At 37.1% G+C, this 144,179-nt stretch overlaps 9 protein-coding genes and 1 long non-coding RNA gene across 14 annotated transcripts in view; all 10 read right to left on the bottom strand.

The window, feature by feature from the left end:
* Window positions 1–3,394: 3,394 nt before the first annotated feature.
* On the bottom strand, window positions 3,395–5,417 carry mgst1.1 (microsomal glutathione S-transferase 1.1). Its single transcript, XM_084112713.1, has 4 exons — window positions 5,260–5,417; window positions 4,439–4,564; window positions 4,260–4,354; window positions 3,395–4,170 (listed from the first exon to the last, which is right to left on the bottom strand). The coding sequence occupies exons 2-4, from the start codon at window positions 4,562–4,564 to the stop codon at window positions 3,924–3,926; spliced, it is 468 nt and encodes a 155-aa protein (XP_083968839.1). The 5' UTR covers window positions 5,260–5,417; the 3' UTR covers window positions 3,395–3,923.
* A 450-nt stretch (window positions 5,418–5,867) lies between these two features.
* Window positions 5,868–8,553, bottom strand: mgst1.2 (microsomal glutathione S-transferase 1.2). Of its 2 annotated transcripts, none has more exons than XM_084112714.1 (4): window positions 8,208–8,553; window positions 7,132–7,261; window positions 6,843–6,940; window positions 5,868–6,762 (listed from the first exon to the last, which is right to left on the bottom strand). In XM_084112714.1, the coding sequence occupies exons 2-4, from the start codon at window positions 7,246–7,248 to the stop codon at window positions 6,516–6,518; spliced, it is 462 nt and encodes a 153-aa protein (XP_083968840.1). In that variant the 5' UTR covers window positions 7,249–7,261; window positions 8,208–8,553; the 3' UTR covers window positions 5,868–6,515. The 2 variants fall into 2 exon arrangements, with proteins under 2 accessions (XP_083968840.1, XP_083968841.1); XM_084112715.1 differs by lacking the exon at window positions 8,208–8,553 and adding an exon at window positions 7,898–8,008.
* A 5,111-nt stretch (window positions 8,554–13,664) lies between these two features.
* LOC311081527 lies at window positions 13,665–21,035 on the bottom strand. The gene is made up of 3 exons (XR_014605909.1): window positions 20,911–21,035; window positions 17,578–17,711; window positions 13,665–15,704 (listed from the first exon to the last, which is right to left on the bottom strand). It is a non-coding gene; the product is annotated as an uncharacterized lncRNA (long non-coding RNA).
* Window positions 21,036–28,364: 7,329 nt separating this feature from the next.
* dera (deoxyribose-phosphate aldolase (putative)) lies at window positions 28,365–35,749 on the bottom strand. Its single transcript, XM_084111709.1, has 9 exons — window positions 35,586–35,749; window positions 35,016–35,113; window positions 34,795–34,942; window positions 33,318–33,413; window positions 33,072–33,206; window positions 32,159–32,287; window positions 29,184–29,296; window positions 28,951–29,100; window positions 28,365–28,677 (listed from the first exon to the last, which is right to left on the bottom strand). Exons 1-9 carry the CDS (start codon window positions 35,614–35,616, stop codon window positions 28,621–28,623), a joined length of 957 nt encoding a protein of 318 aa, XP_083967835.1. The 5' UTR covers window positions 35,617–35,749; the 3' UTR covers window positions 28,365–28,620.
* Window positions 35,750–36,191: 442 nt separating this feature from the next.
* Window positions 36,192–45,355, bottom strand: helb (helicase (DNA) B). The gene is made up of 13 exons (XM_084111096.1): window positions 45,049–45,355; window positions 43,821–44,174; window positions 42,912–43,141; window positions 41,762–42,799; window positions 41,018–41,195; window positions 40,772–40,913; window positions 40,445–40,581; window positions 39,132–39,216; window positions 38,977–39,036; window positions 38,647–38,866; window positions 38,368–38,514; window positions 37,648–38,280; window positions 36,192–37,052 (listed from the first exon to the last, which is right to left on the bottom strand). Exons 1-13 carry the CDS (start codon window positions 45,260–45,262, stop codon window positions 36,921–36,923), a joined length of 3,570 nt encoding a protein of 1,189 aa, XP_083967222.1. The 5' UTR covers window positions 45,263–45,355; the 3' UTR covers window positions 36,192–36,920.
* A 644-nt stretch (window positions 45,356–45,999) lies between these two features.
* On the bottom strand, window positions 46,000–54,857 carry irak3 (interleukin-1 receptor-associated kinase 3). Its single transcript, XM_084111266.1, has 13 exons — window positions 54,620–54,857; window positions 51,671–51,853; window positions 51,097–51,143; window positions 50,840–50,906; window positions 50,495–50,646; window positions 49,765–49,829; window positions 49,569–49,680; window positions 49,345–49,463; window positions 49,057–49,255; window positions 48,778–48,840; window positions 47,338–47,505; window positions 46,818–47,262; window positions 46,000–46,717 (listed from the first exon to the last, which is right to left on the bottom strand). The coding sequence occupies exons 1-13, from the start codon at window positions 54,732–54,734 to the stop codon at window positions 46,590–46,592; spliced, it is 1,863 nt and encodes a 620-aa protein (XP_083967392.1). The 5' UTR covers window positions 54,735–54,857; the 3' UTR covers window positions 46,000–46,589.
* A 1,705-nt stretch (window positions 54,858–56,562) lies between these two features.
* Window positions 56,563–58,496, bottom strand: b2m (beta-2-microglobulin). The gene is made up of 4 exons (XM_084111267.1): window positions 58,177–58,496; window positions 57,312–57,584; window positions 57,177–57,219; window positions 56,563–57,051 (listed from the first exon to the last, which is right to left on the bottom strand). Exons 1-3 carry the CDS (start codon window positions 58,238–58,240, stop codon window positions 57,206–57,208), a joined length of 351 nt encoding a protein of 116 aa, XP_083967393.1. The 5' UTR covers window positions 58,241–58,496; the 3' UTR covers window positions 56,563–57,051; window positions 57,177–57,205.
* Window positions 58,497–72,323: 13,827 nt separating this feature from the next.
* On the bottom strand, window positions 72,324–104,743 carry hmga2 (high mobility group AT-hook 2). The gene is made up of 5 exons (XM_084113093.1): window positions 104,377–104,743; window positions 101,177–101,263; window positions 96,262–96,312; window positions 77,374–77,406; window positions 72,324–75,102 (listed from the first exon to the last, which is right to left on the bottom strand). Exons 1-5 carry the CDS (start codon window positions 104,509–104,511, stop codon window positions 75,058–75,060), a joined length of 351 nt encoding a protein of 116 aa, XP_083969219.1. The 5' UTR covers window positions 104,512–104,743; the 3' UTR covers window positions 72,324–75,057.
* Window positions 104,744–121,504: 16,761 nt separating this feature from the next.
* On the bottom strand, window positions 121,505–135,446 carry msrb3 (methionine sulfoxide reductase B3). 4 transcript variants are annotated; one of them, XM_084110927.1, is made up of 7 exons: window positions 135,310–135,446; window positions 131,753–131,895; window positions 128,021–128,129; window positions 126,909–126,986; window positions 126,745–126,773; window positions 122,552–122,649; window positions 121,505–122,459 (listed from the first exon to the last, which is right to left on the bottom strand). In XM_084110927.1, exons 2-7 carry the CDS (start codon window positions 131,826–131,828, stop codon window positions 122,286–122,288), a joined length of 564 nt encoding a protein of 187 aa, XP_083967053.1. In that variant the 5' UTR covers window positions 131,829–131,895; window positions 135,310–135,446; the 3' UTR covers window positions 121,505–122,285. The 4 variants fall into 4 exon arrangements, with proteins under 4 accessions (XP_083967053.1, XP_083967051.1, XP_083967050.1 ...); XM_084110925.1 differs by lacking the exon at window positions 131,753–131,895 and adding an exon at window positions 132,619–132,753 and having other exon boundaries at window positions 135,310–135,440; XM_084110924.1 differs by having other exon boundaries at window positions 131,753–131,842; window positions 135,310–135,422.
* A 1,117-nt stretch (window positions 135,447–136,563) lies between these two features.
* Window positions 136,564–144,179, bottom strand: part of lemd3 (LEM domain containing 3) — a 9,067-nt gene continuing 1,451 nt past the window's right edge. The window contains exons 2-13 of the mRNA XM_084112019.1: window positions 140,781–140,821; window positions 140,585–140,654; window positions 140,389–140,465; window positions 140,142–140,221; window positions 139,689–139,834; window positions 139,495–139,596; window positions 139,307–139,409; window positions 139,016–139,194; window positions 138,756–138,837; window positions 138,499–138,604; window positions 138,139–138,217; window positions 136,564–138,054 (exon numbers count right to left, since the gene is read on the bottom strand). Coding sequence (XP_083968145.1) covers window positions 137,891–138,054; window positions 138,139–138,217; window positions 138,499–138,604; window positions 138,756–138,837; window positions 139,016–139,194; window positions 139,307–139,409; window positions 139,495–139,596; window positions 139,689–139,834; window positions 140,142–140,221; window positions 140,389–140,465; window positions 140,585–140,654; window positions 140,781–140,821 — 1,229 coding nt within the window. The 3' untranslated portion in view covers window positions 136,564–137,890. The remainder of the gene's footprint in view (window positions 138,055–138,138; window positions 138,218–138,498; window positions 138,605–138,755; window positions 138,838–139,015; window positions 139,195–139,306; window positions 139,410–139,494; window positions 139,597–139,688; window positions 139,835–140,141; window positions 140,222–140,388; window positions 140,466–140,584; window positions 140,655–140,780; window positions 140,822–144,179) is intronic.

Genomic DNA, 144,179 nt, shown 5'->3' with positions numbered 1-144,179 from the left:
CCCGTTTTCAAATGTTTGCGTTTTCAGGCCCCAAAACGCATAAAAAATGCTATTTTTAGTTGAAAACGGTGTCATGTAAACACCCCTAAATTACTTAAATCATCCAGATTCAGTCAGATTTACTAAATAGAAAGTAAATGTGAGCTTGTATCAAGGCTGATAGACATCGATTTTCTAACAGTCTGTGAAATATTAGCTCTTATAATGCTTCATAAGTCTATTGCAAAAGATTATACTGAAAAAAGGTCACACGGGCATTTTCAGGTTATTCTTTGTTCGTAATGCAGCAAAAATATGCTCAGCGCTGAAATTCTTTTTGCACTTGCAGCTGTATGTTCCGGCTGTTAACACAAGCACCGAAATGATGCTTATGCTTAAATGTTAGATGAAGCACCACTTTCTCATGACTTTTGGCCTACAGGCTATCTATTAGGCGTTACGCTGAGATAAATATGCTGAAATCATTGAGTCAACACAGGGCATTTGCTTCACTGAGCATTGAAGGTAGATTTATTTGCCCCTTCAAGTAGCCATTTCAATGGTGAGTTTTACCCCACATGAGATAATATGACTTCCTGTGTATAAATGGCAATGACAAGTGTACAAGAAAAAAAGAGGCAAGCTTGCTACAATTCTCTGAGCTCAGTAATGGGCTTCGGTAGAGATGAAGGGCAGAGAAGAGAGCAGCAATGCGAAAGGCATTAGTTAGTCCTTATTATGTTCACATTCCACTGAAGTCTGTTCTCGCACTGAGAAAGGAGTCAAACATATGGTCCTGACCTGCGCTCGCTTCTGTCTCAATGTGATTATGGCTGATCTCTGCACCCATAATTACTTCACATAAACTCACAAGTCGTTAGTTCGTGTGCGCGTATGAGAAAGAAAGCATGCCGTCATTGAAGAAAGGTCACGAGACCGTGCATTCACATCTCGCCCCTGACCTATTTCGTCCGCATTACCGCTGATGCACCTCTAAAAACACTCTAAAAACGCCTAGTCCAGCAGATACGGTCGCTTCCGAATTGCAAGGCTCAAACTCAAATTGATTTATATTGCGCCGTGTCGCCTATAAGTCGGATCCCGGCTAAGCATTCATTAATTTTTCAGGACCCATGGAGCCATTGTGTGATATAAATCTCTGCTAAACCTTGATACTGGCCCACGCCATGACTTTGAAGTGCAGGCTAATTAAGCATCCGTACAGTTAACGAACCTTAAGTCAGTGGGAAGATCTGAGAAATATATGATGTCTGTATAGAAACAGTGTGGGAGGAATACAACAGTACAGCATATGCCTATCAATATATATATATATATACCACTAGCGCTTATTCAGGCATGTGTCAGTCTCGACTCTGTTTACAGAATGTCCATCTAAGGAACAACTTCAAGGTTGACTCCAAGAGCCTTGAGTTTCCACCAAAAAAAATCTTCTCGGATAGGCCGGACCAAGCTCTTCCCCAGCGGAGAGAGAGCCCCTTGTGGGCGGATCAGTCATTATTGATCACAGAGCAAGGTTTAGCTGTTCTTCATCTGCCCGGCCTGTAAAATGCTTGGCTTGACTGAAATATTGCACAGCCTAGAGCTGGGCACAGGCCCAAAACAAATGAGAAAAAGCCTTTACGGGGCATATGCATGGCCAGCAGTGGCGACCTTGGGGCTAAGTACTAGTATTTACTGTGTCACCAGGAGAGGGCTGGTTAAAGAGAAAGACGAAGCAGCTGAAGGATGCTCAAATAATCAAGACACAAGTTGGCTTAAAGGGATCCTATTATGCTTTTTTACATTTCCAACATTCTTAAGTGTGTAATGTTGCAATTTGAGCATGGAAAAGGTCTGCAAAGTTACAAATTCCACAAGTTATTCTCCATATCAGCAAGCACTGTTTCTGAACTCCTTAAAACACCTTGATTTGTAGTCTTGAGTTTTCTTCTGGGAACGTACACGTCACAATATTTCTCATTTAAATAATTACCGCCGAAGGCATTAAAACAATTAAGAAAAGAAAAAAGGGAGGCGAGACCTCGTTGCATTATTAGTATGTTGAAACTCGCTGTTATGGTGAGGGGCGTGACATTTCCAAAGCACGCTTGAAGCGGTTGACCAATCACAACACACTGATCCAGCCAACCAGTCAGAGCACATTACGCTTTTTGGAAGGAGGGTCTTCATAGAGGCAGGAACTAAACAGAGCATTACTGACAGACTGGGAAGAGAGGTGCTGCACCAATAACACAACACATGTGAAAAATGTGTTTTTGGAAAAATCCAGCATGAAAACCTGTTCTAGTTGAAGCCAAAAGCAAAATCAAGACTTTGAAAAGGGGCATAATAGGTCCCCTTTAACTAGTTTTTTTGTCCTTAATATAAATCTCTTTTCAAACAGCTTCAAAGGCCAGTTCAAAATCAAAACTGTTTTCTTTTTTTAATGCAAACTTCAAACTTTTTAATGCAAATTTTTCTATCTAAATGTCATAACTTGCTCTTCTTGTGTTATGACTCACACAACACTCACTTTTCATAATTCAAACAATAACTGATGAATAAAATCCTACCATATATTTTTTTGTTGTTGTTGTTCAATCAGCCATTGCTTTTGGAAATATGTCACAATACGAAAGACTGTTGCAACTTCTATTTCACGCTGACTTTGAGATCCCAGAGTTGTTTACCCGTGTAAAACTAAATTGCTGCAATGCTAGATAAAGCACAGTCTTAAACTCAAATATAATGCATATTTTCACTTATCTTCATTTTTCTTTCATGCAGAATTTCAGATATTCTTGCTTTACTTCAAAGTTGATTTTCAGAAGATTTGATTGGTCATGGCTGTGTTGAGATCCTTAGTTTTACCTAAATGTCATCGTAATAAAGTGAACTTAGATTGTATGACTTCAATAATGGAATTTTATTGAAATCTTATATAAAGACTGAAACACTTCAAGACAAAACACTGAAAGACACATTTAAATAGCCTATCTTATAGGCTAATTAACAACGATTCGATTTTTCATAGTTCCATGGAATATGTTTTTCAAGCTATACAAAACATATCAAGGTAATGTGTGAAGCAGTAATAACAAGAAACCATTCGTCGTTCTGTTAAGCAGGGCTATTTTTAACAAACATCTGCTAATGCACATCATCTATGTGCAGCAGTGTGGCAGTATAAAATAGTTTATCGGTTGAGGCAGAATAGACATAGAGTGCAGAGGAATGAGTGTTTTGCATGTCAAGGGTTAATTAGAAAAAAATAAAGAAGTGCTCCATGTGCATTAGACAAACATGAATGTAAACATTAGTACTACTTGGGCTTTCAAATAGCTCCCTCTAGTGGACAATACATGCACTGGTTTCTTGCACACTTGCAACTTTAAAAGATTAATCGCAACCATTTGTCAGAAACATTCTCATTTTTATTTTCAAACTTTATTTTAATCCATTAATAACCTTTTTTGTTGTTGTCGTTGTTGGCCAAACTTTCTTTAAACCTGCTGAAAATAAAATGCTAATTGAATATTTTCCCAATATTTGAAACTACATGCACAAACTTACAAAGGCCTAATTATCTGACAGAATCTAAAGCTGTTATTCAAAGTCTGTTGCTCATGATTAATAAGTAACAAAAAACAAAAGTCTCTTCAATGTACAATCCAGGTCAAAGCTCATCCTCGAATGTGTGCCAGGAGTTTAAGATTATATTCAATATTATCAGCAGTTTAAAGGCATAGTTTTAGCATTACACTATAAAGTGCATTAAAGGGGATGTGGTACTGAAAACCAATAGAAAACACAGTAAAAATTCTAAAAAAAAAATAATAAAAAAAAGAAAATACACAAACACTGCCATTTTCTTTCACGCAAAACTGCAAAAAGCATGCAAACTAAAACTAAATGATTTTAAATGAAGTGAGCGCTATCCATTAGAGAAAAAGAGAGGTGGTGAGCACCCTGTAGGCCATAGACACGGTTGCAAACAACCCCACACCAAAGCACAGACCTCTGCTAGGCTGGGGCAGAGCCATAACATAGGTCACTGTGTGGATGAAGCGTGACCCCACAAACACCCGGAAGTGCAAGAGAGCCGAGGAGAGATCCGGCCCAGTGAGTGAATACAGAAGACCGATCACCACAAAGGGAACAATGTTTTCCAGGTCATTCTGATGGCATCTGTGATTCAAGAACAAAGGCATCAGAAAGAGACAACATCAGTCGAACCTTCATCGCTCACCCAGTGATATTGTCATAAAACGGTTTACCGTCGCACTCTTTCCACATCCGGATCAGACCTGACCAGTTTCTTCCTGTCTTCTGTGGTCTTCGCCAAGGAGGTGTCCTCAATGTTTGCAAAAACCTAAAAGAGGAGTCATTAAATCTGTTCAAAAAAAATATAACACGGTTTGTATAAGCTGTAAATTGAGAACAATACGTAGTGTACCTGTTTTGTCAAACGATAGTATGAAGTCATGATGCTCATAAGCATCATTTTGAGGATGACTATGGTTGCATATGTGGAGAAGGCCAGGAAGACCTCGCTGTCAATCATGTGCACAACTTCCGCCATCTTTATTCAAATTTACAAATGGGAAAAAACAAAAGGTAAACATACATAAAAACATAAACATAAAGTAAACATGAAGCAGAAAGATACCCTGATACTCTTATGCAAAATTCTCACAAAAGCATTACTAGTTATTTTGATAGAAAATGTATTATATCACCCTAACTAACACATTTGGCCAATTTATACCAGCTTTAACTAGTTAAAAACCAGCTACCATGTTCCAAAACAGCTCCCAGTTTAATCTTGTCAGTATCATAAAACCAAGCTTCAAATGTAGTATTCATAGAGTTTTCTTTACAGAAATCCCACCAAAAACAGTAAGCAAATATTCCTTTAAAAGCATTGAGTCGTTAGTGTCCTTTCTAAGTTGGTATTAGTGCAGTTAAGTTACATGAACAGAACAAAATATGCCTTTCTCGACTGTTCATATAGCACAATTGAAAGGTTTTCATATTATACAGTAGACGTTTAACATTGTAACACCATGCATTTTCATGCAATGTGTCGTTTGTTTACGAGTTTAATGGAAACAATAGAGCAAACTAGGACGCCGAAGGCGGTCTCTCTGGAATGTCAAAGTAAAGGCACTTTATAAAACATAAGTACTGACAAGAAAACTAAAGAAAACTACAAAAGCAAGAGGTTAAAATGAAGTCTGAGCATTCTAAATATTGGCGCTTTGACGCGTTTCTCACCTTTTTTTTGGACTCCACTCAGTTTCACAGATCTTCCTGAACTAACCGTCAGATGGGTGGGAGAGTTTCAAGCCTCGCCCTCGCATGCAAATAACTTACAAATTCAGACGAACTGTTACATTTATGCAACTGTCTGTTTTGCGCAATTTGGTGACCTCCTCAGGCACGTTGCTGTAGCTCAAACAATGGAGCATGACGGTAGCAAAGCCAAGTATCTCGTTTTTATTAATATTTCTCATGGGTGAGTTTGTTTTTACTCTATAAGCACATACCTTAAGGTAATTAAAATTTCTCCAACAAAATATGTCCCAAGAAGAAAATAGAAAATACAGCTGACTGAACACACATTACTCTTACATGCACCAGTAGGCTATTAGTGTCTCCTGCCCTGCCACACTGCATGGGGTAAGTTGTGCCACATAATAGTCAACTTAATAGATTTTTAGCTTAATTTAAACATGGAAACAAATATGAAACAAAACTTATGAAACAGCAAAAATGTTGCGCACTGCATCGTTTGGCATGTCAAACTGTAATCATATTGATTTTGTAATGTCTCTCAAAGTGTTCTTTGCACCCTCGAGTAGACCAAATAAGACTGTGATAGATATGTTGCAAAATATTTAATAAAGAATCCTTTAAGTCATACACAAGTCCTTCAAGTCATTACAAATTATAATATATATTACGGCCTGGTTTCACAGACAGGGTTTAGATTAAGCCATGCAGGTTTAGGCATTATAGTTTAAGTAGCTTTTATAAAACATGCCTAAGAAAAAATAAACATTACTGGTGTGCATCTTGAGATAAAACAATGGCACTGACATATTTTAATACACGCCGATGCAAGTTGCTTTCAGTTAAAACAGCTCAAACATGCATTTTAGTCTGGGACTAGCTTAAACCTTGTCTGTGAAACCGGGGGTACAAATTATAAAGTTAAAACTTAAAATAAAAAGGTTTCACAAGTATTGAAGAAAAGCAGGTTTGAGCACTTGGAATGCATCCTAAACAGACTGTCGGCATTGATAACCCTCCATTAAATGCTGAGTCACTGTGACAATGACTTGTTGACTGATAACAAAAATTGGGAGTTAAAATTGAGAATACGTGAATACCTGTATTTTGGGAACTGCAAATTCCTCAAAAATAGAGATGAATTGTTGACAGTTTTTATTATGAATTGCATACAGTGTATCAAAAAATAAAGCAGGGACAATAAAAGATATAAAACAAGCCTCTCCGGTTCTGCATCTTTAGAGATTGAGTGCTGTTGTGAAAACCCTGTAGGCCATTGAGAAAGTTGTGATCATTCCCACCATCCAGGACAGAGCTCTGCTAGGCTGGGGCAGAGGCATCACGTAAGCCACTGTGTGGATGAAACGTGAACCTACAAACACTCGGAAGTGCAACAGAGCCGTGGAGAGATCCGGCCCCGTCAGTGCATACAGGAGACCGATCACAACAAAGGGAATGATGTTCTCCAGATCATTGTGATGGCATCTGTGATTAAAGAGCAAAAATCACTGAGAATATATGCAATTAACAGGTTAAACGAGGATAGATCTGTCCTTTTCTATTACCTTCGGACACGTTCTACATCAGGATCGGTCTGGAGCATCTTCTTTCTCTCCTCTGGATCTTTTTTAGCCATCCATGTGTCCTCCCAGTTTTGAAAGGCCTGCATGATGAACAGAAATACATTAATTATATTGCTGAGGAGCAATTCTACAAAACCTTTACACTATAATCATTGCTTTAGATCCAATGTTCAAGTTAATTATAACATAATGCAGAATGAATCAGTCTTTTTAAGTCACTTATTTCTTTATTGCAAATCATATCAAACTGAATTTTCTAAGCCAACTGCACCTTTCTGGTTATCCTGAAGTATCCAGTCAGAGGAGCCATGAGCATCATTTTGAGAATGACAATAGTAGTATATGTGGAGAAGGCCAGGAACACATCGCTGTTTATCAGGTGAGCCATTCTGCTAAATTTCCTTCAAAGGACAACATATAGAAAATTACAGAGCAATGACAGACATTAAGATATCATAAAGCATGCAAATGTACGTAGACCTGTAGCTTATTAGGCCTACTATTTTGTTCAGGTAGGAAAATTTTATTAAACGTTTCTAGCATGTTGTCTTGACCAATAGATGTGAGAACTTACAGGAACGGTTCTTTTGAACAATTCTTTTCAAATAACTGGTTCAAAACAAGTCTGCGGTCCCTTTACGGCATAGCCTATTACTTGCACGCTTTGTCCTACTACAGCATGACATACAGTCAGTTACACTGTTTAGGCCTATTAACAAACACTTTGTTTGTAGGCTATGTTTAAAACTGTCTGTCATAGCTACAATCATGATTTGTTTGATCATTTCTGCAGTTAGATTTTCTGCTAAACTTTATTCCCATTCGGATCGATTCGATTCGTAAACAAGTCCGGTTCAACCAGTCCATTAAAAGGATCATAAAAAAAAATAAAAAAAATAATTCACGAATTGGACATCGTTATTATTCGTTATTGAATAAATATTTGAGGAAATGTACTTATCAAATAAACAAGTTAATTACAGATGCATATCAAAGCCCTTACTTTACAAACACTGTGTAAAATTTAATTACCATACCATATTTTGCTCACTATCTATTTTTTACACCCCATCCACCCTGTTGCGCCGTTCACGCTGCATGCGAGCGACCCGACACAAGATCGCCTCCATTTTAATCAACCTGTTTACGCACTGAAACTAATAGAGTTTCTAACGCGTTTAGTCTAATAATGGGGGTAGGCTATTCGATTTCGGTCCATTCGCTCGCATGTAAGACCAGATGTTTAAAGAGTTTATATTTGGAGCTTGTCACTCATACCCTCTCCAATCAAATGCAGCAATATCAAACAAAATTGGGGCAACACGGGAAATGTTGCTCCATGCTTACCTGGTACAATTCTTGCGGATGACAAGTGTCACAGCGCTGTGAATCAATTGCTCAGTTATGGTGCAAGTAGTTCCGTATAGGACAGCCTACTTGGACCAGAGCCAGATCATTCCTTGTAGCGTGATTTTCTTGTCAAGTTAACAGCTTAATTCTTTGGAGCTTTGTGGATCAATAACTAATCCTAGATTATTTTGATCTGTACAGTAAGGTCTTCCAGCCAAATCAAACACAACAATTGCTGTTTCTTTTGTGTTTTGTCTTTTCTTTTTGCTGTTGGCAAGTATGCTTGCACTCTCATGGTGACTCCCTAAGCCTGTTTGTCAGTTATGTAACAGTGAGGGGTTGCAAAATATGCTGATTTCTCTCCACAGTTTATCTGGAATATTTTACCCAGGCAGTAAAATTGTGTGAACAGTCACTGGAACTAAATAGGATGTGTTATTCCCCATGTATTCAAAACGTATGCTTTTCTGACCACTTTTATACACTTAGATTGGTCTTAATACAGGTGTAAACAGTCTTCTTGAAAAGTTTTATTTCAATTTAGAATCTACACAATGTTTTATAAATAGTGTTTTCAAGCATTTAAGTAGGCTAATCATATAAAAGTTATGTACAATTATAATCTGTATGATACATCCAAACTTAATACTGTCATAACTGAGCACTTTATATCACAAAACTCTTCTAGAAATTAATTTAAAGTGTTATAGGTCTCATGAGAGTTTGTACAAGATGACAAACTCATAAAAAAAGTAGGGCCTAGACATACCATAAAGCCCAACCTCTAACCCAAATTTTAAACATACTTGGCATTGTAACGAAAAAAAAAAAAAAAAGTTTGAACGGTTGATATAATACCATGACTTCCATCTCCTACGAATTATTACAAGCCAATATCTCACAATTCTGACTTTTTTCTTGCAATTGTGAGTTTACATCTCGCAATTTTGACTTTTTCTCGCAGTTGCGAGTTTAGGCTATATCTTGCAATTCTGAGGGAAAAAATTGTGAAATTAAAAGTCGCAATTATCTTTTCAATTGTTTTATTCAGTGGCGGAAACAAGCTTCCATAAAAAGCTTGTCAGCTTAACAAATATAGGTGTTTTTCTTCAACTTCTAAATAAAAGAGCTTATTTTTCAGGTGTTTTCAGTCATGCTGAACGTGTAAATTGTATTGTAAATTGTAAATTGCATTGGCACTTAACCATTGCTATCTCGAAGGTATGTGTTTAAGGTATCCGCTTCGTTAGGCCTTATTCTGTTGACTGCACACATAAGGCATCATGCCATGTAAATTGTAGGCACTGAAGAGATCTAGTCATTCTCCGCTCCTGTCAATTTCCTCAGCAGAGGATCTCGAAGCGAGAAGTTAGTCTTGTCTCAAGCTGAGTGAAGAGCAAGACGTCTTCTCCCTCCTCACAATTACACCACTGTCACGCTAAACAGCTGCACGTCATGTCGCCATTGTGCTCGTGTTTTTGTAAGGCATTGCAGGTGCGAGAAACATCCTTATCGCTGCTGGAACATATTCTGGTCTTTACATATGGATGAGCTGCACGAGAAAGTGCGGCGCAGAGAACTAGTTGATAAAGAATGTGGACTGATGAGATATTCTCCTACTGACACGTCGCATTTGCCGGCTTCTCCAACTAATATGCTTTACCTCGTGTTTACCATTCCAGGGAGAAATGTGGGACTGTGCTACTTTGCCAGAGGAGCACATGAGAGATGTCAATCAACGTGTCGGGACAAGGGATTTAAAGATGTCGTGCCGCAGTCAGAGATTTAACAGTGTGGTCTGTGTCAGGTGTCAACAACTTCACCATCAGAATTGTAATGCTGTAAGACACATATCATTAGTGTTTGATTTGCACCTCACCTGAAGAACGCTAACTGCTTTTTCTTCAGACTTGGAAGTAGTTTCACATTTAATAAAATATTTGACTTTGAACACTGCAAGCTGCACGACTGCCTAGTGTTTCAACACTTTTGCCAAGACTTATGAATTTCAATTGAATTGGGTAATCTTTCAGTGGTGTACATAACATGAATTCAGAATAAATGCATTTCATTTAAGTAATCAAGCATTTCATTTAAAACAATTATGCGCTTTGGCATTAATATGACAAATTTTATGCATGGCAAAGTTAAGCATTAATACACAATGCATTCAATTGATAAAAAGTGACAGTAAAGACATTTATGTTACAAAAGATTTCTGTTTCAAATAAAAAGTGTCCTTTCTAATCATCTAAAAATCCTGAAAAAAAAAAAAACGAGTGAATCACGGTTTTCACATTTTAAACAATATTTCAACACTTTAAGAAATGTTTTTTAAGCAGCAAATCAGTATATTAGAATGATTTCTGAAGGATCATGTGACATTGAAGACTGGAGTAATGATGCTGAAAATTCAGCTTTACATCACAGGAATAAATTACATGATTTTTTTTTATATAAAACATCTATTTTAATAATAATTTCACAATATTCATATCCGATTTCCAACATAGATCAAGCTTCCCAACCAGCCGACTATCTGTTTGTCCAAACAATGGTAGAAGGGTGAGGGTTCAGGAAACAGTCGGTTCTCATTACTTTTTGCTACTTTGAACGTGGCTCGTCCAATCACAATTTAGAGTCAGAGCGATCCATTTTATAACTAGCATTTTCTTTTTTTCCTTCAAAATAAATCACAGTAATTTAATGTCTTTCTTCCTAAGTGACATTTTGCATCATGCATGGCTTGTAGGCCATAGCACACAATGCTAACAACCTACATAGCCTATATGCTATTGCGAGATCACTTGATGTCAGGGCTGCACAAAGCAAAACAAGGTAACTAGGTCTTTGGCTGTACAATCTCTTCTTGATTTGTATAATTCACCGTTTTAGAGCGAGACAGGGAAGGAGAGCGCTTCTACGAGACAGAACCGAACACAAATAATGCAGTATGATTTCCCAAAAGGACCTGTTAATGGCCAACACATGAATTGATCTCTCACCAGTCTCACCAGTAATTGGGATGCTGACTGTGGTGTCACTTTATTGATTTTTCACTGGTAGCCAACTTGCTCCCGGGTTGTAGGACAACGATGACTAAATAACAGCCAGACCAATGATCTTAATGCTAGGAGCCAAGCACAGCTATTGATTTCATTACTGAATGCCTCCTAGGCTCCAAGCACATACATTTTTTGTATCGACCCAAGGCGGCCTCTACATTTCTTCCTGCACTGTCACATGCACTGTGCCTGGGCATTCAAAAGCAGAACGCTGAGTAGGCCTATGTACAAATACTTGCCTGGATGCATGTTTACACCATAAATTGGCATCATGCAATCAGCATGTGAAGGTGACCCGCTTTGACAGGGTTGGCAGTTTTATGTCTCCAAAAACACGTCTGAATTACTGAATTTACTACATGGTTCTCTGGATAATAAAGTGCATCATCCGGGTGTTTGAAGTGCACTTTTTCTTTTTGGAATTTTCAGTGTGAACACATTACTCACACTATTTATACTACAAAATGGGATAGAATAGTGCACAAGTCTGCTGTGAATTGGGATGCACATATGAGTGAAGTCTTGGTATATCCATAGTTTTTGGTGAGTCTCAGGATATCGTTTCTATGTCAACCAGAGCTTAACGGCAACAGCAGCCAAAAAAAAGTCATAATTATGACAAAAAAGACAATAAATCATAATTACAATATGATATTAAAAAGTTGAAATTAAACCATAATCATGAGATAAAAATCCAAATTATTAGATACTAAGTCATAATTATGATAAAAAGTTCAAATTATTACATAAAAATGTGAATTTATGAGAAAAATGACATAAAAATATGTTTTTAATTAATTTCATAATTTTGACTTTTGGGCTTCCATATAAAACCTTAAATAAATTACTATAAACACCGTAATTTAGATCAGAAGAACAACAAACCAGTAAGAGATACAAAGAATGAAAAGGTTGGGAAAAAAGGTTTATTTTAGTGTCCTTGTTACACGTTACATGTAGGGTGAATTGCCCTAATGTGGGACACTGCCTAATGTGGGACACCTAAGGTCTAGTGTTTGTAGGTCCCCCATAAATACATGAATGACAGTGAAACTATGGGTTAGACAAAGCTGTGGTGTCATGTGATCAAAATCACATGACCTATCAAATGTCCAATCATATTTGAGGGTGGAGCAATCATCAAACAGGAGGCACCTTGTGTGAAGACCATCCGAAGGCCATTGACATAGAGATTTAACAAGTTTGATATTAAGGAGTTAAATACATTTTAAACAATGCAATCCTGGTACTTTTTAGCCTAATATGCTTATGAAATGTTTGTCCATCAAAAAATAGTCTAACTTTGTGTGTATAAACTATATATTTTATATTTTTAACAAATTTCTTAGTGTCCCACATTAGGAAATGTGGTTTCCAATTCTGGGACAGCATGATCAGCCTAATGTGGGACAGTACTTCAATGAGTCAAAAATGTGTGGTGGGTCATGGTTTGTGGGACAAACATGGTTATTTACATGGTTTTAGTCTTGTAATGCAATATTACAATACTGTTAATGCAGATTTTTACAGTAATGTGAATTTTTTATTCTTGAAGGGCAGTTTGAAGGCTCTTTTTTTGTGTATGTGTGCGTGTGCATGCCTACATATGTCTCTCTCTCTCTCTCTCTGTGTGTGTGTGTGTGTGTGTGTGTGTGTGTGTGTGTGTCATGTATGTGCCATGTATGTGTAAAAGGTATAGTTGACTTAAAAATGAAAAATAGCTCTGAATTTAAAAATGCAGTAGAAAACCAATAAAGCAATTCCACTTTATTTTATGCATCTGATTAATTCAATGAAATGTATTTTAGATCACAATGGCAAAGGTGAGAAAGACAGGGACAGATTGTCACAGAAAGAGAGGCAGAAACAGGGAAAGGATAAGAGAAAGAAACTTAATCAGTGGAGGCAGGACAGGATGAAAAGAGCCATAGAGGAGTATTGTTGAGGATGGTGGGGTCCCTCAGCTGAGACTGTTGGCCAGGGCATGGAATGTCCCTATCTACTCTCCAGTGAATCTAAAATAAAAGATTTTACTATTCTACATGTATCAATGTGATTTTTGGTCTTTTATCATAGATTTTTCAGTGTCCCACATTGGGGAAACGTTCTGTCCCACATTAGGAAGCTGCAGATTTTCTCAGACGACTTGCAATAAGAGCACTAATATGTCTATAATTTATCTTATGAATGGGTTATCTGAATTTTCTCTTTTGATTTGATTAGGATACATCCTGGGGTTTTTAAAATGGTATTGGGTGTGGATTTAATGTTTTGGTTACACATCGCAATATGTCACAGAAGTCTGAAGTGCAAAAAATGTCCCACATTAGGGCAATTCACCCTACTTACTATAGTAACAACAGTAAATTATGCATAATTACATCATGCGAATAACCCTAAACCAAACCTAATCCAAACCCTATTGTAAGTATATGTGCTGTTAATTATTACTCATTACTTTAATGTATTAATAATTAGTGATTACATTGAAACAAGGACACCTTAAAATAAAGTGTAACCAAAACATTTTATTATTTAAAGTGCCCCATTATACTTTTTCAAGCATTATCTTTCATGTAGTGTGTAATATAGCTGTTTGTGAATGTGAAAGGTCTGCAAAGTTTTAAAAATCAAAGTGCACGACAAATAAAGTTATTGCCTCCTAAACGAAAGAATCGATTCTGAACTGGCGAAACGAGTCTTCAGCAATTCCAGTCTCGCTTCCTGTTACATATATGTAACTGTAACAAATTTGCATAATGCCAGCCTACAGTCTTCATTGTGATCAAAGTCTACCTTACCCCGCCTTCAAACACTAGTTGTAAATGAGGCCTGGAAGAATTTGGTTCGTGTTGCCGACATTTCGAGAGACGGCGTTTTCAGGGCTATGTATCAAGCGCTGAGGAAGCCTCTGGAGTGAAAAATCAGATATGGTAATAGCCGTTTCATTTCGACCAATCACAACCAATCACCAATCAACCAACCACAACCAATTTCGACCAATCACATCTGATTGGTCAGACGGCCCTGTCTGACCAATCAGAGCAGAGTTTTGGAAAGGAGGGGTTTAGAAAGACTGTTTTCATACTCTTTCAGAAACGAGGTGATGTGCGATGTATTTATGAGGAAATTAAAGTGTTTTTTTGATCTTGGATGCATGTAAACTTATTATAGGAAACCTCCAAAACAAAATGAGGATCCTTTAAAATAGCATAATAGGGGCACTTTTTACCTTGCTTAATGTTAAAGATTCTCTTAGTCCATCAGTACTTTAACTGCAAACAACAATGTTACCTAAGATAATATCACAGAAACAGCACGACAGCTTCTGGTTAAAGGCCTCCTTGTGAACACTTGAAAGTTGTCTGCAGCTCCTGTAGGCGTCTGTTAAGTTCTTTCAGTCTTTAATAATCTATCCATCGACAATGACCCTTAACTAGCAGAGCCATTAGGAAAAGAGGCTACTTGTTCTGCGCTTAATTACGGCAAACACTGGTGCTCATTATCGTAAAGAGCTTGATTCCCCATAAGCTTCACCTAAACTCTGAGTTTAATGACAAAATTAGTCAACCTGTACAATTGCTAATGATCTATTATGAAAATCAAACACACAAACAACAGTTAAGTGGAGACTCAAAAATCACTTTCAGAAAACATTACCATCACAAATCCGCTCAAAATATGTCCAATGCATAATGCTAGCTGTAAATGACCTTGGATAAATGCTTCAGCCAAAAGTAAACGTTCATGGGGATTCACTAAGAAACAGAAAGAATTCTATCATTTGAAAATGCATTGCTTCTGTTCATGATGGTTTTAAATTCAACAAACCAGTGCAGGTTAACAGATAAGTCTGGTTCAAGCAAGTTAATAGTCAAATTTTCAAAAATGTATCTACAGGCAAAGTTTTGCAAACTAAATATCACCAATCTCAGTTAATCATCTCACATTCCCAACAGTAGCTTGACACCTTTTTCGTAGCACGGGCCTACGAGTGAGTTACGTCAGAGTAGTCATGGGCGGAAGGTCTCATATCGGATATGGCTCCGGGGTGCAAATTAAGATAATTACGTACTGTGAATTCCTCGATAAGTGGCCCTCCAAACTCAGACGGTACCGTGTTCACGCTTACTTAATGCACATCTGAACAAAAGCTCCTGCTCCTGCTAGGCGTAACTCTTGGGCCTCGGCGCTCTGCAGGAGGGCTCGTCTCATTAGGATGCTTATTTTAACGAAGCGTCTCCACGCTGCAGATCACTGCGTGGCCCCATGGATCCGCTCTCCTCCTCACAAAGGGAAATAAATCTCTTTTCGGCAGGATAATTACCAAGATAATTTTATCCGTAATGATGCTTGTCAGTCAGGAGAGCTGATGAAATTAGAGATGTTCTTGTGTAAGGAAAAAAAGAGAGAATCCCAGCAGATTTATCTGTCAAGAATGAAGAGAGATGAATAAAGAAACTAACGAAAGAACTTTCTTTTCTTCAACCTTACATATAATGGTGTTCAGATGAATCTTACACAAACATCAGTGTGTTGTTAAAGAAACGGTTCACCTAAATATGAAAATTCTGTCATTATTCACTCACCCTTATTTTCCAAACCTATATGATGTTATTATTTCTGTGGAACACAAAAATAAGTTTGTTTAAGAGTCACTATGTAGCTCTTACCATATAATAATAATAATTTGTTACATTTATATAGTGCTTTTCTCAGCACTCAGAGCACTACATATGGAAGAGGTGAATCTCCTCAACCACCACTGATGATGATGAGTCGGCAGCCATATTGCGCCAGAACGCCCACCACACACCAGTTTATTGGTGGAGAGGAGACGGAGTGATGAAGCCAATCAGTATATGTATATGGATATATATATATATATATATATATGTATATATATATATATATATATATGTATATATATGTATATATATATATGTATATATATATATATATATATATGTATATATATATATATATATATATGTATATATATATATATATATATTTGGGGATGATTAGGAAGCCATGATGGATGGGGGCCAATGGGCAAATTTGGGATTTTTAATCACCACAGACAGTCAGGACCTTGGTTTAACGTCTCATCATTCTGAAGGATGATAGAATGTCTGGAAAGTTCCAAAATGGACCAAAAATTCCAAAAAATCTCCATAAATGGCTCAACATGACTACTGCGTTATATTTCAAAACTTTTGAAGTCATCCGACAGCTTTGAGTGAGGAACAGTTACAACAATGACACATCAACACCATTGGCAGCAAAATGGCATTGGTTGCAAAAGCCATTTTTAAATTTTGAACTGTAACATTTCATCTACAAATATTTTATTTGTACTATTTTTGCATTTTAAAAAAATCACTTAACTGGAATAGTACAGCACTAGATACTAATTGATTTTTTTTATGCAAAAATAGTAATTTCTTTTTTTTAAAAAGTCAATATTTTTGATGTTTGTAGATGCTTACAATAATTTGGTATGGTAATATTACTTATATTGTGTCATACACATGGTTAATTGCTTCTGCTTGTATCCTACAAGTGGCTTTGGATAAAAGCATCTGCTAAATGAACAAAAGTAAATAAAAAACTTGAGATATTGCACATGAAGTCATACGGTCTACTTTTATTCTTGGATTTTTTAGTCCAAGTTGGAACTTGACTATGGAAGTTCGAGTTAAAAAAAAAGAAGTAATTGTGACTTCATATCTCACAATTGAATTTATTTCTCAGATTGTGGCTATTTCTTATTTTCTAATTACCTCAGTATAACCTTTTTTATTATTTATGGGTACAAACACTTCCACACTTGACAGATAAAATGTCAAACAGTAAAACGTTCATGTCAAACATAAAAACAGAAAATTAAATATTTCTAATTTTGTGTTTCATGAAAGACAATAGAACATACAGGTTTGGGAACAAAATGAGTGAGTAAATGATGACAGAACTTTTTTGTTTAGCGCACTAACCATTTAATCCATCTAAAGTCCGCTGAAGTGTTGACATTTACATTAACGTTGGTGTTAGAGATAAAGCAATCTTTTGGCTGGTACATTATAAATGCCTGCTTTCCATTGGTGGACATCATATATATCTTGACACTTCATTAGCTGTTCACACACACACACACCTGGATGTAAACATGTAGACATGCTCAACTTTATAGTCGGTGCTAGGAAAAGCTAGCACAGCCTTTTAACCACACACACACACACACACACACAAAAACAACAGCACTTGATCGCAACATAGAAAGCTAGAGAGCCAATACTTACTCCAGTGGCACTGCAACTGCACAGCTTTGATCTTAGATGTGAATTCTCTTAACTTGTCTGGGCTTTCAAAAAAGGGCTACTTAAATAATTTCAGAGATGCCGCTTTTCTTCGACGTGGCAAAGGTAGAGCCCTCCTGTGGATTTGGAAAGATAAAAGGTGTTCAAACAGACATCACGACAGGTTTATTATATTACTTAGCATAAGCACTGCCAAGCATCCCTTAAAGGAATAGACATCTTGTGTTTTTTTCCTTTAAACAACAAAAAATTAACAGTGAGGAATTGGGACCCTACTCTTGTGTTGTATCACTCAACAAAGGCGCGTGAACAATCGCTTATTATGTCAAACTTTGACAATGACAGAATTGGAACAGGGCTTCTTCAGCGCTCTGTCCCCCACGGGGAGCCCCCCCCCACACACACACACACACAACTCTGGAAAGAAAGTTTACTTTCCCTGTCATATGAAATTACATTCGCATTTGCGGAGCGTAACAGACCATCAGAACGGAAACAAGTAACAGTGTTGGGCGTAACGCATTACGAGTAGCGTGAGTTACATAATCAGAATACTTTTCTTCAAGTAACTAGTAAAGTAACGCATTATTTTTAAATTTACAACAAAATATCGGAGTTACTTTTTCAAATAAGTAACACAAGTTACTTTGTTTTCCCATTTATTGACTACTTTTCATTTCATTCAGTCTGAGGCTTCTTCATTTCACTTTTGCCATGAAAGGGCCTTTACATTTGCCAAAAATAGAACTTTTGTTTTTGTTATTAACGCATTGCTTTCTATAAAAATTAACCAAGTAACGGAACTAGTTTCTTTTTTTGGGAGTAACACAATATTGTAACACATTATTTTTAAAAGTAACTTTCCCCAACAGTGACCAGTAAGGTATTGTGGAACATATTAAAGACCTTTAAGGTTGGCCATCGAGTAAACTAGCTTTTTTTTTCAGACATTTGAGTGAATATTCCCTTATATCAGTACATTAGCATTAAAGCTCAACAGCCCCAGGCCGAGTATCCATGCTGATATTCCACACAATAGCAATTGTGATATTGTTTTTATGCAAAAGTTCAACTAACAAGTTAATACTAAGCAACTAATATTTTAGACACAATATTTATTGTTCTGCAAACTAAAAAAGTTACACAAAAAACTAAAGCAGCAAAAACACTGTTTTTATTCCGATTTGAGTAGATGAATGATTCAATGACTTACTAATAAAAAAGTTAATAAGTTAATTGTGTGTGTGTGTGTGTGTGTGTTTATATATATGCTAATTTTAAAAATAAAACAATACATTTATACAACAAAATATAAAATTATATATATATATTGTTTGTTATATATATAGATTTGTGTTGATTGAGTGAATGATGCTTCAATGACTCTAGTATTAGTATATTAACTAATAGACCATTTGAACTCATTGATGGACCGCAACTTTTATAGAAATGTTCCCTTTATTTTACAAACTGCAAAAGTTAGTTTCACTCAAAATATTCTGTAATGTTTTGCTTGCTATTCATACTGAATTTAACCTCCCTGGCAGCAATACAACTTGAAATGACTTCAACGAGAAAAGCACAGACAGGATGAAGTCTGCTGTGGTAAAATGAATACACCTCAAACAGAGTCATTAGCAGGAAAGGGTTCACAAATTAAAGCAGTAAAAGAGACTAAAGATCGATTGTTGAGGATTTCGCCTGGCATCTCGGCGTGAGAACGGCATCCGGATGGTTGCGTGCAGTAAGGAGGGGTCTGGATCATACGCTAACCTCCATTCAGCGTGCTAGCTGGCGGCCCCAGTCATTGACAGGAAGGAGTGGGCCACCAGGGCATTGATTGATTAATCAAAGCTAATGTGCTTTTGATCAGCGGGGGCTGCCCTATTAACCAGCGAAGGAAAGAGGGGGAGAAATGCTCCATCTTTTATTTACCCACTTGCAAGGTCCCTCGTTGGCTTCCATCGCTGACTTCAAAGGAGACTGTGACAATTCTGTCACAGTTTTGACTGATAGAAAAAAAAAGTTTTTTACACATTTTCCCTCGACAGTAGATTTTGTTTAATCGTTTCCAGCCTCGCTCTGTTTTAATATGTGTCGAGGAAGAGAATACAAGTCTCATGTTTTCTTCATGACTGTTTCCTTTCTCGTCTAGTTGTCTAGTGGGTTGTCCTCTTTTTCGCACTGTGCCATTTAATGCCATGCACTGCCTGTCACAAGGACACCCAGGGAAACTTCATGCAACTTTTTGTTGTTTGCTATAATTTATCCCCTTGTTCCAGGTTGGAGTGCACACACTTTTCGGTGTCAAGCATGTGTTGTGCGAGGCCTAAAACGACAGTATATATACAAACCTCCCCTAAGAAAACACTATTATTCATTTGTTTGCACATCAAATGATGGATATTTAGAAATAATTTCAAAGTGAATGTAAAAGAGTCCTTGATACACCTTTATTCTAACAGAAAACCATTTATTTATTTAAATACTATATAGTTTTTAGATTTTAAAAAGTTATAGTGTGCAATGGCACAGTAGTTTTCTGACCTCATACATCCACCAGAAAATTACTTTGGAACCAGTTGGTTAATTAATTGCAAAAGTTTGGCTAAGAAAATGAAGTTAGATCAGAGAAAAGGTCTGACATTTGTATTATATTGTATATACACACTTTTATCAAGGCACAACTTTATATAATAATTGACCAATAATAATAACTACCTACATGAGGCCTCACAAAAATGTTATAATTTACTGAGTTTTTAAAAACATTGACGGATAATTAAAAAATCCGGTTATTAAGTCACGTGGCTCACCTTATATACGTAATATACGCCATATAATAATATTTAGACTATAACTGCTACAAAGAGCTGTGCAAATATAGTGTTGGTAGCACATTTTGATAGGTAGCATTATTCGGAAGAATTTATGAGTGGCCCATTGTGAATTCTCTCGATTCCCCCAATGGCCATCCCAGGCCTGCTCTGAGGACGTGAATAGTCATCACATAATTATGGTAATTCTGACATATACATTTTTACAATACACTACAGCCTTGCACCTTATTAAGACTAAGAGTAGAGAAGTTCAACTAAGAGAAACTTAAAAAAGAGCCTACAAATACATCAACTTCAAAACTGAAGGGCAACTTCTTGGCCACAGCATGCTTTTGTGGACACAACAAGACAATCAACTGCACACAAACCCACCCCAGAAGGCACGTTTGCTAGCCTTGTGGCGTTTCATATCATGTTCAAAGTTCCTAAAAGTACACTTGTTTCTTTCTTTACATTCAGATGAAGGGAGACCCACCTGAGTGTAGACTATCTGAGTGAGTGAGGTATCCTTCTACATCTTGTTTCATGTTGGGTGACTCTCAAAGTCAAGGAAAACTCAAGGTCTTTTTGCCGGGTCCTTCCGAGGTCTCTAAAAAAAAGTTCAGAAGCAACTCTCTCAACACGTATAGAAGCAACTTATTACACAAATGGCACTTTGTGTGAAGCCGCCTTTGTCTTTGTTTTTCCTCTTTAGTTCTCGTTCCCTCCCCTCCCGTTCTCATTTGAGAGCATGTTTCCTGCTCAACCCCTGCCCTTGAGTTTTTCCCAATGTCAGTGCACACTTCAAACACCAGCTGACAAGCTCAGAGGAGTCTGCTGAGAATCCCTATTCGAAACAATTATTCTGTCTCCTACATGCTGGCAGATCTCTTCCCAGAATATTACGCCTTATCAAAAGGTCCCTTTGACCCATCAACAACTCCATGGACGTGCTGATAAATTTGCCCCTCGCCGGTAGGTTTAAATATAGTTATGCTCATATGTTTAATAGATAAAAACAAGCAGTGCAGATGCCGATTTCTAGAACCGGGAACGCCTGGAGAACATGTTTGGGTCGAGCAAACTCTCTCTTTCTCTGTATCTTGAACCTTCAGGCAGTTACTGTACCTGGGAAAGGTTTTTTAAACAAACAACTGGCTTTCATCTTGTGAAACTAAATCATTGGGGTAAAACACCTCAGGAAACTTGTCCGTAGTCTGGATTTGGAAACGCAGCTCACACAAGATACAGACGCTCCTGTGAGGAACCTCTTTACCAATGTAATTCTCAACCTTTACAGTCCCGTTTGATTTTACTTTAGGATAAGAGTCGTCATTTGAATTCCAAAATAGCCAAACTGGTCCAATTTGACCCTAAATCACGATGTGAAAACCTGCATTTTAAAACAGCATTTATAAAATTCCCCGTACAGCCTCACAGGAGTCAATAATTACACTCCCTGATTAGAAACAGGACGATCAATAAAGATCACTGCCATGTTTTTGGAGTATCCATCAAATGTTGTAATCTGCGAATGGAGCTTGATCTTTTATTGCCCCTCCCTCAAACTCATCTTCACCAGCTGAACCTCCTTTGCGAGCTTTTTTCATTTATTTGGAGTATTTTCATATTGATTGTGCTGCAACTGTGGCCTTTTGTTAGGTCTGAAATATGGCCTTGTTAATGTACATCAGATTGCAGAGGATCAGTTTCACCTCTCAAGAAGCTCCAACACCAACTAGTAGTGGGTTCAGGGATTGCAAAAGGGATCTTACCTATTATATTACTTATTAATATACTATTAATCAAATGAAATAAACTTAATCAACAACCTTTACCTGTGAACATTAGCCACTTAATTAAAGCTTAAAAAACAAACTTTTTCAACTTTTACAGTTTTCTATTGTCAACCTGCATAACCTTTTACTTGAATGAGGATTTATTGATATGGGGTAAATGCCAACAGTTAAGCTCACGTTAGTCTTTGTAAAAGCCATTCACCTTCCATTTCATCAGCCCTGTAGCGTTTTAATGGATTATAAATACTTGGCTGATCTGTCAATGACAAATAATTTATCCACTGCAGATCTGAGAGGGATCAAAGCTAATTAACTTTTCCTCGTTAATTTCAGCAGTGGAGTTTGACAAGTGTGGCTGGAGCAAAGGCTCTTCGGAGAGTCAAACATCAGACCGGCGGTGCCAGGTGAGGCCCGAGCGCATTTGATCTCGTATACATGTATTCCTTCACTACTCGGTCGCAAGGGAGCTCCGTGCCAAGGTCAACATTCAAAGACATTCAACTGCACGCAACGAGAGACACTCCTGCAGTGGCTTTCTTTTGTTGTGCGCATCACAGCAGCATCAGAGGGTGCGGACTGACACTAGTGAAGTCCCTGGATAGCATCGCTACCGGTTTCCGTCCCCTTCACGGGAAAAGCTGGTATACCTTCTAATTGCATCATTAATATCATTAGGGATTAATTGTCTTCTCCGCCTTGTTCACTCCTACTGTGTTGATGAGGCGCAAAGTGTGAGTTTTGATGACCTTCAACCCAAAGTGAATAAAAGAAAACTTGTCTCCAGTGGCTGAATGGAATTTCTTGATGTGTAGTGAAGGACGGCTTTTCTTATGCATATCTTCATTCTAGCTCTCCCTTTAACCTTTCTGGCAGATCTGACGCTTTGAAGGAAATATTGAGTCTGAGACTGCGGAAAATTTAAGATTTAAAATCTAATTTAAACCTGGAAATACTGACAGATTTTTCAAAACAAAACAAACAAAAATGAGCTTGTTTAACTGAAATGAAAAAAAAGAAAAAGAAAAAAAAAAGAGCTCAAATACAAAAAAAAAATACAAAAAATTGCTCATATAACTGAAATGAAAATAAAATAAAAACAAAACAGGAGCAAAAATAAAATAAAAAATAAAATAAAATAAAAAATTGCCCAAATAAATGAAAATAAAACAAAAACAAAACAAAAGAGCGAGAAAAAACATTTGTTTATATAACTGAAGTTAAATAAAAAAAAAACAGTGAAATGAAAATATAAATAAAATATAAAAGAAAGAAAGAAAGAAAGAAAGAAAGGAAGGAAGGAAGGAAGGAAGGAAGGAAGGAAGGAAGGAAGGAAGGAAGGAAATTTATTTTGAACTCATCACAGGAGAAAAATAGATAAGCAACAAATTGATAGCTATGTCAGCAAAAGAGTAACTTGACTGTAGCTAAACTATATTAGATTATGACAAGCATGTAGCTTGGAAAGTTCCCCAACACTGTGCACATATACGTGCATACATGGACAATATCCGTTTTGTCAAGACTCCTAAATCGAAGATGTCAAAACAAGCATGTTAACATGCAATTGACACAAAACTGTCAGGCTTCACTGTCATATGCAGCTCAATAAATGCAACCAATTATTCATAATCTCACCGGCAGCGTTTCGAAGACAACTTCTGACATCCTGTCACAGATCTTTTTGCAGTCGTTTTGCTCTCTTTTGTCTCCGAGCATGTTCAAATTCAGCAGCCGAGAGATGACTTGCCAATGATAAGCAATGGCACCCTATCAGAATGAATGCAGCACATGTTTCTGTTTAAGCACCCTTGAACAACTCTCAAGACAAATGAGAATAACATAAGATGTGTGTATGCTATTAATCACACAGAATAACATGTTTCCATAGCAATTGATTACGAGGTAGGCTGCTGTTGCCGCTGGGTAATATGTGAAAAGCACACACACAAAACCGCCAACACGCAAAAATCCTGGCCTGTGACGATGTAGTTGACAGGTGACGCACGTGTCATTAAAAATGATTTTTTTTTTTTTTTTTTTTTGCCTGGAAACGTCACCCTGAGCGCACCATTTTTCACAACTGCTTCAAGGAACAAAGAGAAAGAAAAAACATTTATGAATAAAACAGCAGAAAAGCAATCAATCTGAAAAAAGACATTTGTCAGAGAGTGAGTGAGTGGCGACCGGTTCAGAAACCGGGTTACAAGAGCGTTTACATAACGGCATACATTCTGAATTAAAAATATATGACAGATTGACTTCTTAAGTTTATTGTTAGAACTCATAATACTGGGAATCAGGGTCCAAATGTACTTTTTGCCACACATGCCAATAGCAAGTGAATTAAGATTCATTTTCAGTCTAATACACCCGTAAATGTTTATTAATTATGATTAATTAATTAATAATAAATTAGTAAAATGTATAAAATAACTTAATAATAATAATAATGGTAACACTTTACAATTATGTTTATTTTGTAAACATTAGTTAATGCAATAACTAACATGAACTATCAATGAGCAATTGTTACAGTATTTTTTCATCTTTGTTAATAAAGTCATTTATTGTATGTTTATGTTAGTTCACAATGCATTAACTAATGTTAATAGATACAACATTTTATATTAATAATGTATTAGTAAATGTTGAAATTAACATTAACTAAGATTAATAAATGATAGTGTTGTTCATTTTTAGTTTCATGTTAACTAATACTGTAAAGTGTTACCATAATAATCTAGCATAATTGTTTCTATTTATTTATTCAGTTAGTCCTCATATTATAATTTTGGCAGCTTCCTTCATTCAAAGAATATTCTACATGTTGCCACGAGTCTTTGATTTTCATCGATCGCATCATGAAGGGTCAGATACCGCTCTTAAGCCATGTATTATGTCAAAGCTCAAAATAAAGTTACCAGCCAACTACAGAGTAGGTTTTATTTACTCGGCAAAGGCAGTTTTGACTTGCATTTGGCACGTTTTGGACCCCATTGGGAATGCTATTGTGAACCACAAAGTTTTCCCATTACAAGATTTCCATGGGATGTTAAGAATTGTATCAGATTGTATGTCAAATGTAATGAAACACTTCAAATGCAAAACAGCGCCTTGAACAGTAGACCTACATATTCTAATGAATAATTCACATGTAATTCAGTCATTCCCTTTGGCATTTCAGCTGTTTCCTTGGTTCATTTACATTTCATTCGCTGCATGACCTCATAATCAAATTAGACTGCTAGAACAAATGGATGTGTTCATAAAGATTTGAAAGAAAGAAAATTTGATAAAGGGTGGAAACGAATGCTAAAACTTAACTAGGGCTGGCTGATATAGCACATATTCACAATATATTCACAATACTTTTGCTAGCAATACAAAATACAGAAGACAAACTTCAGTGGCAAAAATGGTGTTAAAGGTTGATAAGTTTCAATAATTTTTGTGAACTCTGATTCAATTTGTTTGCATCAGCATACAATAATATTCAGTCTTCATTTGACTTTTTTTTTATATTAAACGTATATTAAAATACATGTTTCTGTTTATAACTGTTTTACTACATTATATAAAAAAAAACTTCCTGCTGTTCATTTTGTGAAAAACACTGGTAAACTTGTTATTTTTTTAATTCGATTTTAGTACTATATTTTAGTAAAAATCTATATTTTACTATATTTATCTCTTGCCATACAAGAAAGACTGTCCATGAATTTTCAGGGGTGGGTCACCAGGTCTTTCCCCAACCCTCCCCATGACACACACACACACACACACACAGACACAGGCCACTGTGCCACCCTGATAAAATACAAGTATACATAATATACAATAATTTCTTCTTATGCATTAGTCAAATTTGTTTGTTTCAGCTTAAAATACATGATTATAGCATTGTTTTTGTGTTAGACAGGTGGAGAGGACCAAGATTAATAAAACTCACAAATTGTATTTTCCAGCTATACGAGTTCGTAAGAAATACACATGCCTGAAGGAGAGAATGTGATTGAGTAAAAGAGAGGCAAGAGCTAGGAGAAAAGCAGGGAAGAAAGCGAAGGAGAGGAAGTGTTGTCTGTGGAGGGGAGAATCAATCTAAAGGCTAACTCAATCCCTCAGCGTTATCTGGCTTGGTGGCGTGGGCCACGGGTCCAGATTGCAGATGATCTACATGCCTTTATGTAAGTGAAGCTAATCTGTCATGGCCTCGGGGAGCACTGGGGCTCCATCACTCTTACTCAGCCCTGCCAGTGTGGCCTCATAAACCACTACAGTCACTGCTAATGAAACACAGGCACAACACACAGCTGACAATCAGCTGAGCAGCTGATCAATGTGTGTCAGATAGATAAAACTAGATAGAGTCATAGATAGGACAGACAGACAGACAGACAGAAATGAACAGAAAGATAGAAGGATATATGGACAAATGGATACCGTCTATGGATGGACGAACGAACAGAAGGATAGACAGCAGACAGACAGAAAAACAGACAGATGGATGTACTGTATGGACGGACAAACGGACAAGCAGATGGATGGATGGATGGATGGATGGATGGATGGATGGATGGATGGATGGATGGATGGATGGATGGATGGATGGATGGATGGATGGATGGATGGATGGATGGATGGATGGATGGATGGATGGATGGATGGATGGATGGATGGATGGATGGATGGATGGATGGATGGATGGATGGATGGATGGATATGTGGACAAATGGATACTGAATATGGATGGACAAACGAACAGAAAGATAGAAGGATAGACAGACAGACTGATATATGGATGTACTGTATGGACGGACAAACGGACAAGCAGATGGATGGATGGATGGATGGATGGATGGATGGATGGATGGATGGATGGATGGATGGATGGATGGATGGATGGATGGATGGATGGATGGATGGATGGATGGATGGATGGATGGATGGATGGATGGATGGATGGATATGTGGACAAATGGATACTGAATATGGATGGACAAACGAACAGAAAGATAGAAGGATAGACAGACAGACTGATATATAGACAAATGGATTTATGGACAGATGAACAAACAGATGGATGGATGGATGAACGGACGGACGGAAGGAAAAACAGATGGACAAACAAACGGATGGATGGATAGTAGATAGATAGAAATGAAATGAACAGAAGGATAAAAGGATATATGGACAAATGGATACTGCATATGGATGGACGAAGGAATTGATGGATGGATGGATGGATGAACGAATAGATGGACGGAAAAAAACAGATGGATGGATGGATGAATGCTGGATAGACAGAAATGAACAGAAGGATAGAAGGATATATGGACAAATGGATACTGCATATGGATGGACGAACAAACAGAAGGATAGATAAGACAGCAGACAGACGGATGGATGTATGGAAGAACGAATGGACTAGATAGATAGATAGATAGATAGATAGATAGATAGATAGATAGATAGATAGATAGATAGATAGATAGATAGATAGATAGATAGATAGATATTTCAAAAGTTTTTTTTCTGGGCTTTAATCAAGTTCTAAATAATTCTTTTTGAGCATTAATTAGTTCATTCTTCTGGATCCTGCTGCTTGTGGATCTCTTAGGAATGCTAATGCCAGTTCTACCATAGTGCTTATGCAGGTATTATTAAGCTTTTGTGAGAATAGCTTTTACTGCTTCTCTGTGAATACAAATCTAGTTGTGCTCCAGTTTTCCGACTGAATTTACCGAAGTTTCAATCTCGCTCCGCTCGCACCTCTCGGCTCATTCCCCATTCCGCAATTAATTCAGTCATTTATCCTCCATCCCAGTCAAGGGCACGGCCCGAGATCTCTTAATTAAAGAAGAAAGAGGGAGAAGAAAAAGAAAGTTCTCGGTCTTCAAACGAAGCTCTAACTGGCACGCGCTTTTATCTGATCATTTAAACTCTCTTAACCCCTCTTAATTAATCCCAAACACACACTTCTGACATCCAGCGCTTGATTAATGAAATTAGCTCAGCGGAAGTCAAATAACATCAGCCTCGGACAGTGATAGCGTAACCCCAGGTGCAGCTTACGAGATCTGTACGCTTGTCTGAGGAACAACTGCTGCTGGGAATCGCAGATATGAGAAAGTGATGCAAGAGGCCTTTGCGCTGACGTAAAGCGAGCGCTTTTACTTCTGACGGTTCAGGTTGCACCATGTCATCCAGAAATGTTCTTGGGTTTGCATTTTTTCTACAAGATAACTTGAAAAAAGACAATATAATAAAATACATTCTTAGTTTAGGACAGATACTGTGCTTCATTTCACTTCTTTTCTTTATAATTCTTTTCATAATAAACAGGTGTGATGTCTTTCCATTGTCACTGAACAGCTTTCATCGGCCCAAATCTGTGATTTTTTTAAAACTCAGGCCATAGGAAGTTCATGATAGGCGGGATAGCGTCCAGTCACGTAGTGGTAAATCTGTAACAATAAAAATTTTAGATTAAAATAACGTTCAGCTTCAGTAAAACTATATATGAGGACAAAGCTTTGTCAAACGCAGCTGCATTTAGCCTAATACATAAATAAAAGAGCTAATCTATATCCTATTCACCACAGGTGACCTGGGTCACGATGCCGCACTCCCTGAACAGTGTCTGTTTCCAGCCATAATGGATGGTAATTATCACTTTATCACATCTGAAGCCAGAATAGAGCGGTTTTGCGAGTGTGAAACAGTGTTGGTTTAATTACCTGGCGCTCGATGTCAGCTAACAGGCTACTTGCTCCTAGTCTGAAAAGGTGAGGATCAAGCCACTCGTCTCCGAGCTCTTCCTTCATCAGGGTCAGCCACACCACAGACTCCTGCGCTGTACGGATGCCTCCTGCGGGCTTGAAACCCACCTGAGGACCCACAAATGATCAGTCAAACTGGCTGGATGATTCCAGTTAAAGAAGGTGATTTAAGGGTATAATGGGTCCTTTACCTTATGGCCTGTCTTCAAGTAGTAGTCACGGATGGCCCGCACCATTACTATGGCAATGGGGTAAGTGGCATTGACTGACTCCTTGCCGGTTGAAGTTTTGATGAAGTCCGATCCTAGTGGTTAGAAAATACAAAGCCTTTTGACTACTGGCATGAAGTATGGTCCACTTTGATCCTCGTTCAGGCAGAGAAAAGCCAATTTTGGAGGGCATGAAGTAAAAAATGTCAGGGTGATATATATATATATATATATATGTATATATATATATATATATATATGTATATGTATATATGTATATGTATATATATATATATATATATATATATATATATATATATATATATATATATATATATGTATATGTATATATATATGTATATGTATATGTATATGTATATGTATATATATGTATATGTATATGTATATGTGTATATGTATATGTATATGTGTATGTGTATGTGTATATGTATATATGTATAGAAAACCTTTTTAATTATTTGGCATTAACTTTATTAGAATTATTAATTTAATTAAAATATTATTCATTATAAATATTGGAAACTATTTTGTCCAAATTATCCAAAAAGTCATGTGGTGCAACCAACATGCAAATAAATAAAAATAAATAAAATAAAATATATATTGACAAAGGACAATAAGTCTCTTAAAATATCTTTTTATGTACCTTTTTATGGCAATATATCTTTAGTTAAGGTTGTTAAATGTCATGTCATTAATAATTCATGATAATTTGAAAATGACGAAAATGATTAAAGGTCCGTTTACACCAAGGACGATAACTATAACAATAGCAATAAAGATATAGTTCAAAAAATTGTTCTACATATAAAAGAATAGCAGAATCCACACCACAACTATAACAATAACGGCACAGAAAGAAGAACAATAACGTTGAAGTCATTTTTTTTTCCAGCTGATGAATGATAAAACCATTGACAGCCAATCAGAATCCATCCTGCTTTAAAGAGCTGGAACAGAACGATATCATCCGCTGATGTGGACGCTAATATAGTTATTGTTATAGTTATCTTTATAGCTATCATTTTTGGTGTGAACAGGCCTTAAGATGTGTACACTTATTCACATGTATTCAAGGTGCAAGGAAAATATGCTTTTAATTTTTACTTAATGGTTACACCACATGACATTTAGAGTCATGAAGCTAAAACCTTTCTTGAAATCATATACAAGATTTTCAAAAGCATATGACACCAACATGAGAGCACAGAGTACATTTCAACGTGGTTTAATACATCTGCATATTTCAGGTCACACTGGTTAGTATTTTAATTCTTCGTCAATAAAAGCCAAACACTTGCATCTGACACTTGTTTGGCTCAGACTGAAAGGTCAAAGTTCAATTCTTCAAATTCGAAAGTCCAGCACATTTTTAGCACCTCCATTCAGGCACTTCAGAGAGGCGTCAGATTCTGAACCCCGACAGGACATTAGTCGCGAGGGCAGGGGAGGCTAGACAAGAACATATGGTCCCGTCGGCAGGGCTCAGAGGGTGTGCGTTCCTTCATCAATAAGAGCTTTCATTTCTCCCTTCCTCTCCTTCATAGCCAATTACGGTTTATCAGCGTTCCGATAAAAATAGAAGATAAAATGACGTTTCTAATGGATGAACCACAAACTGTGGACCAGCTCTAACCCCCAGCACCCGAGTCCCGCCTGCCCTTCCTCATGTCTAATGACTGTTCATTACCGCACAGAACAAGATGAACATTTTACAGTTCATTAAAGATACGTTCTATGTGTTTTTCCACTCTTTTTCCCACCCCTTCCCCTTTCCTCCGACACTCTTTCACTCTATTGCTCACCCTCTCCCTCAAACTGACATAATCCTTGAGATTCGTTCTGGGGAGTCTTAATTACACGATAATGGATAACGGTTATTAAACGCGGGCGACAGTAATGAAGCTCTATTCATTTGCGGCGGAGCGGGGGGACACTGCCGGAGAGCGTGGGAGTAAAATAGCTCCGGCGTCGCAGATTAATAGGTGAAATTATCATTCAATTTCAGAAACCTCATACGCAATTCATAGGAACAAGGGGAGATTAAGGAATGAGCGCGGCGACAAAAGCAATGCATTTTAATAACGATCCCTATCAGAGCCGCTGACAATTGGGTACAGTAATCGGCTTAATGTGCAATGGCTATTTAAGCATACAGTCACTGGCCTGCTCTGTGTGTGCGTGGGTGTGTGTGTGTGTGTGAGATCTGGATGCTGAGTGCGAAAAGGATGAGCAATGGCGCCACACTCTGGACAAAAGATCAAACTTGCTTAAGGCAAGCATCACTGTTGGTATTGATCATACCAGGGGGTCAGATTTAGCTGGTTAGCATGAGCAGTTAGTCCCTGCTGGTGGATGTTGTTACTGCACAGACACTAAAAAGTGTGCATTCTTCTGAGGCCCTGTCCCAAATGGCACCCTAAACACTACGAGTCCGCACTTTCGTGACGTAACGCGTGCGCATATCGACCGCAAAGGGGGCGCTCGTGAACACCCTACTGACACCTAAAATCACAAATGGGACACACTACGTTCTCATGGACTTAACGGACACGTTCACACGGCAGCCTTTATAAGTCCACAAGACTGAAAGTGCATATGAAGTGTGCCACTTGAGACAGGGCCTGACAAGGGTTGAAAAATTAAACAATACAGAAAAATCAATACATTTAAATAATTATTTAAAATTAATTAGACAATAATGGATAATGATCATTTAAATTATTATATATAATAATAATAAAAAAATAAAAAAAAGATTTTTAAATTAAAATTCATTTTGATATTATTGGAGGGCGTGAAGTGATAGAACTGTCCTATTATCATAATATAGAAAAAAACATTTAATAATAATTATTTTCTAACTTCAGGACTGCAAGCAGTTCTGCGAATTAAAATTAAAAGTTTCCTCTTAGATCTATGCTTAATGTCCTCACCTGCCATCATGGACACCAAGCTGGCCTTGTAAACGTTTGTGAAGGTTCCCAGCTCTCCCACTGCCAGGATGGTCTTCATATGAGCGTCTTCACAGGCCTCTCTGAATTGCCGGATCTCATCGTAGAGGGCTGAGGAGATCATTTAACAATGAGAGACAAAAATGTTCACCAGCTATCAAAGTAGAACTGAAGAAAAACATACTTTGTGTACTTTTATTGTTCTTTTATATAAAGAAGTGTGATGGTTATGGCCATTGTCAGCTGATCAGTTTGGAAGAGCCAAGAACTATTATGCCCTTTCACAAAGTCTTGATTTTGTTTTTGGGGTCTACTAGAAAAGGTTTTCATGCTTGAATGTTCAAAAAACACCTTATTTTTCACATATTTGACATTATTGCAGCACCTCTCTTCCAAGTCTGTCAGTAACGCTCTGTTTAGTTCCTACCTCTATGAAGCCCCTCCTTCCGAGAAGCTCAATGTGCTCTGATTGGCTGGCTGGATCAGTGTGTTGTGATTGGTCAAGCACTTAGCGTTTCGGAAATGTCACAAATGTTTCAACAAACTACTAACGTAATTCAACCAGGCCTTTTTTTGTGCATACCTTGGGGCGGGAATTATTTAAATGAGGAATATTGTGTCATGTACGTTCCTAGAAGAAAACTCAAGACTACAATCGTTTCAGGGAGTTCAGAAACAGTGCTTGCTGATATGGAGAATAACTCTGTTTGGAGTGGACATTGTATCTTTGCAGACCTTTTTCATGCTCAAACAGCAACATCACACACTTAAGAAAGTTGAACTGTAAAAAAGCATAATTAGGACCCCTTTAAACCAACAGAAAACAGTCTGGTTTAAGAGGATTTTTTTGGTAGGAATTGTATCTGCATTCCCTAAGTACCCTGGTTACACACACCTGCCCATTGTCCAGTGAGTGCTAAAGTCCGGTTTATGACAATATCGATCTCTGTAGCACCATCCTTCACAGCCAACCGGACCTCCTCGAGACGGGTCTTCAGTGGCGTCTGTCCAGCAGGGAAACCAGTGGCCACTGAAGCAAAGAGAATGAGGGGAGGTGAGACAATGCGGTTGCACCCTCTCTAGGATGATGTCTATAAAGGATTGAAATGTGTTTAAAGATAAGCAGTTTCAAATGTCTTACCAGATGCAACAGGAAGACTAGAGTTTGCTGCCTTCAGAGACTTTACAGCATCAGCCACCCGTGATGGGTACACACAGACAGCTGCAGTCGTGATTCCTGGAATCACACACGCGCGCACACACACACACACACACACACACACACACACACACACACACACACACACACACACAGTGTTTAAAGTCAAAGAAATCTGTAATTTCATGCAAAGACTCCATTTTAATAAATACATAAAAGTAAATACAGCGCAAAAATGCAAAGAAAACACTTAAGTTCTGTTAACGTCTAATGTTTATTGTGTTACAATTTTTTTATTCAGTAAAAGGTTGAATTTAAGTTGTTAAAGTCACTGATCTCTTCAGCCAGTAACTTTCGGTGAAAAGAGCTTTATCTCCCTCTTGTGGGAGATATACAGTGACACACTTATGTTACTAAAACTGAAAACCATCAATACACTAAAATATAATATATTACATAAAATAATTAACATTTATAAACATTAATAAAATAAAATAATATAATACATAAAATATATACACTATCCATTAAAAGTTTGAGGTCTTTTTAATGTTTTTTAAAGAAGTCTTATTCTCGCCAAGGCTGCATTTATTTGATTAAACATATAGTAAAAAAAAATAGATATTGTGAAATATAATTACAATTTAAAATAAGTGTTTTCTATTTTAGTACATTTAAAATGTAATTATTCCTGGGATGGCAAAACTGCATTTTCAGCAGCCAAGTCTTCATTGTCACATGATCCCTGAAATATGCAGGTTTGGTGCTCAAGATGTTTTATATATATATATATATATATATATATATATATATATATATATATATATATATATATATATATATATATATATATAATTATAAATATTGAAAACAGATGTGCTGCTTAATTTTTTTGTGTAAACTGTGGTAAAATAATTTCGACATTTATTATAAATGTCTTTACTGTCACTTTAATGTCAGTTTAATGCATCCTTGCTGAATAAAATTATTTATTTATCTCAAAAAAGTACAATCCTAATGACCCCAAACATTTGAACAGTAGTGTATTATGATAAAAAAATTAAGGTATAAAATATTATATAATATAATATATAATAATATACTATAAATTTATTATAAAATATAATAAAGATAAATTTACAGACAAAAAAATAAAAAATAAAACTATCTACCACTTTGGGAACAATAATGAGTTTTCAAGACTTTTTTATATTTTTCATTAAGCTGTCATTAAATATACTAGTAATCTGTATGGATCCAAATATCTGGAGTAATTAGTCAATTACTATGATCTAAAATGCTTCTAACAGTAATTTGATTAATGGGTGTAAATGGTTGTGAGTTTATTTTATACTGCAAACTGCAATATGAGTGACGGAAGATATAAGTGCACGGCACCAACAGGGATGATGTGACAAATAAATACGTGTATATGCAAAACTCCTCCAGACAGCGGCACCTTTGTCATGCATGTCCATGCTCTTCAGCAGATCGTGACGGATGGGCTGTGTGGCCTTCATACAGAGTCGATGGACATTGGAAGGTGTGTCGTCACCAGCGAGGGTGGTCAGATCAATGCATGTGACAGCCTTCAGCAACCAGGCAGCCTACAATATCAATGCAGGTCAATAAAGATGGCATCAAGCAATAGGAGTACCATAAATACTGTAAACAGTTTACCTGCCACTGTTTTTTGGCCACTTTGCGTCCCTGGATCTGCTGGGCTCTTTTAAGAACAGCCTGAGTGTTGACTCTGACTTTTGACACCCATTCCAGATCTAAAATAAGGCAAGAATAAATAATAAAGGATGTTTTAAAATCAGTTTAGTCTGGTTATTTCCCTCTGCTCAACTTGTGTCATGAGACACATGGGTCATGTGAAATTCATTAAGGGCATTTTATTTAGAGAGTTTAGAATCAACTGTATAGGTTAAGAAGAAAGAAAACCAGAATTACACTTAAGATTAACTACACAGGCCGTATGAAGGTTGAATTAGCGAGTTTTAACTGGTCAGATTGAGTTAAAGATTAACCACACATAACACGAAGAATATACGTTGTACTTTAACGTTACATGTTCAATGTTCAACGTATAGCTTAAGTTATATCACTATGTTGCTCATTGGTAGCTTGCAAAGAACTTTAATCTCTGTCTTCTGTCCTTTTTAATTAAATGCCTGTCCTATCACGTGAAAAAGTAGCGGTATTAATTAACGTTAAAGGTTTTTTTTTTTTTTTTTACCAACTTACCAAGATGCATTCCTGGATTTCTTGCGGACATGGTGAAATATAACTCACCGGATGAAATTAACTTTTAAAAATCGGGTTGATTTGTCAAGTAGCAGCTCTGCACAGCACACTCACTGACAGCTTTCACGATACTGTCTTCCGGGATTGCTCGTCACTGATACGCCGACGCAGAACACTTCAAGCCAATCATTTCACCGCTACGCAAGGCGTAGAGTGATGACGTTTTTTTGTATTTATTAATGTTCTTATGTTATTGAACATATATATATATATATATATATATATATATATATATATATATATATAGCAGAGGGGTCTTTACCAGTATATTAAAATAGAAATAATCGACTTATTTTGAACAAAAGTAAAAGGTTGTAAGGGCGTAAAACCCTGAATATTTTGATCAATAACACAAAAAGCACTCAATGTGCTGTTTTCATTAACTTTATGGGTATTTTAAATTGATCTACATACAATATATTAAAAGAGATGAAAGCTGCACATTAGATTTGAGAAACAAGATGACATTTAAGATGAGAAACATTGAGTGCATGTTTAATATACATAGATCAAACATGCAAATGAGCTTGAATAAACAAAAAAAGCTGCTATTGTTCAGTCTGATTTATTAGATGATGTGATGTTAGACAACCATCATACTGAGCTTTTGAAATAAACCTGTCACATGCTTCAGGTTTAAAATAAAAAGTGAAATTATGCCAACAATTACAACATCCAGCCAAACCTCAAATGGATTTTGAATTGAGCCTTAACGGTTTTTAAGGTATACTGAATTGTGAAGTCTAGAGTCAAACAATTGCTTCAGCCCTAATAGATACAAACGCTGTGATTCATATTATATAAACGTGGATATTTAAAAAATACTGCATAACATGCTTGTATCTTAACAAGTTTGTCAGGAAAGATAAAAACATAAAAGTGACTTTAAAATGATACGGTAATATACAAGGATGAGTTATGACTTTCATTACAAATATGGTCTACATAAAACATTTTTTTGGATAGATATGGCAAAAATTGCACTTCAGTTTCAGATTTAAGCCTTCTTTTACTCAATTGTTATGATTTAAGAATTATACTTTTCAAAGGATGTCTAGCGGAAATTAGAACTCGCATATCTCTTGCACAGATCCATAATATATTACAAGATATTGTTGTTCTCAAGGGTGAAACTAGGAAATTATTCAAATTATTCATAATTATGTAAAAAGCTAATTCAGGTTTATCCAAATCCTCTGAAAATCCAAATAACATGCACATTTGGACTGATTTAGTTCTTTCCGCCTTGGCATGTTGGGTCTGAGAATGACCCCTCTAAGGCTTTTCAATGTGAGGATATGAATCGTCTCGGAAGAGCTGCCTGCCGTGGGTTTTGGAGCTGGGACTCGTAATGGACAGAAGATTCAGTCTTGAGCTGCACAACGGAGACTCTTCTGGAGTGGTTTTCTGAAACAAGAGGAGAGCACAGAACGTTAAGCACATTCAGCCTAAAACATTCAGTATATGACTTACATTTCCAATAATATCACTGTTGTCTATGGATGGAGTGCCAATTTTGCATATTTTGATCCTAAATGAATTTATAATCATAATATTAATATCTGACACATTCAATTTTTTTTTCTGCACATCCAAGAAGACTTTAATAATAAAACTTCAAAATATAAGTTTTAATAGTAGAGAGAGGAAAGGGGGGAAGAGACTATGAAGGGAAGGAAATGCAGATAAGACAATACTGAGGTGTGATCTACTCAGTGTGATTGTGTCTCGGATGAGGGTGCTAATTTTGCAAGACAGAGTTCAAATGTTAATTTCCAGAAAAGTCTTTTGTTTTCTTAGAGAGAAGCCCTATCTGGGTCCAAACATCTTGACACCAGCTTTGACACTTGGCGTTTTTCATAATGCCATATTGCACCAATAAAGCTTTGAGCTCTGGTATGACATCTTAATGATCAAATATCCAGTAAAATTGTTTTGTGATCAATTACAAAATAGCACATTGTTTGTCAATCATTTCTAAATGTTCTAGTGTATGTGTTACCTTTGGTAGTTTAGTCGGCGTACTGCAGGTGTCCACATGAATCACCCGTTTAGAGCCCCTGCTGCTTTCATTTGGGGAAGAGCTGATCGTCTCTAAAAACATTGCATCTTCAACCTGATTGGATAATTCGGACACATGTTCATTCTGCACCATGCTTGGCTCATCACAACCATCCATGGGCGACCAAGTGTAGGTTTGACTGAATGCCATGTCATCTTGTAAAGAAATATTGGATGTTTGATGTTTTTCTCCATTTTCTTCCTTGTAGAGGTGTCGAATACATGAAGGTTTTGTGCTGGAGAACGACTGGGGGAGGCTGGGGCAATGTGGAGCCACAGGTGTGGACTGTGAAGGCCCGAAACTGTGGTTCACAGGGGTCTCTACTTGACTCTGACTGCAGGCAGACTGAGTCAAAGAGTCTTCAGGACTTTGTTTGGCAACTGTTGTTTTGACGAACCAGCACAATCGTGTGTTACGTGGGGTGATCCATTTCTTGATGGCTCCTTCTATGTCACTCTCTGTACCCACCACGTACACTCGCTTCTGACCGCGTGTCACTGCAGTGTATACATGCTGCCAGTTTTGAGCAATGCTGTCTCCAAGAACGTACACAATAGTTTCAGACTCTGAGCCCTGAAGCGAGAAAACAAATAAGCAATTTGCATGAAGCAGAGACAAACGCTGTGAACAGGGCCGTAGATGAACAAAGAGCATCAATACCTGAAAGGTGTGAATGGTTCTTGCCCAAGCATGCCGCAGTTTACACTCTCTCTGTAGTTCTCTGTAGTCACACTTCACCACGCGCCCATTTACATCATCTAGTGTCAGGTAGCGCCTCTTTTTTCCTCCCTCAACATTCTCAACATCCTGGGATTGGTGTACAATTACAAGGACAAGTTAAAACCAACTCAGGTTAAGCATTTTGAATTTAAAAGCATAAAAAGAATTTTGAGATTATCAATAAATGCATAAATAAACCGATAAATACAACTCCAGTACATTATCAATAAAGAAAATTTCCCCATTGCACAGGCGCTCTTTCTTCTCCTTCGCCTGTTCGTCTCGTCTCTGTTTTCCACCATTATCATGGGAAGATCTGGCATAATCATGTGAAGCTCCGACAGTCACATCTCTCCTCTTCTCGTGGTCTAAGACATAGCCATTCTTAGTGCAGCAAACTTTATCCTTTGTTTGAAAGTTGAATTTCTTTTTGGGAGTCCTGTAATTAATTACACTAAATATTAAAACAGAAATAAACTTCTAAAAAGGCAACCTATGGAAGTGGAATAAAATAAAGTGTCATGCTTATTTATTTGTAAGAAAACTAACTTTGTAATATGCAGAGAATAATGCTTGCAGCAAAGCTCATTGATCAACTCGCAGTCTTTCCTGTGAACAATAAAAACAACAACTTTAGCAAACTCAGCATTTTCTTAAAAAGATTGACATCTCAGCATAGAGTGACAAAGCTAAATCGGTCTTACCTCCTGAAAGCCACAAATTGTGACAATTTATCACTTTCCAGTCCAGGACCTTCCTTAAGTAAGAAGTTAACGGCATTCTGGAGGCCTAAGCAGCACCAGAAATTAGACATATACCATTTTGTTTGACAGTTATTTGGTGCCTCAACAATGAATTTGATTTGTAATTAGGTTTTTATTCATAATTTACCATATCGGTATTGGCCGATATATGTTCATTTTTAATGTTCTCATTATCGGCCCAATATATATATATATTTTTTTACCTATATATATTGAAGCCGATAAATAATGGATTATTTCCTTCAGCTGAGACATTTCAGATGCGTACTGTTCGCCATGATGGTTTTGAATTTTGAAACATGATTGAAATCAATTAAAAAAAGAAATATATAGTCTGTCATATAGGCTACATTAAATTATAATAAGAAGATCATTATAAGTGTGTGCTTGGGACATGGCTTTTAATAGTGAGACTTTTATTTTTGTAATCAGGCTCTCAAAAATTATATAAAAACTTGGATTTTGATTTATCGGCCAATATGTCGGTTATCGGCTTTCAAATATAAAGAATTATAGGTTAGCGGTATCGGCCAAAATTTTCATATCGCTGTGCCAAAAAGTTGCACTAAGGTGCTTATGGGGGAGTAAAATGTATTGTAGGTGGCTGTGTAGCCACCCAAAGTATCAAATGAGTCACAGACAACAGTAAAGTGTATTTTCAGGAAATCCTGCAGTACAATAGACACACAGGAGCCCACACAAATGTCCTGAGGACAATTCAGTGATTGGTTTCCTTTTGATCAGTGTGTTTCTTTTGTTATTCAGATTGTCTGGGCCTTCAAGTTCACAGTTTTACTGCAAAGAATGTGCTTCTGCAGCACAGTGACAGAGAAAACACCTCACATAATTCTTCTCTTCCTGGATTCAAGCGCGCAGCCATCTTTAGAATATTGTCTTCCGTTTTTGCGGTCGCTCTGTATGTCTCTATGGCATCGCTGTCGAGGAGTAATTAGCTGGTGAAGTGGATTTTCTTATTGTAAAGTTAACAAAAGTTATCATGAGGATTGTAATGTTTAAAGCAGGAGTCTTAACAAATGTCAGTAGACCGGGAAGATTTTAAACGAGCCGTTCATTCATAAATACGCAAGATCACTGTGAAAATACAGACCGGAAGACAAAAGACAACGAGCGCAGCGCTGAAAAGGGGCGGGGCTACATAAGGTCTATACAAGTGTTGTGAAAAGAATAAAGTACATTTTTTAAAAGTAAATTACAATTAAATTTTTTCACATATTTCATTACTGCTCACTTACCAAAAGAGTAATTTTCCCCACTGATTTTGACAAATATAAACCTTTTGTCAGATGGCACTGTGGAGGGTCTCGCCATTTTTATGGTGGCATCAAACTCCAAAGGACTGTAAAGTTTTTGTTTACCCATCTCTGCAATGCTGAAATATTATGGAAATAAAAGCAGTATGATTAATCATCATAATGTCATTAGGATTGAGAAACACCATCAACATTTTTACAAATTACATATTTGTACATAAAAACATATACACACAGCCAACAAACCAATAAGGAACCAAGGAACTAAGTTCCTCATCAAACATTACAGAGTACAAGCTATCTGCTCACAGTCCAGCGTTTCTGACGATGAGCTCAGACTCGGCACGATGGTTGGTCTTCATCTCAATGGCCCACTGGACCTTCTTGAGGCCTTCAAACAGATCGTACAGCGTGTTTCCAGGCTCAATGCTGGGCAGCTGCCTCACATCTCCTGCAGACACAAAATACAAAATTTAAAACTGCAGAATATGTCGCTGATAAATACATTGCAAATAAACCCTAAATGAGAAACTATTATGCATGCAATATGTCTACCCAAAATAATGAACTTCTGGAGGTCTGCATGTTTGGTAAGCATGCTGAGAACGGAGTGAAGGATCTGAACAGACACCAGGCTCCCTTCATCGACCACCAGCACCCGCACCTTTGAGAACTTCCAATCCTGAGGATTTCCACTGGGATCTTTTTCTGTATTCATGAAACTCCATAAAACCTGAAGAAAGGGGGATGGGGTTAACCATGCAAATATGTGTGTAATTAAAAAAAGGTAACAATAGCAACTGAAACATCTATATTGGCTAAAATCGAAATGAACAGTTTGGAAGACATATTGGAAAACAGAAACAATCAACACTGACAAAGCTTTAATTTAATGTGACTCATTTATTGTTAATCAAGTGTAATATGAAGTATGAAATATTATGTAATGCTCTGTGAAGTTATGTAAATGTAACTCTTGTTTAAGCCATGTAATGCTGTTATGAAATATTATGTAAAGTTAAGACATTACATTCAGAAATGTTATGTAATGTACAGTGAAGTTATGAAATGTTATGTGATGTCTAAGTCATGCAATGCTATGAAATATGTAAAGTTGTCATGTTTGCGTTTTTTAATGTTATGTAAAGTTGTGAAATTAAAGGTTATGTAATGTCATGTAAAATTATGTTATGAAATGCTATGTAGTGTAAAGTTGTGTTTCAGTTATGTAACATTACATTGCATAACATTACATTATGAAATGTAGTATAATGTAAAGTTATGTTATGTGAACTATACCTGGTGCATAGTATAAGCAGTGAAGCCGGTTCTCTTTTTAAGAAGTGAAGAAGCTCTCCCTGTAGGAGCAGTTAGAAGAACTTCCACAGGCTTTTCATCACTGTCACTAGCCTCACTTTTTTTCTTCTCCTCGTGTACGTCTGACAGCAGCCCATTACCGGACCCCTGAGAGTCATTCTGAAAGACCTCACAGGCCTTCAGCACCTCTTCCCTGTCACTTGTCTGTTGCTCCATGGCTGCCTTAAACACCAGGCTGACCACTGTAGTCTTTCCACAACCTCCCTTCCCACTGATCACAGTTACTGGGTTGGCGCACATCATTTCTGCTGCTCGCACCTGATCGGGGTCCAACTCTATAGTAGACGGATCGATATCCATGTAGGTGGAGTCATCTGAGTCGTCGGAGTCTGAAGTGTGACTTTCCTCTTTAATAGTGAGCTTTGTAATTTCAGGTGAATCACAACGTGTTGCCGTTCCTCCATTGTGGACCATGCTTGAAGTATCAGGCTGGGCGAAATCAAGAAGCATCTGCTCACACCCGGCCCCCTGATCTATGTCATTTTGGGCTGCTGAAATTGATATTTTTGCATCAGCCTTAGATTTCCTCATACTGCGTTTTTCACAAGCCTTTGCTCTTAATCGATCCAACTGCGCTTTGCGAAGAACCTTCCTCACATCCAAGTGGATCTTCCAGGGTTCTACCTCAACCAAGCTCCTCAAGCATTCGGCAATGCCTTTCTCATAGCCGAAGAGGTTCCTAATTGCCACCTTTTCGACCTCCCTAATCAGCACCCCCTGTTTCTCAAGAAAATGCAAAGCATTCCAGGCACCCTCATCTCCGGTCTCAGGCGATATCTTATCCTGCAACATCTGCCGGTCGGCATACGTGCTGCCAGTGGCTCTGCAGTGTCTTTTCAGTTCCGCATACATGAGCAAGGAGTCACGCTGGAGCACCGGGATACTAGAAAATAAATTACAGTCTTTGAAGGCCTCCACTTTCGCTTCACACCGGATCAGATGCAATTCTTTAATCATAATCTGTTGAAAAAAAGTGGGAAAATATTAATTAAAGGATTTCAAATAGTGAAGGAAATAATGTGAGCTTTAGATTTAGAAACCAAACAACAAGTGTCCTGGGAAGTAATCTTACATGGTTGAAGCCCAACTTCCATACATCAGTCTTAATGAGCTCCTCAAGTTTGGCCAATACATTTGTATTGTTCTGCTCTTGTGCAGTAGGATCATCTTTTTCGGAAGTTCCCGGCAAGTGTTTCATTCTTCCTTTGCTGATTATCTCCATAAACTGACCCGGCAGTAATGTTGGCAAGTATTTCATGATTGCAGGGTACAAGCTGGCGACTTTCACGTGTGTCCAAGCGACTGTGTTTAAAAAGACAATTAACAAGAACAAGGTTTGTGATTATGATTTCGGTATCATTATTTTAATCATATGTATATGTGCAAAAATATATTTTAGATTTAGATTAGGTTAAGGCTTAGGAAATTACCAGCATTTGTGACGTTTTCTGTAGCTATGTTTCCATCCACCAATTTTATGTGCATTTTGGGATATTGCATTAAAAATATCCGGATGGAAATGCCAAGATGCGCATAAATTCTAAAAATGTGAGTAAAAAACGTATGCAGTCAATTGAGGCGGATACATTATTAATACGAAAAGACGACATGCGCATAAACTACGAAGGAAACACATTTACACTAACAAAGAAAAGTAATCATATGCTTCCCAAATTGCAGAGACTTCCATTTTTATTACAGATATTTTGCGCCAATTTCCCAGAAAGTGAAGATTCTTTTTCTCATCGGATGGAAATGCTGCATTATTCGCAATGTTTTATGCTATATTCTAATTCTGCACATAAATTAAATTCACCACTTTGGATGGAAACATAGCTTGTATCTTTGTTTTACGATAAAACATATTTTTCAAAATGTTGCTAAATATAATATTCTACCAAAAATCACTTCAAAAGCAACTCTGATATTGTTTTATGTGTTATGCATATTATACAACTAGACATGCTATACATTTTCCAACCTGAGAAATTGACATGTGCCTTGAGCTGTTCAGCCACAACTTTATTCTCAGGCGATGAATCTTCAAACTCCTGCAGGACGTCCAGCACATTGACAAGCTCCACATGTCTGTCCTCGGGCAACCACTGCTTGAACTTTGTAACGAAGTCAGGATGTGCTTTACATGCTTTAAGAAAAAGAGACACAAGTGACTGTCCCTCTGATCTCAGATTGGTGCGGAGGCTGTAGGAGGGATAGCCTTTGACGAAAGCTTTGCGTTGGCCATGGCGAACTTTGCAGGTTACTTCCCACCAGGGATCACAGAGGAGAAAACGGCCCTCAACCCGGTACGTCTTTTTACCGGCCATGAATGACACTGCAAAAGAAAATAAGACATGCATGAAACATTAATAGTTCGGTCCATAAACAAAGAAGTATGTCTATAAACAAAAACAAAAAGTTAACTGTTAAAATAAGCTTTATGTCTCCTGTAGGAGTGAGAAACAATGGCTAGTTGATTTTAATTGAAACAGTGTAAACTGTAAAAATGGTTTGACATAGTGTGAACTGTACTAACCATGATTGTTTTTACTAACAACGATGTAATATATAAATATGATTATTTTTCCTTGTTAGTGTAAACAGGTTATTTAGTAACTATGTAAACAGGCTTACTTCAAAAGTATTACTTTTACTTGTAACAGTACATTGTAAACAGGCTTCCTCTGTAACTTCTGACAATGAAAATTAAATATCGTTTCATATGGGTAAGAGATGTTCAAATTTAAAAAAAAAAAAAAAAATCATAAAATGATATAGCTTTTACATGATAATTTTAATTTAAAACTCAAAAACAATTTAAGAAAAGAAATTACAATTTAAGAAAACATTATGCTTGAAGTTGGAAAAATGTCCTCCAAAAAATAAATTAAAAATTTAAAAACATAAATATAAAACACTTTCGACATGTAGTACAAAAAAATGTAAGCCTATTCAAATGTTATGTTTTTATTTAGGCCTATTCAAATGTTATGTTTTAATTTCACTTTTCAGTGACCCTACGTAAAACGTAAACAATCAATGGATACTTTGTTTCATACCAAATGCAATGCAAAACTATGTTTACTTGCTGAGTGTGTCTGATGTGAGTCTGCTGTTACTGCAATTTTAGATCTGCTAACTTTGTGTTCATAAAACCAAAAGATAACCAAAGGATAAAACATGTTTGGTAAAATATAATGTTATTTTACCTTCTTTTGACGCTGGCACGGAAGATTTAAATACGTTTGCCCCAGATGAGACAGAGTCCATCTCTTTCATGTCAAGAAATTCAGGCTGTATTTCCTCCTCTTCTTCATCTTCACTTCCTGAAACATCATCTTGGTTTGACTGGACAACCTTACCTTCTGGTAAAATGTAACCAATTATGGTTTTTAATCCGGCGGAGGGACTTTGCAGCGCCATGTTTACTCAAACGGACTGTTTGAAGATGTGTCAACAGTTCGCGAGCGCGGTTCAATTTTGGACTCGTGAGTCATGACTGTAAACATGATCAACAACAGCCAATCACACAACACCAAAATAAAAGTCCGTTCAGTTTATGTGCTGCTTCCTGTCAATGGAATCACTAGTAAAGGGAACTGTCGCACCTAATTATATACTAATTACATCATTTATTGTAAAATATTAACCTTAATTAATATTAACCTAAATAAAATAAAAATATATAAAGTATTGTATATTGTATATAAATAACAATAACAAACAGAAAATGCCATTAAAAAAATAAGATTTTCTACAGTCAAAATGTAGTATGTAGGGTTTAAGGGTCTAAAAAGAGCTGTTGGTGTATTTTATGTGTATTCATCTTAAATAAATTATTAGATACACATTTAAATTAATATGTACATGCACAGTACATGCAAACGTGGCCGTGGTCACATTTGCAAGATCCACAAGAACTTGGAACAGAAAACAGAACGCTATTTTAAATAAATAACTGATTCACATTATAAAATGAACACAAATATTAATAACAATACAAAATAAAATGTACACATCAACGTATTACTATTTAAATCAAATGAAAATAAATTTTAATTTCATCTTATCGATGATTACGGCACCACTCAACAGCCAATCAGATAATCCCAAAATAAAAGTCTCGGTAAAATTATTAGACAGGTAATGTTACACACGTATTGTAGTTGCTTTCGTTCTCTTTATTATGACACAAAACAGTAGATTAATTGCATGGGTTAAAATAACTACGCACATAATATATTAGATCAAAAGCCCCTTGTGTTTTCTTAATTATACTTAAAGTCGTCAAAAACTTAAACTACAGAGAGCTTTGCATAGGGATTTCTAGACACTATCGGGAAGTGTTTTAACATGCAATTATTTCATCTTTAGTCATTAAAGTAATTGGTTTAACAAACAGTCAATTATTATAAATGACCTCCACTCCCTAAAATGACAGTAGTTGCAAGCATCTGCATACAAATATATTAGTTATAATATACAACATACACATAACATACCCACTTTTAATCTCATTTTTTTTATGTTAAAACACAGTTTAAAGTATAGGCTATCTCTAAACTCCTTTAATTTTAAGTAGATAAATATAAAATTAAATATAAAATTATTGTTAAAACATATTCAAATATTTTTAAATACAGCAAAAAAAAAAAAAAAAAAACTTTTTAACAAAATGTGCACCAACACTCCCCACTGCTGATTAAACTCCCAGAGTTAATTTTTTATAGAGATATCCAACGCGGGTGAATCACTCTGACTTAAGTGATAGAAGTTCATCTGTATTTATAAGCCCCTGGTTGTATAGGTGAATTTTATTCTTCATTTTCTCTTTTGCTGGATTCCTGACGTCATCCTGAGAGTGCAGGGCATCATCATCTGGAACAGAAAAATGTTGGATATTGTTTCTGTACATAGATTAGTCAATGAAACCTAATACTTCCAGACAGATGTCCATGTGTATTCTTCCTTGACTTACCTAGAGTGACATAAAAAACGGACCGACTGAAGCCATTAGCACAGCAGTCCTCACACCCCTGCACTTCGGCTCCAGTGGTACAACTGCACTCCACAGGCAAACTCCCATATAAGTCCAGGTGAGGTGCAGAGTCGGCCTGCACATTTTGTGATGCTGAAACCACTTTGTCATTTTCCTGGAGAGATTCCCTGGGGGAATGCGACAAGTTGGGATCTCCCACACTCAGGAAAGTGACTTCAGACTGGCTGCACTCGCAGGGTTCTCCCAGTTTGGGAACTCTGGCTTCCAGCGGTGGGCTGCACATTTCATCATCTTCAATAGGGATGCTTAGACCCGGACTGTGGCCGCTGTATGGCCACTGAAGGAAGATCATATCGTCTAGGGTGTGTGGTTGGTCCTCAGTGGGTTCAGGCATGGGAAGAAGTTGGCTTAGTTTCTGAAGCACCTGAAGACAAATAAAATGTTTATACATATATGTTTATATGTGCATATGTTTGAGTAAATGAGGCCATTTACTAACCATTTCCATGGTCGGCCTGACTCTCATTCTGCTTCCTGTGCACTCTAGTCCGATTCGGAGCAGACTAAGTGCCACCGCAGGAGGCCAGTGCTCAACTTTGGGATCTAAAAACCGCAGACAGGCATCGACAGAGCCTTTTTCCTCAAACTCTGAATGCAGTACGTCTCTCTAAAGAAATGCAATGGCATAAGTCAGCGAAGGGCACAGTTATGCTGTCATCAATTCTATTAATGTAAAATATGAATTATACAAATGGATTAATATCATGAGGAATCCACATTTTCTTCGATTTAAACCTTTAAAGCATGCTGTAAACAAAACTCAATTTCATAAAATATTGATCAATAAAGGGATAATTCACCCAAAAATAAAAATTGTCATAATTTACTCTCCCTCAAATTGTTCCAAACCTGTATAAATGTATTTCTTCTGCTGAACACAAAAGAAGATATTTTGAAGAATGTTGAGGGTGAGTAAATGATGACAGAATTTTTAGTCTGGGTGAATTATCCCTTTCAATATAATTAAATAAAAATGTTATATATACTGTCTCATATTGTAATATTGTCAACTATTCAAAATAATGGTTTTTATTTTTGTCCTTTAGAAATCATTTTAATATGCTGATTTGGTGCTCAAGATTTTGAAAACAGCTGTGCAGCTTAATATTTTTGTGGAAAGTGTCATACATTCTTTTCAGGATACTTTGATGAATAAAACAGCATTTATTTTAAATATAATTTTTTTGTTATAATGTAAATATGTAAATGTGTCACTTTTGATCAATTTAAAGCTTCTTTAATGAATAAAACTATTATAAAAGTATAAAAGGGGTGGTATAATGCCCCTTTTTACAACATGTAAAAAAAGTCTCTGTTGTCCCCAGAGTGTGTATGTGAAGTTTTAGCTCAATTTTTTTTTTTTATTATTAAAGTTGTCCCTTTTTGAGGGTCAGTAAAAACGTGTGTGTCCCTTTAAATGCAAATGAGCTGCTGCTCCCAGAACAGAGGGCGGAGCTTCAACTGCTTGTGTGTGTGTGCCCGTGTGTGTGTGCGTGCATGTGTGTGTGTGTGTGTGTGCGTGTGTGTGTGTGTGTTAGCAGCTCCGATTACGTCACGCAGACAAGCACTAAAATGTCAGAAACTGACTGAATGAAAGAAACTGAATTTATGTTGCTGATGTAGAGTTAACTTTCTTCATGCCTTTGATTAGCATATTCTGTCATGATATTCTATAAAATTGCTCGTGTGGGAACTGTTGTAAGATGCCAACAGAGTGACATGCTATTGCATTTGTGTTACGTACTGTATTGCATGTGAAAAGACGGATGCGACAGCTTGAGCAGACTCACAAATGTATACAGAAAAAATAAATAAAAAATTACATATATATATATATATATACAATTTTATTAAATTTTTTTCTGGAATGGATTCTTACCAGAAAGAGGTTCTTTGCTTTCTCCTGTTTCACCTTCTGTCCTGTACATGTCTCTAATATAGCCTACAAGCATAGAAACAATTAAGAAACAAAACATAAGAGCTGAATTATGTTTGGGCTGTCATGACTGGTAAGTAATATATGAGAAGGACATATTAATGAACAGTATTCTGCAGCTGGAGCCGAATTTTTACCATTCAAATTCTGACGTAAATCTTTATTTATACAAATCGTACCTGGCTCTGGAATATCATTTTTAAAAAAGGATGCTGAACTCACCATGCCAAGACTGTAAACGTCAAGTTTGACAGACAGCTTGCCATCTCGGATGTACTCCTCTGGGAGATAGCCAAGGTTGCTATGGGAGCCGGTATCCATGACGATGGTGAAGCTCTGGTTGACAGAGTGGGGTCTCAGATGAGCTAATCCAAAATCTGATAATTTGGGCTGCAGGTTCTCATCCAAGAGTATGTTTGAGCTGTGAACCGAACACAAAAACAAGCTCATTTCAATGCATCACCTTTACTGGGCACCTCCAAATGTGTAGCTATGGCTTCAAAGTGACACCTCGTAATGTTTCCACAAATAACCATGCACGGTTGTGTAGTGTGTAGGTGGTGGACTGCCTTTGCGGTGCCTTTTATGATGTTCAGTCTTTCCTGCCATGATAGAGGCCTGTCAACTTCCTGTAACAAAGGCAAGAGTAGAGCCTATGGAAACTTCTTTTTATATTACTATTCTGTAATCTACTATTACTATAGCATGTTACAGTTTGCTGGCATATGATTTACCTCATGAAGCCTGCGGAACAATGATCCGTTACGAAGGTATGGATAAACTAAACAGAAGCGATCCGCCTCTGAAAAGCTGCCCCATAACTCCAAGATATTGGGATGTTGATACCTAAGCAGACAAAAATGAGAACAACTGACAACATGATAAAAACACCATTTGAATATGATCGAGCAGATTGTAGACTGAACCTACAGTTGTAGAACTTCGATTTCTTTGGTGAATTTTTCCCACAACGCCTTCCAATTAGCTTTATTTTCCTGTTAATGTAATAAAGAATTTGATTAGTGTTTTTTTTTTTTTTTTAACTGTAATGGCATTATATCTGTATGTAAAGTCAGACATTAATAGGTTAGGACCTGTTTGAGAAAGATCAGTTTCCCCATCTTAAACCAGTAAATAATTAGTACATTACATACTTACATTGTTATTATTATTATTATTATTATTATGTTCTTATATTGTTTTCTATTTTATTATTGTTATTATGTATTTCTAGTATTTTATTATTAATTTAATATAGAACAACTGCCAGAAAAGAACATAGTAATGTAATGGCAAATGAATGTGCAAATACAGGTAAACAAAATAAAAATGGGTCTGTTAAGATGTAGATAAGATGTAAAAAGATGTTTTGAGACATATTTTAAGATATTTATGAAAGTTTGTTTACACCACGAAATAAAAAATTGATAAGGGAATTGTCGACTTTTTGTCTGACAATTTTGACCTTATTTCTCACAATCGCAATTCTAAGAAAAAATAGTTTTCTAGCATCTCAGACATTATAACTCACAATTGCAAGTTTATATATATATATATATATATATATATATATATATATATATATATATATACAACAATTATTCCACGTTCAATATTCCATGGTGGAAACAAACGTCCATAGATTTGAATAGGTTAGGACCTGTTTGAAAACTTTCACGGCAAAAGATCTGTTTCCCCATCTCCCGCAGTAGACCTCGGCGAACACGCTTTCTCCTATTTTTAGATCCTGGTGGAAATGTCTCGTTCCCACTATGACATCTGAATATGTGATGCAATACTTCTGTTTTTCACCTATGCGATGGACAAATAAGGTTTCATCTCATATCCTCATGAAACCGCTCAAAACAGAAATGAAACTTTTTAGGTAATATCTAGAATGACATATATAGTTAGTTCTTGTATTACCGCTACATGTACAACAGTACTAACTAAAGCAAAGGCAACAGTCAAATACAAATGTGCTTGTACTTTGAAAGCAAATTACCTTCAACAGAAATAGACTCTGGATGAAGAGCTGCAGTTTGACAGAATTTCTCAGTATTTTGCAGATGCTGATTGAAAAAAAAAAAAAAAAAAAAAATTATATATAGATAGGGTGAATGTAAAAACATGTATAGAGAGTTTGCGAGTATTCAGGCTTTTGCTTTCTAAGAATCCTAAACCACAAAAAAGTCAAGCATCTGACCAGAATCTTTAAAAATCTGCAGAGATAACAACATCAAACAGAAAAAAACACATTACCATAGCAAAGAGAGGGGGCGAGGATGACTTCAGCACACATGAAAAGTCTAGAATAGAATCAAATAAGTTTGGTTATTGTTTGTTATACAGTTTCGTTATAGCAGTTTCATTACGTTGTCTTTCCAGTGGTTTGTGGGCGATATACGATTTGATAGAACTGTGGGTTACATGCACAGCTGGTTTTTTAAATCGCATGCTTTGTTTTTGCATCAAGTTCCTCTTTAAAGTACAACATACATTACAAATCTAAAGTAACACTAGCTGATATAGAAAGCTTCAGTGACTAATAAGAGGAAGTTGGAGAGACAGTGAAATGTAAACAACCCTTATAAGAATTTCCACTAAAATATTAGTTACTACAGTTATTGCTAATACTAAAATAATATTATTAATAATAATAATAATATAACATCTCCTTTAAAGCTTTCAGACTCATTCTTTTATTTTAATTTTTTTTCTGCTTTAAGTTTTATATTTATTGTGTACAATTACTGTAGCAACCATTTTTGCATAAAGTACAGTTACATAAAGGGAACATCACAACCAGAATTAGCTATGAAGATGAGGATGTTACCTTGTGACTGAAAAAGACTGGTGGCTCGAGCATGACCCATCTCATCCAGAACCTTCAGCAGATCCCCCACTCTTTTATTCTTCTGGGCCCACGACCACATGAGCTCTTGTGTTGGACTTTTCCCAGCAGCCACGTACATTTCAGTACACCTCACCTCCAGCTGACTGGGAAGGATGCGGGCAGCTGGAAGGAATCAGACTGGGATGAATGTCACAAATATTTTCCCACAAGATCCAATGCAGCTGATTTGAAGACCATCTCTGTTGGAAAATCCAGCCTAAGTTGCCTGATAGTTGTTTTGTATTTCTAGTTGGTTCAAGCTGATCATTAGTTTGTTGACCAATGTTCTGAAAACCAAGTTGACCACCGTTTGTGGGGACAAGTTATAAAGTAGAAGCTGGATTGTTGATGGTAGATCTTCTTGGACCAGTTATTGTACCAGTTTTGACCAACTAATGCCAATCTAATTCCTAAATACACTCTTAAAAATAAAGGTTCTTTCTTTATTGGCATCTTTTGTTATTAAGAGCCTTTAACATCCATGAAACCTTTCCATTACAGAAAAGGGTTCTTTATAGTGGAAAATTGTTCTTAAAATGTTATTCACACTTATAAAAAAAATAACTGAAAGGTACTTTGAGCAACCAAAAATGGATCTACTATGGCATCACTATGGCAAGCCGTGTTAACATTTAATCCTTAAAACCTACTAGTATCTATTTTCATGCTACTAGAACTTATTTTTTAGATACTAGTGTCAATTCCATTGAGTACTAGTACTTATTCATTAGCTACTAGTGCTTATTCTTTTGGTACTACTAGTGCCTATTCTTTAGATACTAGTAGTGACTTTTTAATAGATACTAATCGTTATTCATTAGATACTAGTTCTTATTTTTTTAGATACTGGTACTCATTCATTAGATACTAGTATCTATTTAATAGACACCAGTACTTATTCATTAGTTACTAGTACTTATTCATTAGTTACTAGTACTTATTTCAATAGTGACTAGTAACTATTCTTTTGTAACTAGTAACACATTTAACATTTTTCTATGGGGATCTGTCATTCAGATATCAACTATTCAGCTCTGACTAGTATTCCAATTGTGACTAGTACTTATTTTTTGGATACTAGTACTTATTTTTTAGATACTAGTACTTATTCAATTAATACTAGTACTAAGTCATTAAATACTAGTACCTATTAAATAGATACTAGTACTTATTCATTAGATACTAGTACTTATGGATTAGATACTAGTACCGATGGATTAGATACTAGTACCTATTAATTAGATACCAGTACTAATTATTTAGCTACTAGTACTTATTCAATAGATACTAGTACCTATTTATTAAATACTATTATTTATTCCAAATGTTACTAGTAAGATTTTTTATTTTACTAGTAAGATTTTTAATTGAACTCTACAGTGGCCATTCTGACTAGTCCTAACATAAGACGAGTAAAAAAAACAGTTGTGACTAGTAAAATAAGAATAGTTACTAGTAACAGTTACAAAAGATACTAGTAGTGTCTAGTAAATAAATAGTACCTAATGAATAACTACTAGTATCTATTAAATAGGTACTAGTATCTAATGAAAAATAATAGCATTTAATAAATAAGCACTAGTATCTAATGAATAAGAGTAAGAAAATATTAAGAGATATCTTCTTTCAAACAGATCATTACATAAACATGAGTATACTCTCAACCATCCAATCAGAGTTATGGTAATGCAGGCTGAACTAAGGCTATAGAAGATTGATTTTTCATAAGTAACTGGCTTTGTTGGTTTATCTAGTTAATTGGTTAGCATGAACGCAAGGAAAGATATATGTTTAATATGACATTTATTGTTTTGAATGTACAGTAGGCTATAATAAAGACTTGACTGCCAATAATAAAATCCAAACAATAGTTAAAATCCAAAAACGGATTCATACCCACCAGCCAAACAACCACAATACCCAGAGATTGGAACTTTTGGAGAGCATTCATAATTCCTTAATCAAAAATTCTGAATATTAATCTTTAATATTAAATAATACAAATATTAAAATTTAAAATTAATCTAATATGTTATTAATCAAACTGAGAATGCGAGTCATGTCAAAATAAGAGTAGCCTATATATGCACTATATTACATTGGCTTATTCATTATATTTTTTTTACTCTAATACCATTAAAAAGGTAGGCTATTGTTATAGTGTTATTATAAAAACGGCCTTGTTCAATTCAGTACATTTCCTGTGTCATGTCTCTTTGATATGTTGTTGGTTCATTAATATTCAACATATTATTTGCATACAGATGATTTAAATAGTATCTATTAAGGTAAGGATATCTTTGATCTAAAATGTTACTAGTAACTAAAAAATAAGCACTAGTTAAATTTTTTCTTGACAAGTTGGGTATAATTAAATACTAGACACTATTGGAATAAGTACTAGTATCTAATAAATAAGGACTAGTATCTAATGAATAAGTACTAGTATCTTTAAAAAGGCACTAGTATCTAAATAATAAGCTCTGGTATCTAAAGAATAGGCACTGGTCCCTAAAGAATAAGCACTAGTAGCTAATGAATAAGTACTAGTACTAAATGGAATAGATACCAGTATCTAAAAAATAAGTACTAGTAGCATGAAAATAGATACTAGTAGGTTTTAAGGATTAAATGTTACAACGGCTTGCCATACATCGCTGCGAAAACCCCATTTTAGAACCTTTATTTTTAAGACTGTACATTGTGGGGAGAAAAGAAGTTTAAACAGAATATTTGAACAGTATATTATAGCGGCTATAATTTAACATCAACACATTCCCAAAGAAGATAAATATAGGGAAACTGCAAAGATTATTGTTTGCTTAACTTCATACTAACAGGTAACGGTAGTACAATGTTACATTGTCATGGTAAAGTGCGTAGTTTTACCTAAAGCTCTCCACCCCAGACCGTCCACCCCGCTGTCCATCAGTCTACAGAAAGTCCTCATGAGCACCGGCGGGATGTCGAAGAGGAACGTCGACGGGTCTATTTTACCTGACATCTTCCTCTAGTCGATACACCATACACAGGTGTGTGAAGTTTGGTTAGATGTTTGTTAGATGTTTCATGTCTTTCGGACTGGTGTGGTGACTACACTGCTCTCTTGTGTTGATATCTCTTGCTACAATTTGGAAATTCCCAAACCCCACCTACTTCCTCTAAATAATTTCACAAATGCTCATACTATTTGCTTGTAAGAGAAAGGAGAATCAAACAAAACAAAACATTTTTTTTCCAGTTTTTTTCTCTAATTTAGTAAATAATTAGAACATTAGCCTATATAACAACAACAATAATTATTATTATATATCATTGTATCGTTTACTATTAAATTATTAGTAGCCTAGCCTACATTATATAGGCCTAACTTACTTCATATAACAATAAAATATAAGTAAGGGATAATGTAGAGCGAGGCAATGTAGATCAGGAATCAGCCTGAAGGGGTTGTATTCGCTATAACAACTAAGCAGGATTTTATTTTATCCCGCTTATTACATGGCTACCTACCAAATAAATCAATAATCTGACACAAAATATTTTTGATTTAAAAAACGATTGTATTGCTTCCGCTAAAGAAAATAGTCCGTTCCGTCTCTACGGTTAGAATCCTGCGTCCATACGCTCTGTTTTTCATGGCTGATAAGCCTGTTGGGGTTGTATTCGCTATAACAACCGCCTCGCTCTACATTATCCCTTACATAACAGACCGCATTCTACATTAGAATTCAACCTTGTATCATTTACTATTTTGTTTTATCTTCTTATAAAATTATTTTATTACTAATTTAATATAGCCTAATACCAATTTACAGTAAAAAATACCAATAATTGAATGTCAGTTAGATGTACAAATACATGTAAACATAAAATTAAAAGCAATTGGAATGAGGAGATCGACACTAGATCATCAGTATCTACTTCTGAAGGCTGCTAAATTGTATAAAACTCGTGTTGAGGCTCTGTCAATCTTTCTCACAATAATCAGAGATAAAGTTAATTTATAATTTTCACCTCATGTAGTCTACAAAAGAGAGACTCATAAAAGTGTCTCAAAAGAGTTAATAAATAATCAAATTAAATCCTTGAACACACACAGTATAGCCTAAATAATAAAAAAAATAAGGACGTAAGTTATTCATCAAAAATGTCAATTATCACTCTTAATAGAATTTGTAATAAGACAGATATTGCACATTTGCATACTGCATTGCATTCACACAACATGCAATGTGCATCAATAAAGGTCCATTCTTTTACATTATTACATAAAAAACACAGCTTTATTTACAAAAGGTCTCAAATACAAAAAAAAGCTGGTGATTTTCACAGCATTTCAGCTTCACGGTTACATCATCAGTCAGTGTTATTAATATGACTAGTTGATGCCACGCCATGAGCAACGCTTGCGAACCAGAGGGAGGCTTGTCTTGTCACCATCACAGGTTTTTACGGGAAGTCATGTGACTTTTTTTCAGCGCGCGGCAGACTCCTCAAGCCTAGGGCGCGAAACACAAACGTTTGCTTTCAAACGCACTTCAGTCCATGAAAACAAATATGATAAAAGTGGAGATTTAAAAAAAAAAAAACCTCAGCGCAAACTTGGAGGACTTTTCATTTTTAATAGAAAGCGAAACTCTTACATTTCGTCTGTTTGTTGTTTTTAATCCAATCACCGTCTTGATCGCTCAGTTGCTAGGCAGACATGTATGTTTTAGGTTAGGCAAATAACTCACTACAATAAATTCACTACAATCATTATGATGTTGATTTAACTTCAAAGTACAGGCAATAAGACAGTACAGACTATTTGAAGCAAATAAACACAATTGTTTCATTAGGTTTTCTAAATTTTATTTTCCTCTCTAAAAAAATTACATTTTCTCAGTAGCAATTTGTCAAACTGAATTATTCATAATAATATTCCAATTTTGCAGTTGTGAACATATGTAGATTAACAAGAGGATATAACAACTGGTTTAAAAGAGATAGTTGGTTGTATTTGTAATTAGCCTAATTTCAAAATAAAGCCAGAAATAGTCACAGGATTTACACAAAGAGGAATGAAATCAGTGAAAAAGACCCATAAACTAATCAAAACCAATCCAAAAATACATGTAGCAGCTACTTTGGTTAAATTATCCTTACTCTTATGAAGAAAAATGTCAACTCAAGGAAAGCTAAAATCACGGAAGTTGCGATGTAATTTGTATGAATAGTGCATCTTGAGCAACATTAGCTTTGTGATATGGGACAGTAGGATAAATATGGTCTCTGTAGACGATGAAAAATGTCCAAAAAAACCATGAGAAATTATCCTAGGAAAAAGAAAGAAAAACACCTTTATTCTTCTTTACATCTCTGAACTGCCACATTTTAATGGTTAAAAAAAAACTTGGTATTGCTATGTTTTTTAATTGATAATCAACAAGGTAACACTTACCACCCTTTGTCTGCCTTTGATTGTTAGCTTTACATGTTGGTCTCTGCGGAAAAACATAAGATGTTCAATACAAATGCTATGTCATGTAAACCAAATACACGAGGTATCTTCTAGAAATACACACATAACACTCACCCCAAACAATTTTCCTTGTCTCGCTCATGTGTCGAACGCTGCAGGAGTAATCTTCACCTTTCTGTGGTGTGAAGGAGGAGCTCTTGGTGAGGTGAAACTGCCAGCCCTTTTCGAAGGCCAGGTCAGTCTGTTGGGCGTCAGACATAGGCTGTCCATTTTTCAGCAGTTCGATGGTGATATCAGGAGGGTGGAAGCCACTCACATAACAGATCAGGGTGTTCTGTTTTCCATACTCTCCTGGAAAATGGCTGTACAGCTGAATCTTGGGAGGGGCTGAAAATAGAATTTAAAATATTAGTTTACAAAGATAACGCGCAAGTAAAGTAAATTTGATCATGAAACGAGAAGATTGTTTATTTGAAATAGAATTCTGGAAACATAATCAAAATTAAACACAAACTTCCAGACTTCATTTCATGAATTGTCCCAAACGAAACACAAATTACATCAGAATTCCTCATTCACTTTGCAGACAAAAAAAGAAAAACGCAATGTCTTTACAGGCCTACAGTCTGTTTAGCTAAAGAGACCCTACGAATTATAACCTTGGTACAGTAGTTGTTATATAAAACATACTAATATGCATAAATTAATTATTTTCAATCACAATAAGACATAACTTTGGTTATATATAAAAAAGATTATCATTTAAGTTACATGACACATTGTTTTGTAAATGAAGGCTAGGAAAAACAATAATCAAATCAATTCTATAGATACATAGTGACATATTATAGCTAACACATATAGACATTTTAATCCTCGAGGGGAAATCCAGTTGCAAGTCAGACGATAGAATCAACAATACAGCACAATAAACAAATAAAAAGATACAGAATTCACATAAGCAATTTGAATTACTTACAGACTTTCCCTTGTACAGTGACGTACAGTACACAGAGCAGGGCAAAAGACACGAGTCCTCGCATTTTTGCGGATTTATTCGAGAGTATCAAAGAGAGAACCTGTACCTCTCAGGTCTAAAGAAGACAATATTGAAAGTAAAACACCAGTAACCTTAAATGCACTGTCACCACCGACACCAGCACAGCCTCCAAGATGTCAGGGAAGCCAATAGCAAAATTTCTACAAGCTGTTGTTGGGTAGATTTGATCTAGGGAGGTTATACAGACTGTGGCAATGATCTGGTGGAACAGTCCCTTTTGGAAATACCCGAACTTACCTAAACAAAAATAAGACACCTCCCTCTTCTTCATCAACAAAACCGATCCACCATTACGTAAATCGCCATGAACCAAAACAACTCAATAACCATTTAAAATGTTAAATGTTAGGTAAAGAAAACTTTGCAAAATATAGGTTATCCTAATATTAAAAGAGCACATGGGTAGTGAACTGAGTTAAATAGCAAAGTGACATGCTATACTGCACTTCTAAAACTATTGTAAGCATTTTAATTTTAATATATATATATATATATATATATATATATATATATATATATATATATATATATTACATATAAACAGAGACTATATTATATTTGTAAAAAAATAAAAATAAATTAAGAATACTTTAGGACTTTGAGATAATATTTGCTTAGGCCTATATGTTAAGGAGTTCTCACACCAAATGATCGTGATTTTAACGGTCAAAAACTGTAAAAATGCTACAGTGAAAAACTGTTAATTGGTTAACAGAAAGTTTCCTTACTATATACGGTAAACAACTGTGATAGATCTAACGGTACATTTAATGTAATTTTACTGTAAAATACTGTTAAATTGACAGTTTTTGGAAGTGAAAAAGAACAAGTCATTGTATAATTTACAGTGAAAAAACGTAAATTGACATTCCCACAATTCCCTACGTGACACTTCACATTTGATGTATTTTTATTTTCTTCATAGTTTTCTTAGTTTTTTCTAATCAATTATGTACATTAGGGTTTTATGTTACATTTAATGTTGTTAAATTAATGCTTATTGCATTTCTAAAATTTTAAGTGTGTTACCATGATGGTGTTTAGTGTTTGTATGAATGACACTGTGCAGCTTCTATATATTAGGCCTAGTATTAATTTTCTTGTGAAAGAGCTGCTTGTGATGGTCTGCTCTGTAATTCATCATGTGACTCCATCTTCACTGTGATTGGTGGTTGTCAGTGTATTACTATGGTACAAATCAGATATAAATATTTCAATAGGTCAGTAAATTAACATTATATCAGTAAAATGTTGGTACCATATTTTTTACGGTAAATTTCTGGCAACCACAGCTGCCGGTATTTTACTGTAAATTGAACAGATTTTTTTTTTTTTTACAGTGTATTTTAATAAAGTGCATAAATAAAAAAATAATAATAATAATAATATATATATATATATATATATATACAACTCACATAATATAATTAAACACAATTTTATTGATAAGCAAGCTACTGCAGGGATGCAGTAGGGAAGTCCCCCAAACAGATCTAGGCAGGTGGTGCTGGGGGAAGTGGGGGTTTAGAAAAATTCCAATGGCGCTCTGCACTGAGTTGAGCTGCTTCAGGACGGAAATAAATAAATAGATAGAAAAAACAGATCAATTGGCCTTAGCCGTATACAGAGATGGGCATAAATACATGGAAATGTATTTAAAATACAAATACAAAATACTGTGTGAATTTTTTTTATTTAAATACAAATACAAAATACTGTGTGAAAAAATGTATTTAAATACAAATACAGTATTTTGTATTTTGAAAATACACAAAATACATGTGAAATTGGCCATCCAGTGCAGGTATAGGTCACAGTGAATGAAGAAACTACATAGGCCTACTGACTTTTCATTCCTAACCTCATTCTTCTTTCTTTCTTTCTTTCTTTCTTTCTTTCTTTCTTTCTTTCTTTCTTTCTTTCTTTCTTTCTTTCTGGCAATTGCAAATAAACTTATGCAAAATAGCAGCCATTTAGGCTACTTATTTCTGGTTACAATGTAGTCTATTACTTGTGGTGAACGCTATTAAAAAAATCATACTGTATGTAAAACTGTGGGAACCTTTTCTGCTATCTAGCAAAGAATATGGATGGGCGATATGACCAAAATCTCAATTTTACTTCACAGTAACAATATCATGGTTTCACAATTCTCAATATCAGTTTTGATTCCACAGCATAAACTGAATTTCAAACTCTTTTGATTGTTTTTTTTGGTTTTTTTGCAGGTAGTCCAATGCTTTTTAAGTAATTTTATGTTTATTTTATGTAAAGTTTATTTGTTTCTAGAAGTTTATTAAAATTAGAAAGTGTATCTAAAATTAAAACTTAGAATTAATTCATATTCATTTGACACCATTTACCCCTTTTTGATTATTTTTTATGTACAATAAAACTAAAAGCTGAAGATTTTTGTGGTGTATCATTCATCAGTGCCTCTTTTTCCACTCCAAAGTTCCAATAATTCCTGCCCACTAAAAGCTGCACGGATAAATTTGCTTACCCCACTAATAGGCCCATCTATGTAAACGATTTAGAAAAAGTTCCATCAATTCAAACTTTATATCATCGCTATGATATGTAGTGTCATATCACCCAGCCCTTACATGCAGTAATGCTTTAAACACATTTGACAAGCTAGTTGATAAAAATCAACAACCGGTCAACGCTATTTCCTTATTTCCGGTCCTGGCTAACGCTATTTTCTCACTTGTCTGTGCTCTTTTATTCTTTCATGTGAAGTGAATAATGCACTATTTTAACTTTAATCAACAAGTAGAATTGACCATGACATTCTCACCTTATAAAAAAAAAGAAAAGAAAAAAATCGCTGATCCAATGCTGAGCTAGTGAATGTCTGAACTAGTTGATGCACAAAATCAGTACCCTGATATAGAGGTTGACTGATTTTTTCCAAAGGCTTTAAAATACAAAATAGTATTTTGTATTTCAAATACGTATTTTAAATACATGTATCTGAAATACTGCCCATCCCTGGCTGTATAGAGTTTCATGACCGAACAATGCCTATGTATAGGCTATATGTAACATATAATTACCTTTTAACAGAGACTAATTCTGTTTCATGAATAATCAGCTTAGTGTATACCTGTATACGTAAATAGTTGGATTTATGCAGTAAACCAGATTCTAATGTAATATTGTCCTTGATTCCCTAACATTTCCATATGTCTATTACTGGGGATACCAAATTGTGAGAACATCACAGATTAGAAAAAGCAATTAATAAAATATTATTTTTGGGGCAGAGTGCAAAGTGAAAGCCTACATCTGTAAATCTGAGACTGGTAAAAAAAAAAAACCCAGTATGCAGAGCTAAATAAAGCATCAGCCATAGGAATGCTTAAGTTATCCCTGTTCCTCATGCTTTTGGGTTGTATGGAATACAGTGGTGAGCCAGAGCAATAAAGAAACGCATATGAATTGTGGCTTGGCTTGGATGCCAGATTCCCTGCCACAACATTCTTCATCTCAGTCTCTATGGAAACTAAGCACAATATTATGACACTGTGCTTTGTGTAGATCTGTAATCCAATGTATTAAACTGCTGGAAAAAATAAGTCTAAAACTCAAGTTTATGCACCTTTTGTGCCGTCTGCTTTGGAAGTGCTTTCACTTTAAGTTCAAACATGAAGGATGTTTCCTTGTTCATTGGTTTGTTTGGGCAATTAAATAAAACCAAAGCAGATTTACCAGCCTGGGCACATTTCAGACTTGTCAACTTTGCAAATAATAGTTTGTCTTCTGATAAATAATTAGCATACAGCAAGTCAATATATGTATGTATACACATACACACACATCTTTGAGTATTGTCGCATTAGACGATATCAAATCAAGTGGCAGGTGACTAGATAGACCATTCAAAATGCTATTTATAATTACATTTTTTTACATGAACTTTATTTGAGTGTGGTTTAAGTGTCCAAATACAGTTGGGCCCACTGTATAAACAAAAAGTGAAAGTAGATTTGAACAAAGCATGATCTCTGGGAAATCACGTGATAAAGTCTGGGATTTTTTTATTATTATTATTGTTACATACACGGAAGTAAATCTAGAGAACAATGACTATTGCCCAATATTGACTCTATGTCTAAATCGAAAATGAAAAAAATTGTAAATGAACATCATCTGATAATCTACTGGGGTTTTTTGTTGCTGTTTGGTTTTTGTGGTTAAACACTCAAACTGGTACTTTTGGAGATCTCAAAATATAAGGCAGCTTGCAATGGCACAATCTTTCCCACTAGCTGTCAGCGTTGTACAAGCATTTAAGGTGAAACTGAAGTCATGCACAGAATTAAAGGGATAGTTCACCCAAAAATGAAAATTCTGTCAACATTTACTCGCCCTCAAGTTGTTACAAACCTATATGAATTTCTTTCTTCTGCTGAACACAAATGAATATATTTAGAAGAATATGGCTGATCAAACAGTTGATGGACCCTTTTGACTTCCATAGTTAGGGGGGGGTGAAATACTGTGGAAGTCAATGGGGTCCATCAACTATTTGCTTTCAGACATTCTTCAAAAAATCTTCTTTTGTGTTCGGCAGAAGAAAAAAATTCATACAAGTTTGGAACAACTTGAGGGTGAGTAAATGATGACAGAATTTTCATTTTTGGGTGAACTATCCCTTTAAATCTGGAGTCAGGCAGTGAAATCCGAATTTGATGTTTGGACCGGCTGCTGAAACACACCTCAGATTTAGATGGATTTATATCATTGTGTCACAAACCTTTATATGATTTCATCATAAGCTATAAAATCTAATGATTGACTTGGTCATATGACATACAGCACGCATCATGTGACAAATATATTTCTTTCCCCATCAAAGTCTCTATCCAATTTTTAGTTAATGTTCCTATCCAACACAAATCTTAAACTGTAGCTAATTAAAGATCACTTAGCGGCCTTTAGTTAATGTCAAATAGACGAAGCCAGGATTCTCTGCTCAGATAGAACGTAACACCACCTTGTTTTGACTCATTTTGCACCTGTCTCATTTTTCATGTCTCTATCTAGAGTGCACCACAAATCTTGAGAGTTTTGCGGTGTAGCCGACCGGGGTTGAGGTTCGAGCATGTGGTAGCGTTCACAACCTCATAAAGGCTGCAGACAATAACAAAACCATCAGCCTTTATAGGAGGGATTTTACTGTCTGCGATGACAATAGAGGCGTACTTTTAGTCTGTCTGTACATAAATAGATCTTTTCACTGCAAAAAAATAAATAAAAAAAAGACGTCTAGACTTCTAGCACATAGCTTAGCAGTCACAAATCTGCTAATGTCGTACAAATACACATTCCAAAAGTCCCAAAATAATTCTGCCTACATGTGCTATCAGAATCATCGAGTTTCCTAGTTGAAAATTGGACATGCGCCCTTTCAAGTCGTATTTAATACTGGGAAGCTTGGGGGAAATTTTGATAGGCCTTCCAGAGTTTCAGAGTTGGGTGCGCCGTTTCATCTCAATATCAATTGTGAGATTTAGTCAGTCAAAACAGTTTTGAGTTTAATTAATCTAATTTTGTGTTTCTGGAAAATAGTGATCTATGACATTGTATTATGTTGAAAATAAAAGTGTTTTTGTGTCTAGTTGATAATGAGGGATTTGTGGACACATTAATGTTTTGGATTTGCAGAGTGAAGGTTATAGTTTTTATTTTGAAGTAAAAAGACAAAATTAGACCCATGGGGTAAGATGACTCAGTCCCAGACCTGGTTTCCTACATAATTCCTATTCTTTCCGACAACAAAGCACTTGAACGAACAAGCTCATAATCGCGACTTCAGAAGTGAAGTACAATTTGAAGAACCTTGTTCCAGAGTAAAGAACATTTTATGCATTTGAAAGGCTCCATGGATGTTAAAAGTTATTCACAGAACCATAAATGTCAATAGTATTTATAGTAGCTAGTGTTCTTCATTTTACGTAATGGCATTTCCTTGTTTCAAAGGTTAAAAAACCCTAAAACGTTCTGTTTATTTCCGAGTTTAAATCAGATTTTGAATCCCAGATTTTAATTGTCAGACTTTTGGACCGCACTGTGTACATTGTCTCCTAGTTTATGGGACAATGTAGCAGCTCGAGCCGCAGAAAGTAGTTTTATTACATGGTTTTGTTGTTGCTATAAGCGATGGAATGCAATCAAACATTTGTCGTGGAATTCTTGGAGTTACTCTAGAATTCCCAGACTTCCCGTTCGGTTCTATTAGCGCTGGGAATGAAAGCCAGATTCTGTAGTACAGGGTGGTTTAGAGAGATGGAGGGAGGGAGGTTCCAGCCATGCGGTTTGGTCTCCCCGCCAAGACTGTGCTTCATTAAAATGAGGTCATTTACAGAGCCAGGAAGGAAAGGGAAAGAGAGGGAGCGAAGGAATGAGACAGGCGAGTGAAAAGAGAGATAGACCCATTGAGGGAGGAGGCTGTAATGGAGGCGAGTTGGGTGGCGGGTGGAGGGGGGTGGCAAAATGAAACCAAGATGAGTCACAGAGACCAAGAACAAGAAAGAAAGAGGGAGAGGATGAAGGGGAAATGGTTCCTCGATGACTGTGCGAGTGCGGCCGGATTGTGCGGGGCGGCACGCGAGCTCACGGTGCGGGTGACGGCGGGATGAGTCAGGACCGCAGGCGTGAGTCAGTGACACTCGGGTCAGACACACCCTCAAACAGAAGCGCACAAACACTGATCAGTCATACAGAGTAAACAAACACTTATTCATGCAGCCTGGTGCACCAAGTAGAACACACTGCTCCAAAACCATTCATAAATACACACTAACACGGAAAACCAGACTCATATTTATGTAGCAGTTAAAAACAGTTTAATGGTCTTATACGCCTAAATGACACACTGAGGTTACACTCTATGGTTCTTTGCTCTCTTTCAAAAAATTATATATATGTTTCGGAAAAACTTGATTCTTATTGGTCGATCACGCTCTATATTTTTATAACCAGTAGTTGTCTCTGGCAACCGATATTTTATTTCCATGTCTCTTTCTGCACTCTTTTTCTTATGACATAATGAAATAATTTAAACTTAAATCAATAATTTTTTTATAATTTGTTTTTGGTAACTAGCTGTTATCCCTTACAGAAACACTATCTGCTGCAATAAAAACATACAAATAATAATAAAAAATCAACTTAAAAAGTAAAGAGTAAATAAAAAAACAATACATGTATCCATTTTAATTATTTATTATATATTTCTTATATTTATATAATATTATATTTTTTTGGAATTTTACATACTTTTGGAGATTAAGTTAAAACATTTATTTGAAATTGATCATTTTAAATTATAACGTCATGCTATGCATAAATAATTATAATAAATTATTAAAAATGATGACAGTTACAATAAATTAAAAAAAGTATCAAATCATGGTTAATCAATTATATAAAAAAAATCAGTATATTAAAAATATAACAAATAATTATAAAAAAATGTATTAATAACAAATAATTATAAAAATATTATATAATAAATATTATAAAAATAATTAGTTATTTAAATATATCTTCTAAATTACATGGAGACGTCTATAGACACACTCTAGCAGTCTATAGCATCCTGTATAGAGCTACGTTTTTCAAATGCCCCATTTTACCATTTCATACAACAGGCTACACAAAGATATTCTCATGCACACTTGCAGTCACAAACATACTCAGTTTCAACAGGTCCTAAACACACTTGGAATGACACCCACACACATAAACCCACAGCCACCCACTCGTTCCATTCATCCCGTCCACGCTTCCACACACGCCCACCTTGAACGCAGCCCAAGCTGAGCTCCGGCACAGATTCGGTGACGGCCGGCCTTCTGACACACACAGGCTGGGGGAAACCAGACACGGTCACATCCGTAGGCAGGATTACACACCCTGAAGTTTTGATGTCCAGTGTGACTCATTCCTATAAACAGACACTTCTGGAGTGTGTTGTAGGGCCTTTCAAAGTCTACAGACATCTCACCACTGTAGAATGTAGTGTACATATGTGCTGCTGACTCACCTCGATTTGAGCTGTTTATATCTTTGAAGGCTTGAACGAGGCCAAGGTGGTCCAAATGTGCTGGAATGGATCAGAAGACTTGGAAAGACCCTGGACTGCACTTCATGCACAACCAATAAACCATTTGGAGGAATGTCCTCTTAAGTACACTGCTTAGAGCAGCTTCTTCGTCATGGTTTCACTGTAAGACTTAAGTCGATAATTGAAAAAAATTAAATCATGATCTTGATCACCTAATTAGTGTTTCCTAAGACAAGCATCACTATTACTACTGCAATTTTAACTAAAACTGTTAACTTCAGCTCATCCTGCACCGGCTGTAAAAAAAAAATGAATGAAGCCTCAAAATAATTGGCCGAGGTCATCCAGTCATAACTTTTATGTATAACAGGGTGCACAAAGCAGCTAATTGTTCTCTATGTCATCACCTTTAAAAAATTGTAGCACCTAAAGTATGTTGCTTTAGAGGGGTATCAGATTGTGTTTTTTAATTTTTATATATTTATCTAGATGTAGATGGGATTGACAAAATAAAAATAATGATTCAGGTTAAAAGTTATAACTTTATATCTACAAATATATATATATAAAGTGGATATTCTATTTTGCAACTCCATTCATAATAATTATATTAAATATTGCCTATTGAATAGTCAAGATTGCAAGGGCTGATTTTAAATGGTCCTGCAGTGCAAATTCATCTTTAAAACTACTACGTTTAAAACAACATATTCGTTTACACTTGTACACAATTAAGAGGCATATGGAAAATATGCTAATATTTGAAAAGGCTTATACGTAAGATTATATTGTGATATCTGGGTGTAGGGATTACATGGAAAAGCATGAAATGGGATTTATAAGGATCTGAGGCGGATAGCTGAGTCTGCGCCAGGGCTACAACAGCTGCACCCAGACACACAAGAGAGAACAGGAAGTGTGTTTTATTTGCTCAGCAGAGTGGACGGACATCCTTTAGTGTGGAAGATACAAGAAACGAACAATTATGTGCCACTCACCTCAGATAGAGAGAGAGAACGGGGAAAGAGAGGCTGCATCCTAAATCGCATACTTGTCTATATAGTAGGCGAAAAACAGTATGTGATGAAAATAAGTCTCTGAATTCACAGTACTCATAAAAGAGTAGAAAGTACCAGGATGACCTACTACTACTACTGAGGATTCTGAAGTGTGCATATGATGGACACTTTACTATCCCATGAGGCCACAGGGGAAGATTTGTGAATGGCAGTGAAGTGATGTAACTGACCCTGGCAGGTCACATGATAATGACAAAATGGAATGTAGTATTTATGGATTACGTTCATACCACACACTATCATACTATATAGAACACACTTTTTAACGGGTCATAAATATTCAAAACAAGTACCTACTCAAGAGAGTATGCGATTTCAGATGCAGCCAGAGAGAGTGAGCCGTTCAAACAAATTCGTTCTTGCATTAAAAGTCACAATGAAATCAAAATAGAGTTTGAGAAGCCGTTTCACGTGGATATAAAGTACATCACAATAAGGGGTAAAAAAAGACTTTTGCAACCTGTATTTCAAGCCGATTTTAAAATCATGATACAGTGTGAATAAGTTGGCAAAACGCAAAAACATTTTGGTAATCAGTTACAACAACATTTTTACATTCCTAAAATTAAGTTTAAGCAGAGCTTGCATATTTTTATTTTGTATCCGTACATTTAACTTGAAATATTTGAGTAAGCTAATTCATTCAACTTAAAATTATCATGTAATCTCAACATAAATATTTTTTGAAGAGGAAACTTAGCAAGCTTTAACTAGCTAATTCATTAAATGCTAACTTGATAATTAACAATGTTTTGATAGCATAACAATTGCTGAATGAGTATGACAATACAGAACATTTATCTGTTCTCAAACCAAGCTCATGCTCCACTCGTCGCCATGATGGAAACCCCCCCACCCCCCTTAAATTTAACTGAAATCCCAGCCTGCAGTTTTAGTTAAATTTAAGTTTGTCTACATTAAAAGAAACAAGTTAATAAAACTCAAAACAATTAAACAATTCAGATTACTTAAAATGTGTCAGATCTGTGAATTCAAAAGAAAAAGAAAGTTCTAAAAACTCATAACGGTTAATTTGATTGAACTAATTTGGTTAATTTAAGTTTGCCCTACTCAAACCCATTAATCATTTTGAGCGTTAGGGTTTACAGAATGGTAAAGAATTCAAGGTCTCGAGATGCATTTTTAAAACTTGAACTTTTTGATATGCCGTCTCAAATACACGGCACTAATGAGCGAGATCTTAAAAAGCAAGCAAAATGAGCCTAACTCATGATTACATACTGTTTTTAAAATTTTTTTGCAGGATTTAGTGTGAATTACGCACATAGTACAAGCTCTTGTTTACATTAACTTTACATACTGTGCGCAAACGGTCAATCAATTCCCTGATGGACAAAATCAATGGACAAAATCCAGTGCCGCCTTACATTTTTGTCTTGTTCAAGAAGCTGTTTCATAAGATATACATCACAAAGAATAGGAAGGAAAACTATCACTACTTCCGTTTTATGCCGATTTTGAGAATATTCTACTACCCATATGCCAAATATGCTAAATCTCTAATTTAGTATGGTTATTGTTGAGTTGCAAACTCAATAGACGTGCATAGATGTTACCTAATAAATGAAGTGTAAGTAAAACAGATTTTTGTCCAAGGCCTTGTCCCTGAACAGCTGGATGATTGTTAATGAGAGAGCAGGAAAGAGGAGGGAAACACTCTCACACAAAGGCAGACCCTCTTTACACGGAAAAGAGGAAGAGGTGGCAAGACCACCTCTGAACGTGGTTGTGGTAGCAGTGAACTCCCTCTCCACCCAATCCTCCCTCCCTCTACGTGGGTCAATCTGGCGGAATTACTGAGCAGCTTGATGATGAGAGCTGGCACTAACAACCAAATCCTCAGCACTCTGGTGGGTTGGGGCACATAGCCGAGGTGAGTTGGGGGGGGGGGTTGCACAAAGGAGGGGTGTGAGTGAGGCGCCCTGTCAGAGTGCACAGAAATGGCGGGACTTTGAAGTGGGGGCCGCCGTCCCATTCACAGAGTCTGCTGCGGAGCAGAGGTCAGGGGCTCCAGGGTGGGCTACGTGTCCCCCGTGAGTACACCAAAGAACGGGAGTTAAAGAGATGTTTTGAAATTGGGAAGAGGGGGAGAGTCTGTGGAAGAGGAACAGGGGAGAGAGGAGGGAAAAAAAGCAGTCGTCTAAATTCCGTAACATTGTGTACCTTGAAGCTCCATACATAGCCTCTGTGTTTCTGAATGTGCAGTCCCACTGTCCTGCCCTACAATGACCTGTGACACTTCAGTGCTGGCTTGTATGTGTATGTGTGCCTTAAGGAATGAATTATGGTTCCTAATAAAATGTGCAAAGGTAAATTTTACCCATAAAGAAAAGAATAGTTCTTCAGACAAATGATTTAAAACACATCAGTTGAAGACTTGTGGGAACCTTTCTGCACACTTAAAGTCAGCATGAAATGGAAGTTGTGTGACGTATATTGGCTTTTCGTAGAGCGCGCCATGATTTTGTCCATTTGGAACTGATTGAAAGCAACTGGATTTCATTCATATTTAAGTAAAGGTGCGGTCACATTTACCATAGCTCATTTCAATAGGAATTTGCAAGTTCGAGAGTTTCGAGTAAGGGCTGAAAAGTCCCTCACACAGATTTCGCTCACGTTCAAGTTGACCAAGCGAATTTGCCTGACCAAAGCTGCTCAGTTTGAAAGTGCTTCGGTACACTATTGACAATGAACCCATTTTTGCCTGCAAAATTTCACTGAAACATCACTGTAACTGCAACTTAAAAAGGTCTAATTGTCAATAATGTCTACTAAGCAAGGCTCACAGAAATCTCTTTCAAATCAAAACAAATGTTTTGGTCTACACAGCAAAATCGGCCCAAAGAACTTAAATCCGATGCAATATCCGAAAATGACTGGATTTCGTCAATGACTTTTCTACGAGTAAAGGTAAACGTGATAATAGGTCATAATAGAGATCGGTAGCACTGTGAGCAGAGCTCAACTTCATGCAAATGAGTAGCGAAACAATGCACCGACTACCAATGGGAGTACAGACCGTGAGGAAACGCCTAAAATCAAATGGATTCTGAGTGTTTCAGTTTATTTGGTTAATATTAGCCTTTTAATCACAGTCAGTGTGAAAGGGGCTTCAAAGAACTGAAAGTACCTTGAATGCAATGTAAATAAAACCAAATGAATAAATGCAAAGGAGATGTGGTTGTGTGAAAACAAGTTTTGCTATATAGATGACATTTGTCGATAAAGCATGCAGTGTTAATACTGACTTCACACACAACAATGATCACAGGCACCTTTTTTTTATTGTGCTGAATAAAGAGGTGGATATGTATAAAGAGGACTTTTTTCTAATACGTTTCTTTTTTTGTCCTTTTTTTTTTTTTTTAAACAAGCAAGCAATTTTAAGTGAAATCACAAACAGCAATACTAAGTGAAACAGCCATAATTGTTAGAAAACAAGTTATATCAAGTGAAGAAAGCTGAGAGTAAACACCTAGTGATACTTTTCCATCTCCACAGCTGCAGAAATGACAAAACATTGCATAATGTAAGACGTTTTAAAAACAAGTCAAATTGTCCAGTCTTACCTAACTTGTGGCTGAGAGGCAGAGAGGTACAGTCTTATAAAAAAATCCCCCCCAAAACACACACAAATAAACTATGAATATATATTTTATTTATATATAAATTTAAAACTTTACGCCGTTCTCTCTGGACTCAGGCACCTGAATTTAAGCAGATAGTAAGTTTGAAAAATGAGGTAACAGGAGGCCCTCTTGGAGGTAGAAAAGTGTATTCGATTGTACTAGAACATGTTGTCATAAAAAATACAACTTCATCTTCATTAAGACACCCAGAGCTGAAAGCACATGAACAGTGGCTCCTGTGGATACACATTCAAACCAACATAGGAAGCATATGAACACAATGCCAAGTTTCAGGGCTGAAAGCGGAGCACCTTATGACAGATCGCTCTGCTATAACAGTGCCATTATACGCCGATCTACTGAAAACGACCTCAAAACAGCGTTTAAAAGCAACCACTGCTGAGGTCGGGCCGAGACTAGCCGTCCTTCCACTTAAGCGAGCGACTGTTACATCTGTTGAACTCGTAGGAGAGTAAAGAAGCGGTCCGATTCGAAAACTGACACTTTTAAAAGAACTGTAACCATTTAGGTAGTAGCATTACAGTGTTTGAGCAACGTTTAATGTTGGTTTGTGGCAAAAGCCAAGCTGCCGCATATAAAGACGGTCATTACATGCCATTGTAAGTTCAAGGGGCATGCCAACAGTTCCATTAGCTTCCTCTGAGGCTCTACCTCAGGCCCAGTTGAGATTACCATGTTAACATTTCTTAAGGTTTTCATGGTGACAGGCTGAAAAGGTGTATTCTTTCACTACATAAGCATTACATATACATCTGTTTGAACCATACAAGAAAAGAAAATCACATTTGCGTAAAGTACACACAAAAAAAAATTGCTAATCAAGTATATCTCAATATCTACTAATTTTTCAAAAACATAATCATATATGCAATATACAAAACCCGAACATATTTTTTCAAACCTGAAAGAGCGTTTCAAGTTTCTTTTGTTTTTTTTGTTTATTTTCCATGTGATGTGTATTTTGTGTGTGTGTGTGTGTGTGTGTGTGTGTGTGTGTAGTTGCTTTCTTTTAGCACCTTCTCCCAGCTGAACTAAGATGAAACAAAAATCAAATTTTTATACGTTTGTAAAACAGGATTTTGTGCAGTCCTAAAGCCTTTTTCAGTACACATCATTTGAATCTGTACTGAAAGAAACCAGGCAAAAAAAAAAAAAAAAAAAAAGTTCCGTTTTCAAGACTGGAGGTAGGTATTTGTCAGCTGATTATTATTTATCCATTTTTATCCTTTTTTTTTTTTTGAGGTACATATCTGAATAGTACATAGGAAACTAGAAATTCAGAGCAATAGTGGAGAAGGGGAAAAAAATAGAGAAAAAAAAGAGAAATTAATTCGCAACAATATCATTTAGTGTCATACAAGCACTTGATCCTTAGAAACCATTGAGTAAATCATTACAAAATATATATTCAAGTTAAAAATTTAAAACAGACATCCCAGCTGCAGAGACAGAGTGTCTAGTTACAAATGTCAGATATATGCTAATGTGAAAAAAGAAAATTAACTAGAACAAACACAGTAATTTTTTTCCCTTAGCTGCATGATTAGTTCTACATTTGACTACAGACCTCAGAATTCAGTTATTACCTGCCCGACTCTCACAAAAAACATTTTGCAGAGCGCTCGCCTGCCCTTACGACAAGGGTCGCTTTCAACATTGGCACTCGCTGCCATCCCCTGCTTTGTAATGAGAACTCTACAGCAGCGCGCGTCTTTTTTGAGCTGGTTTGCTGGTTGAAGAAATCAGAGGTAGTTTTGAAACGGTGAGGAGATATTGCATTGGTGACAGCGCTGGCGTACTTTAGGATCCGCCGAATACCGTTCGACGCCCGTCGCTGCGGTTCAGGTATTTTTGTGTGTAATGAGGTATAGTGTGGTTTTGTTCCTGTGGTTTGTGTGTTTCTTGAGGTTTAAGTCTTGACTGAGTTGATACATTTCCCTTTCACTGAATTTGTCAGAAAATTATGTTCTTAAAGCTATGCCATACAAGAAAATAAAAACTCAATTATGTACACGTATGTTAATTATGCAAAGCCGAAGTCACGAAGGTATGTACAGTAGAACTACTGTTCTGTAGTAATGCTAAAAACAGTCTCACACTGAGACATTTAATGTTTGCAGTAATCAGTTTGAATAAAAAAATAAAATAAAAAAATCACCACCAAGGACACGAGGGACATGGATTTGATACTAAAGGGATAATTCACCCCAAAATAAACATTCTGTCATTATTCACTCGTTCTAAACCCATAACGAGTTACGTAATAAGATTTCTTTTTAAGTAACTGGTAAAGTAATGCATTACTTTTAAATTTACAATCAAATATTTGAGTTACTTTTTCAAATAAGCAACACAAAAAATGAAAGGAACTTTACATTTGCCAAAAATAGAACTTATTTTATTTATTTATTTTGTTATTAAACCAACAAACAAGCCCAGCCGAGGTGAGAAAAAGTAACGCAAAAGTAACGTAACTCATTACTTTCTATAAAAAGTAACTGAGCAATGCAATTAGTTACTTTTTAACGCAATACTGTAATGCATTACTTTCAAAAGTTACTTTCCCCAACACTACCCATATGACTTTCTTTTTTCTGTAAGCAGATGTTTTTAGAGAATATTCAAGCTGCTTTTTTCCATACAATGAATGGTGACTTGGGGCTGCTGAGTTACAAAAAAGCACAATAAAAGTGTTCCGTATGACTCATGCACTATATTTCAAATCATAGGACAGCTTTGGGTGAAAAATAAATTGTAATTCAAGTTCTGTCATAACAACTCTCAGAGAGATTGGCATGGTAATGGATATGGCAATGTTAATGTATTTGGTCTTGGTGGAATAGATCTGCTACACTGCTGCTGCTGCAGAGCAAGTACAAAGACTTGCTACTGCCAATACATTCACAGACATTGCTGCTGCACATGCAACATACATGAAATAACCCCCGTAGCAGATCTATACAGGTGGAGCTGGGGAAGGTGGAGGGTTTCTGAAAGCGAGCTGCAGACCGCTAACAGCAAACAATGCCAAGTATTTGAATGTTAAGCAGCAAGCTCATTGGCTGCTGATGCCACAGAGACCAATCAGCTGCGCTATGTAGATAACGATTGAGTTAAGGACCAATCAGCCTGCGCCATTTAGAGTTTCATGAGAGAACTTTGTATTTGTAATGCACTGAAACACTTTCTTGACAGCCACCATTCACTTTTTTAGTGTATAGAAAAGACCAGTTTGGACATTCTTTGTATAATCTCCTTTTGTGTTCCACGAAAGAAACAACATTTTGATTATTTTAGGGTCAGTAAATAATCACAGAATATTTTTTTTTGGCTATCTTGCAAAATGTTAATTTCAGTAACTAATTGGTTAAGGGTTCCAATTGCAGTTTTAAGGCAAATGCTTTTAAAGCTCACTTTCATTTTGGTCAAAACCTCAAAATGAAGTGGACAGAGAAGGGAAAATGGTCTATTTGAACTGTCTTTGGTGGTACGGTACTGTAAAAAGGGGGTTCTTGTGCGAATGGGTGTGTCCATTCAAAGCTCCACCCAGATATAGGAAGCACTACATGCTGAATGACAAAACCAGACAGTTTCACCTCCAATGTAGCCTGGAAAATCAGTCAACAAGAGTGTGTGTGGCGCAAAGAACAGCTGTAGCACATATTGTGTGTTTAACCCCTGCACCTTTGTGCTTACAACAGTTTGTGGGAAGTGGAAACAGCAAGGCGGCTCCAATTGTCATCTGCAAGATGTTTGTTTGCATTTGCGTCTTTTTTCGGGTTGCGCTCTGAGGTGTTGTGTGTGTTTATCACAAAACGAAGCCAAACCAAAAGAAACGAATGAGGAAAAACGGAAATAAACAAATGAAAACGATCAAACGAAAGTGTGAAGTCAATAATAAGTGGTCAAGGCAGTCTTTTCCCTTGGAGAGAGCTGACAGCTGGATGAGGTAGAGGTAAAATCCTGTGGTTGCTTAGTCCTCTTCTGGCTCCGCCTCCTCCTCCTCCTCTTCTTCTTCCTACAAAACACAACAGTGGTTGCTCATCAGTCACCACAAAAAGACTGCGGTTAAAAATGTTCTTTTTCATGAGCTTAGACAGTGAACGTCCCACAGCTGCTGCCAGGATGACCACCATTGAAAGGCGTTGAATGGGGGCTGGGGAGACGATTGGCTTTGGGCACTTTTCAGAATGAAATGGATTTCATTTTCCACATGGCTTCATTTTATTTGGAAAGGCTAACTGACACAATTTATAACCCTCTTCTTTTCCCAAGCCGCTGCGTTGCTCCCATTCAGGGGAAAGGCCGTGGCAAAAGCCTGTCTGCATTATAAGAGCCAAACTCCATTCATTAGTGCGGCAGACACTTCAGCTGTGAAGGACCAGCTAAGCGCTACCATGTGTGACATGGGCGAGCGAAAGAATGGAGGAGAAAAAAAAAAAAAAAAAACTCTTTAATCATATTCGGACACACCCAGCCACCAATCGTGCTTCCAACTGAAGTGCCACACAGACCAGAGAATACCAGCTTAGTTCCAAACTCTTATTTGCTTGAATGGAACATCTTTTGGCAGTTTGCTCTATTTTAGCACTGCAACTGTGATACATTTTTCAGAATTCTAAAATTCTTTTTGCATTGATTTGTTCTGAACATTACTTTTTTTTTAATCTAAATGATTAAATGACATTCTCATGCATTGCTTGCTCTTTCATTCCGAGAGCAATGACAGGCACAGATGCAGCACTCGAAAAACTCTAAAACCTCAATGGAATTCCTGAAAAAGTAGGATTACCACACGCTTGGTTTAACCATCACCAACAAGGAGAAAAGATGGTTCAGCAATAGTAATTAAAACCCCCTGTTTTGGGTTTATGGCGGATCATTGGTTCCCTTTGAAGTTTAGGGAAACTGAACACACCATATTAACAAAAACAATACTATTAATAGTATTATTAGAGATGTGAAAAACAATATAACATAGATTAGTCAGTAGGTTGCATGAACAATGTGTTGATTAATTAAGTATGTGTTGACATGAGACATTTTTAAAAGTGACAAAGTTTAAAGCGTCTTAAAAACGCAATGCTCATGGTGTGAGATGCTTAAAAAACATTGGCCAAAAACGTTTGTTCTCAGGAAGGATTTCATTGCATTTATTTTAAAAAAGTGCGGGTAGCTTTGCCTTCCATTTCAGAGATACCATCTCGGATTACCTATAGATACCAGTGTAGTGTGTGTGAGCACGTATATATGTTGGACCCTCCAGTATGGCGCAAAGCCATCAGGGTCTGTGCGTTCCCACATAGCATCAAATCAGGCCTCAGTTATGCATTCACACTGTAAACTGGTCCGCACCAGCGAACAAGAGGAGGTGAGCAGATTCCTGGTAAATGTGTGGAAGATTGTGTGGGGGAGTGAGAAATTGGCGGTTGTGTTTTTTTTTTTTTCTTTGGGTCTTTCTACTCTAACCAAGACAACGTATAGCAAACATCATTAAATCGAGTGATGGCATTTTGTCATCATTAGTGACATGAGAAAGTTAAATATATCAATCTTTAAAGCATTTTCACACCGAGTCTACATTTTCATGAAAATGCACTAAAAATGTTCACAATATCATTATTTTTATTAACAGTGAATAGGTTTGATTGTTGTTCATGAATATTTTATACAGAGATGTCAATTCATTAAAAATGTAACTGAATTAATTACATGGTGTGCTGATTAAACGAATAATTACATATATCAATATAGAAAGTGTAGATAAAAAGTCAATATACGGTTAGTTTTATTTTCATACTTTTAAGGCATGATTCATTTAGTCGCATTAGCAGCCAGCATATAGGCAGCAGACTGCTGTCTTTCTTTTCTTCTTGAGCACATTAAAGCAGCGCTGTGCACAGACAGAGACTTTAGAGTCGACTCCATTGTTAATTCGCTGAAGGAATTTTGACAAGAGAAGAAAAAAGGGGCAACTCTTCAAAACTAATCCTGTCTGCCAGATTGCATATCCATCTGTGAGCGGATGAAACCAAAGAAGACTGGGATTCCACACATAGTGCTATAGGATTTACATTAGCCTTAACCATGCAGGTCTCTCATCAAACCAGAATTATGTCCCCCTTTCGCTCACTTGGGTTTTTTCGAGGACTTTGTAAACCCAAACAGCCAATACCCTTCCTCAGCCAATTGGACTTTCATGTATATATGAATATATATATATTTATTTATATGTGCTTGTCAACCTGCTGTATTAATCATACATGGAGCAAGATTTTATTTGACATACCTGAGCGGGCTTTTCCTGAACCACTTGCTGTGGCTGAAAGACAAAAAGAGAAACAATGACTTTATGAATGCAATAAATAACTGCCACAGTGAGAATACATTTCATTTGGATTTTGAATAATGCATTAGGAACATAAACATACTCATAGTTCCTATTAATGATTCAATGTCACTGAAACCATGAGAGGAGAAAGTATTTTTCTTAAAATACTTTTACATTTATTTTTGCATTTTTAAATTTATACAATCAGATCACGACAAAACACTTATCCCTAAACAATATTAAGAATGATAGAACACATGTGCACATACGGGGATGTCCGCAGCAGTGCCTCCACAGTGCCAAGATTGCAGTATACAATGCCCAGATTGTGCCCTACTCGCATTACATCATAAACGCTAAGTGCTGCCACCCCACAGGAAGTGCTTCTAAGACCGGAGCTTGACAGCTGAGGAGTCCTCCGCTGTTCTGAGAGCCAGGCAAAAATAAAACCCTGAGAGTCCAGTATTTGGAACCAAAGCCAACCACTGCCGATTACTCACACACACACACACACACACCATTTGGGATTGTTGGGAGCAGCTGGTGTGTTTTGTGCCAGCTCTCCCTAGAATGCTATCAGGCTGTAACACAGTAAATGTCAATACCGGATGGAAGCAGGCGAAGAATGCAGCTGGCGATAAAGGGAAATTGGGAAAATGATGCACACATTCCAAATGGGATGGACAGAACACAAATATACTTTGCAGACCGCAATAGATATGGAGGAGGAGGAGAATTCCAACACCTTCCTGATTGCATCTATTTACAAACACATGAAATATAAGATGCCATCTGCACTTTACGACTAACAGATGACACTGGATGTCAAAACTGCACTGTGTTACATCACTAATGATACTGTACATGCACAAAAGTACCAAATTTGTACCGTTGTACCAAAAACTCAAGCATATTAAAAAGCAGAGCCCCATTGAAAGACCCTTTTCTTGTTGGCACTGAACTTGTTACCCTGCACCCAGAAACCCAGAATCTTGTGCTTCTACCTCTCAGCACAAAAAGAGAAACCACAGACTTGTCTTTCACAAGACTGAGCTCTCTCTTTGACGTCATTAGTAGCTGACACACCAAATCACTTCTGCAAACTCTGGTGAGATGAGGCCTAGAGGAGATCTGAATGACTGTGGAACTCTCTGGTGCTGTGTATGACATGCACTAAAAGAGTAAGTTTGTTCCTAAAAAAGCTGAAGACCCAACAGCCATCTTCAGAGAGCCCTCCACAGAGCGGCTTTTTCTCTACAGATCAATACAAACAGTCAGTGTCAGAAAAACCTAATCTGTGTGTCCAATACTGGGTATGTTCTGATTGTGCCACAGTAAAAAAGAATACATTTTACTTAAATTGTAATTGGATATTTACTTTAAATATAATTGGATTTTATATAATTGGATTTAATGTGGTAACATAAAAGGAAGGTACCACAAAAATAAACATAAAATCATTCTTTTATATATCTAGTTAGGACCAAATAAGGGGAGGGTATGACTCCATCGGATATAGGCTATCAGGTGACATGGAAAAAGCTCTTAGACACTATTTGTGTCCCAGCGGTAAATTTGGGGTAATCGTTTAGAGCAGGGGTGGGGAACCTTTTTCCTATCAAGGGCCATTTACAATTTTTTAACATTCTTTAAGGGCCATTGTAATGAGCAGGGGCGTTTCTAGGTTTTAAAAACATCAGGGGCTGGGGGTGGGTAACAAGATAACATGATTCGATACAGAGAATAATGTATATTTTAGGCCTATATGCAGGGGGCAGACTGGTTAAGAAATTCAGTCCTGGCACTGTAGCCACACCAGCCCACATTACCGCACAGACACACACATTCAAATGTGAGGTAGTTAGGGGGGTTCGGGGGCATGCTCCCCCTAGAAAATTTTGATTTCTCGGACCTACATATGTGCATTTTAAGGTGTTTGAAGGCCAACATTTTCTTTAAAAGCATGTCAGTGGGCAGTAGCATAAATTATTTGTCAAGATAACAGATTCTTAAACATGAGAATGAGGATAAATGTTGAAATGAATGATCCACACTACAAAATGGAAATGCAAAATGTTTCTGCTTATTGTTGACAATACACAATCACATATTCCAAACATGAATGGCCTTAAATGAGAAATCTTTCAATGATTATTTTGCATAGATGTAAACTTTTTAGCATTAAAGATTGGTTTCAGCAACTTGTTTCTTTCTTGAGTTAATCAATGTTTTTGGCACTATTAAATCAGTTCAATTAAATTTAAATTGTTCACTCATAAAGACAGTCTCTTGTCACCACCTACTGGCTTAATGATGCAAGTTGCGCAAACACAGACAAGCGGAGTGATACAAACTGTGAAAAGGCTGATGCTGGTGAAATATTCGAACACATTCGAGGACCTTATATATATATATAGGCTACATATCAGAGTTAAATAGGAATACATTTTAATAATGTTAATCAAGCAGACTAAATCACACGACTGCGCAGCAATATTTAAGCTCATTATACAAAGGAAATCATACAGATCTAGACAAATTGGGTTGCTTATAGTTAAAATAATTTTTTTTAGTCGGCCACACATTCTACTTGCTGTCGGCCACTCATTCCACTTTAAATACGCAAATGACAAAACGAAAGTAAAAGCAGCAGCCCCTCGTGGACGACTACCACACACACACACACACACACACGCACACACACACACGCACACGCACACACACACACGCACGCACACGCACACGCGCGCACGCACGCGCACACACGCGCACACACACACAGTAAAGTCCATGCCTGGTCCTCCGCTGTCTTCGTTCCGATCCTTTTATGCGCCCCGAAGCTGATCAGTGAGAAACTTGAAACCGGTGCGGCGCGCAGGTGACTCATTAACACTCGCGGTACTGGCCTCGCCCTGCTCTCACGGCTCGTGGACTCGTGCTGCTTGCCACTTTGCCTATTTTCTGTTTTCTATCACAGGAAAAGTAATTAATGAGATTTTTGTTTCTGAAGTTTTTTTTTGTTTGTTTTTTTTGGAGGAATTGACTCGCGGGCCGCATCAAACTGTTTTGCGGGCCGGTCGTTCCCCACCCCTGGTTTAGAGATACATTTAGCCATCAGGTCCTGCATATCCAAATGTCTTAATTATAGATACCTTGTGGACAAAAACTCTCATAAATCAACTAATTCTTCAATCTTCACTGTTTATGTATAAGGTGACATGTTTCTTTTCTGTTCTCTGCTCTGGACACTTTATTGTTAATGGGATCTGGATTTAATGTAGGAAGTCATGCTTAGTGACCAAAGGGAAACTAACTGATGTGAAAAGCTCATTTTCTTGTGAGAACACTGTCTTTTGTTGTGTATTGAGTTAAATGCTGTGAAAATGTGATTAATGACCTCAGGACCTACATTAAAATATGAATTGCATAGTTGGTTCAAACTAAGCAGGTATTATATATAATTTTAATAATATTATATAATTTAATAAAATATTTTTATATATTAAAATATTATTTTAATATATTTGTTGTATATATATATTAGTATTTATGTATTGGGCTTGGCAACCGATGTCACTGCGCAGTGCATTCTGGGACGTAAACAAGAGGGCACCGCCATATTGTGAGGCCACATCGGGCGAGACTTAAAACAACCACTTACCACACGAAAACAATGTTGAAAAGTCAATTAAAAGAACGAAATGTACTATACAGAGACAAACTTCTACCTGACGCAAGAAAACGGTACCTGGAAAAGATGCCATTGATCGGAAATCTGGATCCGTATGAGGTGCCTGCAAGAGAACGTACTCGAGACCCCGACGATTTACCTCGTATTTACCAAATATTTATTTGTATATTTTTTAAATATTAATTTTTATATCAGCCGAAATCCTATCCATTCTTTACTTGTTGAGAGTCACCCATTTAATTTTAGAAGACTTAATTTGCTCTTATTTGTGAACTATAAAAATATCCGTCAAAGCCTTGTCTGTGGTATCTAAACAAATCATTTAATTCACATGAATAAACAACAAAGAGTTTTTACATATACGTTTCAAATTAGATCCCATGTGCAAATATGAAGGCTGTTAAAATGGAGGAATGCCGAACCATTTGCAGTGACATTTTAACAGCTTTGCTTTTCAGTAGGTGAACTTCCAATGTAAAGGCTTGTGTTTATAAGCGAACAGAAACTGCACTCTGCAGAGGTTGTTAAGGTCATTAAATTTTTATGCCAACATGAGAACAGAGCAACTGCTCAAATATTATTTTAAGTTGTAAGTCACATTCAGCGTGCATCACAAAAATGTGAGGCTACATTGCAGTTGGCGTGATCGACTGTGACCAGAAGTGTCCTACAGCATTTAAAGCCAAAGATGTAACCGCATACCAAATGCAAAAACCCATTCCAGTTGACCACTCAATGTCTTTGGTGGTCACAGCTTTGATTAAAACCATTTATGTGAATATACAGGTTGATCTGAACACTCCACATTGCTTCTATCTTACTTTTAAAGAAATGCACCTATATGAAAATCTAAACACAACCTGAAGGAATCTCAAGCCTTTTCTCACTGAAGTGACAGATTAATGAGCAATACACCAGTTATAGTGAGTTTCCAAGCTCTTAACACTGCAGTGCCAACTGGCCTCGGAGTTCATTGCTTGCCACAACCCGCCACATTGGAAACAAGTTCTACTGTGAATTATTTTCCAGCCTACAGTGTTACGCATGCCTTGAAACTAGGAAAACGGAGACACCCACTGCGCTCAGGAATGATAACACTGATGAACAGTATCTCCAAAATAAAAAAACAATGGCAAAATGGTAGAAGAGAATGTGGCATCCCTTTTTTCTGTTGGGAAGTGAATAACAGAGTTGTTCACACAAAAATCCCCATAATATTTATTATTTGTTTTAAAAAAGGTTTGGAACGGCGAGAAAATTCATGATTCAGTTTTAATTTTTGGCTGAACTATACCTTTAATGTTTCTTTAAATAGGTAGTACTACATCTTACTTCAAGTACAATTCATCCCTTTTCAAGTAATTCTTTTTTTTTTTATTAAGGAGTTAAAATAATAAGATAAGCAACATCTTCGACATCCAATTAAATCCTGTCTGGACTGGTGGCCTCTTTCAAAGTTGTGCTAACCTTGACGGCACAATCAGTCAGTGTGTTCTCCAAAAATGATGAAGCGGGTCTGAGATTTTTCCAAGAGAAGGATGTGTGGGTGTACCGCTATGGACCAGAAAACCCACAATTCCTTAACTTAGCATCTAAATCTCGAGGCTTAGGAAGAAAAAGGCACGGCAAACTCTCTTCTTGTTAAGATTATTGTCATAAAATACTTGGATTTCAAATAATCTTCCAGTACATATTCTGCATCAAAAAGTGATTCATATTGTTGTAGAAATGTTTTCTTGCTGCCATGGTCTCTGATCCTGCTTTGAATGGAGGGAGGATCTTTAAAAATTATTGATCACTGGAAAGTATGTTTGGTAGACATGGTTTAGGAGATGCTTCATTCTTCAAGAATGCAAAGAGGTCTTTGGGCCAGTTACACAAAGACATTATGTAATGGTTGCAAGTCAGCCTCTGGCACAGGTACCTGGGGACAAAAAGCTGAGAGCGTGCAGCTGCACGTCTCGGCAGCTCCAGAACAGAACGTGCCGGAGCAGAGCAAAGCCAAGCTAGTGGAAGACTCCTGCTCTTAGGACCTGGCATGTCTTACCAAAACCATTCTCTGCGCCAAGAGTCATTTACTAAAAGCTTTACACTGTGGGGAATCCCTCTCTGCTCTTACAAGAAATGCACTGGAGATGTTTATGCCTCTCTCTCTCTCTCTCTCTCTCTCATTTATTGCCCCTGTGATATTTGAATCTTTGTCCTAACATGAGGTGTATGAGTCTTAGTATGAGGTGGAATTTTACATTGGGAAACCTTACATTATTATACAGTTTTGTCTTCTGTAATAAAACAATTAGCTGAATAAACAATAAAATGAATCTGCAAAAAACAGGAATTTGATTTAAAATTGATGCTGCACTCCCTCTATATTTATGCAAACTTTATCCCACAGGACTACTTTTGATGACAATGAATACTCCATAAGCTCTCTGAGCATCTACACCAGGCAGATGTACAGTAAAATAAGCACCATTTTAACCTATTTTGTCTCTTTTTACAATTACTAATGATTAGACAAATGGAATCTGTGCCTGCAGAAGTCCTCAGAAAACTTTTTTTTCCCACCCCTTGCAAGTTCATTTATGAATTTTTTGGCTAATTTGTACGAATTTGATACTCTCAGTTCCACCTAACCAGAGATACAGTAGTTAGGCTAACTAAAATCGTTAACTAAATCACGGCCAAAGGAGTAAACTTTGTTTGAAAGGCTTGCGCACTCAAGTGTGCGCGAGACGAAGCGGAACACGGAAAATGAGGTATACCCAGGCCTTAATAGCATATAAATAATACTACAATTTACTGTGTTTAAACTGAAAACTGCTTGATTTTTTTTCATACAAAATATAATTTCATGTTTTTTTGCTCTTTTGGTGTTGGCATTTTCAGCTTCCAAAATGTCAGTGCGTCCTTAGTGTAGTGCTCTCAGCTTTATATAATACATTTTCATGTGTTTAAATAAGCAGAAATTTGTTCCTATTTTGTTCCTATAGAAAAGGTCTGCAGGTTCAATCTGAGCCCATATGAATGTCCAAATGCGTACTGTTACAGAGGCACTTTAACATGGTACAGCCCATGAGACCCTTTCCTGCCCATAAGCCATATTCGTTTTACCTGACTGCCTGGTAAAATAAAGAGGGAAAGTTTAGAAAAATGGAATGCAGCTCACATTTGCTTTAAACTTATACGGCTAACATATGTTTTGCGTTTGTGGAGAAAAAAAAAAAAGCCCTTACTTGAACATAGTCTCCTTAGGGCTGCTGACAAGAATTCCACAAAGACAGGAAACATAAAAAAAACACTGTGCTTGATTTGATGAGGCAAACTTATCCAAGGACTCCCTCACTAGAGGCGGACCCCACAGACGAGCCACCCAGTAACTGCACCCCCTCCGCTCCTATGAATAAAGGCCACATGTTCTGTTAAACTGGAGGTGGAAGTGGGGAAAACAAGCCAGACATCTCCAGGGTACAGGGCCACAGCACTGGCTTTGTGATCTCCCTTGGAATGCCTTCACCGGTTCGGCCGAATCTGAAGGGATTCTGGGTCCGAAAGCACCCCACCTTTCACACATCTCTTCTCGGACTCCAAATCAAGCACCCTCCCCAACCAAACAGTGCTGTGAATGCCACCTATCAGAGCCGGGCTAAACCCTGCGATTAGGGGGAATTTGCCGAAGGGCCCTTTGTAGAAGAGAAAAATGTCTGCCAGAGCAAGGAATGTGGAAAATTCCTGGCAGGACAAGCAGCCTTTTGTTAGGAAGGTTTTTTTTTTTTTTTTTGGAGGGGGGGTGTTCTGGAGGGAAAGAAAAGCGCAGACAAATTGGATCTGGTCCGTTTGGGAGCCTCTGCTGTTTGAAGTGAAATCAGTTCCCAGAGTTTCTCAAAGGAGAGAAGAAGAGAAGGGAGAGGGGTGGCGGGGGTCAGCACAGAAATTCAGGTTTTTTAATTCAGTTTCACAAAACTTTCCAGGTTTGAGGTTGTTTTTGTTTTTTTTCCTGTTCTTGAGGCTCTGTGCTCTTTATTGGGAACTGAGTCAATACCTCAGTTGGTCCAATCCAAAGCTTTAAATACTTAAAATATGGGTTTATAGATCTCAATATCTTTGCCAAAGTCTGTTTCTATACTACTAAACATTTCAACTCAATCAAAAATAAATAAATTGGTCAACAAACTTATTAACATGCATTAAACACAATGTATACTGATTAAGTTATAACAATGATAATGATAAAATAATAATAAATAAATAACATCAAATATGATATTAAACATGATTTAAATATTAATTATATTTCATTAATACTAATATTATAAATCGTATTTTTTATTATTAGTCAATACTTATAATAATATAAGTCTAAGTTATTATTATATTAAGTTATAATATAAGTTTATATATTATAATTAAAATAATATTAAAATAATATATATTACATAAAATATTTACATGCACTATATACACACACACACAAACACAAATATATTACGTATATAAAGGCCCAGACATTTTTCTGCTACTTTCTGTTTGTATTATGAAGAGTGACTGCAGAGGTAGGGTTTATGAATCAAAGTGACAGTAACATGTTTTCATGGAAATGTCCTGCAAATGCCTGGACGTCAGTGAAAGAATGCATGTGTGCAACTCTCCGTGTGAACCGCGTCCCTAGTACACGGCCATATCATGATAAAGGCCTTGTGTCGCAGAGGTGTCACCATCAATAATGTATGTCACATACCTTACCCTGTTCATACAAACACAAAGGTTTCCTGTCTGCCTCACCCTCTCCCTCTCGCAGTTTTCCTTTATTCGTTCACATTACCATGCCAGCATTGATGCTGCCACTGGATTGATTAATTAAGTGGATATAAGATAGCTGTTGGCTACAAATGTTGACCAAAAAATATTATTTGTTTTTTTAAATTGAAACTTGATTTTTTTCTCTGTTTGTAAGTAAAGCTTTTATTGGAATACCATTCACACCGTAGCTTATATTAGCCAATCAGAAACCTTGAAGGTAATTCTTTGGAAACCTCAACCAATGGCACGTCTTCAGACAACCTGCATGGGTTCTGGTCAATTAGAAAAAAAGTGTGTGTTTTACAGTATGTTTCACAAACTTGTTCTGAATAATGGCTCCACATTAAATGTATCTATATAAACCAATTTCAGTCAGATAAGAAAGAAGAAAATGGTTTAGGTAAAACATAATTATGACATAAAAAGTCAAAATTAATTCCAACAAACCAAATCATATTTATGAGATGAAAAGTCAAAATTATAAGATAAAAAGTAAAAAGTAAGAGGTAGACAGTTATAATTATGGCATAAGTCAAAATGATAATATAAAAAGTAATTTATAAGATGAAAAGTCACAATAAGATAATTAAAAAAATATATATAATTATTTCAACTTATCTCATAACAAGAACTTAGAATGTCTTAATTCTGATTTACAAGTTTTAAGTTCTTATGTCTGCCATGGACTTCCATAAAAATACTGATTATCGGCAGGAGAAAATAGATACAGTATCGTGATGTTAAAGCCAGTTTCCAGGTAATTGAGACTTTATTTCTCACAAATTGCAACACTGTTTCTCATAAGTGAGACTTTATATTTTACCAATGTGACTATTTCTTAGCTTAATGTTACTTCACAATTACATTGTTATTTTTTTAGATGGAAACAAGTTTCCATATGAGGTAAAAATATGGCAATACAATTTTCCCCCACAAGCTACAACATATTAATCTACAAATTATAAAACAGAAAACATTAGAATATGTAATCTCTCTAATATGGGGTAACGCATATAGACCCATATGAGGTATACCATGTTATTATAATTGTGTTTTTCTCCAGTGCTTTCTCTTACACATTTCTATCTCTCTCCCATTTCAATCTTTTGCCCCTCACATTCTCATCTCCGGAGCACCTATTGAGGCAGCTGTTATGGTCGCTAGCTCAGAGCAAAATGATTAAAGCGCTTCCAGAAGCTGGAACAGGAAAGGGAGGGGGGGGCAGCGAGAGATGAGGGGAAGAGGTCACAGGGGTCACTGGTGGAAATCCGTTGAGGTGGTCCCAGCAAACTCCTGCTGTGTGAGTAGAGCCCCGAACTGAACACACGCCTCTATTGGCAGGAATTCAGCTTCTCGGGCCCCAGATAGTGAAGAAGAGTGAGATAGAAAAAGACACGTGAGGAGGGGAAAGGCTTCGGGGAATGCAGGGAATGAAGTAGAGATGTCCACTCTCTCTCTCTCACGCTGTATCTAACTCGCACAGCCGTCCAAGTGAGGGACAGGAGCGGCTCCAAGCCACAATGTAAACTAAGCTTTTGCAAGTGCATACTTCAAGACCCTAACTCCTGCCCAGGGTTTCAATAATTGCTAATAAAATGTTTGCAGCTCATTACAAAAATCCACTCACCATCCAACTACGACTAATTGGGAGAGTCTTGCCAAACGAAATCAAAACTATGAAAAGTAACTTTTCCGAACATGCTGCATGTACAAACAAGAAGTTTGTTTTAACCCATGCACAAGACCTTATTATTTATGCTGGCAAACCCTTAAATTGACAGAAAGGCGCTTTAACTTTCAAAGTCAACATGACGGGACATTCACAACCCTCTTTATTTTTGTAATGTCACATATTTCTGTGTGAAACAAAGCACCCAACGAGTTAATAATGTATGGGAAAACTGGAATTGATTGGATCATGAATAGTGGGCATTACATATCAAAATGAATGAGAGCTTGTTGTCGACTGTGAAGGTGATAAAAATTGTCTCTCAGTGTCAGAAGATTTTACCTTTAGGAGTATCGTTAAAGGGACAATTTTGTACCCCTTACAAAATTTTATAGGCATTTTAAGAGTTGTTTTTTCTGAGTGACACACACAAAACTAAACATATAAAACTTTATAACTATAGCAAGGAGAGTCAAAAGATAGATATCGTTTGATAGAACACTTTTCAATTTTTTGGAAAATATAAATTACATTACATTTGGACATTCTCCTGCTGAGAAACCGCTGATAAAAGACAAAAAATATATATAATTTTTATTATGATTTTGCATATCTTTCTTGTTTGACATGCAATAACTAGGGAAGGAAATACGGTAGGGGGGAAATTCTTTTTTGGTGAAGTTCCCCTAAATGTAAGCTGCATCTGGATCAAATTTGTGGTGATAGCATAAAGTAATCAAAAGCATTTGATTACAGCATTTGGAACAAAGTGTGTTCTGAGTGACACACACAAAACTAAAGACTCATAACTCCAAAACAATAGCAAGGAGAGTCAAAAGGTAGGTATCATTTGATAGAACACTTTTTCATTTTTTAGAAAATATAGATAGCCTTTTTGTTCAGTCCTTGACGTCCCCTAATGGGCATTTTTAAAATTGTTCCTCCATGAGGAATATGTAATAATATGCTGTAAAATATGTGCCATTTTCAACGATCTGTGAATGTTTCATGAGCTGTATGATGTTTTTGACACATTGCAGTACATAGTACAAAAAAGTATTTTATAGATTATGAAAAAAATAAATTCTATTTATCAGCAAATAACTCAGCACTACTTAGGAGTTTTTTTAAATTGGCTACATTCACTGTAAAGTTCAGATTCTAAACTTTCAAATGACACCTATTTTGTGTTAATCAAGGCATTTTTTTGTGAAAAATATGATAGTGAATATTTTCGCAGCTAGGTGGTACCCACGTGTGGTACACACCGGTTTAGGGCAACTACTTGGCACTCGTTCAGAGTTTAAAAGCTGAGATTCTAAGCTTTGAGATGATACATATTTTGTGTTATTCCACGTTTGAAGACAAGCACGGACGGTTCCGGGAACATTGGAAAACACATTGCATCCCGGAAAGATGAGAGACTTGTTTTTTAGCCAAGTATGCATCACTTCGTGAGGAATATCTCGTGATCAGTGCAATGGATTATGTTGTGCTCTTTGTAATCGTGAGAATCTGCTGTCAATAAAGATAATCGATTTTCCACAATTCATGCATCTTTCATGGAGATATGAGCTAAAACGTCACATCAATACATCACATAAATGCATCTATATACTTCATTGGATGTGCGCCTGTGCAGCTTCATGTGTTAGAAGTCCATGATGAATATCTTTAGATCTGAGTGATCCATTTTCCACAATTTATGCATGCTTCATTGAGTTATGAGTGAAAACGCAACATCAGTGCTCCATCAACATACAAGGCTCTGTGTGCGCCTGTGTGGGTTAGTGTGTTACAACTCCATTAGGAATATATTTAGATCTGAGTGATGGATTATGGTGAGTTATGGCTCTTTTTAATCGTGAGAGTCTGCTGTAAATAATGTTGTGCCATTTTCTACGATCTAAGCATGCTTCATGAAGTTATAAGCGAAAACCAAACGCAAGTTCTTCTCCAAGTGTATATACTTGGCGACGTGCATCTGTGGGATTTTTTTGTGTTAGAACGCCATGAGGAATATCTTTAGATCTGATTGATCGATTATATTGAGTTTGGGCTCTTTTTAATCGTGAGCTCCTGCTGTAAATAACGATGTTCCATTTTTCATGATCGATGTATGTGCCATTTAGATACGAGTGAAAAGGCCAAGTCAAGGCTACCTTGCTTGGCTATGTGCGTCTGTGGGATTTTTTTGTGTTAGAACTCATAGAGTGATGGATTATGTTGAGTTTGGACTCATTTTAATCGTAAACATCTGCTGTATATAACGACGTGTCATTTTGCACAATCGGAGCATGTTTCATGAAGTTACGAGCGGAAATGTGTCTTAAATTCAGCATCCATATATATGATTTACATATGGGTCTTGAGGGGCTTCATGTACAAAAACTCGCTCAAGTTTAGTCAACTCTGTTTTAGAGGGATTACTTAACACTCGTTAGGAGTTGATCAAAGTGGTTAGATGAATTAAAATGATACCTATTTTGTGTTGTTCCGTTCAATGGGGGTTAAAAAACTACTTAAATAGTTCCATTCACTGGGTGTAGAATTGCATTATAACATTTCACTACTCGTTTCTGCTTTTGTCCTTTAGTTATTTATTAATCAGGCCAACAGGAAGTCCTGCTATAGGGAGCATTCTGCAGATCCCCTGCACCAGGCGTAATGTTATCTGCTAGATTTGCTTCAGCAGCCAAAAGACTGATTTATTGCCCCCCTCTTCCTTTTCCGGGTGCTCCTCCTGCACAGGTGCGGAGATGGACCGGGTCCGCTGTGCCAAGCGGACAAGCCACACTGTGTTGGGGAGGTGGGGGCATGTTGGAACGGACTATCTCTGTCCTCAAACAGCTAACATTATTCAGTTGTGCACTGCAGTTCCCTTTCATACTGCCAACTGGCCCGTGTCCAGCGGGTTTACTCGTTCGGTTCCTCTGCAAGCGAGACCATTGCGAAGAAGGGAGAAGTTCTTGTCTCTTTTTGCGCTCTCTCTAGGCCTGCACGGCCCTCCATGTGCGAGTTCTCACTTAGCCAACAGCCCTGCCTGTTCGTTACCACAGCAATAAGTGGGAATGCCGGCAAAGACAATAGATTTACTTCCCATGGCGTCTTCAAACCGTGAGGGATGTCACATGCATTCAAAAGATCTGGCCAAGAGTTTGACGCTATGATGTCCACCTCATCTTACGCCAAGAATTCCTTTGATATGAGGTTGACGACAGCGCCTTGATTCATACTTGCTCTTCCCTTCCCAGGTGGTTCTTTCCACCAATGTTTGTTGGATCACAACGGCCTCACAAACATCTGAGCAGGTCGCTCTGCAGCTTGTAGCTACTGCCAAATTAGAGGGAGAAAAAAAAAACGAATTGGGATGTCATAAACCTAACGCTCGGACTTTGACTCCCACCTCTAGGAAGAGACGAGGAAATGAGTGAATGAATAAGGCACAAATGAGCGGAGGACAGGAGACGGTGGAGAGGAAGTTCTCTCTCATCTCACACAAGGATCTGCTGCTTTTGGCTGAAGGACAGACAGTGTTGTCAGGTGGTGAGGAGTGGAATCAGAGCCGAGGGAAATGGGAGGGAGAGTCTGGCAAGGATGAGGGGAGGCGATCGGCGTTTCGAGGGGGAACAAGGGCTGCGATTGGGAGTCATCCAACAGTCTCGATCTGGTGGGGAGGCTCGGAAAACCCTCAGTCGCTGCCAAAGTGTGAAAAGATATTTTCTCTCTTTTTTCCCCCCTTCTTCCCTTTCTTAATGTGTCCATGTGTGAGGTGGGAGGAGGGTATTGTGATGGGAATTTGGTGTCAAACATCAAAACCTTTTTATAGCCTTCGTGAGCCTCCCGGGCAAAATATTGTACTTGGCCCCCTGGGCGTTTCTAGGCAGGAGACTCGGCAGTCAGCTGAGGTCCTGTCCTGCTCTGAGTCAGTGGCTTGGCTTGGTCTTTCAGCCTGTTTTTATTCCTTGCATTTCCTATTCCACACTAGATGGGACTGAAATAGTAAGATGCTGTCAGCTTTGTTTAAACTTGTAAACAAATCCAACTGTTTGAAGAACGCCACTTTGTAAGTCCATGTTGAGTCATACGGGTGTCTACGTGGGCTACTATGTTTGTCAACATGGAATTAAAACTGACCCTATTTACTTTCTTAATACATGTTCTTGATGCATGATTCATCAAGGCACATTATTCAAAAAAAATATTAAAATAGCCTATTTCATCACAATTTTATAACTTGCTCCGACTTCTCTTTCCGTTTGATTCACCCAGACTAATGTTGATGTAATATTATGTTAAGCAAAGGCCAAATATCAATTTAGACTGTTTCAGGGTACTGTCATTGTTGATGTAATGACTGAATGACCGTCCATGCAATAACTGCTATGATATTAAGAATCAAACAAATGTGGGCTGGTTTTTTACTCTTAGAAAAAGTTTTGTACCTTTAAGTACCTTTAGGAATACAACAGGGACATCTTTGTTCCCCTAATTACCCGAAAGAGTTCATAATAGCACCTTAAGGGTACATATTAATACTCTCTAAGGTACTAATGTGCACCTTTTATGGGTGGATTAATACTGTTATTTAAATGTGATTTTATGCCATTTAGTTTCCTGAACACTGCATCATTATTGTAGCTTTATAAAACATATATTATTACATTAAATTATGTATATTATTTTATGTTTGTTAATTTCACAGCTGGCACAGCTAAGGGTTCTATAATTCAATGCAAAACATTGTCCTCCCTAATAGTGATAAGAACAAAAGTATCTATAAAATTTGGACAAATCACAAATATGTATACAATGATTTTGTATTTTTATTTTATTTTATCTTATGTATATACATAGATAGATGGATTGGATAGACAGGTAGATAGAAAAGTGTTCATTCAGTGAAATATGTGTCTATTATTTTTTACTAAAAGTTTATCTGTGTTTTTTGTTGTTGCATTAAACTTTTTACATTACTTGACATTTTACTCATACTTCGGATAACTTGATTCTTCACCTCATTCAAAAAAGGCATTGAACTTTTATTTCAAAACAAATACATAAAATAAAACGCTGAAAAAATCAATAATATGATTTAGCTGTAATGTACAGATTTTTGATTACAATTACATTTTATTACAATTTTAATATTCGTGTAGTAGATGCAGTTTAGCAACTGATGAGCTGAACATGGCAGGCTGCTGAGAACATATAAATATTCTTGTTATCAAGATAAACAACTCAAGGTCTTAGAACAACTTTTATTCTTATCACTCTGGAGGAGGACAGTTTTTCTTGCAGCAAACCAGCATCCTCACATAGCAGCTGTGCCACCTGCGAAATGTTATTTTAAGAATCCCAAACCATTCTACATCCTCTCTGACTGCTGAATTTCCTGTCTGATAGCATGATGCTCAATGCATACATCTCAACAGAGGTCATTTTGAAGCTGACGAATGCCCTAGATGAATGAACCGGTCTTGGTGAGCTCTTGGTAAGTGTCTTAAATGTCTCCGGTGGAATGAACATGATTAAACCATTTTTTTTTTCTCTTCTCATAGCCAAAGCCACCTTCCACTATTAACCATTTAGGGGGGTGGAGATACTTAGTTGGGGGAGGGGGCCAAAGGAAAACATTCCAGCGGCCCCTTGTAGCCAAAAAGGATATGCTATAATTAGTTCCAGGAGGGCGAGCAGTAGCTGAATGAAGAAAACTGACTTGTTTATCTAGAAGAGGAATGGCAAAACTCTTGTCAAGTCCACCCTGAGTATGTGGAGACCGCCACGCAGACTCTTGGCCATGTTAATTCATCTGTGACCTGCTAAACAGATCATAACCCACACACAATGACCCATACAAGAGGACGGAGGGCTGCAGACGCATACGTTTCCCATTGCCCATTCATAAAAAAGCAGACAGGAAGACAAAAAATGTTGGTTTTCTGCCTCAGACTGCATTGGCTGAACTCAATAAAGCCTTGGCACATATCTGGAGATGCAAGGCTCTTTTTTTTTCTTTTTTCTTTTTTCAGACACCCAAACGTTCTGATCGGAGCGCTATCTCTCTCTCTCTCTGCTTTCCATCTCTGACTCATTATCATTCATACACTTGGCCGCAAGTTCATCTCGGACACATTCACAGGATGTCATACCACTATGCCCACTCCACATTCAGGATGTTTGTAGAATGACTACAGCCTGATGAATATGCCTCCAGATTCACACCAGCTTTCGACTGTATAAAGTATGTTAATTGCAGAAACTATGTTCACTTTCTGTAACACTTAGGTTTAGGGTCCAATTCTCACTATTAACTAGTTGCTTATTGACATGCATATTACTGGATATTGGCTGTTTATTAGTACTTATAAAGCACATATTAATGCTTTATTCTGCTTGACCATATTCTGCATCCCTTAATTCTGCCGAATATCTACTACTATTACTACTAAACTACTATTAATAAGCAATAACTAGGAGTTTATTGAGGCAAAAATCACAATTAAAACCCCAATCTAAAGTGCGACCTAAATTTTTTTGGGAAAAAAATCCTTTGTAAAATTGCATTTAAAAAAATATATGAAAAAAGAATATAGAAATCCATGAGAAAAAATCTCTTGTTCTCACAGGCAGTCCTTGCTAGTTAACCTTTGACCCATAATATTTTGACCCATAATAGCTTGTGCTTCAATAAGGAAGACAAACAATTGTTTTTCTGGTTATATGTCTTTAAAGATGTCAAAAAGGACCAATATGGAATCTTAAACTTCATACTGAAGGATGCAAATTTTTGGTGGAAAATTGATTAACGTCCTCTCCAAGACAAAAAAGTGTCTTGTAATGTGATTATTATCATTTTAAACAATCACTTTAAACATAAGTACTATCAATTTCATTGTGTTGAATGTTTATAATAAGGGAAAAACATACTCTTTTCTTTGCTATTCCAGTTGCTTTGTGAGAAAAAAACATTGACAAAGTCTACTTAGCATCTACAAAGTATATTGCTCCATTATTTATTTGTCTAAGGCTAACTGACATCAGTGAGTGGGTGGATCAAGCGTGTGTGTGTGTGTGTGGGAGTGTGTAACTGCATCACGCTGCCATCATGAAAGAGCAGCCGAACGCACCTTTGGGCATCGGTACAAAGGAAACAGGGCAATAAATGTAAACTTTATCAGTTCAGTCCAAAGAGTTCAGCCGTTCAGACTCTCAATCTCACAAACTCATTTAAACTGACACTTCTAGATCATGTTTTACCCTGGTATGTAGTAAAATGCCTTTTAAGGTTTGATGCAATCTACTGGTTTTGCAGCAATTTAAATAACACCAGTGAAATTAGGGATGTGCAAAACATATTTTCAAAACTGACTTTTTAAAGTTGCCTTTCTATCATTTTCTCTCATGGACATATGCTGCATTAAAAATGCAACACTATGGTGACAAAAACTGAAAAAATTCTATAATTGATCTATGATGATCTATAATTGATCTATGATCTATAACTGACTTACAAATCCTTTCTGTCCCATATTTCACTGTCCACATATAAATAAAAGTAGTATAATGAAAAGTAGAATTGTGTCCATACGCAAGGCTCTTGCATTCTACAGATGCTCCTTTAAGACTTCCCTCATTCTCTGACCTATCTAACCCTTTGCGTGTCTCATAAAGTTTAAGTTTCTGTCCTAAAACAGTCCGATGTGGCGAGTAAAAGCTTAACTTTAGCACGTTAGCTATAGGGGCTCAGCCGAGACCTGGAGGTAAAGGGTGTTTTGGAACAGCTCGGCTCACATGTGACTCAAATCGCATTCCTGGATGATAGAGTCAGATGGGGCATGTTTTCCTCCAATACAAATGTACTCATTTCTGTATTGAACCAATCATATCAGCCCATCACTTTCCTAAAATCGTATAGAGAAATCAGATGTGACACACTTTTAAATGTATGTCTAGGGGCCTCGGAATGCTTCGCTTTTCCTGTCTGCCAGAGAAAAATCCATGAGGACACAGAGTCGGCATGCCACAAAGGGTTCATTCTCTCCATATCTCCCTGCAGTTATCCTGGTGGCACTTTTAACTGCCTGCCGCTTTGCTTCTCCAGCTATCAAATGTGTCATTTGCAGACTGATAAACACCGCAAAATTCAGGTTATGAGAGGAATTATTGGGTTAAAACTGAATTAAAACAATTGAATTAAAAATTAAATTGTCTGTTGCACATTGGCGATCAACTGAATAAGTGATTAAGTAAAATGTACATAACTGTGTCAAAGAGTATGTTTTTAGGTCAAAAAAAAAGAAAATGAATGAATATAGTCATGCTTTTTTACAACAGAGTTGGTCAATTAAAATATTTGCGTGATGTTACATTCATGTTTGTATGTAGGTATCATTAATAAATCCAAGACTGCACATATAGGCAACATGATATTTTTTTTTTAAAGTGCTCCATAAATGATCAGTTGTCTGATCATAATGTAAATGAATGTATTTAATTTGTACATTATGTCTCGTATAAAAGAATCTTCGTAAAATATAATGGAAAAAGAAACATGATTCAAAATATAATTGTCCTTTTTGTGAAACACTGAAAAGCAATGCTAATAAATTTGTATCAATAGTTTAGAAAGGTATATGGGATCATGTCTAGTCTAGTTATATACAACTAATGTAAACAAACTCACCCATTTCCTGGGTCTTCCTCTAGGTCTTTTCTCCCCTGTGGTCTCAGCTTTCTGCAAATGCCAACAACCATGAATTAGTGGTCGGTATTTCATCAAGTGCTTTAAACAAATTTTTCAGGCACACAATTTGTCACAAGCAGAGTCATTTTCATATATGGCCACAAAAGGAGAAGGTGAAATGCTAGGGTTCCATTTCCTCTAATGCTTTTAATACATAAAGAGTTTGTAAGGTATATCCGGGCCTCCAACAATGAACTGTCTCCATTGCCCAAGTTCCTGGTCTGTGCAGCGTAATATTTCACTAGAGGAATTTTATGCCATTCAAGTGTAAATAAGAGCACCATTATCAGCAAACCCACCCAGATAAGGGCCATGAAAGACAGTTATGGGGTTTCAATCACAGCGGCTCCAGCTTAATAACAGGGGTCCATTGAAACACTGTAAAAATAAAACACCTCACAGGAAAATGTCTTTATATATCAAAAAAGTCTTGCAACACCCTGTTGCTAAAGTTGTTTGACAGTAAATTCTTCCATTAATAGCATTTAAGTTTTCCGATTTGACGGTTGTCTGACTTAAGAAGACCAGCATAGGATTTCCCACAGACATTTTGTGTTGTTTGAGCAACAATTCCATCGCCCTCTGAAATTGTAAGTGAAATAATTTGACAGGTGGAAGCAGGAGAGTCTTTCCCCGAGGGTTTGAATGATGGTGCCTTCCTGCTATGGTCGAAGGCAATTAACAAGACAAGACACGTCTTCATTATTTATAGGATATAAAGTTTTCTTCTGGCCGTGGGCTTTTGTCATGCAGAGCCCTGCGGGAAACCTTACTCAAATCATCAAACATCTATGAATTCTGTGAATGAACCAGGAAAGGTAGAGAACATTCCAGCAGAGAACATCCAAACGAGTGAGACACAAATCAATGCTGGTAGAGTATGCATCTCTATCTCTAACCTATTAACAACACCATCATGCTTAAGCATTGCACTAATCTGAGAGAGTTACCAAGGTAGTGTCATGAATCATGAGAGTATATTTAACTGGTTTATGTCAAAGTCAAGGACGTGAATCCATAAATGTGTAGCTGACATTAAATAAAACGTATTTAGTAATTAATCAAATAAGCTGATAATCAGTTTGTATCATAAAATTCAGCTAAATTCATTCAGTTTTTCATTTAGTTAGTGTTGTTTTTGTTAACTAAAACTATTTAAAAAGTTTTCGATAATTAAAATAGAGCTGAAATAAAATGAAGTGAAAATAAATATTAGAGGAAAACTTAGATTAGAAAGGTCGCCTTGCAACTAAGTGAAATGAATGTGATTTTAAGTGGAAGTACTCACTGTAAAAAAAAGAAAAAAAGATTAGTACTTGAAGTACAATCAACTTGAGTGTTTAAGTAATTTCAACTTAAATTACATTAAACATTTTTTATAAATGTATCTTGTATAACTTATTAAAAAGTTGAAAATTGCTTAACTTATTTTGATGAGTTAAGGCAATGTAAATACATATGTTGTCATAACATTGATCATATAATTTTTTACAGGGGAAATTACAAAAACTAAAACAAATACATTAAAATAAATTAAATCTAAATAGCAGTATAATAAACACACCAATAAAAATGATAAAAGCACATAACAAAATCAGTAAAACTTAAACTAAATTTAAAATCAAAACTGAAAATATAAAAATAAAGGGTAATTCAAAATATTAATAAATACTATAGTTATACTAAAATAACTATGAATTGGATCAATGATGAATTTGATTTGATTCAATAGAATGATTTATTTCATGAATTGGACAACACTAATCTAAAAAATTTACTAAGCTATAGGAAAGATATCCAGAATTCCAGGAAATTCCTTATATTTTGGTTTTTCCTCACACAACTCTACATGGTATATGGCTATATGGCTTCAGAAGACTTGAAATATCGCAATCGAGTCATTTTGGCAACTATTTTTGGAAATTCTGGACAAAAGAATTCGCTTTCTCTTTCATTATATTCTTCAAAAAATGTATCTTTTGTGTAAAAAAAGTGCTTTAAGGCTACAAGAGACAGTACCCGTAAAAGGACAACGGTCTTCCTTATTTACCCCAATAACGTTCATAGTAGTACCGATAGGTGTACATATAACTACTCTAAGGAACTAATATGCATCTTTTAGGAGTAGATAAAGAACAAAGTTGTCCCTTTAAGGGGGTACTGCCCCAGTGACAAGCTGTTGCACTCCTAATTTTTTTTCTGATAATAAAAAAAGAAAGTCATATTGGGTTTGGAAAGACATGAGGGTGAGCAAATGATGACAGAATTTTCTTTTTTGGGGCGAACTATGCCTTTAAACCCATACTCTCATACATGGTTGGAATACTCCACATATTACTTCTACAATGCATCCCTGTCTGTTGTGTTTTGTGTGATGTGTTCAGTCCTGTTTGGGTCAGTCTGTTTGCCCTGACGAAGTATGCAGGCATTGTCAAGGCTCACATTACCACTTCTCCAACAAGCAGAGTTTGTTTTGAATACCCAAAGGACACTTCACCGTTCTGCAAAGCCATGATGGACTGGAGAAACATAAACCTGAGAGTCGTAGTTCACGCCACAGCCAGTCACTAAGAAAGGACACAGAGGCAGCTACGGGTCGGCGGTTAGCCTCAGTCCGGCAACCAATTTTGTGTCCTACACACTTCCATAGATGTTTATGGGATTGAAAAGGAGTGGAAATTGATGTAAATATTAGATTGCTGTGCCTATAATGATTTGCAAAGACTTGCACATTCTCAAAGACACAAACCCTTTAACCTCACCTCTCCTTGTCTGCGTCTTTCTCAGTGTCTCTGTCTGTCTTTCTCGGACCAATCAGTGTCTCCCTACCTTCAGTCCTCTGTTGGGGATGCTGCATTTTTAATCAGGAGATTTAATGGTCTGCAAGTCGACACCCTGATCAATTAATCATGTCTGTGTTTGCGTGTCTCGTCCAGCCATGTCCCGTGTCCACAGCAGACACGAGCCCGGGCGCTCACTGTCCTCTTCGACACCAGGACATCCTGGCATGCGTGTGAGGCCGGGGACAAGGCCATCTCTCATTAATGGAAAGGGAGGGGCAGTCTCGCTTCTGCCAAACCCACTTTTGCGAATGGTGAGTTTAAAATTAGCCCCCTGGTGCCCCGTATCAAGTTCCAACAATGTCTGGTCAACGGAAAATATTCCGGCTAGTCATTAGGGCCAATGAATTGAGCAAAATGATCGTAGCAGGGGGGAAATTGTCTGGTTATATGTCTTGACAGTTAAAACTGTGTACCATCTAGGTATATCATAGCCTGTTCAGCCTGGAATGTTAATATGATACCACTTCTCTGGGTTCTTTAGAGCAATTTAGAGCTGACAATGTCTTTAATGTGCAAATTAAATTGCATTATTTATTGACAGCTACATTTCTAGAACCTGGAGGTTGTTTATTCGTTGCATTGTCTCAAGGCATTATCTATCTATGTATCTATCTATCTGACCAGCTGGTACGTCCACCGTTTCAGCAAGTACAGCATCAGTTTGGAGTCAGTCTGAGCCTTTAAATTGAGGGTCGTGAAAGTGTTGGGAGACACTTGATGACTGATTTTGGGTGTGAGAGCAAATCTTTCGAGAAGTGTCTCTAGTGAGGCACCTTGCCGATTTTGGCTCCTTTCATCTTGGTGGATTATTCAGTCCACTGTATATCATAAAAAAGCTAAATAAGATGAAATAGTATTACACTAGCAGAAAATTGCTCAAGCTTTTCAAAGCGGGCCCGTGACTGTTTACAGTGGTACATTACTGTGAAAAGAGAGTGGTCAGAGCTGTCACTGAGTTATTAACGCAGACTAATTCCGCAAGTAGACATCTCAGCTCCCCTCGACGTCTCGGAGACGAGAATAACATTGTAATGCTTTTAAAAACCAAACGCACTGACAGTTGAGGGGACTTCCCACAAACATTTGCCAGACTAGACCACACACACAAGAGAGGCTGAAATGTTAATGACTTCATTACAAAATGATCGCCAGAAGAATCCCTCTTTAAAGGCATTCCCAATACATAAACAGAATTCAGCAATTACAAACGCTGACAGTCACATTCGGCTAAAACTGATGCGCACCAACTAAATCATATGTGCTTTTCTGATTTGCTTTTCTGTTTACACGGGCATTAGTAAGGAATGGGAACAGAGTTCGTTTGGCAATATGCAACAGTGCATGCTCTATACTCCCTGCGCAGAGTATACGCTTCATGCACGCCTGCATGTTTGTGGTTCTCTCACGTATGCGTGGTCATTTGCCTAAGGCGAGACAGAGAGAGAGTATTTATGTGTGTAGAATTCACTGCTACTTTTAGGTGTGTAGGTCAGCAGGACTCCCCCCGCCACATTACTGGAGCTTAGTGTTAACTGCTCTGCTGAAACACACAGCAAAGGGTTCGGGTCACTGCGGTCCGTTCACATAGGCAACACTGAGGCGTTATGATTGAGACGTCAAGAAGGGAGCCCTCAACATTCACAAACCCCGGATGTTGGCACATTTCACATGCTTCTAAATGCTCTTGACACATTCCTGATAAATGATTCATATAAATGGTAAGAGCCCATTTTCTTCAGTTAATAAAGTCAAGGATGGATGGATGGATGGATGGATGGATGGATGGATGGATGGATGGATGGATGGATGGATGGATGGATGGATGGATGGATGGATGGATGGATGGATGGATGGATGGATGGATGGATGGATGGAAAGATAGATAGATAGATAGATAGATAGATAGATAGATAGATAGATAGATAGATAGATAGATAGATAGATAGATAGATAGAGTTTGTGTGAGTTTGTTTGTGACTGTTGAGGTGTGCAGAAAGTTGCCTGGTTCTCACCTTCTGCGCTGCTTTGGAGGGGCCCTTGTTCTTGCTTCCTTTGGGACGTCCCCTCGGTCGTTTGGGGACCGGCTCTCCTGTAGGTTCCTGAAGAGGAGAGCAGGTGAACTTAGGCCATGAAGACAGGAAACAAAGCCATGGGCTACTGCCGCTCCATTTTCTATCAGCAAACCAAGTGCCATTTATTTGGAAGAAAGCACAAGCACACTATTCAAGCCAATTTTAAGGTTTCAGTTGATAACATCATAAATATATTGCTCAAAATGACACCAAACGTATTTGGACACTTTCTGGTTGTCAGACGTAAGTGGATCAGGTTCATTGTTAATGTGATGAATTACACCTGTGGCTACTCTGCTGTGAGAACTGACTTCATACATCCACTAAAAATGCTTTTAAGTGATTGCAAAAATAGCTTAGCAAAGTGCAGGTGCCACAGAAATTCATACATTTGAAATGTCCAAATACTTTTCTGAGACCACTGTGTACCCTGATGCACTCTCCCCCCTCTCAAAGAAGACAGGGTTCCTTTCAAGCATACGCACATTTACTGGTGGTCTCCCATTCACTTGTGCTTTATGAGTCAAGACCAAAACGGACAAAGTTTTGTGTCTATGTGTAGTACTAGGCACACAGGAAGAACAACTGAACGCAACTTTATTCCTGGACAGACAACAAAACATTATTAAACAGACATTTTTACAATACAACTTTTTAGCTTTGTAAATATGTTTGTGATTAACCGTCTTCTTTCAAATTGTTTCACTTACATTTGCCTGCATATATTGACTATATGAACTATAAAGCGACTTTGTTTGCAATGAATTAACAACAGCACCGTTACTATACACATGAAGTTTTTTTAATTTAAAATTACATTTTTTCTTTTTCTTTTTTTTTTTTTTACATACATGCAACATTTTACATGCCAAAAAAAAAACTGTATATTTGGTGACTGATTGATTTTTAACCTCACTTGCCAGCTCATCCTGATGACTACTTGCCATTAGAGGTATTGCAGAGAGTCACTGGTGAATTGCTTAAGATAGTGAATCACATCCTCTAACCACAAACACTCAAAACAAGAATTTAGATTGATGTGGTCATGACTAAACAGTTTGATTTTCAGTTCAGTGACACTACATTTTAATTACATGCTTGTTGTTATAGTAACCAACAACTGCTCACATCAACATGTACATTTAAAACAGCCTATATACATACACACATACACACACACACACACACACACACACACACACACACACACACACACACACACACACACACAGTACCTGTCAAAAGTTTGGAAACATTATATTTAATAACATTTCTTATTATTATTTTCCAATTATTATTATTATTATTATTATATGTTGAAAATCCTTTTTTCAGGATTCTTTGATGAATAGAAAGTTCAATGAGCAGCATTTATTAAATGTATTGATTCAATTTATTGAAGCATTTATTAAATATAAATATTTTGTAGCATTATAAATGTCTTAACTGTCACTTTTGATCCATTCAATGCATCCATAATGAATAAAAGTATTCATTTCTCTCTCTCTTTTTTAATCTTACCTTGATTGAATGGTTCCACAAAAATGTTAAGCAGCAAAAATTGTTTTCAACATTGATGATGATAATAATAATAAATATTTCATGAGCAGCAAATCAGCATATTATAGTGATTCCTGAAGGATCATGTGACACTGAAGACTGGAGTAATAGTGCTGAAAATTCAGCTTTGCCATCACAGGAATACATTCAATTTTAAAATGTATTAAAATAGAAAACAATTATTTTAAATTGTAATAATATTTCATAATATTACTGTTTTTAGTTTTTTTCTGATTAAATAAATGCAGCCTTGGTGAGCATAAGAGACTTCTTTCAAAAACATAAAAACATTGTGTTTCCAAACTTTTGACAGGTACAGTGTAGAGAGTCAGATATACACAATACAACCTAGGTTTTTGGTATATTGTCATTTGTGTTTTGTAATTTAGATAGATGGATTGTGCAAAATTTGGTCTAATGGTTTGCTGATAATTCAGAAGCAAAAAAACTAATTTTACTTAGACTGAAGCAATATTTCTAAAGCAATCTAGCTTTGATCTCATCACATCAACAGAGGACCCTGTAGCGCAGGCTATACATTTACATTTAAGGCATTTAGCATTAAAGTGACTGTACCATCAGGTATGAAAGACTATTGTGATCAACAATTCGGAATGCTATCTGGTAGAAAGAAGTGTGTACTGTACAAATGCAAACAAGAGCTACTCGTACAATAAACCTAATACACATACAAGCTATACATTCATTCTGCAGGAATTCTTCACAAAAGAAATTCAAACTGAAAGTGCAATCACAATCAAGAACTCAAACTTGATACTTCTGTCTTGAAACACGGTCTAAAAAGTGGGTAGCTGACATCATGTTTCAAGCAGTGACAGCTGTGTCCATCAGCGTGCCATGCTTTAATTCATCAAAACTATTTTAAATAAATGTTTTCTAATTCATCTTTTTTTTTTCTTTTTTTTTTTAAGAAAAAGAAAAATGTCATTTTGCATGCATTTAAAATCAAGCAGTGAATGTAAAAGTATTGTTTACAGTGAAAATAAAATCATACTGTTGAATTAAAAAAAGTTATAAAAAAGTCCTTGTTATATGTCAACTATAAACACATAGATACAGTGTGTGCATGTACAAATGTGCAAAAGTATGCACATATGCATTGCTTTAAGCAATACAATACAGTAGCCTACACAAACTGAGATATATTATAGCTGGACAAAGGAAATCTAATAAAAAAATATTAAGAACATGATATTGCTAAAAAACAAAACAAAACAAAAAAACATTAAAAAAACAACAACAAAAAAACATTCCAAACCAAACTAAATTGATTTGCTGGTCTTAGCTGGTCTCACAACCTGGCTAAGCTGGTCGTCAAAAGTTTCCAAATTCCTCTTAAAACCTGCAACCAGACCAGAATACCAGCGTAGTCTGGTTTTAAAGCTGTATTTGCAGCAGGGGAGCATGTAAATATGAGCCATAAAGTGCGCGCGAAGAGTAATATGGTTATATGATATAATAATGTTTATTGAGCAGTCCAGCAAAGTTTAAACACGTCCATTCCCAATTTAGAATATTAAAAGTGCTTGTGGTGGAAGAGATACGAGTCACACACTGACCTGTTGCGGCTTCCTGGGTCTACCCGGTCCCCTCTTCTTTGGCTCGGCCGGGGCGGGCTCGGGTTCGGGCTCGGGCTCGAGGTGCTCCTGCGATCCTGAAGCTTCGCCGGCAGCTTCCTCGCCGCGCGCGCTCATCGTGTGTGTGTGTGAGTTCCAAACAGAGTCTCGCGCACCTTCTGTTCCTGCAGCACGAGCTCTCCGCCAGTCAGTCAGTGTCTCGCGCTCAGCAGTGCGCGCTTATCAAAAACAATGCGATTAAAACCGGTGCGCTCATGAAGAGTATGCAAAATGTAAATTAAAAGTGCGGTATTGTGAGAAGCACGTGCTGCCTCTTGGTTGAGAATTTGGCTCACACACAAACACACACACACACAGAGGAAAAAAATCTCCTCTGTAGAATTAAGTGGGGGTGGCTTTAGTAATAAAATAAGCCCAGTGATCGATTGCAATTTGAGCGAGACATTCGCCTTAGGGAAATTGTGACAGTGCACTGTCAAATTCACGCTATTGCGGATTCAAGAATTTGCGGGGAAAGACTTTCTACGCGGATTGGTTTAAATAAAAATGGGGGCATTTTAAATGCATCCCGGCTGCCCACACGGAAATAAGTACAGAGACTGTGGATGAGGATGAGGTATACATTTTAAAAAAAAAAAAAAAAAAAAAAAAAAAGGAGAGAGAGAGAGAGAGAGAGAGAGAGAGAGAGAGAGAGAGAGAGAGAGAGAGAGAGAGAGAGTGGGGCGAAAATCACTTTTCCCGTGGGTGGATAACACGAGGAGGGAGGGGGAACGAAAGGCGCAAAAAAGAGGGAGAGAGAAAGAGAAAGAGAGAGAAAAGAATTGGACAACAGCCAGAGAAAACATGAGAAATACTAAAAGGAGAGACCACATTGAGACAAACTCACGTGTCCAGCACCATTCATGTTACTGGCTACACTCCAGAAAGTTTAAAGACACAGCATAGTTCAACACCGTTTATTTGTTTGTTTGTTTAAAGAAATGTAATCCATAGCTGACATAAACTTCGTTTGGGATGTGCTCCGATTCTCTTAAAAAACTGGTTTCTTAACTGCTAGCGGTTCTTTCAGTAGGCTATTGTTTTCGGGAATAGGCTATTTAAAAAAAAGGTTTTGTAGAAAGTAGAAAAGTTTATAGTAGAAAAAAAGTGTAAAGAAAAAGTTTAGTAGCATTAACTGCTCACAGTACTGACACACGATCAGATTTCAAAATCTTAGTTCAGCTTTTTAGAGATTGCATAATTGCTAAAGAATATTAAAACAAAAATGTGGTAGGCTACATCTATTAATTTATTTGTATAAATTTTACTACACACACACACACACGCACACACACACATATGTGTGTGTGTGTGTGTGTGTGTGTGTGTGTGTGTGTGTGTGTAGTAAAATTTATAAAAATAAATTAATAGATAAAGTAGCCTACCACATTTTTGTATATATATATAGAAATAATTGCAACAAAAATCAAATACAAGAAAACAAAAAATATATAGGCTAGTTAGTTCTTGATTTAGAGTATGGCATGACAAAAATAACATGAGTTACGGTTCAATAATTGAGAATAATGGAATGGCCGGGGTCCCTGCTGATTCTAAGGTGTTTGGATTTATAGACAGAACGGCCACATAAGATGCTGAATTCGGAACTGCATACTGCATACCACTCTTACTATTTTTGACAAATAAATATATGGGGTAAATAGTAAGAGTAGGCCTATATGTTATATGCGATTCCGAATTCATTAAAGAGTTTTTAGCTCGGGAATCGGACAACACTGTCCGGTCGCGCTGTTACTGTAGCCTATGTTCTTGTTCATTACAAAAACAAAACAAAAACGGTTCATATGCGTATGGTTGCACTGTATGATTTTAATTCACACAAAACAAACATAAAAAAAACAACAAAAAAACGCATTATAGGAGTCATCGGGAGTCGGACTACACTTGACGCGCTGTAAGTTTCTGCGTTTATTCGGCGATTTATAGGCCTATAAAAAAAACGTTTTCTTTCCGAAATTTATGAAAACCATTCAAGTAAAACGTTTTGTTTGTGAGTAGCCTATCCTTTATGTGTCATTAAAAAAAATGCAATTTATTGTTAATAGCATGTAGCAGCCTATAATTTTGGCGTTCACGTCACGCCTCACGTGCATAGCTATGACCATGTAGGCTACTTTATGCAACTTTACACACTCATCAAAACTGTGCGTAGTAAGAGAAAGGCAGTTGTTTTTTGTTCCTGAAGGCCGCGAGCACAAGCAGATCGACCTCCAACAGCCGCGTGTCTTTGAAGTCTTCCGCCCATCGACGTGGAGTGAGATCAATTACACAAGAACAACAGTGACAAAGAATAAACTGCTTTACGTGGAGGGCCTTTCCCACGATCTGACCGAGCCTGCTCGACAAACAGGGGGGAATGGCAAAGTCCTCCCAACCCCTCTCCAACTGAATACAATTGTGTCAGAGATGGGTTTTATAACCAAGAGCTGGGGGAACTTGAACTCCAAGAGCTGCACAAAAAAAGATAACAACGATGGGAGAAAATGAAAAAGTGCATCAAGAAATATAAAATGCGTGTTTTATTGGTCAAGGACCTGACGCATTTTTTCTTGTCTGGATCTATTACGTCTTACTATAACGTTTTATTAATTAAAGTTATTTGAGAATTTTTATGGGGATTAAAGCTTAAAAATGTTTAAGAACTGCAAAAGGGAAAATCATTAAACGTCTGAAATGTTCCTTAAAAAATAAGCAGTGCAGCACTTTTATTAAAATATATTAAAATACTATTATCAGATATTAACCCTTGTCTGCCAAATCAAAGTCAGCGCGGTTCAATTACACAGGAAGCCATTTTGTTGTCATGTGACAATAACGTCGTAAAATAGACAATGATATCACAGACGCTCATGGTCATTAATTGTTTTAAAATAAATAAAAAAATCTTTAAATATTCAAAAAAATTATTTTGTTAAATACAATGATTTAATTAGATTTTTCCGTCGTCATCATCTCAGACATACTTATTTGTCATTAACCGTTAAATAAATGCAATGCACTAATGAGTGTGTGTTTTACATTAATGCACTTTTATATGATTATATATTATACTTACTGAAGATTCTTGCTAATTTGATTTTTTTTTGTAATACTTGCCATGATTCTGTTTTTTATGTAATAGGCTATATCAACATCTGGGTGTTTATTTTTACACTCCTGCACTTTTATATTATTCCTCACTGCATGCTCTTCGTCATTACACTGAAAATGAGCATGTTTGTAGAGCTGGCTACAGAAGGAGTGCTTTTCTTGTGAAAGAGACTGGTTAATTTGTAGTTGGTATTCAGTTCATTCATAAAAAACAGCTCTCAGACCCCCAAAGAAGGTGGAGAAGAGGAATTTCAGACCACTCCCCCGCAGACAGAGCGGCGTCAGGACCGCCAGCGAATGAAACGAATACGATCAATAGCCCCAGCCACAAATTACTGCCCAAAGTACTACCAAGATCGATTACGGCCAACTTGAAACTTATGTCAGAACAAGGAGACATATGACTTGAATGTATACATATTGTGCAAAATGCACTTCTCAGTCCGTAGCCAGATTCAAGAATGGTAAAAAGCTTCCCATTGCCAAAGCATTTATTATGTTAAATGCATAAAAAAAATCTAATTAAGGAAAAAAAAAAATCAAGGTTTATATTGTCTTAATAATTTATTTTGAAGTTTCACAAGAATGCAGGCCAAATCTGTAGAAATGTTAAGGAAACAAAGTGCTCACAGGGTGTAAAAAAAAAAAAAAAAAAAAAAAAGGAGCATGTGCATTTCAAAAGACATTCTTTGGGTTGGACACAGATTTCCTCTCTCTCTCTCTCTCTCTCTCTCTCTCTCTCTCTCGGACAGAGGAGGGGAGCGCTCTGGGCAAATGGTGGGAGAACTCGTCCACCGCAGCACACTAAAAAGATTTGAGACCAACCACAGCCCCTTTGCCACCCGATGTCAATTTTAACCGTTTCATCCCCAGACAGCCTCAAAGCGGCCCCCACATATGCAATACATTTATGAAAGCCGGCTGCCAGGGGCCTACAGCCACACATCAGACACAAACTGTTAAAGCATTTTCCTCTTCACTTCAGTCTCAAAGCTGCATAAGTAGCGGTAATGAAAAAAAAAATGAAACAGAAAATGTTCAATTCTCATGGGGCAGCTTATCAAGTTCTGTGAAGAAGTCTCAGGCAAAGAGATGAGCATGTTTGTTATAAATGGATGTCAGACGTTTACTTCAATAGAGCTTTTCACAATATCTATATTTAAATATGATCAAATGCATTAAATACAAGTCGCTGAAAGCTAAATCAAGTAAGCCAAAATAACATGTAAAGAAATGTGCATGAGATGGAGGAAGTGTATATTAATGTTTTATACACGCGCACACACACACACACACACACACACACACACACACACACACACACACACACACACATATATACATATACGTATATACACATATACGTATGTACACTGAAAAAAATTTGGAGTAGGATTTACTTGAAAAAAGCTAGGCAACTTTTTCCACTCAGAAAATGCTAGTAAATTTACAAAGATTTGCCAAGTAAAAACCTAAACATATTTATCAGTAGCTTTAATTAGAAATCTTTACGTTAAATTTACTTGGAATATGGAATTAAGTAAACTTTACTTAACCTAGTTAAGTGAAAGTAACACAGAAAATAAGTAATTTTAACTTGGCTAGTAAAAGGTTGATTAATATCGATTTAGTTGAAATTTCCTTTGCATTACATTTGACTCAAACAATAATATTGAATTACACCAGTCATATATAGTATGTGCTTTACTTAGATTATCTAAGTAATTTATACTACATCATGTCAGATGTTAAGCACTATGTGAATGCAAAGACCTCAATACTTGGTAGACAATACACAATGACGGTAACATTTGATGGATCATTTTTGTGTTTGAATGTGTCATTTTGAGCAGAAAATTTACTCGAAATGTCACAAAATGGCAAGTTACTAATCCTGACAACAAAAGCAATGATAAAACAGTGTAAATACAGCTGGAAACCAGTGAAAAATGAACCTCATTAATTATTCAAGGTCCAGTGCATGATGGGAACCCCAGTATCAGAAAAGTTGAGTAATTTTTACTTAATTTTATTGAGTTGATATTTACGCTTTCATTTCTACTCGCTTGAATTAAGTACTGATATGGAATTTACTTAGTTTTTTTAATTCTTGCCTGAACTAACTTTTTCATGTAAATTACATTGGGTTTTTTTCAGTAGTATTTACTTCACCAAAAAATCATTTTTTACAGTGTATATATATACATATATATATATATACATATACAAATATATATACACACACACACACACACACACACACACACAGTATATAGAAGCAAACATGGTTATCCACTAACCAGACAGCCAAACTGCCTTTTTGGTCACTTAGAAATGGACTATCTAGGGTCAGTCACCCTGTCAAAGGGTTAAAGGTGATGTGGGGCCATAAAGACAAATGATCAGCCTGAGCTGCCTCTCCCAAACTCCTTTCTGAAGTGACATAGACGTCTGGCCAGCTCCCAGGCCACCTTGGAGAGACAGGAGGCAATGTGTGCAAGCTCACACAAACTCCCACCTCACTGAACCTGAGTCCCCTGTGAACAGCAGGGTCCGCTGGTCTATTCATAGTCTTCAGGCTCTCGTATTCCTAATGTAGTCATATGGAAAAGGGAAGGGTGGCCTGTGTATATGGAAATGGACCTCTGTGAACTCACGCTCTAGTTTGGGAAGCAGGTACATTGTGGCGTCACAGGGTCAACAGAAGGTTCTGATCCAGAAAGAACACTTGCGTGTCACTGTGTCAAGAGGCTACAGTTAAGTTTACTGGGAATCACACATCACACTGGAGATGGCGGCTTAGTTAAGATGTCCTGATTAGAACTGGTGTGAATATTTTGTCATAAATGGCCTGCTTTTAACTATAAATATTTATAGCCATAATTTATCTTAATGGGATTGTTCACCCAGAAACAATTGTGTCGTCATTTACTCACACTCATGTCATTCCAAACCGTGGAACACAAAAAGAGAAATTTTTAATAATGTCCTTCAATTATGCAATTACAATGAATAAAAATACTGAAGCTTTCAACCTTGAAAAAGGATACAAAAGTTCCATAAATGTATCCTAAAAGTATCCATAAATGACTTTGTTGACGACTCTGAAAATGACTGAAATATTTAGACGGAAACTGTTACGACTGGATCGAATTGGTGAGGTGAGTTTTTTTAACTGAATCAAACAGCTTCATTGAAAAGATCCAACTCAAATGAATTATTTGTACACAAAATCATATGAACTACCGTATGGCTCCAAAAAGTCATGCAAATCCTTTTTCTTGTGCTTTTAATAGTCAGTTTGGAGCTTGACAGTTCTAATCACTTAAGTACTGGACCAGATTCTCTTCAAAAGATTCAACAAGTAAATAATGACATAACATGGGTAAACTATCCCTTTAACAAACGACTTGATATATTACCAATTGACAACAGGTGGAATCAGCCATAACACACTCCCACTGTTCCCGGGACCCTGAGGACCTGACCCCGGACCACCTCCATTTACATGAGAAGTTGTGTTTGTGTACAAACACAGCGCAATAGACTGACCTGGGCCACTCCAGCTGGTGAAAGAGCCTCAGGTAAAGGTGATCTGCTATCAGTACGACAACCATCCATTAGTCCATCTTCCCCTACTGATAACTAATATCTGCTATGTGAACATTAACCAAAGTGATGCACAAATAAACATTCGGATCACTTTAACAATCCCACAAAACCAGAAATAGACCTTGTGAACCCATTCAAAGCAAATAAGATGGTCGGTCTATATCGGATATTCTTAAATTACGCAAGAAAAAACCTTACCTTAATATGGTTACTGGCCCAACTAATGATGCTTGTCCTGCAATTAAGTAAAAGTCAAGGAAAGCCAAGCATACATCTTCATATTAATGAATAAAGATGTGCTGCTAGTAGTATTGGTCTTGTCTTATATTGGGACATTTTTAACACCATGCTAATTTACTTCAGTGCCATAAAGTGGTCTGTTGTCTGATGGCCCAGAACAATTTTACCGTAGCTCTTGACCCGGTGGGAAGGTCAGATGTGAATGCTGTATTTAAGACATTCTTCAGTAAAACTATACCTTAGGGGAAGTGTGTGTCATTCTGGTGTGTTGATAAGAGTCAGAGTGGGACTTTACAGTATTTTATGTAGGAATGTATCACTATAAACATCTTGAGTTGTATTGAATGATGAGTGAGTTAGTTAAAATAATTGGAATAATTTAGTTTAGAAAAGAATAGGTGAGGTTTGGAATGACATGAGTGTGAGTAAATGACGAGCAAAAAACTGAGACCTTCCCTCGTTCCCTGCCTTCCTAGGTTGCCTATGAAAGCCTATAGACTGATTTTTATCTTAGAATTGGAATTGAATTGGAATTCAAAAGAAAATCAAAATGTTTATGCACGCTCCCGTTCAATAGCACATACAATGAATGCGTATACAACAATGCGGAAAGAGCTATTCTGTACTGTAATGTCAATGTGTCATACAAAACCTATGACCCTTAACCTATAAAACAATTCATATAAATTACAATCATGAATATTTTCATGAACTCTGGCAGTCATTTTTCTATGTGTACGCTAAGCTCAGCAAACTTGTTCTTTGTGTTTAAGAACTTCCAGTGCCGGAAAATCTCAGCATGTCCACTTCCCGTGATGGAGGCATTCAGGAAACCAAGAGCAGAAAAACCCACTGACCTTTGACCTCTCTGCTGCCTGCCAGACTTTTACCTCCACACCTTGTTAAGGTCAAAGAGTAACTAACACAAAGGATGTACCACCCAGGCTGAGGTGAACCGCGAAAACCTTGTTCACTGTTTTTCTTTCTTCTCCACCTTCCTTGCTTTCTCACGACTAGATTAACTAATTAGCTGACTAGTTAAAGAATGTGCACAGTCCCAAACTCTTCACTAGGGACTATCCTGTTTCGATCCATTTCATGCTTTTTAGAGCCCTCAAATCATAGTCGGTCACCACCAATGCATGGGTGCTGCTCCATTCAAGCAATGGGAATGCTAAGTTGAGCTTTCTCCAGGTATCATAGACCTGCTTGCCATCTGAAGGTACCAAATGAGCAGTGGAGTTCCCCTCAATGCCAGCTCTAAATGTGTGTGCTGCAGACGACAGCTGGCAGGCCAAAGGCTCCATCTGCCGGCACAGACGAGAGAAGATGACAACTAACACTCCCCATTCACTCATTCACTACAGTTCAGAGGATGCCAAATGAGCACATTCCACTGAAAGCCTCCAGTCCTGCTAAATCTATCCCGACGCTTTATCTCTCAGTGCGCCTCACTGCCAAGAGAGACATACAGCAGTCACTGCGTTGTCTCTGAGACATGTTCAGATTTACAGCACACTTTATTACATTTAGATGTTTTTCTCATGAAAGTGGGAAACGTTCAACCTTGGGAGTTTTCTTGTGTAAATATCTTTACTTTTAAATGATACGTTTTTAAATGTACAATAAATAAAAGTCAATAGAAAATAATGAAATAAAACCTTTTCATCATATAAAGCGATCGTGTCTCTTCAGAAAATTTGGACTAAACCGATCAATTCATATGGATTAGTTTTACGATCTCTTTACGAACGTTTTGAAGCGTCAACGTGGTAGTTGCGTAGCTGTGAATGGAGGGACAGAAAACGCTCAAATTTCATGAAAAAGATCTTCATTTGTGTTCCGAAGATGAACAAATGTCTTACGGTTTGGAACGACATGAGTCTTTTTTTAGGTGAACTATCCTTTTAAGTTTAGTTTGCTAAAAACAAAACAAAAAAGAAGTCTTTTTACAGTGTAGAATTGTATGGAGCTTTTTTTAAAATGAGGAGTCTAAATTGGTGCTGCTGACGAAATATAGATATAAAAACCTTGGTAAGTCTGAATGTGAACTATTAGAAAACTGATGTAGTTGAGAGTGATTATTATCGATGGTTGTAAATCAGTGAGTACATTTCTGTGTACGACTGTTTATTTTACTTCCACACAGTTGTTGTAAAAGAAATTCCTTTTCTCCACATGCGCTTCCGTCATATGGCGACAGCAATCCCAAGTATTTTCTATAGGGGGTTTTGCCAAGTGGAGACAAATGTAAAGTTTATGAATAGACCAAGTTTTGGTCAATACAGAATCTATGTTCTTCTATTGGCTGAACGCAGTCTAACAGGGTGCAGCAAACCGCAACTTTGTGAGTTTTTCCTCGAAGGCAAATGTTTTTCCAACAGAGGAAATATTTTCAGAAGCATGATGTCCCTTTCACACACACACACACACACACACCTTTGTACAAATACAAACATGCACACACAACACACATTCATACACAGTCTCAGCGTAGACCTGATGAATTCTGCCCTGTTCTTCAATTAACTCGTTTTCATTGACAAATTTATGGAACGTTGGCCTCCTAGACAGGAAGTCTTCAAAAGAGAGCGACTGGCCCACTGCACATTCCAGATCTCCCCAAAAAACAGCTCAAGTGCGGCTGCAACAGTAAACCTCACTACCACTGAACACTGAACAGAATGCATTTGGTTAAGATCTATTTTAGACAGGCTTTCGTATAATTGTTATACATGCAGATTTATAACCTGCATTAGATCAAACTTAGAACTCATTTGTCACACCGCAAACCAATTATTTAAATGAATATTCAGGTTGAATACATGTTATAAATGTTGATTCCTATAAAATATCATTTTGACTTGTCCTTCGTTTTCGAGATTACCTTGAGGTACTTACGGTGGAGATGAAGGGGACAATGTTTTGAGGATTTAAAAGCAAAAATATAAAGCTCGTCATTTTATAAAAGTAATTACACTATTCAAAATAAAGGTTCTTTATTGGCATTGATGGTTCCACGAAGAACCTTTAACATAGTACATGGAACCTTTCCATTCCACAAAAGGCTCTTTATAGTGTTAAAAATGGTCCTTCTATTACATCTTTACATCTATTTACATCTCTTTTTTATCATATACCAAAAAACATGTATATTGTTAAAGCTGTGTGGATATACTTTGAACATTTATGGATTGGCCCCACTCAGTTCCATTGTAGTTGCCTCAGTGCAAACCAGATTTTTGCTCTTTGAAAAAAAAAGAAGAAAAAAAAGTGAAAATTATTTTTTGTGGTGAAAATTATGCCACAAATAGTGTTAATTGAGTTGAACTTGTACTGAACCCAGAATATTCCTTTTAATGAACTACAAAAAAAAGATTTAAAAGACATTTTATTAAAGATATTTTTTAAGACATTTCAAAGATCAAAACCATCTCTTAAGAAAAGTGTTAAAGCATCTAAAAAAAATTTCCGTAATGCATTTGTATAACTTGCAACCTTTGAATCTTCATTGATTCATTCAGACTTAAGTGTCTTCCTTACGCTTACGCTCCATGAAAGCAAGGGTTTTGTGGGTCATCGACCTGAGTTATTGATCAGTTTCCTTTTAAGTAAATGAGTATTTAGACATTTGAGATAAGGACACAAACTTAAGCTAATGATACATACCTTTCGGAAACCGCTCCGTCGTCACCTGTAGTTTGATTGGACGTCTGGAGTAAAGGTCAGTCCCCGTGACCTTTGTTTGGCTTCGGGGCTGGGTAAGTGGGGTGATTGGTGAGTCCTGTTCCAATAGGAATGATCGGAATGTAAAATGCTATAAAATAAGTGAGGGAGGGGCCAGCAAAGGTCAGTACTGTCAATACCTGAAAAATCCATGAAAGATTCTCTGTCATTTGCACTCCTTTTCCATTGAGACCAATTCAGAGAAAGTTCTTGCTATTCGTGCTGATTAATAGAAATGAAATGGGAAAATGAAAAAAGATACTTAAAATATGTCCATAATTTATGTTGAATTGATGTAAAGAAGAGAAAAAAATGACATAACAACAATACACACATCAATATTACAACTCACAATTCACAAATAAGCAAATTCCTGTAGTAAAGAATAAAAATATATATTATATATAAGAGATCTCTTTAATATCTCTATTAACATCGTTTCTCAAAGAAAGAATTGAGAATAAAATAAGAGCAGATGTTGAAATTTGCTTAAGATTTCTGAGAAGTTCTCTCACATACAAAAACAATGTCTCAAACTGTCCATTCAAGTCCATTCACAGTTTTACAGTTGAATACTTACTAATACAAAAATGTTTCATTTTTAAGGAATTTTAGGGGAAACAAAGTCAATACTCAAATGAGACATAATTGAGAAACCCATTAAAATGAGATTAGATTGCTTAATTGCTGATTAGTAATAAACATAGTGAGAAACATTTGCAACAAATGTATACTCAAATGAGACAATAGAGAAGGATCCTGAGCTATGCAAGTGTGAGTAATAATAATAATAATGATAAAAATCATCACACTGGGGAATTCTCAATTACGTCTCACCTGAACATTAATATCAATAGCACCACTGCTAATAAAATGATTATTTTGAAGAAACCCAAATATAATCTAAAAATGGTGTACAATTTGGTGTACAATCTGAACATAGATTGGGATTCTTGGTTTATGTTTACATATTGACAGAGAAAAGGTTTGTTGATTGGACCAAATGCTAACAGCTGCCTAATCTCACTACTCAAATAGGAAACCTGAAGAATTTGCCAAAAGCCCATTCACCATTAGCCTAAGCAAACATAGGAAGTAAAACAACATTGGATTGCTGTTAAACACCTGCCAAGGCCAAAAGGAGAACAGCAGATTAAAGCAAAGTCAGTTTGACTCATTTGCTTAAGTGGCGGAAAGTGACAAGAAGTTGGTCTTTTGCAATTGGATTTCTAATTTGAGCTCTCAATATGTTGTACCTCAATAAGAACAAACATGAACACTCAGTAGTTTGTCAATGGTATTTGAGGACATTTTCACTACCATCAGAAGAACACTAACATACTTCACAATACAAAGTTTCAAAGTTTCGCTACATAGTAGGCAATCGATACAATTATGCAAATGTAAATATGCACAATATGTACCTATATATATTTGGACTTTCTGATTTGGATTGTGTAACTGAATGACGTCTCAGTGTGTCTGTCTAGGGCTAGGCGACCTCTGGCAGCAGCGGAGCGCGTGAGCACTGCTCGCAGGGACCCTGAAAGAATGCACTTTCTGTGGGCCTGCTCCAAGATTTGTTTTGAAAAGAAGCCAGGGGAAAGTCTGGAAGGCTAAGTGGAAGCAACTGAGCAGCGGTGACATCCTAAAGATCTGGCGTTCGCTCAATGCTCCCTGCCGCCCAGGGAGCCAGAGGCAAGTTTACTTGCTTTAGAGAGGAAAGAAAAAAGAGTGAGTAAAAAGCTTGAATGAGAAAAAATGTTTTTTTGTGAGCTGATAAGTGTTTTCTTTGTGCGCCTTAGCAACCACATGTCATGTGGTATGCATGTCAGGACCTGTGTTCAATTTTACACAGTTTTCTGTTTTAGTTTAGATTAAATATGCCATGTCATAATCATTACTTATAAACATGTTTATATATTTAAAAAAGTATTTGGTTCATTTAAACATGCATCAGTTTTTCGATGACATGTATAAAAGTTGGCGTAGATGGAAAACGTAAGAGCCAGCACCCAAATCATAGCTGATATTCAGTAAAACAGGTTAACAAAGCTAACAAAAAGTGTTTTGTTTGCAATTTCATGGATGTAAACCAAAACACAGGAGTATGATCTTAAAACGATCACGGTCATCTCAACCTAGCATCTAAAGAAGAATTGCATCTTTGTGCATGGAAATCAGTACGTCATTCTGCTTGACTGTTTTTTTTTTTCTCATAAAGGAACTAGTCTGATTCTTTCTATGGGAAACGGTGAATGAAGTTGTTTGGTTGAAGGCATGGATTTACATTTTCAATTCAGAGTTTAACTCAAAGAGCAGTTGTTCTGAGCAGCTCAATTCTCCAGAAGATTTTCCACATTTCTGGGCTGCAGAGCGGAGGGAAATTCCCATGGCTTCCTCCACAGTTTGGCTAAGTTGTTCCAGAACAGGACCATTTTATTCTCAGGTATGCAAATCATGAGTGCTTTGTAACCATTCTATATTTAACTCTGGGCTCAGAGATCCTGCTTTTCCTCCCATGGGCTTTGGGAGAGAAGGGGCCAGCTAAGAACCTTAATCTTGTCTTTTCCTCCAGATGCAAGTTCTGCACAGGCTGAAACTACAAAGACACAAATGCCCTCTGTCAGTTTTATGGTGTCAGCCCTTGAAAACACTTTTATAAAAGCAAATTTTTCGCTCAACAGTATGAACCGCAGAAGTCTGCAACGAAACAAGAGGCCACAATTTCACTCCGCTTTCTCCAAGGCATAATTGATCCCAGAACCTTCGGATGCCATTCTGAACTTCCTTTCTCACAAACACACACCTCTACCTATTAATTAATCACATGGCTAACATGTTCCATACATCCTCTACTTAAAGAATAAATGACCTTTCACCACATTTTACGGTGTCAATATGGCACCCACTGTTTATCCCAAAGGGAACTCTAAAAGGGAGACATCAGTTTCATTTTAAAATCTGCTTTGCTCGCTCTCCAACACTCCATAATCAGCTCCGTCTCTATGCATAAACTTTCTCTTTACAACGGCGAGCCCAATCCCGCTTGTCCACAAAAGTTACGCTTCTGCATTCATCACCTATTAAAGCTCTCCCAAAGCATCCGCTCAGCCTTCGGGACAGCTGTGGGGTCACGCACAGGACACATTCACTGGGTTCATCAGGATGTGTGCTCAAGATGCAAACTTAAGCAGTCAAAACAACCTGGCAGATTCAAAACAAACACGGACAGAAATTACGTTTTCCCTGCTCGAGAGATGCGGACTCCTCATTCCCATACACCAGCTGCAGACGGACTCACACGTCCCCAATAACAGCACATACTCCTAAACCAAACACAGGGGTCATGGAGAGCCTCATCCCCTTGACCAACTTCAAAACACAGAGCTGCTTTTTAATTCCCCGTCCTGGGAAAAGAATGTCTTACCGAGGCTGCAAATTAACTATTTGAAGAGCATAGATCACCGCTGGACACTTCCTGATAGTAATGCTAGGAATAACAAAGCGGCTAAATCCTAGGGTTTATTTATGTTCGGCATGCCGGAGAGGTGGTGTGGTGATCGCCTGGTGGCATTCCAAAGCTGTGATGTCTCACTTGTAGACGCCCAACTCCAGTTCAGAAAAAGTAGTGCAAGACGACAGTAGGGGGAAAGACATTCTGCACAACTTTCTCAAACAACTGGGGTTACCTTAAAAGATAAACCAGTGGTTTCATGTAGTTTAGTATCGAAACGAGTGCCAGTTTGAGTGTTTTTGGCTCGGAGCCAAAGGTCTTGTCTTTTCTGACCTAATGATTATTTTTGTTATTGGTACAACCTCGGGTAAAATACAGCCGAGTGCATTTGGAACCAATCACTTGGTACAAGCGAGGCCTGGTAGAGGCTGAGTGTTGCCTTCATGCTCCAAGACCCTGGCCATACTGCATACCCTCGGCCCTTCATGTGGTTTCTGTCAAATTGCATCATTTGGAGCGAGGCCACAGGCAGACTCTGTCCCTCTGCCCCCACACTGCTCATTGAAAAAAGCAAATACTTGGCAGAAGTTAACAGAGCTGAAATGAGATCATTGACTTTTCTCCAGGAAAGGAGTCACAACACATCCATCAGACGAATGCCTGATAGAGCTGGCAGAGCTACACTATTCCACAAATTCTTTTTTTTTACACTTACTTTAGTGATTTGTCCTCCCTTTCTTCTTGGCTTCTGCAATTGACCAGATTATGACATGCGAAGCATCCCGAATGCAGGGGAAAGGTGAGTCTAACTTTAACAAGTCTGTTTGAGCTTGGGATGAAGCAATTATTTTAGGATAATCAGGAAGGCTTTTCAGGACTCCATGATAAGTTGGAAAGGGCCTCCAAAGACTTATCCTATTTCACTTCTGGTCCTTGAGGTGTGTCTAACTATAGAAAAAGTAGAGTCATTTCAAAGAGTAAACATATGCATTGAATTGATGCTATACCTAAAGAGATAGTTCAATCAAAAATGAAAATTATGTCATCATTGAATCTCCTTCATATTGTTTCAAACCCATATGACCTACTTCTGTTGAACACAAATAAGAGAAATTCTGAAGATGGTCCAGGCTGCAATTAATCGGGATGAAAGATTTCTATGTTCAAAAAGCATAGACTTGGAATATGGATGTTTATAATACTTTTATGGTACGTTTGAAGCGTAAAAGCTTCAGTCCCCATAATTGCATGGAAAAGCGCCACATATATGAGAGGGAACTTGGTCAATGTTGGATTTGTGTGGATATAGAGCTTCTTTACACAGACCAGAAGATTGCACCTGCGCTTGGAAAGCTAAACAGAAACCACTTCCACTCCTTTCCAAGCACCTAATTTCAGTTTGGTTTGCACAAATGTTCCATACTCTTTGAATATGAAAGTGACTACGCTGGTTTAAGAGCCTGAATGTATGATTGGTAAATGGGTCTGATTAATTATCAAATACATTTTTGAGTCCTCCACATGATTGAAGTAAGGAAGTAAGGAGAAAACGAACACTAATAATTCATTAACCCTGTTAAATTCAAGGTTTCCTGCGCTTGCAGCAAAGCTGCGGCCTTAAACAAGCAAACATTTTCGGGTGAACCAAGCCCCTGTAATCCCTCAAAGTCAGCACAGAGCTACAGTTAATGGCAGGCCACGAAGCAGGAAAGGGTGCTTGCACATATACATACCCAAAGAAACCAGTGTGTTCAGTCTATATGGAGAGTGTAGTGTTTGTTCCAGGATTTGAGGAAGGTGTTTACGTGTTGGATGACTTTGTGGATCATGGACTGTGTTTGGGTTGTACGGCTGCTGCCAGGGGATCTTTTGTTTGGTTTATTGCTTTTATAGAGCAGACTAATGGGGCCAGTGGGACAAGATATAGTGTGACTTGCTCAGTGTGACACTTTAGGCGGACAGTCTGAATGTGAAAACAGACTTACGGATGAGGTTTACCTACATTCAGTGATTGAAGCGTTAATGTCTGGGCCATAGACAAGACGTGACTTATTTCAATGGGATGTTTTGGAATTCCAGCTACAAAAGAAAGGCTTGTAACAGTTTGAGTAGTCATGCTACCTACCGAGAGTGCCTCGCTTGTTAATTTTTGCTCTATAAATGACAAAATTGTTTGACTTCCGGGTGGGAGACGATATGGGGTTGAAAGCTGGTTTGAAACACTCCAGCTGCCAGGCCCCCCCCAAAACCTCCATCCTCTGTCGAAAGCCCCCCTACCAGCGTTCCTCAGTCTAAACACACCTGACTTGTAAATATTCTTTATTGCATCGGTAACATAAACGCTCTCAGCGACAGGCCCGTTGGACGATTTTTCCCACACTCTAAGAGTAAGGCCAACCACTCTGTTCTCTAAACAACAGCACTCCAAAGAGGATGGCGAGGTTGACGTCACCTCTTCAGGTTTGGAGGACTTCCAGCATCTCACCAAGCACACCACCGCCTAGTCAACCCAAAGAGGACAAAGAGGGTGTCTGGATTTCCTCCAATGTGGCGATCTGCTGCAACAAAGTTGTGGTTAAGATGAGCAAAAAGATGGTAGAATAGTTATTATGCTTTATATGCAAATGTAAAATAGCCAAAATGTTATTTTTGTCAGAACAAAAACTATTTATTCCAACATTAACATTTACTCACCCTCATGTGAGTAATCCTCAGGAAACTTTAGTCGATTTTCTGAGCAGCTCTTTTCCATACAATCATAACATACAGTGACCAGTCAGGTTGTCAAGGACAAAAACAAGCCACCTTACAAACAATTAGTGTGCTATATTAACATATTCAGAAGTCACATGATTGCTTTGACTGAGAAACATGTTCTTCAAAATAGTGTTCCTTACATATGTGAACAAAATTCACAACAACATATTATTCTTAATATCTCTTTAATCACACGTCAATATGAATTAAATTCTGTCAAATTAAAGTGAATCAATATCACAGGAGAAAAAAATCAAAACAACTCAGGACAAAAATAGGCACTGCAAGCAGGGAGACCAAAAAAAGCACCCTTAAAAGTCAGGCTACATTTGTGTTCAGACTAAACATTTGTCAACTGTTCCATTTTATTTCAAAGAATGCTTTGTTCTCCACTCGGTGCTTATTTTACTGCTCACAGGAGCACTTGCATAGCATTTTCCTCAAACTTCTTGACCTCCCTGTAACACATGTCACTTCAAAAACAACACAGCACTCTGTGAAAGTATACATTTATAATTTGTTTCCAATCATTGGATATTGAATATACAATGGGGTCCAAAAAGTCAGAGACCACTACTGAAAATGCATTTTTCCATTACAAATTATATTATCAGAATAACAATTTAAGTTAAAATCTGAACTGAAAAATCACCATGAATATGAGAAAATCCAAGGTTTCCAATGTGGTCTCAGACCTTTGTACCCAATGTACCTGTATGTTCTTGGAAGCGATGTGAGCTCTTCAGATGACTCAATTCAAGTGAAGAAGTTGAGGTGCAAACATAAGGCCATTCTAATTCTGTTATCTGGACACTGATATTGTTGCATATTGTGATCTTGAATGACCGATCATTCAGACGAATGTTGCACGGTGCACTTGATTTGGAATTTATAGTACGGGTGTGAATTTGGAGTAGCGTGACATCTGTTTGATCTGTTTCAAGTCCTATTAAAGTTCTTCACTCTTACTAGAAGATGGAGATTGACCTGCTCCCCCAGATGCTTCCACCCCCTTAGAGGCACTGTTTTTCGACTGGAAATTGAGGGAGGCGGAGTTTATGCAGTAGCGTTTCTTTGTTGGTCGAGGTCCATCATCAAAGAGGTGGCCCAGGTGAGCACCACACTACAAAGAGAAAAATAAAAAAATAAAAATAATATCAACAAGGTGCTTTCCTAGCAGTGTCATTTTTTTAAAACATTAATCTGGTTTTGTACCTGACTGCAGGTTGTCTCCACTCGGTGCATCCCGTAGGAAAAGTCATCCGTTAATTTTATAGTGTCCTTATTGATCAAATCAAAAAAGGACGGCCATCCTGAAAAAGTACAACATTGAGGGTTCAGTGAATCTTCATGGGATCCACAAGCCTATAAACCTTCCATTCTGATGTGTGTTTCCTTCTCGTGCTGTGCAACTTTTGTGTTTTGTCCTCTTCCTGGCCTGCCTTGATGTTGAAGCTCATTCTGGGTGAAATTCTCACATTTCCCTGTTTTTCACTACTTTTGCAACAATGCACTATAATCAGTATCCTTATAGTTCACACAAAAGTGAAAAATTGTTCCAAACCTGTATGAATTTCTTTCTTCTGCTGAGCACAAAAGATGATATTTTGAAGAATGCCGGTAACCAAAGAGTTGATGGTAGCCATTGACTTCCATAGTATTTTTTTTCCATACTATGGCCCATCAACTGTTTTGTTACCCATATTTTTCAAAATATCTTCTTTTGTGTTCAGCAGAAGAAAGAAACTCATACAGGTTTGGAACAACATGAGGGCGAGTAAATGATGACAGAATTTTTATTTTTGAGTGAACTATCCCTTTAATAAGACATATTGCGTGAAGTTACTTCAAACACTTGCTGGTGTCTGAAAGTGAGTTTTGAGCTGAAAATTGTTTAAAATGTCTTAAATGTTGAAGTTAGCAGGTAGCCTGAAATGAAAACATGTGAAATGTGACCCTGGATCACAAAACCAGTCATAAGTCGCACGGGATATTTGTGGCTATAGCCAACAACACATTGTATGGGTCAAAATTATCGACTTTTCTTTTATGCCAAAAATCATTAGGATATTAAGTAAAGATCATGTTCCATGAAGATATTTTGTATATTTCCTACCGTAAATATATATTTCTGTGAGTGAATGCAGCACAATCGTTAACAAAAATGGACAACTTTAAAGGTGATTTTCTCAATGTTTCGATTTTTTTGCACCCTCAGATTCCAGATTTTCAAATAGTTGTATCTCAGCCAAATATTGTCATATCCTAACAAACCATACATCAATGGAAAGCTTATTTATTCATGTGATGTATAAATCTCAATTTAAAAATTTGACCCATGTGACTGGTTTTGTGGTCCAGGGTCACAAATGAGCAGCGGTGTTGACTGTCTCCTGACTTAGGTAAACTCCGCCTTTGTTCATGAGCACTCCTCAACTCCCCTAGTTGGCCCGCTTTGGACCATGGTATTTGTTCAAAAAAACACCCGGCCACTGGCCCCGAGAAAGCACCAATGAGGCCCGATCAAGCCCCGGAAGTGACAGTGAAAACGAGACTGGCCCTGGGACGCACCAGCACGCTCGCTTTTGACCCGACAGTGGAAACACGGGTATTAATTTTGTTCAGGTGTAAAGCAGTAGCAAGTTTGTTATGATTATTTTGAAAAGAATAATGGAAAATTTAGGAAAAGCTTCGTCCTTTTGTTAGAAAAGAAACTTCCACTGAATGACAGCAAAATAAGTTTTGGGTTTGCTGATGCAAAATTCACCACCACGATTCTTGGGTGTCTGGTTTCTGACAAAACCAGGGATCTTCCATCTAGCCTACTGAATGGTTGAACGGCATTTTAGAAGATCAGGAAGTGAAACAAACCTCAATGAAAATGGTCAGAGTTATCGGCAGAGTTACGGCTCTCTCACAATCCTGTTTCTTTTATCTGGAAAATTTCTACCCAGTAACGGGTGTAAAATGGAAAGAATGGCTGCTCTGGCTCATGGGTGGTCCTGCTCATGGCTCTCTGGGAAGGTGGAACGTCTGGAGGAGAAGAACCTTGGGAGCTTACTACTACACAGCCTCTGCTGGCATATTTGTTTAGGTTTTTGACAAAAACCCCATACAATCTTTAAAGTACTACCTCCTGATTACTGGTAGAGGGGGTACACATTAAGTTAAACACTGCAAAGCAAAATGAATGAGCAGTAAAAGACTACTGGCACTGTGGAGTATACCATATCCAATTATTTGTCAAAACATCAGAGATGAAGTGCGCAATTTCTGCAACACCATAATTAAAATATTGACTTTTTTAAAAGTTTAAACACTACATCCATCCTTACATAAATGCACAATATTTAAAGAATAATTAAATTACACTACCAATCAAAAGTTTGGGGTCAGTAAGATTTTTTTTTTTTTTAAAGAAATTAATTCTTTTAATAAGCAAGGACACATTAAATTGATCAAAATGTCCTTTGCACTTTCTATTCATCCAAAAATCCTGAAAAACACTGCATCACAGCACAACATTTCTTAACATTGATAATAATCTTACGACTCCAAACTTTGGAACAGTAGAGTACAACGCAAATAATCTGCACTGAATAGTAAATCATGAGTGTATAATACAAATATAATACAATTTTAAAAAGACCTAAATAAGACATTTCACTTTCTGTCCCCACATTTAATAACTCCAAAGATTTAATGCTATTTAAGACCTTCAAGAAGTTAATTTAAGACTTAAGGACCCGCAAATACATGGAAAGAATTGTTTGAGGGCCACTGTGGGAGATTTGGCTTGATTCATGGCTTCATTCATACCATTTATTCTAGCTTGCAATCCCAATTATTACCAAGCAAGCACCTCTTGGTAACACTATCTGTGGGTCAGGCCCACTGCTGTGATATTACGGGTGTTGAGAAACAGAAGTCAGTCGAACGTCCACCCGCTCATTCTATACTTTCCCTCCATAACCCCTCAATCGCACTCTATACGGACCCCCCTCTCTCTCCTCCCTCTTAGGGAGGAGATGCTTGGCCACAACTACAAAGCCACGAAATTCCACTCAGACACAGGAAGCTCTAGAGGGAATATAGGAATCCTATGACTCAGACCAGGAGAATCCCGGCGGATCGTCGCAGAGCTGATCTAATGGAGCTTTATCGCCAGGGCGAGCAGCCCAGTGAATGGAGCAGTGTAGAGGCGCTCTAACAAAACAGGAAATTGAGTCTATACGAGTCTAGGCTGCAGCGTTGCAGCGTTTGGCTCCCATCTCCACGTCGAAGACAGAAAAGATTCAACTCGAGAGAAAATCCGATTTTTCAACGCGGGGCCCAGATGTTTCTCATTTCGGCCTGTTTTCTGTAGAGAATTTGTGCATACACATATGCTTTGTTCGGAGAGCGAATTAAAATAGCATGTGTAATGTTGCAGAAGTATGTGATTTGGAGCTCAGATCTGTAAGGGATCAACAAACCGTTGCTGAGATACTTTATAATGGCATTGTACTGTATACACTCAGCGTCAACTCAACATTCATTTAGTCAGAGCTGATGAGAGTCTTTTAAAGCTTAAAACAGAAAACATTTAATACACATCTTAAACTCATAACAGAAAGTATATGCCATGAGCACTTCCAGGAAACCACCATATGATGAAATTCATAACAACTGATCTGCATTTATTTTGTGCTTATTTGCACAGCTGCATTAAAATCAAAGTGATTATTAAACAGTTTATTATTAGCCAGGCAAAACGAACAACAGATGCATTTTTTAAAGTTTAACTGTTGAAAATGCAACATTCATGGTGAAAGATGCAGAAAGCAATGCAAAACAACCTTTTGTCATGTCTAGTCAAAGTTGTCGTCAGCCAATGTCACATCTTTATCATAATCTTCATTTGACTTTTCTCAACAAATATTATGTTTTAATGAATTAATTGAGATCATTTGTCATTTTTGTAATCCATTAACAGCATTAATAAAAAGAAAAACAAAACCTCTGTATACTTTTTCCCTGGGAGAATTAAATTAATTCAAGAGTTGTTCTCTAATTGTGAAGGAAGATGGATTGAAAATGTTTGATTAAGAAGAACTATAGAATTCTAAAAGATTATGGATGACAGTGGCTGAATGTTTACAGTCAGTATCATTAATCCCATAGGGAACAGACGCATTCATTAAAATATTTTGGATATTTTGTAAGATCTTTAAGTCATGGTGTTGTTTCCTGTAGGTGCTGTAACTCATATATAAAGGAGCATGTGAGGTTTCATGCCCCACAGCTACAGCCTATTAGGCAGCAGACTGGATTCACATTCGTCCTTGCAATCAACCATAAAGGTCAAACTCTCCATTAGTGAGACGGACAAGAGAAGAATTAGGAGCAATAAGCCTTAAGAACCATACCTGATCCGGAGTCAAACTTCTTATCAGACCTGCAAGGACAGTAAAGCGTCAATAACAAAATAGCCACAAATAACCCTTTTGATTTCTAATGGCAAAACAGATTATATAAGGTGGGCATGTTAAAGATGGGTCATTATGGATCATGGGTCATATATTACACTCACGTGAAAAGAGGAGCACCGCAAACGACACAGTGGTAGGTTCCTTCCTCTTTATTATCGACATATGTTCCTGTGAAAGCACTAAGGATGACAAAACACAAACGGTGACTTCATACCTTTACATGATCTACAATAAATGATAAATTACATTGCTCACACCTGCTTGTTTCAAAGTTCATTTCGATTTCCCATGCTCTGTGTTTGTTTATGCAAAAGACCTGTAAATATGCCAATTGACTGAGCGTTTCTAATCTAGATAAGTTGAGGAGGATTTGTGGATGAACAGAGCAACAGGCCTCAGAATGCATCTTTCAGGATCCTTCCTTGCTTTCCTTTCACAGGCATTTTTCACATTCCTACTGCCAATGGGCCGATAAATACTTTCCCCACGTGTGTTTTACCACTGAGGGATGAAGGGAAAGAGGGGAAGTGTCCGTGTTTTCTCTTCGGCGCTACATCCTCCTTATACTCAACATCTATCTCATGGCCTTGGGTTGTTCAGGAGAGAAAGTGCCATACGTTTTTATCAGCCAATCATAAAGAAATCTGTACAAAGAACATTCAGTGCATTGATGTTTTACTGCCATGATCAACTACAACAAAGTGCTTTAAGTAGAAAAAGAGGTAAATTCAAGGGAAAGACAAATCCAATTTTCCTTTTTGCAACTGTTTGGACACACCCACTTGTTCTTTAATATTTTCCACTTTTTTAAGTATTTAAAGACCCCTATGGTGAAAATCAAAATTGTAATGCTGTTAATATGTCTATGTGGTGTTTTAATATGCTTTGAGACAAACCATGTCCAAATTCACCAGTCAGCACCATTGCTGAGTATTTTCTCCTTAAAACATCAGTGTACCAAAGACAGTGACTCAAAAACGCAGTTTGAAACCGTTCCCAATTCCGACCATCACAAACAAATAACCAATCCCGTCAAAGTACGGCAAAGTACAAAAACACCTTTAAGAAGGCACAGGAAAAATCGTGTACATACGGCAATATATTGGGCGAATCAATGAAATTATTGACCGCAAGGGGATTTTAAGTTAATGACAAACTAATTCAGTCTAAAAGTGTATTTTAAGGCGATTTTTAGTTGGGGTTGGTCACCCACCTCTCTGTGCCCTTCTCCTGAGTAACATGGTACTGCATGGGGGTCAATCGCTTCCTCAGCTCCTCCTCGGGGAACGTTTTGGGCCATGTCTTCTTACTCCGGCACGTTCCTACAGGAGAGACAAGTGAGGTGAGACAGACATAAGTGTTCGCCAAAATAAAATGTCAAAGTGCTAAACCATAAGTTTTATTAAAAACAAAACAACTATCACTCTAATCTAGGTTCCTATGTGACTTCTTCCAAACAGGAGTCAGCACTCTTGTCTGTTCACTTTGGTTGCAAGTTATTTGGGTTGGCCGATAACAAAGGATGACTACTTCAATTCCTGACTTGACTCTGGAAAAATCACAATGTCAGTGACAGACACACAATCCAAACGTTCCGTCAGTGAAGTGCTACAGCCAAAGTATTACGCCAAGGCAAATTTGATTTTCCCTGCATAACATACGCAGTGAGTTATGACATTCTAGATGAGTGCTCATGCTGGCTGTTCAAACAGAAGGCGGCGATCTCGAGGCTTACAACAATGCTGACCTCTAGAGGTCAACCCGAGGAGTGAATAAATGTCATCAGATGGACTTTCAAACTCTAGTCTAACTCACGTCAAACTCCACTCCTGGAGGGCCACTGTCCTGCAGAGTTTAGCTCCAACCCACTCCAGAACACCTGCCTGGAAGTTTCTAGTAATCCTGAAGACCTTGATTAGCTGGTTCAGGTGTGTTTGATTAGGGTTGAAGCTAAACTCTGCTTGACGGTGGACCTCCAGAAACTGAGTTTGACACCCCAGCTCTAATTGATCAAACAGTGATACAACTTCCATTGAATATAAACTTTAAAACATCAGCCTGGAGAAAAAAATCAGATATCTTGCAGCCCGAAATATCAATTCTGGCAACCGTACGGTCCTCAGAAGAAGACAAGCGCTGTAGCCATGTTTTTAAAGGGGGCCAGATGTCCATCTGCACGCCATTTATTCACCAGGACACGCAGCAGTTTTAAATTACATACAATTCTACTGCAATTTCCCATTACAGAGTGCTTTCTCCCTCCTTTCCACCTTTTTTCCAGCTAATAACAATTTTTTCACTCGTGTTCCTGTGGGGTCTGTCCTGCTCCTGTATTGTTCGGCCAGTTTTACGGCTTGTGTCCCTTCATTTAGACTATGTGGAGAATTCCTCTCGACAAGATTGAAACCATGTGAATGGAGGAAATAATGGGGTCTTTAAAGGTCCCTCTGGTGAATGGGCTCCATTGATGGGCCCTGCTCTGTCCAGCGAGTACAAAGTTACTTCTGACAAACATGGGGAAGAGGGGAGGAGAGCGCAAAAAGGAGGGGGTCGCCTCCCTGCAGGACTCTCCTGTATTCCTCTCGACTCTGTGAGAGTGGTCTTCTGGATCCTATTAGTGAGACAGAGAGAGAGAATTCCTAGTTTTTTGTGTATGGAGGACTCGAACACTATTTATACTGTGAGAGAGAGGGAGGGGGAAAAGGGGAAAAAAGTGTTTTATTTCTTGGTTTGTCTAGAAAAGCCTCTAAGGAGGCATTTAAAGAAATTCAGGAATTCGGTCGGTGTCACCCCCTGCAAATGATTTAGTTTTGGTGCACCGAGAGGTCACGCTACAAATCAGCACGTTGTTCCAACATCCCTCTGCTATAACCTCAAGTGAAAGTTATTTCCTAATTGGAAGCAAGATTTGTTTTTAGCACAGGCCTTTTGCTTCAAAACAAACATATCACGTCTTCCCCCAGACATTCTTCACGCTTTTTCGTAGCTATTCTCAACTCATCGCTTTCAAACTTTTTGATAGTGCTTGCAAGGCAGCGCTGTATTGATTCCTCAAACATTCTGGTAAGTTTTTTGTGTTGTTTTAAATGCTTAACTCAGGCCTGATTCGGACTGCACGCATAAGCAGTATGTAGGCAAAGCCTACACGCTACCATTGTTTCTGCACTGAAATGTGTCTCTATACAGCTAATGAAGAACTAATTGACATGAGAAGAATTAATCTGCATAAATCCAACAAACTAATCTAACCCCCAAAAATAAATAATTAAATTAATGAATAATAACAAAATTATATAATGTATCTTGTATATAATGCCAGCCTTATTATGTGTACTACTTTTTAAAGCTAAGAAATTTAAAAAAATATTTTTTAACCCTCTGGTGCTACTTGCATGGCGGTCAAAAATGACTAAATTGTTTTTCTTTCAATGAAATGAATGTATTATATTTTAGTTTTATGTTTTTTGTTTAATATTTTTAGGGGATTTTATGGTGCAAAATTATATTTATGCAGTAGTTACTTAGCTAACCCTCACTTTTTGAGCATAGACCTGAAAATGAAATTTCTAACTTAAACTTTCCTAAATCTTTAAAGTTTTGTAGCACAGACTTAAGTTTGGTCTCTTTTTTAAGAAGACACTTGGCAGATTATTGCTGAAGTGAAAAAAAAAAAAAAGTGAACAGTTATAGAAGTTTATTATGAAAAACGCACAGAAATACTATTTTAAATGTTTATATGAACTATATTTTCCAAAGCATGTTTTACTCTAAAGCTGCTAGAAAATCAAAACCATAAATCTAAACAAGTTGTGTTCCAAATTTGAGGTTGAGATCTCGAAAAATTAGCTTTCAGTAAAATTTTGTTTGGGCGCAGTACCAAATGTTTCCACTAGATGCAATTCGTTTCCCATTTATTTCCAATGCGGCCATTTTTGTTCACATAGCAAGTGGCAAAAGCTTTACCAAGTTTTGTACCATTTTGATGAAGTAATAAACTTCTAAAAAACCAAAACATATACTTTTTCGATCAAAAATGACCAAAGAGCACCAGAGGGTTAACTGACACTGAGAGAATATTCATCATTCAAAATGTACCTGACAGTGATGACTTCATAATATTTGCATACTGAATCGCAACTGTTCTTCCTTAGAACTATTCAATCATATAACCGTGTGTTACTTATCATTCAGAAAAAGCATTTTTATGTAGCCTATATACACAACCAAAGACTAAAAAAAATTTGAACATTATTTTTTTGCTACCTTGCAAGCACTGTTATTTCCATCAGGTAAAGCAAATTTTATTTTTTTGACACAGAAACGTCCAATAATCAAAATTAATCTACTGATAAATCTTGATGAAACTATGAAGTTTTAACCTGCAACAATGGTTATTTTACAAAATGCAATTAGATACAACTAATGCCCTCAGAACACACCCTTCCTAAAATGAAGAATACAAATACAAATTCATTCATTAGTAGAAATTAAGTTAAATGTTGAAGCATGCAGGCTTAAAAGAAGGTAAAACAGTGAGTTAGGCATTATTCCATGAGCAACTGAAGATCTAAACAGAGAAAAAGAGCAAAGCAAAAGGTGACATTTCAGGGCAAGGGGGTCATCAATGTAGAAAAACCAACTCAAGCATCAGGGGGAATCTGATGTCTGGCAGCTTACGATTTTGAAATGAAAACAAAATAACTATCTATACACTTCCATGCATTTACGCAGACACTGTCAATGTGAAGGAAACATTAGCCACAGATAAAGCTCACCGTCACGCTGCCTTTAGATAAATCCAGAAGTTGGTTTCTCCACATGTGACCTTTTCATCAACCAAACACGCACCCCTTGCCGAACGCTCTCACACGCGTGTGCAGACACATGAAAGCATCAAGTAAGCAAAGCACACTGCACACACACACACACACAGCATCCAGGTGACCTGAGGGGAGCCCGCAGGCCTTGAGTTTTACAGGTTGGCCTTGGCTGACCAGATGCAGTAGATTGAACCCGGACATGGCTGCTGCCGATGCTGCTGGGAGAACAGAAACAGCGGCCTGCTAAAACACCCTCCTACCACTCAGGCTAAAAAATCATAAAGACAAACATAGGCAAGGAGGGAGAGGAAGGAGAAAAAAAAAAAAAACATAACATAGGTCAACACAGATGTCAGTTACAGAGATGCACAATTAGAGCGGCCAATCATGGGACGGCTTCTCATGCAGGGAAAGATTAACGTCACTGTGTAAAGAGAGAGAGGTGAACAGGAACGATAAAGAAGTTAAAGAAGATAATATTCACAATGGAAACCTTGTAGCCTTGTGACAGATTTACTTACATGAGAGTTAACCGTGGTATAATATTGAAAAGCTTCAATTATAATAGGGACGTTTTGATTTTTAATTTCACTAAAGGCTTTTTAATATTATACCTCACAGTGGCTTGTAGAATGTTTAACCAATGACTTTAAAACAGTTTCTTGTTGCCATTTATATAGATATGCAGAACCATTTTGCATAGGAAACTGATATAAAAGCTGCTACGGCCCGGCGGTTTCTATGGGCGGCTTAAGCTTATCGGCGGTTTCTATGGCTGTAGCACGTCAGTTGTGTGTCTATGAGCCATAAAGATAAAACTAAACCTCACAATTCAATTTCCACTTCTGCAACTTCACTACTTTCAACTGTACTACACAGAGCACGCTTTTGCTGTAAAACAATGCACGGCAAAACAATCTAGTCTGTTTCTCAGTTAATTAAACTTGCCTAATAGACATATCGCACATTATAGAACCTATGGTAACAGTACCTAGCGCAGTGGGCGGAGTCAGTGTTAGGAGCGGCCCTGCGGATATACGGGAGCGCCTGTATTGGAGCAGGGCCATGGATGCGCACGGGGCCATGCATCGGAGAAGACGGGCAGCCATCCTGGCCTACGGCAAAGCTTTGAGGAAGAGAGCGAGAAGTTTTTTTTAAGATTTCTTTAAACTTCTTGTAACTATATAGATAAAGACCTATGAAAAATGTAGCTCTAAAACTGTAAGAGGCCAAAGACTGTGTGAAATTCCAGCTGAACTACAGGAGCAATAACAGGCAAAGCCACAGAGCGCTGCTGAGCGAGAGGGTGAAGCTGCGGTTTATAAGGAATGAGGTCCATCTAGTGGTTGTGCAGGTATGTGAGGAAAAGGGAGAGATCTTTTCATTAACTGCAACAAATAGGGAAGAGAAGAGTATAAATGACAAATTATTATGGAAATATCCAATTATTATGGATTTCTTTATCCATTTAAAACTTATTCTTATAGTGGAGCAAAACATAATGGAATAATATTCTTATGCATTATAACCAACACCAAACGCTTTGTTCAGAACTAACCAATTTTTTTCTACTAGGCCTAGTTTTACTATTTAAAAAAAATAGTGAGACATTTACTTGAAAAGTGCGCAAACACTTGGTTTGATACAAGTTAAATTACATTTGAAATTTTAAATTAACACGAAAATAAGTACACACACAAAGTACATACACGAAACCCAAGGAAGTAGTTGTTTGTAGTTGTGTGTGTACTTATTTTCGTGTTAATTTTAAATTTTAAATGTAATTTAACTTTTACGGAAATTTTTAATGTATTGTAAATTGTCCTTTTGTATGCTGTCTTGCTGTAAAACCAATTGCCCTTCGGGGACATATACAAATAAAGCATATAATCTTTTTTACTAAATTGCTGCTCTGTAGATACTCCAAAAAATGTAATATAGCCTATATATTTGTTATTATTATTATTATTATCTTTATTTTTCTATTGTACAAATACTTTTAAGGGCCTGGTATTACATTTCTAATTAATTTATTTGTATTATTTCTATGCAGCAATTTGTGTAAAAGAGGACACCGATTAAAATAAATAAGACAAACATGATTATTCTTTAAATGCAACAGCGTTCAGACACTTGTTGGTACTCTCAGTAACTCTTCACCCAGGGCTGGTCTGTCTGGAAGGAGTGGTTTTAAGTTAACACATGCACAGATACAGACACAAGCAAGGCCACGTTTTAAAAATAGCCAGCACTCACTTGCAGAGAGGACTACAAATAGATCTCGATTGCAGCTCTGCAGAATCACACCATAGGTCTGTGATTGTCTACAGCTTGATGTTTACATCTTTTGCATTCCAGAAAGTTCTTTAAAAATTAACAACTGATCCAGTGCTTGTGTATTTTATTAATGAATTTATTTTAATACTGTATGTAAAGCCGTACTGTTTAATGAACCACTACAGTTTGTCAATACACTTAAGAAAAGCCTTATTTTAATTAATTTGTGTAAAGCCGAACTGGAACTTGATGAGAGTGACTCATGCTTTTTGACAATTGCTTCTAATCACTATTGATCAACTGCCCTTATCAATTTAACTATAAAATTAGCAGGCAAAAAAAAGTGCATTTGAAGACAGAAATATCAAGTGCTCTGAGTTATCAATGCAGTTTATAAATACAGCATGCTTGGGGAAGAGTCATAACTATATATGGTAGTACAGCGACAGATGAGATCTGAAAAGATCGGTTTTAAAAGCAGATCAGATTTGTATAATGAATGGCTGCTATTTAACCAAACTGGTTTTGATGGTTGAAAGGGCCATTGCGAAATGATTAGTCTAAAGTGAATGCTGGTGAATATCTCAAGCATGTGAAACTTTTGGCAAATGATCTGTGCGTTTTGTTTGGCAACAGCCAAATTGACAGAGGTAGTAATAAGCTTGTTTTTTTTTACCGACACAGTGAATGATATTTAACATATTGAATAGGACATTTACAAAATCAATGCAGAGAGAAACTAGAAGCACCTGCCAATTTCATGACTCACAAACTCCATCTAGGCTATATTATTACATTAAACGTCCATCGGATGACTAATCATCCTGTCAGGCTTTTGGAAGTTCATTAGATAGGTGCTAGTACTAGACGACAATTAAATAAACATGACATAAAATATTTTAGTCTTTGAATGGTCTTACAAAAAACTACCATAGTCTACTTGAAATTGGAGTGTCATGGTAATACCATAGTGTTTACATTGTATCATAGTAGTGCCACTGTACTTTTTTAAAAGGGTGTGGTTTACATAAAATGTTACGTAATAATGCCTCGCTACAATGACATCACGTGTGGGAGGATACATAGTATACATTTTGTATACAAAGTGTAACTGATATGCCTCTCACAGAAGACCAAATTCCCTGTGAATATTTACGTTATATTTTATATATATAAATTTTATATGTTGAAATGTAAGCATAAAAAACTAATAAGCAGAAGGAACGAACGAATAGGCAACGTATGCGATATATTTCAACTGCGTCAATTTTAAAATGACAGTAAAGTATAACGGTGTTGCGTTACATGTTCAACGCGTAGTCATAGAAACCCTGTTGCCTGCATTAAAGTCACTTAAAAGTGCATAATACAGAATATAAAACAGATAGTAAGTAGTTACACGTACCAGACAGCAGAAACAACGTTAAAACCGAGTAGGACAGCAGACTAGAGAATGAAGGGGGGCCGCTGTGAGAGAAGCGCATTTGTCAAACAGCGACACGACCGTGTACTTCTTAGGTAATGACAAGTGCATTCTGGGAAATTCCTCTCTCTGGGCAGACGAGCTCCAAATATGAGCAATGCGTAATTTGCGCGCGTAGTTACCCGGCGCGAAGCAGTTTGTGAGCTTCAGTAACTTAATTACGTCATTAGGCTGTGCCAGAATATAGGTTATTGTTAATTTGATTATTTGCATGATTATCATGTTGTTATGATTACTCAGTCCACATCCTAAATTCCTTCAGGTCTGAGATCAGCCAACTACAAATATTAACTATTAGGCAAAATGCGAAAAGCTCACTCTAAATCAGTGGATTCGGACAACTTTATGTAATAATTTATCAAAAGTTTATACTATTTAAATATTAAGTAGTAGCGTCAAATAATTTAATCAGTGTGGGAAGTGTAAACCCATTTGTTTGATGTCTTTATTAGTCATCCTACTGTTAATTTTCATGTAATGAACGTGGCTTAGTGATAAAAAAATGTTTATTCCATTGAATGTTAAATAATATATTTAGGCTTCTATGGTTAATGTAGAGAAGCTATTTATTTTCAGTACTAGGTACTGTTGTCTACATATTACATCTGTACTTAACTTTTTCAGTCCAAGGATCCTTGTCGATGGGTTAGAAACTGGGAATGATCCAGAAAATTAAATACAATTTAAAGTTAATATCACGTTGACAGTTGGGTGGATTTTGAACAGCCTCTTTTTCTATGACTATATTAATTTAAATTGCTGGTGTTGCAAAATAGAAAGTGAAATGTCCATTTTTGCATCTGAAAGAGATAAGATATGAATTAAGAACAATTTTATATATAAATATTTACTAACATATAAATAAATAATTTTAAATCCACAATCTGTCACTCACAAAACAACATCCATTGACTTTATGAATGATCTCTGAGATTGTAAATGTAATGTATTGTCTTAAGACTTCAATCATAATACTAACATATTTAACTATGTACCAGGAGTGGGCACTTACAGACACCTTTAAATAAATGTTTTCAATCATTAAAAGATTGCCTTTATCTAAAAAGTCATTACCAGCATTTTATATAAATGTAGATGAGTCATTTTGAGAAAGCACAAGTTAAAATGTGCTCACGCAGAATGTGTAATGAAATTCAACAAGGAAATGAACATTAGTAATAAACAAGTACATTTTATTTACCTCATATCAACCCGAACTGCATCTAAACAAAAGCTGATAAATCGTTCTGTGATCCAAAATAGACATGACCGCAGCATGACATGCTCTGTTTATGAATGTGTCCCGATACAAATTAGAATCAGATCACTGGATTAGCTGCGACTGTAGCACAAGTGTGTTCACGAAAGTCAGAAAACAACTTCCATCAAAAAGGTCTCTTTTGGAAATTTAGAAGGGTCAGGGACAGATTAAAAACAACAGGGTGGCATTTAAAATTTGCCAAGTGACATGTGAGGGGGGGGAATCCATCTGCACCAATTAATAATGGGAAAAGCATAACTTTTAAAATATAAACAAAAACAACAGTAAATAATTATATACTTGAATATAATCAGGCTGTGACAATTAAGACTAGTGTTCAGAAACATGGCATCGAAGGGGAACACAATTGTTCATTTCTCTCGCAAAACCATGTAGACCCTCCACATGACACGTCTCTGAAAGCAGCAGTGTAGTTATTCTGTTGGCAAGAAACAAACGAGAGCTTATGACGATTTCAATTTCATACAGATGATTTCAACCACCACCATTCAATGAGATATTTACAGCACCCCTTTCTAGAGTGTGTGCATGCCGTTCTTGGACTAAAAACTACAAAAAAAAAAAAATATATCAAAAATAATAAAGGGAATACATCAGCTAAAACATCCTCAGGGAAATAAACATCCACAATATATGATACAATTCAAAGCTTAAATATAGGCTTACTTTAACCAGCACATGCAGCTATGTATAGCCCAACACAGCTCCTTGGAATAAAGGAGGGGAGTTAGTTACGTAAAAAATAAGCAGAGGCCGGAAAACTTTCATTCTTGTTGTAAGATTTAAAGTTGGAAGCCATTTTTGTCATTGAATCCATTAAGACGGTATATCAAAAACAAAGAAAATACATAAGAGAAACAGAAATTTGTGTCCACTTGCACCAGATATGGGAAGGACAGAGGATTGTGTCGTCCACCTCTCCTAAAAGTTCTCACCGGACCGAGCAACTCTCTCTGCACCGGTTTCACGCCAGTGTGTACATCTCCCTTGCTTTCCTTGATACCGAAGGACAGGGAAAAAAACAAAAACAAAAACAGCAGCTCACAGGTTTAAACACCATTGCTTGCATATGGCTGACAAAACTGATTGGGCGTCCCAGGTCGCCCAACAGTAAAAGCTCCTGAACGCGGTTCTCTCTGGTAAGGAGGACGCAGGAGGAAGGAGCCTCGTATATAGCGAAAGAGAGAGCAGAGAGGATGGTGGTGGCCGTTAGCACGTCCCTCAAGAGAAACCCAGTGAGCTGGACGTGCTGGATCGCTGGTTCAGGCGAGACATGCTGTTCATGCTGGAGCTGGAGGGCTTGAGGGGCGTGTTGCTGCCCAGGGCTTGTGGGAAACGCTGGTGGTAGCGATCCAGACGTAGGTACTTGACCGTCACCAGCTTACCTGTAGCAAATGGGTGACAGGTTGAAACGCACTGAAAACTGCAGTGGCTCGGATTAGACTAGAATAAATAGGACATTCATTTACCATCAAACCAGGAGCCATGAAGCGCTTTGAAGGCTTTCCCAGAATGCTCTGCTGAAAGGCACTTCACATAAACGCAGCCCTAGACAGGAAGAAGATCATATAGCAAGTCAACCCATTAGTTAAATGGTTCAAGGGATATTACTCTGTTTCAAAACACAGTGAAATTATAAGGCAGCAACATGCTCTATTAGAATCAATTGTGAGTGAATCAACACGGATTATAAATTATTTTACCCAATATTTGTGTTCTCTTCCAAAGTTCTCTTAGTAGGCAGCAGGCAACTAATTAGCTTTTGGACAAAAGCTTATAAATTCAGGCTGTAGATTTTGTAAAGACCCACACAGGCTCAGCATACTCACCTCTCTTGAGTTTTTGTCAACAGCTATGTGAACGATTCCATCGTTATCACTGCATTTCTCCAAAATGGCTTCTTGAATGGCGAGGTGCCAGTTTTCCCCCACTTCCCTGTTCAAGAGGGAAATACTGAGTAGTAAAAACACTATAATAACAGCCAAGCCTATATAATCTTATGCAAGTAAATACATTTAACTTCGCTAGCCTGCTTGAACCACAAATTCAATGTGAGGTTGTGTGTTAAATTCCTCGGGAAACTTACATTACAGGATCAAACATGTTGCGAATCTTCAAGCATGGCGTTAAGCTGTTTGGTGGTGAATTTCTTCGGTCCAACGGAAATGCTAAAGAACAAAACAAGCCATGAAGTCCATGTACGTACTCTATACGTCAAGAACAAAAACATCAAGTTTGTCCTCCAAACAAGCCAATCAGAAGAAGGTATCCACATACTTCTGGCCATGTATGAATCTGAAAAACAACTATGGCACAATGGTTGATTGCACACAAAGTAAGAGTTACCTTGGCCTTGCCACACTTTGGAGGGCATGCTGGACATCTTATCAGGTGACATTGAGGGCTGAATCCACCGCCACACCAAGCAGTCCGCCCCTCCAATCCTCTGGTTTTCTGTCCGGATGCGAGACTCGTTAGCTGAGAGGAACGCAACAGCTCTGTCCCACACTTTCTTCATCTTCTTTCTGACAGAACAACACAAACATACTATTCAGGACTGTTGTCGCGAAAAGAGGGCGTTTCATGCAAGAACGCAACCCAAATGAAAACCAAATTCGTTCAGCAACAGCGGAATACCTGTCTTGAGGCTGGACAAGAGAGTCACGGACGTGAGGGATGGGCAAGTATGCCTGCAAGTCCTTATTCTCCTGAGAGGCCTCATTGTGGCTCCTCATTACATCTGTAAAAACACAAAGCACATGCATGTAAGATGCATTGTGCGACTTCCAGTTAAAATTAAGCTTATAGTGATGAGGCAGTCTTACCGATGATTCTCTCCACCATGTCATACATTTGTCTCGTTTCCTCCTCTTCTCTGCGCCATCTGTATTTCACGTAATACACCAAACCCCAAACAATACCAAAGCCTAAAGAGAAACAGTGTAAAAGGAGAACATTTGTGAAATGATGCTTTTACCAAAAGGAAGAACGACAAATTCTAAAAACAGGGGATGCGCACCTGCGAGGATGATGAGAACTCTGAGGGTCACAGTGAAGAAGGCACGTCTGAAGCGGCAGGAGAAAGACATGCGGGGATGGGTGGACTCCAGCCGTGAGATTTCCGAAACGTACTCTATGGGTTGAGCAGGGTCTGCACCAATCAACCTGCCCAGAAAACAGCACACACCCAGTGAACACAGGAAAATGGTGCACACAAACACAGCGAGAGATACTAAAGATATGAAAGCTACACCTTGTCAATGGATAGATAGAGAGGCCGATAGAGAGAGAGATAGACAGACACAGGCTGATATACAGACATGCCAACCGGAAGATAGCCTGACCGAAAGAAAAACACTACACCGAGAGATACTAAAGGTAAGAATGTTACACCTTGTTAACATATGAGAGGCCGACAGACAGGAAGGCCTACCGACAGACAGACAGAAACATATGGAAGGATATCAGTTACCTTATTCCAACAACATCTTTGGTTTTCATGATCCATTCTAAAGACGTTTCAATCAAGTTTTCATATGCTTCATTTTGCAGCTTGAAAGAGAAAGACACCTTATTATATTGTGCAATTTAACATTGGCAGAGCAACAATTTCCCAAATTATACAATATGACAAAAGGTCCGTGCCAATTACAAACAACTTTATTTGACTTAAATGATTATAAAATATAGCATCAAACCCTTCAAAAAGCAAAACAAACCTTGAGGTAAGTGGAGGCGTCACTAAAAGCGACGCTTCTGTTTAAAGGATTTTTAAAGTCTCCACAATCATGCTCTCCTGAAAGGCAATCAAAATAATTCACATTTTAATGCTGCAAATATAAGCGTCCAAATATATCAATTCCAATCCATACAATGTTTAGATGTTAAAAAAATGAGCTGCAACTGTATGCTCACCCGCAACAATGGCCAGGTGCTCATCTAGAGACAGGAGAAGGTTAATGATGAGGTCTCGGTCTTTGTCATCCTGTTGAATCAAACCAAATACATGCAAGTAAGTCAATTTTTTAGGACTGTACAACCATCTTTTTGGTGAATAAAAAAGGGAAATTACTTGACGAAAAGTTTAACAGGTGAGAAGACAGATACTTACATACTGCTTATCAAACTCGGGTCCAAACGGGTGCTGCAAGACTGAAAAAGGAAAGAAAAGTAAGATGACAGACGGCATTACTCAGAATTAGCAAAAATCTTTCACAGTCCAGGTATATTATAGTATTATGACTGGACGATGTTTCCCAATCGTGCCGAGGACAGTCAGAGGGAGTGACCATAGAGGAGGGCTGCTCATCGTCTCGCACTTGAGGGTGTGACTACGAGCGAGAACCTCTTGCCATCTCGCACTTGAGTCATTGTCTGAACATTGCGTTTCTGTCCTCGCTCTGGCCTGGACCCAGATTTAGCACAGCAACTGGCCTTCCCTGCATGTCTCAATCATAGACAACATTCGTCTGGGATCAAACGTGAGCCGTCTGAAGTCGCAAGCCATTTAATATACCAACCTCTAAGATGAAGACATACACCAACAAAACAACAGCTTTTAAGATTCTTGCCAAAGTTTGACCTAGATTTCAGGCAATGCGATGTTTAAAGACCCATTTTGCTGGTTCTGTGGTTGAGCTACAGCTGTGAGTGGCTTACACCACCTTAGCCATGGTAAAACCAATGAAATACATGGCCTTAAGTGGCTCATTTATATAATTGCAGAATCAGCAATAAAATAAAGGATATTATCTTTTTTATAAAACATTACAGATAAATCATATCTTGACCTTCCAGTTGTTGTTTTTTTAAACTTAAAGGGTTAGTTCATTCAAAAATTAAAATTCCATCAGCAATTACTCCCCATCATGTTGTTCCAACCCCGTAAGACTTTCGTTCATCTTCGGAAACACAAATTAAGATATTTTTGATGAAATCTGAGAGCTGGCTCACTGCTTCATAGGCTGCTAGGTAATCGATATCTGTCATCCCAGAAAAGTAAGTAAAGACATTGTTAAAATAGTCCAAGTGACTACAGTGGCTCAACCTTAAGTTTATCAAGCGACGAGAATACTTTTTGTGCACAAAGAAAATACAAATAAATAACGATTTATTTTCTTCTGTGTGGGCCACGTAGTGAGTTCACGTAGTGTAACAGCGCAGCGCTTCTGGGTTGTGCGTCAGAACGTAGGCTCACTATTGGCCAGCATCACACACATGACCAGCATCGGCCAATAGTGAGCCTACGTTCTGACGTACAACCCAGAAGCGCTGCGCCGTTACACTACGTGAACTCACTAATAGGCCCACACAGAAGAAAATGAATCGTTTTTTGTTTATTTCTCGTCACTTGATAAACTTAAGGTTGAGCCACTGTAGTCACTTGGACTATTTTAACAATGTCTTTAGTCTTTACTAACTTTTCTGGGATGGCAGATATCGATTACCTAGCACAGGAGTGAATGAACGAAAGTCTTACGGGGTTGGAACAACATGAGGGTGAGTAATTACTGACAATTTTAATTTTTGGGTGAACTATCCCTTTAAACCATTTAGAATTGGATACCAGCATAGTATTAAAAAATTGCATGTGAATAAACATACTATACACTGTTGTCAAATGACCTTGTTACATTGCAGTTTTAGTTCACACAGTAGCATAGTTATCAATGCAGTAACAAAAATGCTCAAAAAGTGTATTAAAACATCTTACGTTAGTCGGATAGTCAGGATGTTAAAAGTCGTGGATAATATCACAAAGTCATATACTGGAAGATCAAGTTAAGCACACTGAATGCTGCAGGACATATTTTATACATACAGAACATTTTAAACTATGCAAATGTAGTGAACACTACAAGAAATAGTTAGTAATAGTAGTTTGATAGTTTGTTGTTCAAAAAACCTAAATCACATAAGCTGCGAACAACAGTCTGTCTGAGCAAGAAAAAAAAAAAAACGATAAACGTATATAATCACACAAAGTGAGAATGAGCATTTAGCCGGACAGAGAGAAGTCAGTCACTCTAGCTGGCCGCAAACTCCCAGAGTCCTCTGAGAGACAGACAATTAGGCCGCTTTAGCTTGTCTGTGACCTAGATGTCTGCAGCACGCTCTCCAGTCAAAGCTCCTCTCCCTGAGAGGCCGGCCATGCCACAAATATACATAGTAATTCATCAGTCGCCTTCCTCTCAAGAGTCGTCTCTGCCTCCAGAGCACTTTACTCTGATGGTACTCAAGCTATTTAAACTGAGTGGCTTTGAATGCACATCCAAGAACAGACTTTCTCTCATCGGGGGAAAAATGTATCAAAAGATTAATGATATCACATTATGATTATGAATGATGACAACATGTCAAAACGTGGGGACTACCAGACTAGCCATGATTATTCTCAAATAACAGACATTCAGAGGGTTCCCACACTTTTCAAAAGTGATCGTCCCCAACTTTCCATCACGTTTAGTCAATAAGGATTTAAAAAAAAATCATTTAATTTATTTAAAATAATTAAGTAAAACAGAAATATTTTAATTATTAAAGCTAAGTTTTAGCTACATTTTTTTTTTTATAATTTACATTTTGCCTAATGAATGATGAATGAATGAATCATTTACATCAATTTAAAGATCAAAGATCAATATTTAGCCAAATAAATTGTTTAGTGCAGGGCATACTTAGAAAACTGTTAATTAATTGATATGTAATCACTCATATTTAGCCTACTATCTTAATTTATCACAACCTCACTTTTAGTAAGAGAATGTAGACACCATACTATCACAAATATGTTGAGAGATATGGAGCGCTGAGACGTTAGGAGTAATTTGATTAAAGTTAGTCTCACAAACATCTTGCAATCATTTAAGGTGAAGGTGCGATCAGCTGCCTGAAATCCGCCAGGGCTGGAACAGTCACTTCTGACATAACATGGATCATCACACATATTTCTAATGCAAATACCTCTCCCTGTCCCATAAAGCACCAGTGGGAAGTGCATTTCCTGTCTGAGGAGGTGCAAATAGTCTGGGGTGATAACTGATGTGTGAATTGGGCACAAATGACTCATGGAGTTGCCGAAACAGTTAGAAAAAAAAGTTGAGGATCATTCTAAATCGTTAAATGTGTACTTTCTTTAAAAAAATTAACATTTTTACCATATATATCAGATGCTAAACCACACACAATCTTATAAGAGAAGGAACACTAGAGCAACTACCATTAATATTAATGAATATGACGAATATGATGTCTCACAGTCTACTGAAACTAAAATACATCTGTTATTCTTCATCACACCATGGCAATACCTTAGCATTCTTAATAGTGTGAGTACCATACAAATAGCATTGGTATACAGTCCAATACATTCATTGCACCATTGTATTGACAAGCATGTTTTTTTACATTCCATGGTATTCTTCATGGTATTCTTCATGGTATTCTTCATGGTATTCTTGGGAACTGGGTGGAAGTAATACATTCATAGAATGGTTTTTATGTGGTAATC

This window comes from Abramis brama (genome assembly GCF_963993115.1).
Source record: "Abramis brama genome assembly, chromosome: 4".
NCBI lineage: Eukaryota > Metazoa > Chordata > Actinopteri > Cypriniformes > Leuciscidae > Abramis > Abramis brama.
This window is presented reverse-complemented; position numbering and strand designations above follow the sequence as displayed.

Bases quoted from the DNA above. Each gene is read 5' to 3' on its own strand.
- hmga2 (XM_084113093.1), bottom strand. From the start codon at position 104,511: ATGAGCGCGCGCGGCGAGGAAGCTGCCGGCGAAGCTTCAGGATCGCAG. The intron at 77,407-96,261 runs GTGAGTTTGTTT...TTTGTCTTTCAG, and splicing joins GAGGAAGACCCAGGAAATGG to CCACAGCAAGTGGTTCAGGA. The intron at 75,103-77,373 runs GTATGTCAAATA...TGTGTTTTGTAG, and splicing joins TTCAGGAAAAGCCCGCTCAG to GAAGAAGAAGAGGAGGAGGA.
- msrb3 (XM_084110924.1), bottom strand. From the start codon at position 135,388: ATGCGCTTCTCTCACAGCGGCCCCCCTTCATTCTCTAGTCTGCTGTCC. The intron at 131,843-135,309 runs GTACGTGTAACT...TTCTCCCAGCAG, and splicing joins AACGTTGTTTCTGCTGTCTG to CATCGGCAGCAGCCATGTCC. The intron at 126,987-128,020 runs GTGGGTGACCAA...TGTCATCCTTAG, and splicing joins CAGGAGAAGGGCACAGAGAG to TGCTTTCACAGGAACATATG.
- b2m (XM_084111267.1), bottom strand. From the start codon at position 58,240: ATGCGAGGACTCGTGTCTTTTGCCCTGCTCTGTGTACTGTACGTCACT. The intron at 57,585-58,176 runs GTAAGTAATTCA...TTCTATTTTCAG, and splicing joins CACTGTACAAGGGAAAGTCT to CCCCTCCCAAGATTCAGCTG.
- mgst1.2 (XM_084112714.1), bottom strand. From the start codon at position 7,248: ATGGCTCACCTGATAAACAGCGATGTGTTCCTGGCCTTCTCCACATAT. The intron at 6,941-7,131 runs GTGCAGTTGGCT...TTCATCATGCAG, and splicing joins ACTTCAGGATAACCAGAAAG to GCCTTTCAAAACTGGGAGGA. The intron at 6,763-6,842 runs GTAATAGAAAAG...CTTTAATCACAG, and splicing joins GATGTAGAACGTGTCCGAAG to ATGCCATCACAATGATCTGG.
- helb (XM_084111096.1), bottom strand. From the start codon at position 45,262: ATGGCGCTGCAAAGTCCCTCCGCCGGATTAAAAACCATAATTGGTTAC. The intron at 43,142-43,820 runs GTTGGAAAATGT...TTTTAAACACAG, and splicing joins GGCACATGTCAATTTCTCAG to TCGCTTGGACACACGTGAAA. The intron at 38,281-38,367 runs GTATTGATGCTC...TTCTCGCTTCAG, and splicing joins GAACCATTCACACCTTTCAG to GGCTCAGAGTCTGAAACTAT.
- mgst1.1 (XM_084112713.1), bottom strand. From the start codon at position 4,564: ATGGCGGAAGTTGTGCACATGATTGACAGCGAGGTCTTCCTGGCCTTC. The intron at 4,355-4,438 runs GTACACTACGTA...CTCCTCTTTTAG, and splicing joins ACTATCGTTTGACAAAACAG to GTTTTTGCAAACATTGAGGA. The intron at 4,171-4,259 runs GTAAACCGTTTT...CTTGAATCACAG, and splicing joins GATGTGGAAAGAGTGCGACG to ATGCCATCAGAATGACCTGG.
- dera (XM_084111709.1), bottom strand. From the start codon at position 35,616: ATGTCCGCAAGAAATCCAGGAATGCATCTTG. The intron at 35,114-35,585 runs GTAAGTTGGTAA...GCCTTATTTTAG, and splicing joins AAATCCAGGAATGCATCTTG to ATCTGGAATGGGTGTCAAAA. The intron at 33,207-33,317 runs GTAAGACATTTG...TCTTTGCTTCAG, and splicing joins TAGTCTTCCTGTTGCATCTG to TGGCCACTGGTTTCCCTGCT.
- irak3 (XM_084111266.1), bottom strand. From the start codon at position 54,734: ATGTCAGGTAAAATAGACCCGTCGACGTTCCTCTTCGACATCCCGCCG. The intron at 49,681-49,764 runs GTAGGTTCAGTC...TTGTCTGCTTAG, and splicing joins GAAATCGAAGTTCTACAACT to GTATCAACATCCCAATATCT. The intron at 46,718-46,817 runs GTAAGTCAAGGA...TTTCTGTTCCAG, and splicing joins CGTTTTTTATGTCACTCTAG to ATGATGATGCCCTGCACTCT.